The sequence below is a fragment of the Dendropsophus ebraccatus genome, chromosome 12 (genome assembly GCF_027789765.1).
Source record: "Dendropsophus ebraccatus isolate aDenEbr1 chromosome 12, aDenEbr1.pat, whole genome shotgun sequence".
NCBI classification, from domain to species: Eukaryota; Metazoa; Chordata; class Amphibia; order Anura; family Hylidae; genus Dendropsophus; species Dendropsophus ebraccatus.
The window spans coordinates 59,276,041-59,420,219 of record NC_091465.1 but is presented as its reverse complement, the minus strand read 5'-3'; the positions used below and the strand labels follow the sequence as shown (position 1 = coordinate 59,420,219).

At 42.3% G+C, this 144,179-nt stretch overlaps 1 pseudogene; it reads left to right on the top strand.

Annotated features, from left to right (window-relative positions):
- The first annotated feature begins 17,631 nt into the window (after positions 1–17,631).
- On the top strand, positions 17,632–17,764 carry LOC138770191 (U2 spliceosomal RNA; annotated as a pseudogene).
- Positions 17,765–144,179: the final 126,415 nt, after the last annotated feature.

Genomic DNA, 144,179 nt, shown 5'->3' with positions numbered 1-144,179 from the left:
CCTCCGTCCTGTCAGCCCCCCTTCCGTCCTGCCGCCCCCCTCCGTCCTGTCAGCCCCCCCTCCGTCCTGTCAGCCCCCCCTCCATCCTGCTGCCCCCCTCCGTCCTGCCAGCCCCCCGTCCGTCGTGCCAGCCCCCCCTCCGTCGTGCCAGCCCACCCCCCTCTGTCCTCTGTGCCCCCACCCCCTCTCCATTCCAGCCTCTAAATGGCGCTCTGTCCCTTTGGTGGCTTGCCCTGTGCCCACATGGCACATTATGTCCACATGTGGGGTATTTTCGTACTCAGGGGACATTACTCTACACATTTTGTGTTTATTTGCTCTTTCAACCCCTTGTGGAAATGAAAAAATCAAGGCTAGACCAACATTTAGTGTAAAAAAATCTACATTTTTACACTAAATCATTGATCTAGTCTTTATTTTTTCATATTCACAAGGGGTTAAAAGATAAAGAAAAACACGAAATGTGTAGAACAATTTCCCCTGAGTACGGAAATACCCCACATGTGGACATAAAGCGCCATGCGGGTGCAGGGTAAGCCTCCGAAGGGAAGGAGCGCCATTTGGCTAGAATGGATGATGAATGCCATATCGCATTTACAAAGGCCCTGTGTTGCCAAGACATTGAAAAACCCCCAGAAGTGACCCCATTCTGGAAACTGCACCCCTCAAGGAACCTAACAAGGGGTGCAGTGAGCATATGGACCCCTCAATGACTGGCACATTTGTGCTGTGAAAATGAAAAAACGAAATTTTTCACTTTCACGTCACATTGTTCCACATTTGTGCCCGTCACCAGTGGGGTCCATATGCTCCCTGAACCCCTTGTTAGATTCCTTGAGGGGTGTAGTTTCCAGAATGGGGTCACTTGTGGGGGTTTACCACTGTCCTGGCAGCACGAGGGTCTTTGTAAATGCGACATGGCCCTTGAAATCTATTCCAGCCAAATGCAGCCTCCAAAAGCCAAATGGCGCTCCTTCCCTTCGGAGGCCCGTCTTGAGGCCGCATGGCGCTTTATGTCCACATGTGGGGTATTTCCGTACTCGGGACAAACTGCTCTACACGTTTTGTGTTTTTTTTTTCTCTTTTAAACCCTTGTGAAAATGAAAAATTCACGGCTAGGCCAATGTTTAAGTGTAAAAAATGTAATTTTTACACAACATCATTGATCTAGTTTTGACGTTTCTCATTTGCACAAGGGGTTAAAAGAGAAGAAACAAAACAAAACATGTAGAGAAATTTCCCCCGAGTACGGAAATACCCCACATGTGGACTTAAGGCGCTATGCGGCCGCAAGACGAGCCTCCAATGGGAAGGAGCGCCATTTAGCTTTTTGGGGCTGGATTTGGGTAGAATGGATTTCGAGGGGCCATGTTGCATTTAAAAACTCCCTGTGCTGCCAAGGCAGTGAAAACCCCCCACAAGTGGCCCCATTATGGAAACTACACCCCTCAGGGAATGTAACAAGGGGTGTAGTGAGCATATGGACCCCACTGGTGATGGGCAAAAATGTGGAACAATGTAGTGTGAAAATGAAATATTACATTTTTTACACTATAATGTTGGTCTAGCCTTGAATTTTTCATTTTCACAAGGGGTTAAAAGAGAAAAAAACACATAAAGTGTGTAGAGCATTTTCCCCTGAGTCCGTAAATACCCCACATGTGGACATAAAGCGCCATGTGGGCGCAGGGCAAGCCTCCGAAGGGAAGGAGCGCCATTTGGTTTTTGAGGCTGGATTTGGCCAGAATGGATGATGAACGCCATGTCGCATTTACAGAGCCCTTGTGCTACCAAAACACTGGAAACCCCCCACAAGTGACCCCATTCTGGAAACTGCACCCCTCAAGGAATCTAACAAGGGGTGCAGTGAGGATAGGGACCCCTTGATGATGGGCACATTTGTGCCTTGAAAGTGAAAAAAATGAAAAATTTCACTTTCACGTCACATTGTTCCACATTTGTGCCCCTCACCAGTGGGATCCATATGCTCACTGCCCCCCTTGTTAGATTCCTTGAGGGGTGTAGTTTCCAGAATGGGGTCACATGTGAGGAGTTTCCAGTGTTTTGGCAGCACGATTGCTTTGTAAATGCGACGTGGCCCTTGAAATCCATTCCAGTGAAATTCAGCTTCCAAAGGCCAATTGGCGCTCCTTCCCTTTGGAGGCTCGTCCTGCGCCCGCTTGGCACTTTTTGTCCACATGTGGGGTATTTCCGTACTCGGGAGAAACTGCGCTACATGTTTTGTGCATTTTTTTCCTTTTATCCCTTTGTGGAAATGAAAAATTGAAGGCTAGAACAACATTTCAGTATAAAGAAATAATTTTTATTTTTTCACGCCACATTGTTCTGAAAATCTGTGAAGAACCTGTGGGGTCCAGATGCTCACCGCACCCCTTGTTACATTCCTTGAGGGGTGTAGTTTTCTAAATGGTGTCCCATTAGGGGTGTTTCTTATGTTTTGGCACCCCAGAGCCTCTGCCAACCTGAAGTGGTACAGTCAGAAATGACCAAATATAACGAAGGCGTTGAAATTCACTAGACGCTCCTTTATATCTGAGGCTTGTGGTTGCGTCAAATAGCGCAATAGGGCCACATATGGGGTATTTCTATAAACTGCAGAAATGGGGCAATCAATATTGGGGTGCATTTCTCTGTTAATAGCTTTACAATTATGAAAGATATTGGATTACAATAAAATCTCTGCACAGAAAATGTAAATTTTCAAATTTCTTACACACTTAGCTTTTATTTCTGTGACTCCCCTAAAGGGTTAAAAAACTTTCTGGATATGCTTTTGCAGAGTTTGGGGGGTGCAGTTTCTGAAATTGGGTGCTTTGTGGGGCTTTCTAACATACAGTCCTCTCAAATACACTTGGGTAAACCTGAACAGGTCCCTAAAAATATCTGATTTTGAAATTTTACTGAAAATTTGGAAATTTGCTGCTTATGTTTTACGCTTTCTATTGTCTAAAAAAAATGAAATATAGTTTAATACATGCTGCCAACATAAAGTAGACATGTTGCTAATGCTATTTAATATATAATTTATGTGGCATAACCATTTTCTGTATAAGCAGAAAAGTTTTAAAGTTGGAAAAATGCATTTTTTTCACAATTTTTCATGTTATTTTGGTTTTTTTCATAAAGATTTGTTCTAAGTATCGACTTCAATTTACAAGAAATGTGAAGTACAATATGTCACGAGAAAACAATCTCAGAATCAGCCGGATAGGTTAAAGCATCCCGAAGTTATTAATGAATAAAGTGACACTGGTCATATTCATAAAATTTGCTCCGGTCCTTAAGGCCATTTCAGGCTCTGTCCTTAAGGGGTTAAGTATGAGAAGACATTAGATTTTTAAATAGAAGTAAATTACAAATCTATATAATGCTGCGTTTACACGTAACGATTATCGTGCGAATTTGCGCGATAATGGTCGAATTGGAACGATAATCGTACGTGTAAACGTGATCTTTCATCAGGTCAGCAAATCGTCGTTCATCGTACGCAAAAAATTTTCAAATCGTTCCGTGTGAACAGTCGTTCGCCGATTTAACTAATGTGTGAGATAGGCTTAAACGATCGCAAAACGATCACAGTGCGAATTTTCGTACGATATATCGTACCGTCTAAACGCTGATCGTTATTAAAAAAAAATCGTAAATCCGACATCGCTAATCGTACGATCGGGCCAATAATCGTTACGTGTAAACGCAGCATAACATTCTGATATCAGTTGATTTGAAAGAAAAAGATTTTCACTGGACAACCCCTTTAACCGGGAGGAGCGGCACAGAGTTAAAAGGCAGCAGACAGATAAGCAGATTGCTGAGATAATGAAGCAATGTGCTTCAATATTACTGTAAATTCGCTCATCTCTAGTCAAGAGGTGTTTTTTTTTATATATTTCTTCAAAAGCCTGTGAAATTTTTAACATTTTAGGAGTGTATCAGTAATTGTTTCTGCCCTTTTGTTTCCCAGAGAAAGCAATCAAAAAAATAATTCCTTGGCTGTCTTCAGTGTGGCATTTAATATAAATAATCCTAGCAGATGCTGTTGAAAGCATTGTAGACTCATCTATCACAATCTTTTTTTCCCTTGCTAACTAAACTTTTAAAAAGTCTCTTTTTAAATGGATTCAACGGTTATAATTTCTTAGTGATATCATGTAGGTGAATGGTAATTCCCATATCAAAAATATTTATCATTTGTAATTTAATTAAATATTCAGTACCAGAGAAAAGCCGAATATTTTTGGACCACATATCAGACTTGCAAAATAAGATTGTCTTCTTTATATGTGATGACTTTTGTCTTGTTTTAAATGTTTGCTTTAGTCTCTGTTTTAAGATTTTATAGATTTCAAATTGTGGAGATGATGAATTAAGAGCAAAAAAAAAATTTTTGTAAAGACTTTAGTTGTTTGCCCTTATTTGTGGCAATAAAGCTCACTTTTTAGTTAGTTCACTCTTATTAAAGGCCCTATTACACTAAATGATTATGGCCGATTACCAACCATTCAAGCAGATAATTGCTTAGCGTTATAGGACACATTCAAAGGTAACAATCAGCCAACATGCACAATGTCGGCTGATCGTGGTTTCTCTACATGTTGAAAGATTACAATTTTTGTCGTTGAAGCTGTCTTCAATGGGCAGCCTGAACCATCTAAGGATCATTAAGGCAGCCCTTTCTATTCCTCCCTGCTCGCTGTCTGTGCTTGTACAGAAAGCCAGCAGGGAATGAGGGAGAAGCGAGCACTGAACTAAATCGTGCCATATACAGTAATATGGCCTTTAGAGACAGCCCCTCTGATTTTTCGGGGGCAATACTTTATAAAGACATACATTCTTTGCAACCTAAAAACCATGCTTGTGCTTGCTTGCCCAATTGTGCTTCACTCTTCTTTTGACTAATAGGCTATGTTCACACATTTTTTCAGCTCCATTTAAAATGATGTCCGTTATTTTGAGTGTAAAATAACAGACGTCATTTAGCTGTCTGGCCTCCCCTTAGTACAATAACTGGTGTTTGCACATTATTTTAGTTTGGAATTACTAATTGCCTTTGGGTGCGGCTTAATTGAAAAGTGCATTGATTTTAGTAAAAACGGAGAAAGAACTGTCACAAAACTGTGTGTGAAGAACTAATAAAAAACGTCCGCTGTTTGCAAAAGATGTCCGAAAATAATGATCATGTTCATTATTTTGATGTTTGGGGTAAAAACGTCCATTATTCAATACAATGTGTGCATTGGACGTCCGTCTTCCCATTGACTTCAATGCATTGCCTTAGTCAGTTAAATCGCGACAAAAAGGACGTTTTTTTTATTAAGACAACCGGGCACCTTATCTCAATTTTTGACATTGTGTGAACATAGCCATACTGTGGAAAGTCAGTATTTAGAATTTCTATGCTGTCTTGGCTAGTATATGATGAGCTCAAATATAGGAGTAATGTTATCAATGTCGATTTGTGTTATAATACAGAGAAAGAGAACATTACAACTGTTTAAACAGTGACTCTTTAAAGTGAATCTGTTAGTCTTTCTATATGCTATGAGCATCAGACATTTAAAGCTTAAAGACAACGAGAAGAAAAAGGAAAAGACAGGGCACTTTCTAGGTGTTAAAAAAGGGACCAGATATAATAGATCACCTGGTGGAATTGTGTATCCCATGGCTACAACTCCATATACATTGGTTGGGTATCAGAAGTAATGCTCAAACCAAGGCCATCTACACTTAAACATAGGTACATACTAAGGAGAAATAGAAAAATGTCTACATGTCAAGCAGTCTTACAGTAAGAACATCCTTTGCTCCTTATAGCAACCAATCACAGCTCAATTGTAATTCCATCTTAGTGCATGAACATTTAAAAGCTGAGTTGTAATGGTTGCTAAGGGAAACAAATAACATTCTTACTATAAGGGTATGTTCACACTGAGTAAAACAGGCGGATTTCTGCCGCGGAGTCCTGCTTGTCTCAGTGTCCCATAGCCCGCTCAGCCATAGACGGACCATGACACACTGAGACAGGCGGGAGTTCCGCCTGTTTTACTCAGTGTGAACATACCCTAAGACTGCTAGATCTATTTCCCCAATTTTTTTTACAGAGTAAAGGTCCTTTTACAAGGTGATGTGAGAGCGACCATGGTGTATTGACTATGCTATATGATTGATCTTATTGTGAAGGCATAGCAAACAAGATCACAGAGATCAGTGATCACTTTCTACAGCCGTCAGCTCATGTAAAAGGACCTTAAAGGGTTTGTGCCCTGAAGACAACATCATCTATACTGATGCATTTTATAAAATAAAACCGATTTTAAATGTACAAGTATTTATTAAAATGTATCGTAATCCCCCATGTGCTGCTTTGATAACTTGTTGTAATTGGTTAAAGACTGTTAGGGCCCTATTCCACGGGACGATTATCGTTTGGATAATCGTTAACGATTAACGATCTCAAACGACCGCTATTGCGAAAGACCTGAAAACGTTCACTCATTTCCATGGAACGATAATCGTTACTTATGATCGTAATTGCGATCGTTTCTCTTCGCTATTTATTCGCTATTGCGTTCGTATCTATTGAGAACGACCGAACGATGTCTTATTCAATGCGAACGATTTGCGAACGAGCAACGATAAAAATAGGTCCAGGTCTTATTAAACGATCAACGATTTCTCGTTCGGTCGTTAATCGTTAACTGCATTTCAACCGAACGATTATCGTTCAGATTCGAACGATTTAACGATAATCTGAACGATAATCGTCCGGTGGAATAGGGCCCTTAGGCATCCAGTAGGTTGGGTTTTTTATGCTCAGTTCAGTCACAGTCACCTGATTTGTCCCATTAGTACTGGCAGTTGGTTTTCACTTCACATGCACTAAGGGGGGGTTGTAGTAAAGTGTCAAACAGGGATGTAAGTTACTTTACTAAAAAATAGCAAATTTGTTCTCCTTTACACACACACACACACACACACACACACACACACCTGAGTAGGAGAAAAATCCCTCCTGATCTCAAGTGGCGATCAAACTGGGTCTTAATTAAAACAAAAAAAATCTTTGTTATATTTCTTTTCTGTGTTAGTTCTACTTCTCCTTTTCTCACCAGCTAGGTATCTATTTTCTTGTAAATCAGGACTGAGAGGGGATGCTGCTGATAGATGTTACTTTAGTCAGTTGCCGTAAAATGTTACAGCAGTGCTTACACTTGTTTGATGTACAAGGGATGTTTGTAGGTTTTTTAGGCTTTGAGGGCCAGTGCAGCTGCAACTATACCACTGTACACACACACAGAGACACACACACACAAACATCCAACTACACCACTGCACACACACACCCAACTACACCACTTTACACACACATCCAACTACACCACTGTACACACACATCCAACTACACCACTGTACACACGCACATCCAACTACACCACTGTACAAACACATCCATCTATACCACTGTGCACACACATCCAACTACACCACTGCACACACACATCCAACTACACCACTTTACACACACATCCAATTATAAGACTGTACACACGCACATCCAACTACACCACTGTACAAACACATCCATCTATACCACTGTGCACACACATCCAACTACACCAATGTACACAAACATCCAACTACACCACTGTACACAAACATCCAACTACACCACTGTACACAAACATCCAACTACACCACTGGACACACACATACAACTATACCACTGTACACACACATCCAACTACACCACTGTACACAAACATCCAACTATACCACTGTGTACAGACATCCAACTACACCACTGTACACACACATCCAACTACACCACTATACACACACACACACACACACACACATTCAATTAAACCACTGTACACACACATCTAACTACACCACTGTACAAACACATCCATCTATACCACTGTGCACACACATCCAACTACACCACTGTACACAAAGATCTAACTATACCACTGTACACACACATCCAACTATACCACTGTACACACACATCCAACTACACCACTGTACACACACACATCCAACTACACCACTGTACACACACATCCAACTACACCACTGTACACACACACATCCAACTATACCACTGTACACACACATCCAACTACACCACTGTACACACACATCCAACTACACCACTGTACACACACATCCAACTACACCACTGTACACACACATCCAACTACATCACTGTACACACACATTCAATTATACCACTGTACACACATCCAACTATACCACTGTGTACACACATCCAACTACATGACTGTACACACACATCCAACTACACCACTGTACACACACATCCAACTACACCACTGTACACACACATCCAACTACACCACTGTACACACACATCCAACTACGCCACTGTACACACACACATCCAACTACACCACTGTACACACACATCCAACTACGCCACTGTACACACACATCCAACTACGCCACTGTACACATACATCCTTGATCTGAGAACACTGATACTGAGAACACTGAAAAATTACAGTGTTCACCAGCTCAAGCTGATATGGTCATTGTATGACCACATTTATCTTCTGTCCCATATATCATTAAATGGTTTGCAGTCGGGTCTCATGTATGTGACCTCATGAATCCAACTAGGAGAATAAAAGCCTAATTGGTTGTCAAACTCATGCTGTGCAATGGATGCCTTTAGTTCTAAACAAAGACATCGATCAATGGTCATAGAAGTATAGTAACACAGCTACTACATATACATCTACCTCCCAGCAAATCTCACTATTTCTCAGAATTCTACGGTGTGTAGATCATCTTAAGACTATTTTGAGGGACAGAAATTTACATTGCTAGAATGAACATTGGCTTTTATAACTTTTTGGTTTTGTTTTGAATGTGCAAACCAGGTGTTACAGACATGAATATCATCACAAATATTCTCTTAAGATAATTAAAATTTGTTTTGACTTTTTTTTTCTAATTATTAACATTCATTTTCCAAGAACAATTCAGTGATTGCTACCTTTACCAATGAATAGCTAAGCCACCATTCCCTAAAGGTTTTGATTTCTTGTTTAAGTGTATAACACCCTGAAAAAATATTTCACTTAAAAAAATGTATAGTTGAAGTAACTCTTTAAAGGAGAAATCTAGAGGGAGGCAAAAAAAAAAAATTTCAGCCTGGGGTGGGGGAACATAAGGAAGAGGTTATATTCACCTGTCCTCGTGCTCGCGCAGCCCCGTGTCCCGTTCCTGGACCCCAGCCGGTAGTCTTCTCTCTTCCCTTCCAGCTATGTCACAACCCAACTGACGGATGCCCTGCTCAGCCAGTTAGTGACTGGGGTGGGATACAGCTGCAGTCACTGATTGGCTGAGCAGGCTAAATGCATATCCGCTTGTGATGTTTCAGCTGGGTCATGACATACCCGAAAACAGGGAAAAGATGACACCCAGTGGGGTATGAGAGCCTGTTCATGCGGCATAACGTGGGCTCTGGGACAGGTAAACTTTGTGCGTTTTTTTTTATTATTATTATTGTGGCTGCCTACCACAAACATTCTATCCATCAATGACTATACTACATTGCCAATTGCCTAAGACCTACACCTGACCTGCCTTTTGCCTCACCCATTGAAACCAGATCCACCAGGTCAGTCGCTACCCATGCTGGGACTACTCCTAAAGTAGAGACCTGGTAGCTCATTGAAGCTAAGTCTAGCTTCCATATCATGTAGTGGGTATAATGGGTAAAAACTACGGAGCTGCTTAGATTCTGCTCTTACATTCGGACCAAAGTCAAACCCGTTGGGTAACTTAATGGGTCCACACTCAGCTATTACCCCAAAACTGTGCCCTATAAATAAAATAATGTCTAACGGAGTATATATTTTTTGTCTGTTTGTTGTCTCAACACTGCTTACTCTGGCTGCTACTGTTTCATGGCAGCTGTATTGGCATTGAGTGCTGATTAGTCTACCGGTAACCAGTGTTGCCACCAATGCCTTACCTGGCTCTGTTATCCTAGTTTCCTTCGATTTAATGTGTATGTAACAGAATTGTTACTGTGAAAGAGGTGCAAACCTTTACATTTATCAGCATTAAATTTCAACTTTCATTCACCTCCCCAGGCTGCCTGCTTGTCAAGGTCTTTCTGAATGCAAAGTAACAGAATTAATGTTTAAGTTGAAATATTGTTTGCTTTCTGGTTAAAAGTTTGGACTGGTATATGCCACTTTTAATGCAGATCTGGATTTACAGCATTGCAAAAGAAGAGCTGATGTATTTTCATTTACAAAACAAACTTTGCTTCCAGTGTTGTGCTTTGCAAAATGTTGGTATTTCTAAATAAATGATAACAATAAAAATTATAATGGTGCAGCAAATGTGCAGAACAATGAACATCATCACATTAAAATGCTTTTCAAAAGAGCATGACAGACAGTAGTGCTAAAATTAATGGTAAAAGCAGAGAGAAAAATAACAATGCTAAGCAGTTATCTAAGAGATGATCTGAGGGAAGTAGATAACATAACCTGTTTTCCAAATTTAAAAAATATATATATTGTTTATGCATAAAATAAAACTGCAAAACTATATTTTGTTTAAGGAATTTTTAGAATAAAGTTTAAAGGGAAACTATCAGCAGGTCAGAAGCATCTAACCTGCTCATATGTCCCTATAGCGTATGGAGGCTAAAGATAGTAATTGTGTTCCCTTGTTCCCCAACACCGTTTTGGGGATATTAATAGTTCATTTTGTATGCTTATCAATAGTGATGAGAGAATACTGTTCGATCGAATAGATATTCAATCGAATAGTAATCTTCGATCTATTGAATATCCCCCAGCTTCTGGTTTTCACCTCCAAGTAGTCGAATAGATGTTTTTCAATAATCGAATACTTGTTCCCATAGACTTTAATTCGAATATTCGGGAGATATTCGTACGAATATTGAATATTTGAATATTTCACTATTCGCTCATCACTACTTATAAAGCATTTTGGTGAACTGGGGCCGGAGCTACCAACCTCAATGCACCAACCTGCCCCTTTCAGCCTGCCTCTTCTAATGAATTATGCAATGACATCACTCCAGCATTCACCACTGCAGAGCGCCAAATGAACATTCATAAGAACAAGCAGGCCAGCTAGGGAGGATCTGTGCACTGAGGGCAGAGATGTTTGTAACCTGCTAATAGTTTTCTTTTAAAATCAAGATGTTGATTATGCTGGTGGTGTGATATACTTGAACTCTCTCTGCAGTACCTTGCAGTACTTATATTAAAGTGAAAGCATTCTCTCTCCATTATGCTCTACCATAATTGTGCAGGCTTATCACAAGGTCTGCACAGCATGAAATTTAGGTTTTTAATGGAGAAGTTCATGCGATCCGCCTATAAACATTCAGGGTAAAGGTACAAAATAGAAAAGTAAAGTTACAGCAAAACTTCTCCCATAAATCCAGTAATCTTTAAAGGAGAAGTCCGTAGTCGGACATTTTTATTCAAAAGAGGCGAGGAGGAGGTGGCTGCACAAGACAACATGCACCTACCTCCCCGGCTTCAGTGCACATCATGACCTGGGTCCCTGCTCATATCAGGAAGCCACCAGGGGCCCAGGAACCGAAGCAGGGGACAGCCGGGGCACCAGCTCCTATTTCATAGTTATATTCAAAATGTAAGGTTTAATAGATACCAGTTTTACAGAAGATAGGTTTTAGGCAAGATAGTTTATTTCAATGATGCAATATGATACTAGCCAAGCTTTTGTATGTGTTAGGGACATGGGTAATTTCTGTATATTTTTTTCTCTTTTCCATAATTAAATATAAACAGCTGATTTAAACTTTTAATATGTGATGGGATTTTTTTTTATTTATGACCCCCTCCCCCACTTTAAACACAGTAATATGAAGTCCCTATAAGAGTCTTCCATGAGCAATACACTGATTGTTCATAAAGATCAATGCAGCACATATGTACTGCACTGATTTATGCACTCAGCACTCAATTACAAGGGCTGCTGAAGTCCATAGGAAATAATTGCCAAGCCAGGCTCATTGAGGCCCAGCCTGGCACTTAAAACTAGTCAGCCTCTCCCGATCGCATTGGAGGAGTCTAATCACCTAACTGGAACACCAATTATGCCATTTTAATAGCATTTAAATTCCTTTATTAGTTTTGACAGTGGCATTTAAATGGTTAATTAGCTGGCACAAAGGATTGGTTCTAATCAGTGCTAATAGTCGAGGCCAGGAGTGGCCTGTACCATGAGCGCTTACATCGTATACCTTGTTAAGGGGTTAAGTCTGAATTTTAGCAAAAATGAAACAAGCAAATCTTAGGCTTATTGTGATAGAGGCCATGCTAGGCTCACCCTAGAAATATTTTCCCTTCATTACTCAGCAAGTCAAGACTGCTGTACACAATATTGTCTTGCTGCCAAGTGCCACAGGGTTCCCTAAGAAGAAACAGAATGATTTTTTATGCACTAAATGCCAGATTTTGCCACACTGTGTACAAACGGCAATCCCCATTATTACCCCAGTACAACTTGAAAGTTGATTTTCTGTACCATCTATCAGTGTGGTTACTGCCTAATTCACTTATTTACTTGCCCCACTTGTACTTATCCCACAGCTTCTAAGTCCCTGATATACTCACCACACAGTCCCTAAGTCCTAGATGTACTGGATGTACAGTTCTTATGTAGAGATGAGTGAACAGAATCTTATGAAAAGATTCCTTACAAACTTTTTGCAATGTTCGTTATATATAGATGGTGGCCGCACAAATTATTACACAATGAAAACAAACAAACAAAAAAAAAGAATGCTCACCTGTCCGTGCCATCCCAAGTGTCTTTCTACGGGTCTTCGGTGTCTTCGGGTCTTCGGTGTCTTCAGACACTGACTCACATGGGGCAGCACCACAGACAGCATTGGTTGAGCAGGTTGTCACTTCACAGATAAGAGTAACAGCCCACTCAACCATTCAATGGCCATGGAGCTATCCCATCTTATTCTGACAGTGATTGGTTGTGCGGGCTCTTAGCCAATCACTGACTGACTAAGATAAGAAAGTGCCATGACAGTTTTTGGCTGAGACGGCTGTCACTCTTGTCTCGGTCAGGAAGTGGAGGTGGCTGGGATCAGTGGGGGACATTGGGAGAGCAAGAACAGGTAAGTAACTTTACAGTATGGGCCCGCTTATCATTACTAGAGATGAGAGAACCGGGTTTGGGTTGATCCGAACCCAAACGATCCGCATTTGATTAGAGGGGGCTGTTGAACTTGGATAAAGCTCTAAGGTTGTCTGGAAAACATGGATACAGCCAACAACTATATCCATGTTTTCCACAGAGCCTTAGGGCTTTATCCAACTTCAGCAGCCACCGCTAATCAAATGCCGAAAGTTCGGGTTCGGATCGACTCGAGCATGCTCCAGGTTCGCTCATCTCTAATCATTACCTATCTGCCATTTACTATAGGAAATCCTTAACTACTGGTGGTAAGTGATCTTAATTCTGGTCTTGTCTGTAACGTCTGGTCTCTAATTTTAAGCTGTAGTCCCTAAACTAAATACAATAATAACATTGAAGCAGCTAGATGTAATTCGCTCTAATACAGCAGATTGATATAATGGCATGCCAGGCTGCCATCAGGGCCACTTACAACTATGAACTTAGAGAACTTAATTATTTCCCAATGACTGGTTTATGCCTCATTACTGCCTTGTTAATGTGGCCATTTAAATGTTATAGAAATAAGAGCAAAATAACCTACAAATACTTCTTTTTGTGTGTTTATTGTTTTTGCAAGCATGATTTGCACTATTTGGTCATAATTTACCCGTAATATCTCCATTTTAAACAGATGCTGCAAATAAGAAAGTGCTTAGTGCTTGCGAAAAGCATGACATGTCAATACATGAGGTTAAATGTCCAAAATATCTCATGCTTTGCACTTTCAAATATTGAAAGTCCATTTATATTACACTGTGTAAATCCTTTGTTACCATTACCCCTTAAACAGTATATAGATTTTACATATATAACACTGACAGCACCATCCAGTCATTCCTGGTGTGTGGTGCACAAAAGTCATCACAGATAAGATGCTCCCTAATGTACATATTCATGTATGAAAAGAGGATGAAGAAGTCACTAAAGTAATCCAGCTTCATGACCCAGGGGGCTAAATGTCTGCACTTGATAGATCTGGCATCCCAGATTGAACATTTATTGTGTTTCTCAACTAGTAGGATTTTCTGGTGATCAGCAAGTATGTAGCAGCACCAAGTGTGGATTGTAGAAGACATACAGGTAAAAGCTTATTCTGCAACAATATGTCACTAAGAGAAGCTGCTTAAAAAAAAGGTAATACAATAAAAGCCTTTACATTCATGGGAAGTATATAGTTAAATATGAAAACTGTATTTTGTTCCTGCCTGCTTATTTTCCTGCTTTGTGTCTATTTGTCAACCTCCCATCCTCTCCCTCCCTCCTTCCAGGCTGAGGTGCCCTCATATCTTCTCTGCACGAAGGGCACCACTGACTGATGAGCACACCAGTCCATGAATCATGTCCCCTACCTTTTTCCATTTACTCCAGCGAGCAGTAATGCTGAGAAGATTAATGTTTGCAGATACACCTGCTCCCTTGAATAATTTGCCCCTTTAAAGAGGCCACTTACCAACAATTCATTATAAGGAACTGTTATCACAAACAAGTCTGTGTGCACCTGAGATGCAAACTGGTAAAAAGATTTGTATGCTCTCTTCGCCCTTGTCTCTCCACCCTCCCCTTTTTTTTTAAATTCTTACTGCTTTCTCTCTAGTAGAAGCTACAATCCTTCCTTCCCTGCATCTTCATCTGAATGCTGACATTCTTCTTTTTCGCTACTATGGAGATGAGAAAGATTGAACGTTTAGCAGGGGGTATGTCTAACACAATTTCTCATATCCATTATGTAATCATAGAAGGAGGTGGGACCGAAACAAGTGGAGAAATTATATTCATAGACAGTGTGAAATTTATTGAATTCTTGGTCTTCTTTATCCATTTAACATATAACTTCTTTTAATAAGCAACTGGAAGAAAATAAAAAGTGACATTTTCTAGTATATTTCAATTGTTTTATACAGACATTTAGTTGTCAGCGTCTCTCATGGCCTACCTATTCAAAAGTGTAACTATGTGCTATAGTGTTAAACTTTACTAAAAAGTACAGTCCATAGGGCTTCTGTTTTCTTCATCTGTACTATTCAGGTTAATATTTCTTTATGTAACTATAGAATACAATTTCATACAATATTCCAAGATACATGCTTTTAAAATTCTGCACATATATATTTTTCGTCATATCATTGCACAAGACAAGACCCAATATCTGTAGAGTTGATAAAGGCAACGGATCATTCTGTTCTGAATTGGCAAATGAAAGAATGTTGCTGGCGGACACCTCTGGTAGCCGATTATCTTCCCAAGAACAAAGGGATCAGGTGGTTGACATGACCTAACCTTTTCTCCTTCAACATCATCTGTTTGGGGAAATATCAGCAGGTTTGGCCAGTATATCTAATGTGTATGGCCACATTTATGTGGAATTCATCATGGAATCCATCATGTAAGTGTCTACCTACCATTTGGTTAGAAAGATAGTTACATGACATATATGTAGAGGGTAAACACATTGGGCATTCTATGAGTAAGGCATTTTGACCTGCCTCTCTTACTATAGAGTTGACAGCTTATGACCAGCTGTGGCCAGGTTGTTACGTCACTTGGATGGTCAGGACCTGGTAAGTATTTGTCTCCCTCTGACATAGCACTTGTCTCCAGATGTCCCTGGAGGCATGTGTAATATCTGAGGGAGACAGCGATTTAGAGCTTATTCTGTGCTGATTTGAATGTGGACAGATGAGAAAATCCCTTTAAAGGGGTACTCAAACACGACATTAAGAAGAAAAAAGTTTTAGTTCTGAAACTACCAAAAATCCATTTGTTTCCTGGTGGAGCAGTTGTTCACTACTGCAAGTTTCAGAATGCATTGCTTTCCCTCAGCTGTTCATCATAGTTCTCCACACTGCCTACTCCCCTTCCAAAGGTGTTGCAGACCATCTAGATTGTAATTACACATTGCAGTTTCAATGTTTTACTGAAATATTTGAATTCAGTACTTTATAATTTGCAGTACTGCATCATTTCATTGTGGTCCCGCCCAATGCTCATCTACTACAAAATGTGGATTTTTTTATTGGCTTAAAAATGTTGCTTTCTTACGTCTGTCAAAGAATAAATGGCTGTACAAGCAGTATTAAATGTTGTTGTTTTTTTTAATAAATGTGGAATTATCATCAAAAACATCTCAAATAATGCCTTATTCCTCCTCTTCAGGCTTTTAAGGTGACCTAAATTCTTTAAGCCATAGAAATCACTAATGATAAACAATGTTTTCCGTACAGTGCTTAACACTATAAATTTTCATTCGGATAGAAATCTGGACTGTTTTCTGGCCGTATCATTGAGATAATATGCGCTTCCTGAAGAAAACCTTTAAACTCTTTTTTTACTCTGTGGCAAGATGCATTATCATTCTGAAAAATGACTTCATCTTATTTTGTATTAATGGAATGGGAAAGTTGTTCAAATTTCCAATGTACATCTTTGTTGCTGCATCCTGGGCTTTTGTGATGTCCAGAGCACTGTAGTCATCTATCTATGGCAGTCTCATAGCAGAACATACATGTACGCTGCCACTCCATTCCCTCAGGTGATAAGGGACCTCTATTCTTGTCATTGGTGAGAGTCCCAATGGTTGGTCCCCAACCGATAAGATACCTTGTATCTTGTGCGTAAATTATATGTTGTAATTGTCAGGGTCTGTCAGGACTTGATAGGCAGAAGATAGAACAAGACAGTGGGCCCTGAAGCTAGTCCCACCCACTGTCCCTACCTACTTGCCTCGATAGGCCCTAGGCGGCCGCGGACAACCACGGTGGTGGTCCCTACTCTGGGTAAGTGAGACACAGAACAAGACAGACAAACACAACAAGGAATAGTCGACAAGCTGGGTCAGAAACAAACGAGCGGCGCAGTGCAAAGTTGGAGGTAAAAGCCTGGTCAGAGGATGGATCAAGAGGTCAGGTAACAGGTAAACAATAGCAGGGAAATAAGGACAGGAATCTCAGGAATAGACAGGGGAAGCTGGGAACAGGATATGAACCCTAAAAGCCAGCAGGGAGCTGCTAATAGTCAGCATTAACCCCTGCACCGCCAGAACTCTGACAGGCAAGGCAGGTGTGGCTGGTAAGGTCAAACACAATTTAGAACAGACAGAAACTCAGTGCTTCCTCGGCTTCCCGGACCAAGGAGCGCAAAATCACATTCCTAACAGTAATGTTGGGATAACCCCTTTAATACTTTTTTCTGTGATTAGATGACATCATGTGATACCTGAAAAATTACCTAATCATCACCAGACTTAATAATTAGGAATGGATTTAAAAAAGTGTTCAGAATTTCTAAGTACAGTATGTGCCTACACCTATATTCTATGTGACTATTATGGTAATAATTGTCACTTGTTCTGGTCATTTACCTGACATGCACATCGCTTCTTGGCTTTTTGGCTAAGATCAAGTATAGTATCTGTTCTTAAATCAGCAGAGAAAAACACGGAGGGAATAGGGGTTTAGGGGTTGGTTGTAGCCCGGGCAGCCTTCTTAATATGCCCATACCCTCTGGATATAGGCCATGGGGTTTGAGGGGGTTGAAAGTCGGGGTGCAGAAGTGGCCTGGGAATGGTGACCCCAGGGTGCCTGGACTCACTGGGAGTGGTCAACCCACTGAGAGATGGCACAGAGCACACTCTTCACATTCACACCCTTTGAGCACACACCTCTAGCCTTCCAGTTCCGGCTGTTGAGAGCTATAAGAAAATTTTATAGATCCAGCCAAATGTCCAGGCTATATTTCATGGTGCACATCTGATTTATTTTTGTCACTGCGTGTTCACTTTTCCACGTTTGTATGTAACAAGGATTCTTTGAATTGCGATCGCCCTTTTGGGGACTTCCCAGAGGTCTAGGAGAGGCATGTGTGGTTATCTGTGTTCATTGCCTTCCTGCACCCCCGATTCTCCTTCAGGAGATACTACCATTTTGATTGGAATGGAGAATGGTGAGTGCTTGGGCTTACGCCTAGGTGTGATCCATAGGCAGTTCTGGTCTTCTCTTGGCTACGGCTGCGAGAGGACATTTTTCCTGGACCTTTGCAGGAGCCTTCTGTCCCGGAAGGGAAGGGAAATTGGTGTGTTGGGGGCACATCTCTTTTAAGAGTGGGCTTGCAATAAACAGTATCCTTGTGCGCTTTTTTGTGTGGGATGCAACACTTTTGTACCGCACTTGGGTGAGAGAGCACGCATTTCGACTCACACAAAAAAACTGTGTCTGTGGATGAAAACCTGGTTTTGAAATTTCCCTTGTCATAGCCCTAAACTAAATTAAGTTGGATATTAACTGACAAGGTAACTTGATACGGTGGTTTTGATGGTATCCAGAGCCACCCCTTGGTTAGGTCTCTCCCTGAAGGGATATCAGGCTTCTCCCATGTTTTGAGACTTTTAAATAAAGATTCATGGCTTCACATGCTCTTTTTGGATATTTGTATTTCCCAGCCTACAGTGTTCTCTTAAGTTGGTCTCTCTAAAACCAGTGATCGTTTTACTGTGTAAGTCATTGTTATAAATTATATTGTGCTATTTCCACTTTCAGTGACACATCTCCAAAGATATGTACATGTTCCTTGCCATTTCTATATATTGATATTGCTGGGTCTATAGAAAAGCAGTATCCAGCAACCCTACCACTTCCCCTTCTCTTTCCTCCAGCAGCTCAATATTAGGATGTTTCTTTGTTCCACTCGTAGTGGGTCTACCATGGGGCATTCTTGCCGTGACCATACTGTATATAAGCAGATGTTTATGCTATATACATGTGCACTATATACATGTGACCATTATTAATTTATCCGTACAGTCAGGGCCGTTTTAATATATTGGTGGGCCCCCTCCCAACCCAGCGTTATCAAAATCGGAGCTCCACACACAGTATAATGCCCCCACACTGCATTAAGAGCCCCAATAAATAGGGTAGTTACCTTATAACCTTATAAAAATAACACCAATGATACCATTACATAATACCGCCACACCATGGCCCAGTTACATCAATTTACTCACAGGGGGCGTCTTCTCTGATCAGAGTCTTTCACCTTTTCTTCCACTCCATCCAGCGTGGGCCACCTTTAAGTCTTCCCCCAGCTGTGAATCCCCTCTCTCCAGAATCTGCCAGAGAAACATTTTAGGCTCCAACACATAAACTAGTTAGGTCCCCTGTACCCCTATATAGTAATCACACCCCTCTGTACACCCATATAGTAGTTACCCCCCTCTGTGCCCCTATTTAGTAGTTACACCCTGTGCTCCCACTTAATAATTAGGTATGCTCTGTGCCCCAATATAGTAGTAAGGTCTACAGAAGAGCAAACCTTGAGCATGCTCGAGTCGATCCAAACCCAAACTTTCGGCATTTGATTAGCTGTGGCTGCTGAACTTGGAAAAAAGCCCTAAGGCTATGTGGAAAACATGGATATAGTCATTGGCTGTATCCACGTTTTCCAGACAACCTTAGAGCTTTATCCAAGTTCAGCAGCCCCAGCTAATCAAATGCCGAATGTTCGGGTTCAGATCGACTCAAACCCGAACCCGGTTTGCTCATCTCTAGTAAGGTCCCTATATATTATAGGCACCTCTGTGCAGTCCCAATGTTAGTATAGACCACCTGTGTGCTGCCTCCAGTAGTATATAGATCCCTGTGTGCTTTCCCCAGTAGTATAGAAAGTTGTGTGCTGCCCCCAGTAGTATAAAAAGCTGTGTGCTGCCCCCAGTAGTATAGAAAGCTGTATGCTGCCTCCAGTAGTATAGACAGCTGTGTGCTGCGCCCAGTATTATATAGACACCTGTGTGCTGACCTCAGTACTATAGACCACTATGTGCTGCCCCCAGTAGTATATTGACCCCCTGTGTGCTTCACCTAGTAGTATATAGACCCCTGTGCGCTGCCCCCAGTAGTATATAGACCACTAAGTGCTGCCCCCTGTAGTATATAGACCCCTTGTGTGCTGCCCCTAGAACTATAGACCACTAGGTGCTGCCCCCAACAGTATATAGCCCCCTGTGCGCTCCCCCAGTTATATATACCTCCTGTGCACCTCCCAGCAGTATATAGCCCTCCTGTGCGCTCCCCGAGTTATATATACCCCTTGTGCGCTCCCCCTATTATATATATACTCCCTGTGTGCCCCCCAGTTATACCCCCTGTGTACCGCATTCCCCCAATAGTATATAGGCCCCCCCCTGTGGCACCTCTAGTAGTATAGACCCCTGCTGTGTGCTGCCCCCATTATATAGCCCCCCTTTGTGTTCCCCTTCCCATATACCAAATAAAAAAACAAACAAAACACACATATACTCATCTGGGTCCATGTCTCCTCTTCTCTTCACTTCACCTCATCCTTGTGGCTGCAGGCAGTGCTTTGCCTGCATTCACAAGAGGCCGCTCTCCCCCCTCGCGGTTTCGGCGCTGAGTAACGTCACTCCAGCGCTGATACCACTACTGGAGAGCGGCCTCTTGTGACCGCAGGCAAAGAACTGCCTGCGGCCACAAGGGTGTATGACAGGGAGGGAGACAATGGCTCCTGACCTGTCAGTGCCACTGCTGCTGCCTGTACCTATGAGCGCTCGTTACGAGCACTCATAGCTACAGTGCAGAGTGCAGCAGCAGGCAGGGGGGGGCCCTGCAGGGGGCGCCATGGATGAGTAACTTACTCATCCCGATGGCATCCCCCTGGCAGGCAGGTGGCGTTTGCCCTGTGCAAGCCCACTTGCTCAGGGTGGGCCCCTTTAACCAGTGGGCCCGGTGCGCGTGCACCATGTGCCCTCTGCTTAAAGCGGCCCTGCGTACAGTATATGGCCAGGTTCATACTATGTAAAAACAACGGCAGTATTTCATAGCAATGGCCGTAGGTGTACAAACAACAGCCGTTATTTGCACAAATATGGCCATTGTTTTGAAATACAGCAGTTGTTTTAATATAGTGTTAATCTGGCCTATATGTGGGTGAAATAACTAGCCTCTTTAATGTGACATATTACTAAGATTTAAATCTAGGTTATTATAATTTTCTTATTGATACATGTCCCCTGATTTGTGCATATACTCATTGTCATTGCCACTGCTTTGACCAATACTAGTGTTTTATTTTTATCCTGTGATATACAGTATACTGTATATGCATATTGTCATTGACATTGATATCATTGTGTATCTATACAAGTGCTATCTAGCATGAACAATCTTTGCCCTTCGATAGTTCTCTACTTTGATGTATCTTTTTTAACACTGGTAATCCAGTGGGATTGCCAGGAGGCATTCTCGTTCTGACCAATTAAAATAGTGGTATTTATCCCCATTATGGTGCTATAAGGCCTCCTTATACCAGGTATCCATGGTTAAATGGTAGCTTTGTTTTCCTAAATATAAAGCTGCACTGCCCTCTTTTTTAGTATTAGACATCCATACTCACGTATTACACGCTCACGGCCAATTTTTGTCTTGCTTGGTCCAGTAAATCCCCACCTATTACAACCATTGCTTATCCAACATCACATAAGCGCTACTCAGAGGCTGTGCAATCATTTCCCACCCATTTTGCCTTATCCGCCAGAGAATCCACAGACGTGATTGGTTGGAATACTCTTTAATCAAGCAGAGTGTACCATGTCACCACGTTAAGGTGTCCTAAGACACATGGTCCTTCTCTAGCATTCTCACACTAGCAATGGCCTCTGCTAGGCTAACAATGTGAGAATGCTAGAGTAGAAACATGTCTCTGAGGACATCTTAATGTGGTGATATAGTACACTCTGTTTGATCAAATGTAGTTTGCCCCGATCCTAATTTTTTTTAAACTGTAATTTTTATTCAGATAAATGACATCCAACAAAGTTCATCCTACAGCATGAACAGAGACATAGGGGTGCTGCCAATTTTTGATTTTTTTGGTTGGAATACTCTGACATTGATTCATGCTGAACAGGTTTAACATCTAACTTGGCCCTGTATACTCACTGTGGTCCTATCTTTAACATCATATACTCTAGCTTTACATAGATGTCTAGTTTATGTTGTGATATTCATCTTTTAGCTGTATTCTCATGGTTATCTACAACGCTTGTCCTTATAATTATCTTTAAGCGTATTTGTTTTCCGCTTAGCTCTGCCCCCCATGGGTTAAGTGTATATAACAAAAACTGTAACCATGTCAGTTCATACAGTCTGAGGAATGGGGATACTGACTCCCAAAACACATTATTGCTGTTCTTTTCTGTTATTTATTGGTTTTAAACCAATAAACCACCTATTGTTTTTACTGCAATCCTCTTCCGGCGACATGTTTGGCAGCATCAAGACCCACATTCATGGTTTTCCTTTTCATTCACCCAAGTGTTTTTTCAATTGTTTTCAGTGCATGTGCTTTTGATGGTGTATTTTATTTATGATTTTTGACATTTTTGTAATTAATAAATTACGTTTTTTTTTATATTAAAGGTTTAGTATTAGGTTTTTTCCAGAGTGAGTTCATGTACACACATTTTTTTTTTATATTGGTTTTACAATTATAGGGAAACTGCATGTGGCTTTCCCCTGAGATTCTCATCCACATGGCTATCAGCTGATGATTATTCTGTTCTGCAGAGGACCACTTGAAGATTTTACTTGTCAGGCTGGTGAATGTCTCTTGCATTTGAATTTCTGATTTGCTTGTTCTAATGCAAATGAAGAAATAAGAGGAACTGACAGTAAGAATTTTCTGTCGTAACTGCAAGAATGGAAAACATGAGCACTAACATGCAAAACAAGATAACCGGTATCTCATAAAACTGCATGTGCATCTTAAGGGTACAAACCCACACACCGTATACACAGCAGATACGCAACAAATAAGCAGCAAATACGCAGCAGATTTGTTGGTACAGATTTGATGCTGTGTTCAGTTATTTAGATCTAATCTGCCGCGTATTTGCTGCGTTTTTGCTGCGTGTTTGCTGCGTATTTGCTGCGTATCGCAGCAGTAAATACGCTGCATATACGGTGTGTGGGTTTATACCCTTATAGGAAGGAATAATATGATCATTCACAATATAAATGATATTTTAAAGATCAAATTCCATGTAGAAATGGGTAACCTTAGGATTAAAGAAAGTAATCTACATCTCTCAATTTCTTTAATACTTCAGGGATGCACTATAAGTAGATATGGCCCAGAATAAAAAAAAAATAGCAATAATTACTATGATATAAGCTGGAAGGAACATAATTACCCCAGGGAAGTAATAAGCCTTGCACAGTTCAAAGCAGAAAATTATACATGTGAGCTCTACCTATTAATATGTTGTAACCATTGTGTTGTGTGAATGAACCAATGGTTGTGAAGAAGGTGTTTAGGGTATTCTTTATTATACACTTTATACTTGCGTGCTGTCACAGATCATGGAATACTTCTCTCTATAGCTCATATAAGTGACACAATACATTTTAAAGGGTCTCTACTATTTACATTTTGGTAAAAGGAAGGATGAGTAATTTGTACTTTGTACTTCGGCTAAGTACTTGCCACAGTGGTAGATCCCCCTACTTACAGTATATAGGGTTGGTGGTGAAAAGAGGTCTGACTTTTGCTTCACATAATTATAACATTAAAGGGTGGTACAGCAATTTATTTTATTTTTAAAGGTGCTCAGACTGGACTAAAGAAAAATAAAATCTATACTCCCACCACAATCGCAAGCATCTTCTGTTACAACAGTGCCGGGTTCCTGCTCCTCACCACATCTAGTCTCTGTCTTGGAACAAGGGTGTGATTGCTCAGCCAATCACCGACCTCAATGGTAACCCACATCAGTTACCGAGAACCGAGAAGCGGGCCGAGAATTATATGTTATTTAGTCCATCTTTATTAAAAATAAATCTACGGATAAATGGGGAATTTTTGCACACAAGTACTTATGGTATCTTTATATGAAATTAATTTTAAAGTTAAACCAAAAGAATATAAAATAAAAGTAATCTGCTGAAACTTGTAGAAACCAAATTTTTTCTACGTTTCAAGACAGATGGAAGTGTTTAGTTTAATGTAAAGCAGTACAGGGAATGTTGAAAAACAAAGCATGAAAACAGCAAAAACTAATTCTATTAATGTAACGGTGGCTATTTTGTGTACGTTCCTGAGAGAAGCATGTATTGGCGTTACTGCCTGCTTTTAATAGAGTGGAACATTGGACACAGAATGCAATATGCTTTCAAATTAAGAGTATTGATCCAAGTTTTATCACACAGCGTTGATCTATCACAGCCTTAACAAAGAGTATTTTACCAATCCACAATGCTGAAAAATGTCAAAAACACACACAAAAATATATTTCTTAAAATATGTCTCTGACCTACTGGTTAAAATGTTTAAAAGTATTTCTAGCTCTGTGTTCAGGGTTAGACATGTGATTCTTTAGCACTTTTTGAGATGAGACTGCCTATAGCTGATGTACTGACAGATAAAAGTCCATGTTTCCTTTCTGTCCAAAAATATGTGACCCTAAAGGTCTTATTCTAGAAAAGCTTGCAACTTAAAGTGACACTGTCACCCCCAATAATCATTTTTCAATCTTTACAGGTGTGTGTAACCCGCCTATATCTCTCTGCATACCTGTAATTATTTTTCTGTTTCATGAGGTGGCTTTGCCTGAAATTGTAATTTGGCCGAGTATCTTCTAGCGCCACTGGGCGGGGCTTGGTCCCTGAAGCGCCACATAGCCCCGCCCCCTTGGGCATGTCATATGTCCCGGCCGCCGCTCCGTTTTGAGGCCTCCTTGACGTGCGCGTCCACATCTCCCGCCATCTTCCGTGTGCGGGAGCATCATGCGCAGCCGCAGAAGGTGACCGCCGGGTCACCCAATTTCAGGCAAAGCCACCTCATGAAACAAAAAAATAATTACAGGTATGCAGAGAGATATAGGCGGGTTACACACACCTGTAAAGATTGAAAAATGATTATTGGGGGTGACAGTGTCACTTTAAGAATGGCTCCAGGGTGCTGTTTCTGTTTATTTTATTTATAGGTCAAAGGCATTTTTCTTTACTCGTGCTGAGCACATTCACACATGATCAATGACAGTTATTTAACTGATACAAGGTAAAACTTTCCAATGTGTATAAGATACTGCACAAACAGTGACTTACTGTAAGGCCTTAGCCCTTGACCACAGGGTTTATAATGGTTTTGTATTGTCATGCTCTACATCCTATTTATTACATATTATTATTCATCATCACTAAGCCATTGATTTGGAAAGCACCCGATTTCTGTTGGTTTTATGAAGTTTATTAAAGTTATGTAATACGATATTATTTATGTAGGTGAGAGGTATTTTTTCTAATGAGGGGCCATTATTTTCACTTCCTTCAATGGCAACACTTGTAACCTGGGCCAAGCAGCAGGTACAGCCAAGAGAGGACCAGCAAGAAGGAGGTCTTGATATTTCCCCTGGTTTTAAGTATTTTCAATTTTGCAAGAAAGGAAGCTGTGTGCAGAGTTAGGGTAGCTTCACATGTAACGTATTGCAGCGGATTTTCAGCTGCGGATCCACAGCAGACTTTACTAAATGAATGAATACAGAATCAAATTTGCGGATCCGCAGCAGATTTGATTGTGTAGATTTGAGGCTGTGTTCATTCATTTAGTTAAATCTGCTCTGGATCTGCTGCGGATGCGCAGCAGAAAATCTGCTGCCATACCGTACGTGTGAAAACTACCCTTAGGCTGAGTTCACACACAGTATTTTTGCTCAGTATTATGGTCCTCATATTGCAACCAAAACCAAAAGTGGATTGAAAACACAGAAAGGCTATGTTCACACACTATTGAAATTTAGTGGATGGATGTCTTTTTATGACAAATAATGGCTGTTATTTCAAAACAACAACATCCAATGTTTTAAAATAACGCTAATTATTTGCCCTTAAATGATGGCCATCTATTAAATTTCAACAGTGTGTGAACATAGCCTTTCTGTGTCTACAGTGAGCAGGATAAAACTCCAGTCTTACTTGAGAAAAGACAGGGAAAGATACAGGTAACATCCTTGCTGTGAGGAAGATCTTGAAAACCTGGAAAGCAAGAGCATCTGGGGTGGGTTGGCAATACTACAGAATGTCCAAGTGTATAACCCTATTACTATTATTTGCCAACCTTTGAAAAGATAATTCGGTATACTTTTCCTAAAACGCCAGTAAAATAATCTTTACTGTGCTATTGCCTAGTTTTTCAATTGCATAGTGATTTATTCATAATACGAGGTGCACATACATACACAAAGTCAGGACGTGTTTCGGGGTTACCGCCTTTCTCAACTGCCTAATACACACTAGAGCACTATCTCTACTTATGGGAAATTCTACTCATAATGATGACGCATCTCGCCTCTCGTGCGGTGCTCCCAGATGACGTCAGCTGTTGTTTGACAACACATAAACAAGTCCATTAGCGCGATTCCCTCTGAGATTGGGTCACAGCCGCAACTAACAATATGAACAAGAATTAGTACGTAACATAATATAAATTTTTATAAACAATAAAGATATTGAAGATAATCGCCTACCCCACATGTACCTCAGTCTCTTATAGTAACCTTTGATAAATACATAGAAACATATTTTAGTTTAAAACCGTATATAAATATGAAAATACAAAATTACAAACAGTACAAAATTACAAAACGTTCTTTAACGATATCATCATTATGAGTAGAATTTCCCATAAGTAGAGATAGCGCTCTAGTGTCTATTAGGCAGTTGAGAAAGGCGGTAACGCTGAAACGCGTCCTGACTTTGTGTATGTATGTGCACCTCGTATTATGAATAAATCACTTTGCAATTGATCGAGCGCCGGGAATTTGTTCGTGTGGAATCGTATTGACATCCACGAGCACCAAGCCACAACTTGGTAAAGAAGTGCCGACAACTTGGTAAAGAAGTACATTGCCTTGCTTTTGTCACTAAAACACCTTACAAGCGTAAAGGGCAGTATAGTTTCATTGATTTTTAAATCCAACACTGTAGGCATCACTTTGAATTGAAGACCATTAAACAGCAAAAATACATGCACTGGCCCATAGGGAGCATTACATGAAAACCCTGTGGGAGGTTTGGGTGCAGTGCTGCCAAAGCTTGTTATAGTCATGATTAGAGATGAGCGAACTGGTTCGCCCAGTATGGGATCCGATTCGGATTTTCCCCAAAATCCGAGTCTAATCGGATTTGGATTTTTGGAAATCCGCTCAGATTTTTTTTTTCTTGCTTTCTAAAAATGGCAGCCGCCATTCTAGAAAGCAGAAAGGGCTTTCCCATGATGCCCGGAACACATCCAATCAGCAGGGATCTTGTACTAGCCCACCCCCTGTGTGACGTCGGTATTGCTTTAAAAGGAGCGGTCACATGACCGCACCACACAGTGTGTAGAGGGAGAGAGAGGAAGCAAGCTGCTGTTGTGTACTACAGACTACTGAGAAGATATTGTGGGAAAGGAAAGATTAGGAAAGCGGAGAGGAGAAACATCTAGTGATTGAGAGAGATAGATAGATAGATAGATAGATAGATAGATAGATAGATAGATAGATAGATTAGGCTTAGGACAGAAAAGGGTGCACGGAACCAAAATGTGCAGTACAGATATACAAGTCCTATACTTCTGATAGTGTGTATATCACATCTGTCTTATCCTGAGAGACTAAAATACCCGGTTCAGGTGTATAGCATTGTATCTTTAAAAAAGTGCTATCTCTCTCTGCTGATCCTGCCTGACCTCCATGTTGACTACTGTTGCTCCTGCCTGGCCTCCATGTTGGCTACTGCTGCTCCTGCCTGGCCTCCATGTTGACTACTGCTGCTCCTGCCTGGCCTCCATGTTGGCTACTGCTGCTCCTGCCTGGCCTCCATGTTGGCTACTGCTGCTTCTGCCTGGACTCCATGTTGGCTCCTGCTGCTCCTGCCTGTCCTCCATGTTGGCTACTGCTGCTCCTGCCTGGCTTTCATGTTGACTTCTGCTGCTTCTGTACTGGCTTCAAATGACTATTGCTGGACCTCCACTGGCCTCCAATGACTACTGCTGCTCCTTCACTGCATTTGTGACCTTTTTCTTGCATAGACCCTGTAATGGTGAGTTTCCTGCATAGACCCTGTAATGGTAAATATTGAAGTCCAAAAAAATAATAATTGACTTTGAGATATCGAAACGATAATGATGTCACTGACATGTGGAGACCTAAATTCAACCAAATACACTACCCCCGTATCATATAGATGCTTTAAACTCTGAAATCTGAAATTCGGTCGGACCGAACTTTCCGAAAAAATCCGAAAGTCAGGTCAGAATGAACTTTTAAAAAGTTTGCTCATCTCTAGTCATGGTCAGGTTGGCACAAGAGTTTCCACAGCATATCCCATGCTCCATCTGCTAGGGCAATGACAAGGGGACTGTACAGCTGGTTTTCGTTACACAATATAACGGGCCTAGAAACTCAATTTTTTGTAAACATTGACTTAGATTTTGGATAACAGTTTTCCTGACATCATTGAATTTCAGAATTGAATTTCGAAAGGGCAAGAAACATAAAAGACATCCTGGTGTAAGCAGATACAACCAAGGGTTTCCGTTCCACCCAATTATTATTGGGCCCATTGAGATCTGGTTGTTTTCCATGTCAGCGGGGTGTAAATTGCAAATACCTTTTGAAAAGTGACACTTTTGTTCATCCTAACACAGACCAGACAATTAAAAGTAAACAACATGTGACATACAGAGTGACTGGGTTATTTGTGTGTTATCATACCCATATAATCTCCTTTATTTAATGGAAACTACCTACAATTTTAAGACGCGGCTTTACCAACAATGTTACACAATACAGAAAGAAAAAGTTGACCTCCCAGCTCCTAAACACTTTGTGGAACAAAAAGGCAGTGAAAGTGATCTTAAGGCCATTATACTGAAATAGGTTATGCCATTACCTAGAGGGGGGAATAGACATGCAACTTTAGGCAAAATACTATTATAGAAAATAACGGCCATTGTTTTCCATTAAAACAATGTCCATTCTTTTCATACTGCAATAATATGCAGTATAATACCCTGCAAGTTACAGGATCGACCACTTGGCCCCCTTCAAACTCCAAACCCTCATTAATTTTTTATGCTTTTTTTTTTTTTTTAAATGAAAAAAAGACCAAAAATTATCAAATTTTAATGGCAGAAGCTTGCTGCTGTTTATAGACACATAGGGGTATCAGAAGAAGCTTTGGCTCTTACAAAGCAGTCCATAAATTATCCTAAATCTAAAACAGCTGCTGAAACTGTGTGCATAAGCTTTTATAGGGGCTCTGATATCATCCCTTCCTTATTGCTTAGGAGATCAATTTGCAAGGAATTAAGAGCCACCTTGAGATCATATGACTCTTCTTCCTTCTCTTTTCTGCTATATTGATGATGCTACTTTACCGGTTTGACAAAAAAAAAGAAAAAACAGCCTGAGGTTCGAGTTTGCACAGAACTAAACCAGACCACGGCTATGTTCCCACACTGTCTTTTTATGCATAGCCTAAACCTGAGTTTTACGGGTTTGGTTAGCTTATCTCTAGACTTTATCATCTTGTTTTATTGACTGCTATAAATGTTATTGAGTTTACAAGCTATATGCTATTCAGTTTGTTATCTAAACAGCATCTGACTTATGTCTATTACATTTCCGTGCAAATCTATAACTGCTCACTCATGTGACGTTATATTGAATTGATTTTCTGTGAGATGTCTTCCCTATATGCTTGCTACTATAAATCCTATGAAAAACTAATTTGGGGTTACAAAAAGTGTTTTATAGTGTGAAGTTTGATCTCTCAGATGATCTCAACTTACCATTTGATTGGCACATATGATATTAACACCTTAAGGACGGAGCCAATTTTCGTTTTTGCATTTTTGTTTTTTCCTCCTTGTGTTTAAAAGGCCATAGCACTTGCATTTTTCAACCTAGAGACCCACATGAGCACTTATTTTTTGCGTCACTAATTGTACTTTGCAATGAAAGGCTGAATTATTGCAAAAAGTACACTGCGAAAGCAGGAAAAAATTAAAAGTGGGGTGAAATTGAACAAAAAAATGCATTTTTTTTATTTAGGGGTTTTTTGTTTTTACGCCATTCACCCTGGGGTAAAACTGATTTGTTATGCATGTCTCTTAAGTTGTTACGATTACAACGATATATAACATGTATAACTTTTATTGTATCTGATGGCCTGTAAAAAATTCAAACCATTGTTAACAAATAAATGTTCCTTAAATTCGCTCCATTCCCATACTTATAACGCTTTTATCCTTTAGTCTATGAGGCTGTGTGAGGTGTCATTTTTTGCGCCATGATGTGTTCTTTCTATCGGTACCTTGATTGTGCATATACGACTTTTTGATCGCTTTTTATTACATTTTTTCTTGATTTGATGTGGCCAAAAATGCTCAATTTTGCACTTTGGGATTTTTTTTGCGCTTACGCCATTTTGATTAATTAATAGTTCGGGCGATTACGCACGTGGCGACAATAAACATGTTTATTATTATTTACGTTTATTTAAAACATGGGAAAAGGGGGGTAATTCAGACTTTTATTAGGGGAGGGGGCTTTTTACTAATAACAAAACTATTTTTTTTTTTTACACTTATACTAGAAGCCCCCCTGGGGGACTTTTAGTATAAGTGCATTGATCTCTCATTGAGATCTTTGCTGTATAACTATACAGCAAAGATCTTAATGAGAGATCAATGCAGATCAATGAGATCGGCACTCGGATGCTTTCGGCTGCTGCAGCCAAAAGCATCCGAGTGCCGAGCTGGGATCAGCGCCATTTTGGAGCTGACACCCGGCCGGTACAGATGTGTGGATCGCTCGCGATCCATCCTACTAGACAACCAGGGAAGTGCTGGATCCGATAATCGGATGCAGCTGTCATCTTTGACAGCTGCATCTGATTACTGTATTAGCGGGCACGGCGATCGTACCGTGCCCGCTAATAGCCGCGGCCCTGGGCTACACGCGGCACCCGGGACCGCGGCGGTTCAGAGCGGGGTCGCCGTGCGACCCGCTCTAAACACCTCTTGGGGACATATGACGTACGGATACGTCATATGTCCCTAAGAGGTTTAGTGGCAATGCTCATTTTTATCATATTGGCTATGTACACATGGCATTCAATTAGCATTCATTATGCACTTTGCCACTTGCTATTTTGCTTTGAATTCTGTAATCGTGGTAAAATTGTGCTATTTTTGCCGCAATTCTGTCAAAATAGGTGTCTAAGGTTAATACAAATTAAAAGTACAATTATGGAATGGCAAATGGTCCTATTTGGGCACCAACCAAGGTCACATCCAGTTTTTTATTTATTTAATTTTTGTTAACTGCTATAAATGCTATTTCTTTTGGATATAGGTTATACACTAGTCTACTTGTTAACTATAGAAACATACCTATCATTTTCCTTCCTTAATTGTATGCAGTAACTTCCAAAACCTGACTGCTAAACCAAGCATGAATGTGCAGCAAAGAATTATTTTTCTTTCCATAGATATTGCTGTATAGACTTGCATGTGTGAACAAACATAGGAGAGTTATGCAGCTTCATTGCCTGAGATGTGGGCTCAGTGACTGGATTTTGTATGCACATGAGAGTTCTTTCACTGCTCCATTAAATAAATCTAATCCCTTAAAAGCATATACCCCCTTAAATTAGGCTAGATGGAATTTTTTACCCTTTTGGGACCAATGTAAAAATCATAGGCGTATAAGATAAAGTGAAGGCCACATTTATGGGGGGGAAAAATGTACAAACAAAGCTACAGAACTGCAAGAAAGAACAGATGGCTGCAGGATTTACATAATTTTCATTTACTAGAAGAGGTGGATGAGAGCAATGGAAGCTGTGGTTATAAGTAAACTTTAAAGAACAAAGCAAATTATATATAAAAAGACAGCAACTGGGATTTCTAGATGAGGATTGAAAAAGATTGCTTATTATACACGGCATGCAGGAGAGCAAAAAATGATTGAAGAAAGTGAGATAAGGAGGGGAGAAAATAGCACTAAATGAAATAGCCGAGTAATATAGACAGGCCGGCTGAGAGAGCATGGTAGATTGTGAAGCTGGATTATCAAGTGAATCTCCAGTCTCTCATTTACCACCCAACTTTGTATAAGGCCCCGTGAATGGAGCCATATTGTGGCTCCGTACAAGAGATGAGTTGTAGGCAGCCATAATAGAGCACGAATAGAAGGAATTAAGAAAATATAGTATCTGCTTTTCTATGGAACCTTTTTCTGTGAGCTTCAATTGCCATACTATAGTAAAGGAAACATAGATTTTTTTCCCCTAGAATCATTGCTTCAAGAGGAGAATCTCTCTCCAAGGCTCTATTCACATCACGGTAAGCTAGCTATTTAATGTTTGCTTGATTTTATTCCCCCAAATAAATCTCTTGATAGTTCTGTTAGTTTTCATAGTTAAAGGGGTTGGCCACTTTATAGTAAAATAGTTCAGTGTACAGTATTAGGCTATGTTCACACTACGTATATTTGAGGCTGTATAGCAACCAAAACAAGGAGTGGATTGAAAACACAGAAAGGATCTGTTCACATAATGTTGAAATTGAGTGAATGGCTGCCATTTAGTGGCAAATATGTGCTGTTATTTTAAAACAACGGCTGTTGTATTGAAATAATGGCCGTTATTTACTGTTATATGGCGGCCACTATTCGGTAAGTGCACACTATTGAGCGGGCAGCTGCGGTCGCACGCTCAATAGTGTGCAGTGGAGAGTTCTGATGCGGGCACGCATGGATACGCCCGCATCAGAACTCTGCGACAGGAAAGATCATCCAGTCAGTACTGCAGTATGATGGATGATCTTTTCAGAGACCGGCCAGAACGTTGTGTAAACATAGCCTTAGTAAGTGTACTCACTCTATATACTGACAGCAGATAAAATCCGACTCCCCTCCTCCAGGCTTTGCTTCTCCATGCTTCTCCATGTCATGCTTCTCCATGCTTCTCCATGTCAGTCCATAAAATGACTGACATGGAGAAGCATGTGACCATGCCCTGCCACCCAGTGTCCACCACTGAGCCTGTATATGTCTATGGAGGACACAGGGAGCAGAGCAGCACAGCCTGCAGGAGGGGAGTCTGATTTTAGCTCTATGAGGTACACAGGGAGCTGCTGTCGGTATATACAGTGAGTACAGTTACTAATACTGTACACTGACCTATTTTATTAAAAAGTAGCCGACCCCTTTAAGGGATAAATTCATATATGGGGTTCTTGTCAGGGCTGTGGGGAGAGATGTCAGTGATGCATACTTACCTGCCCAGCTCCCCCACAGCTGCCGAATCCCAAGCAGCCCCTTATCCATTGATGTTAATGTATTAAAAACATCTGGCAGCTCCCTTTGGAAATGGCCAATTAGCATTGACAGTGTAGGATCTATGCTGAGTGGCCATTTCCAGTGGGAGAGGCACATTACAGGTTGTTTTAAAAACACTTACATTAGCGGATAGGGGGTGGCTCTGGATATGGGGGATCGAGACAGATGAGTATATATCACTGACACATACTCCGCAACCCCGGAAAGATCCCCAATGATCAATTTTTCCCAGACAACCCCTTTCTGGCTATGTTCAACACCACAGTCCGTTTAGCATCACAAAACAGAGCCAGACTGTCCAATCAAGAACGAACAATAAGAGATGGATTTCTGAGACATCTCATTTACTTCAATGTGGTCCATTTGATTTTCTCCTGGTGTCCATCTGTTTAGCAAAATTTGAGCGGGCAAAACATGCTAGATCAGGCACATTCAGGCACATTCTGGCACAACAAGGGGGGGGACTTCAAATACGGCAATCATAATAAATCCCTGAATCAACCTCCTAGCTACAGAGATCTAGTGCCTATAACCTGTAATATTATTGCTGTGGCAGATTGCTGCGACTGGTGTTGAACTGGCTGGTGGGCTCTGGTGTTTTGGGGAGCTACTTGTCACCATTGCCAGGAGTGGTAACACCCACCCCCGAACTTTGCAAACGGGCCCTGGTTAGGACTAACGTGGGGTGCAGAGTGTAGGTACAGGTGCGGCGGTAGAGGACAGAGTCCCATTTTAAACAACGTTCAACTTTACTTAGTTATATTTAGTGCAAGAGTAGTAAAAAATATTGCTCAGGTACAATAAGAGCAACAGGAACTGATAGAATAAGGTAACAGTAGCAGGTGTCAGGGTCTGGATAGTAGGGCCCCTTGTCTAATGTAGTAAGTACTCTGCTAGGATGTGTCTATAGATAGAGCGTCTTGAAAAGAATCCTCGTACTCATGTATAGTTGAGTCTCAGTTACGCCATCTGACCGCCTTCTGCCCATCAGTGTCAGGTTTCCGTCCTAATGGGGTAGTACAAATCCCAAGTCTTTGTCACTGGGTGGAGCTAGCTAGTAGTATCCTTTCTATTCAGCCGAGTGTAAGTCAGTATAGAGAGTGGCTAATTTTCACTGTGCTCTACTGTTGTACAGCTTTAGTGCTCCTGTCCTTTCTTTAGGTGATTGACTGTCCTGAAACTAGAAAAATCCATGGCGTAGGCAAGGGTGCAGACTTCCTTGTCTCCGGCTTTCCTGGGGCTGAAGTCTAGCAACTCATGGAGGTTGAGTCACTATCTCTGGAAAACAGGCTAGACATTTTTTTTTAACTTGTGTCTTGTCTTTATTTCTTTACTTTATAGACTTAGTAGTGGAAGCCGTCTAATAGACGGAATCCATTACTAAGTTGGGGTTTAGTGTTAGCCGGTATAAAATGGCTAACACTAACCCCCTATTATTACCCCAGTACCCAATGCCACCAGGGGTACTGGGAAGAGCCGGGTGCCAGTGGTCCAGGAGCGTACAAAATTGCCGCTCCTGGACCGGGCGGCAGCAGGCTGGTAAGATTTAGGCTGGGGAGGGCCTAAACCAATGGCTCTTCCCACCCTGGTGTTACCAGGCTGCTGTCATTTGGTTTTTAACCCGGCTGGTTATAAAAATAGGGGGGACCCTATGCGTTTTTTTTAAATTATTTATTTATTTAATAACCAGCCGGGTTAAAAACCAAACGACAGCAGCCTGGTTAAAAACCAAACGACAGGCTGATCGGCTGAGCGCACATATAAAGAGCCGGTCCGCAGTACAGTGACTTCATTGTGCTGCGGACCAGCGAAGAGGACACATCGGGGTGAGTATAGAGCTCTCCCCACCCCCTCCCCAGCACTGCACCCCTCCCAGCAAGCAAGGGGGGGTCAGTTAACCCCTTCCTTGCTGGGATGGGTGCAGTCTGACATCAGTCTGGCCCCCAAGGGGTTAAGGGGGGTTTTTAACCCGGCTGGTTATTAAATAAATAAATAATTTAAAAAAAACGCATAGGGTCCCCCCTATTTTTATAACCAGCCGGGTTAAAAACCAAACGACAGCAGCCTGGTAACACCAGGGTGGGAAGAGCCATTGTTTAGGCCCTCCCCAGCCTAAATCTTACCAGCCTGCTGCCGCCCGGTCCAGGAGCGGCAATTTTGACGCTCCGGGACCACTGGCACCCGGCTCTTCCCAGTACCCCTGGTGGCATTGGGTACTGGGGTAATAATAGGGGGTTAGTGTTAGCCATTTTATACCGGCTAACACTAAACCCCAACTTAGTAATGGATTCCGTCTATTAGACGGCTTCCACTACTAAGTCTATGAAGTAAAGAAATAAAGACAAGACACAAGTTAAAAAATTTTTTTATTCAAATAAAAACACCCCCACACCCCTCATTGACCATTTTATTAAAAAAAAAAAAAAAAAAAAAAACGCTGGTCATCGACGTAGTCCACGGAATCCGACTGAATCCCCAGGATACCGATATCTGAAAAACAAAAAGGGAGAAACACACAAAAAACACACAAACAGGAGCACAACACCCATCATTGTGAGCGGTGTTGTGCACCTTACAGTATGCAGCATCTTTACAGATCGCTGCTTACAGTCTGGCCCTCAAGGGGTTAAGGGAGGATGTATTGCACCCCCCTTAACCCCTTGGGAGCCAGACTGATGTCAGACTGCACCCATCCCAGCAAGGAAGGGGTTAACTGACCCCCCCTTCCTTGCTGGGAGGGGTGCAGTGCTGGGGAGGGGGTGGGGAGAGCTCTATACTCACCCCGATGTGTCCTCTTCGCTGGTCCGCAGCACAATGAAGTCACTGTACTGCGGACCGGCTCTTTATATGTGCGCTCAGCCGATCAGCCAATCAGCTGAGCGCACATATAATTCAAAATGTTTCTTCTAATAATGCTATTGTGATAACATAATTAGAAGAAGCATTTGATGTTTTCATTAAAGTAAAGTGATGATTAGTACAGAATGCTCTTTTGCCGGCAATATGAATTAACGGCTTATGGAGCTTCCTGTACTAATTAATATTTAATTAATAAAACACATTTTCGATTAAATAAATTCAGTTTCGTTGTTCAATAATTTAATTCTAACGAATCCATCATTGTGCAATTAAATAAACTGTCAAAAAATAAATATATATATAAATATACCTTTATTTATATATATATTTATTTTAACAGTATATTTAATTGCAAAATGATGGATTAGGTTAAATTTAATTATTGAACAACGAAAGGCACTTTATTACAACGAAAATGTGTTTTATTATTTTAATAGATTAACCATGAGAGACATCGGCATTAGTGCAGAGGATCGCAAACCCCGGTAATAGCAATTCATGTAAACTGTTTCCCTGCTTTCCCAGATGCATCCAGAGGTGTTTGCATCACTTTCTTAAGATTTTATTTGTTATTTTTAGTTGAACCAGATTTCCAAGTAAATGACCGTATGTTTTGAGCCGCATGTCTATTTTTTCCCACGGCCGGAGTTTCATCCGCACATTTACAGCCGCATAAAAAATACAGCCGCACAGTTACATAGTGTGAACCTAGCCTAAAACATAAACCGGCTTTGTCAACTAATCTAATTTTTGCTTAATTTGTGAATTCAGCTTATCTGGATTCGCTTCACTCATCTCTAGTAGTAACTAAAATTATATTCTATATGTTCTGCAGTCATAATGGCCTCATTTTGTCTTCTTCATCTTCTTCTTCTCACTAACCAACCAACCAACCAAATGAAGATAATCTCTTATCCCTCTGGGACATCAAGGATCAGTTTTTCTCCTAATCAGTATCATATACTGATAATCTCCTTTTCCAAGCTATCTCTTTTTTCCCAGGTTCATCTTTCCTCATACCACCCAGGAATCATCTCGCACCCCATAGGTAGTACTTCGCTCTTTTCTAAATATCACCTCTTGACTGTCTGTCCCATGAATCATTTATAGAGATGAGTGAACATGCTCGTCCGAGCTTGGTACTCGGTCGAGTATTAGGGTACTCGATAGTACTCGTTACTCGGACGAGCATCTTGCGATACTCGAGGAAATATCATCATCCGTTTCCTGTAAGTTTGCGCGCTTTTTCGCAGCCAATAAACATGCAGGAGACTCTTTGGTGCATCCTGTGATCACATGGGACCCATACATATCGATAGCAGCGATTGGTTGGCCAGATCAGATGACCCTGCCATATAAAACTTGGCGCTGGCAGTGCTTGCTTCAGACGCATGCTGTGAGAGATCAGGGACAGAGCTGCTGCTGGTCAGGGAGAGTGTCAGTGTAGGATTTAGCGTTCCAGTAGGCAGGGAATACTAGCAATATAAACAAACAGCCCTTTTCAGGGCTTAAAAGCTTTTGTTAATACTATTACTACAGAATGCTAGCTGGGAGTTGCAGTGCTGCTACCGCGATTTAACAAGCACTCTGTGGTGACCGGCTGCTGGCAGAAAGGGGACATTAGGTGTTGCATACACACCCCTAAGAAGTGCTCAGTGTACTCCTTTTTGATTTTGGGGCTGGTGGTCCTGGTGTACTGCACTGTATAGCTAGGAGTTGTAGAGCATCCCGCATAGAACTTACTTCACTGCTCATTGTATTGGGGTGACAAAGTGTGTGCAGTTGGTGCCCATACCAGATAGCACCACCTATCTAGTGTGTACTGCACTGTATAGCTGGGAGTTGTAGTGCATAGAACTTACTTCACTGCTCATTGTATTGGGGTGACAAAGTGTGTACAGTTGTTGCCCATACCAGATAGCACAGTCAAGCCCCCCCTAAAATAGTATGTACTGCACTGTATAGCTGGGATTTGTAGTGCATCCTGCATAGAACTTACTTCACTGCTCATTGTATTGGTATGACAAAGTGTGTACAGTTGTTGCCCATACCAGATAGCACCGTCAACCCCCCCCCTAAACTAGTGTGTACTGCACTGTATTACTGGGATTTGTAGTACACCTGCATAAAACTTCAATGCTCATTGTAAGGGGTTATCCCAGCGTGTGTCTAGGTCCAGCCACTACCAGATTGTACCGTACAGCCCCCCCTAAACTGGAGGGTACTACACTGTATTGCTGGGATTTGTAGTACACTACCCCTCAAGTGATGATCCCTTTGCATGAGACAATTGCCAGATCCTCAAGGACCAAAGTCAAATTCAAAATCAAAACAGCAGTGGGGGAGAGGTGGTGAGTCACATTATGCAGGGAATGCAGTCAAATTGAAAATCGAAAGGGTGGTGGCGGGGGTAGAAGTCAGTAGTTACATTATGCAGGGAATATTACCCCAACTGCTGCAGTCAAATTGAAAATCGAAAGGGTGGTGGCGGTGGTAGAAGTCAGTAGTTACATTATGCAGGGAATGTTACCCCAACTGCTACAGTCAAATTGAAAATCAAAAGGGTGCTGGGGGTTGTTGGCCACTTGTTGGCTACTGCTGGGCCTTAACTGGCACCCATGTAGACTACTGGTGTGCCTGCCCTTGCCTTGTTGTTGCTGGGCCTTAACTGGCACCCATGTAGACTACTGGTGTGCCTGTCCTTGCCTTGTTGTTGCTGGGCCTTAACTGGCATCCATGTAGACTACTGGTGTGCCTGCCCTTGCCTCGTTGTTGCTGGGCCTTAACTGGCATCCATGTAGCCTACTGGTGTGCATGCCCTTGCCTCATTATTGCTGGGCCTTAACTGGCACCCTTGTAGACTACTGGTGTGCCTGCCCTTGCCTCGTTGTTGCTGGGCCTTAACTGTTACCCATGTAGACTACTGGTGTGCCTGCTCTTGCCTCGTTGTTGCTGGGCCTTAACTCGCACCCATGTAGACTACTGGTGTGCCTGCCCTTGCCGGTAATGGCCACTTTATGTTTTTTTATTTTCTAACCTTCAATTTAAATTTTAAAATCAAATCGACTTCAATTCAAGTTTAATTTTCACTGTTCAAAGGAACAGACAGTGATAATGGTGGATCCTAATTTAGCATCCTAGTGTTATCCATTTCAAACCATCTGATCTTTGGATGTGAACTTGCGGGGGTTCTCTGCCGTCCTTTCATTTTTTAGCTCGGGGCCTCTTAAGAAGACTGTATTGTTATTCTTCGTCCCTACCTCCAAAGAGATGCCTATCACGCACAACTGCATGAGGGTGTGAGGCTAAATCTAGCCACAATCCGGCTATTTTAGTTTTAGGCGCAGCAGCACTGCTGTGGGTAAGCACCAACAGGCGGTGCTCAAACTGCTAAACAGCACCTTCTACCTTCCTTGGATGTTTTAGCCATTTTGAAGGCAGGATTGACCAGGCATTTTACCAGTAGCTTCTTTCCTTTCTTGGATGTTGTAGTAGCCTTTTTGAAGGCTACACAGGCTACCGCACTTGCCGTCTCTTAGAGACTCTTTAAAGGATTGAAAGTGAATTTGATCAAATTCCGTGGCCTCTTAAGCAGACTGTATTGTTCTCTGTGTCCTCACTGCCATGCTCTGACGTCACACTACGTCTGCGGAGGAGCGTGACTGGTTGCCGGGGGCCTGCTGATCGTGCCCCCACCAACCAGCCTGCTGTTTTACCTTATTTTTTTTTGTGTAGCCGTGGCTGGGGCCTCACCACCCCTGGCCACGGAGAGGCATCAAATGTTCCCTTGATGGTGAGTGCTGACTGACAACTGGCCTAGCTAGTTAGCTGTCAGCACCCGGGTTCATGACCACTACGTATCCCAGCCCCTGGACTCACTCCATTTTTTGGGTGAACTCACTTGTAATGGCTCTCTTTGTCTGGCCTAATTTTTGGGAGGCTCACTAGCTTCCTCACTCACTTGTAATGGTTCTCTGTGTGTTGAAGGCCCTGCACTGTCTGACCTAGTTTTGGGGAGCCTCACTAGCTTCCTCACTCACTTGTAATGGCTCTCTGTGTGCTGAATGCCATGCTGTGTCTGGCCTTGTTTTGGGGAGCCTCACTAGCTTCCTCACTCACTTGAAATGGCTCTCTGTGTGTTCAAGGCCCTGCAGTTTCTGGCCTAGTTTTAGGGAGCTTTACTAGGTGTGTCTGCCCTTGCCTCCTTTTTGCTGGCCCCTAACTGGCATCCATGTTGACTACTGCTGGGCCTTTACTGGCATCCATGTTGACTACTGCTGGGCCTGTCCTTTCCTCCTTTTTGCTGGACCTTAACTGGCATCCATGTTGACTATTGCTGGGCCTTTATTGGCTTCCATGTTGACTACTGTTGAGCCTTAACTGCCATCCATGTTGACTACTGCTCTGCCTGCCCTTGTTTTTTTTTTTTATTATTTGTATAGTACACACAGATTCTGCAGCGCTTCACCTATCTGTATGTTTTTGGGTGTGGGAGGAAACCCACGCAAACACAGAGAGAACATACAAACTTTTTGCAGATGTTGTCCTTGGTCTTCTTTGAACCCAGGACTCCAGTGCTGCAAGGCTACAGTGCTAACCACTGAGCCACCGTGCTGCCCTTGCCTCCATGTTGGCTACTGCTGGGCCTTTACTGGCATCCATGTTGACTACTGCTGACTACTGTGGTGCCTGCCCTTGCCTCTATGTTGGCTACTGCTGGGCCTTAACTGGCATCCATGTTGACTACTGCTGACTACTGGTGTACCTGCCCTTGCCTCCATGTTGGCTACTGCTGGGCCTTAACTGGCATCTATGTAGACTACTGCTGGGCCTTTACTGGTATCCATGTTGACTACTGCTGACTACTGTGGTGCCTGCCCTTGCCTCCATGTTGGCTACTGCTGGGCCTTAACTGGCATCCATGTTGACTACTGCTGACTACTGGTGTGCCTGCCCTTGCCTCCATGTTGGCTACTGCTGATCCTGCTTGGCCTCAATGTTGGTTACTGTTGCTCCTGCCTGGCCTCCATGTTGGTTACTGTTGCTCCTGCCTGGCCTCCATCTCCATGCAGTGTTTGGCCTAATTTTGGGGAGGCTCACTTTCTTCCTCACTCAATTTAAATTGTTCTCTGTGAGCTCACTGCCATGCTAGGTCTGGTATACTTTTTGGAAGGCTGACTTGCTACCACTTCTACCTTGTTCACTCTGTCCTGACCGCTATGCTGTGTCAGGCTGAATTTTTGGGTAGTTCATGATAAGCTACTTCTGTTTTAATGGTTCCCTGTGTTCTCACTGCCATGCTGTGTCAGGCTGAGTTTTTGGGTGGTCCCTATGCCTACCTCTGTTTTAACCAGGCTGTTGCACAGAATTAGGCATAATGGTGCCATTAGGCAGCCTCAGAGGCTTGCATACATGCTGCCCCTGCTGTTTCCTGTCCATTTCCGTTGTGTTTCCATCAATTTTTGAGGTTGATAGGTTTTCAAATGACCTTCTCTCTACCGAACTTGAGTCCCCTCAAAAAATGCTCGAGTCTCCCATTGACTTCAATGGGGTTCGCGGCTCGAGAAACGAGCACCCGAGCATTTTAGTACTCGCTCATCACTAATTCATTTACCTTCCCTTATAATCACAAAAGAGTTTATGACTTGTCTCCACCATACTCGATCACCATCTTAGCCAGCTTGAGCCTGCTAATATTCTGTGTCTTGCTTCATTTAGTTTGAGTAAAAGCTTTTTCTATTTATTTTCTTTTCTTTTTTTTTTCAATAGAATGCAAGCACATTTTGCTTGTTCATAGATTAAATGTATATGAGCGACTTCCATCGTAAAGAATCAGAGCCGCTATTTGCTTTACAAAGAACTGGAATAAGTTACTGAATAAATATATTTCCGGCATTATCACGGATCAGTGATTTTCCACAGGGTCACATTAATTTGCAGCGGGGCAAATGTCATTCTGTGCAAACATATTTGTCTCTTTAAATTACTGTTAGTCATGATTGCGAGAGGAAAAAAAAATCCTAATTAGGAAGTGTCCACTGCTACCTAGAAATCTCATTAAAATGTTTCAGACTTGGAGGTGAGAGAGGAACTCACTGATGGTTGTGTGAAGGCAAAACAGCTCTCCTTAATTAGTTTAGGGATCTCTACTCTGAATGTCACCTTCACAAAAATTCTCTCATCTTCATCATATGTACCAAGTACTTCTAACAAATTCACAAGATTCAGTTTCCGAAGTTGTAAGTATTCATTTTAATCCTTTCCTTGCCAATGAAAATCTCTATGTAGTCATTTGAATCATTCAGAGTGAATAGTTCCATTCTCATTTGGGATGCTGGTGTGCTCTGCTTGTGATGGTTATCTCTCAATTGCTGTAATTGCTTAAGTGTATAGTAAAGTTTTTGTTTGAGAATAAAAATATACAGTTTTCTGCCAAACACCTGCCTACTGTATAAAGAACCTCCTATTAGATATTATTAAAGCCCATCAAGAGTGGAGTTCAGCCCCAGAGATGGAAAAATAAAAAGGATTGAGCCATTTTTTAAAGAAAAAGTTTTAATTTCTTAAAAGTAGTAAAATAAAACTAAAAAAAAACTAAGTAGTGTTAGAGTTTTTTGTTATGGAATCAATGGTGAGAGAAAAAAAATGTAATCGCTGTGAGATTAAGGAATCACAATTCACTAATAATGTTCCAACTTTACTTACACTGACTAATAATGCTCCTGCAATGCCCCTAATTGCAGTTCACTAATAATGCCCTCATTCTGACATGTCCATTAAAAATTCCCTGATGTGCCAAAATTCAGTTATGATGCCCCCACTTTACCCCATTTTGCCTAAAGAAAAATTGACTATTTTCTGATTTGCCAGTTAAAAAGTTTATGTATTTTTTCCAGTTAAAATAGCCAGCAAGGTTTTTGGCCTTACTTTATTTTAGCTGCCAATCATGTAAGAACGGGTGTCAAATAAAGTTCATTCAGTGAATATTACACAGTTTCTTATGGTCGCTTGTGCTATCAATTCATGAAAACTTTGTTGAAACAACAATACCCATTTGTTTACTTTCTTTTTAAGAACCATGGGGCTGAAAATTGTTTCTCATAGTTTACATTTTAATGGACCAATATACCAGCACTTCTTGAAGGATAAAACACAACACATCTAACAGCCTAAGAGCCTCCTGTCTGCTGATGGTTTGTGCCTGTGGTTTTGAAAATATACGCTGTCATAATATTCTTCAATGTTCTTTTTTTTTTTTTTTAAAGGGGGGACAAAAATGTTTCCAGTGTAAATAAAAAAAAAAAACAACGAATAATTTTACACTAACCTGTTTAATCAAACAGTGTCACCATTTATTAGCTAGACAAAATGCCTACTTATCTAGGCCTACCATAATATATGCAAATTCTTACAGAGCACATCATATACTGTATATATATATTTTTAATTTTGACTTTTATATATGGAATTTTTCACTAGATTTCTGCTCTGCAGGAATCATGCGCATTTTCTACTTTCCATGAGCTACTGGACTAAGACTAACTTCTGCTATAATTTTTATACACTCCACACACTGAAGAGGAGATCCTGTTCTTTTATAGTGCTCCTTGAAAGCTGCAGCATGGGACATTATAGAGCTGTATTGAGAAGTGTAAGCACTAGATCTAATACTACATCTTCTACATCTTCTTTTGGCCAATAGTAAACATAAGACTGCATCAATGTTGTTAGGCATTGACTGACAAGACCTTAGAATTTCTATTGGCTGCTGTATTTCAGCTATTTGCATATGTGCTGGGATTGGCTGTTAGCATTTACAGTGTGGTCATTATTTCCTATTATTTCCCACTTGTCACCACAGAGGGCTTCGAAACACAGTTTGAACTGAGTCTGTGCACAAAGCGGTTTGGGCTGTATTAATCCAATAAGAATAGCTGTAAGAAGAAGCGGAAGAAGAAGAATACGGATTACAATAGGGGGGGGGGGGGGGTATTTTTCTCTAATAGCATAGTCCTCCCAGTACTCTTTTTTTACTGCAGCATCTTGGTTTGCTGGGGCCTGTAGTGCAGCTACACCTATCCTGGTTGTGCAGTGTAAAGGGTGCTCTAAAACATACAGCACCTGGTACACACAGACTTCATAGACTACACCAAAAGTCCCCCCAGTACTCCTTTTTGCTGCAGCATCTTGGCTTGCTGGGACCTGTAGTGCAGCTACAACTATCCTGGCCACATACTGCAACTTACTTTTTTTTTTTTTAAACACCTTAGTGGTATATTCTTGTTCTGCCCAATACTGATGAGTGCTGTCTGTTAGTTATCAAAGGATTTTAGCGGTACATTTTAGGCTCGCCAAATACTGGTGCATGCTCTTCCGTACTATTCCCAACAGTCTAGTAAATACATTTTTGCTATCTGTATGATTCACTACACTGGAGTGAAAGTGTGTGTCCTTTCAGTTGCATTCACTCCAGTCTAGTGAATCAGTGTGTCCTCTTAGTTACATTCACTCCCGTCTAGTGAACAAGTGTGTGTGCTCTGCGGCACAGAACCGCAGTCAAGTGAATACATTTTTGCTATCAGTTTGAATCACTGCACTGGAGTGAATGTGTGTGTCCTCTCAGTTACATTCACTCCAGTCCAGTAAATCAGTGTGTCCTCTCAGTTACATTCACTCCAGTCCAGTAAATCAGTGTGTCCTCTCAGTTAAGGCCCTATTCCATGGAACGATTATCGCCCGTATTCGTCCGCTATGGACGATAATCGTCCCGTGGAATAGAGTGCAACGATTAGCCGACAACGTTTATGTCGGCTGATCGTTGCAGTCGCTTGTTTTTCAACATGTTGAAAAACATGCGACTGATATAGCAGCGATCTGCTGCCGTCGCTCCGTTGAATAGGAGCGTCGGCAGCAGACGCTGCTGTATCCTATGGGCTGTCCGGACGATCAGCAATCACCCGGACAGCCCCCCCGCAGCTCCCCGCCACCCCTCCCGCACTTACCCGTTCGCTGCTGCCGCGCTGAATAGCGGCGGCAGCGAGCAGGGAACGAGGAGCAAACGAGCGCTGAGAGCGCTTGTTTGCTCCTCTAAAACGACCCATGAAATAGAAGCTTTACATTCATTCCAGTCCAGTAATTCAGTGCGTCCTCTCAATTACATTCACTTCAGTCTTCCAAGCAGTCCACCCACGCTAGCCAAGGGAGTGGAACTGTGGCTCCTCCAGTTCAACCTCCTTTCCCCCAGTCTGGCCCCTCCATGGAAATTAGGGATTCAGATCCGGTATACTCCCAGGAACTCTTTGCAGCAACCTAAGCAGATGCTCTGTCCTAATGCCCAAAATATCAAACTTTCGCAGTCTGTGGGTGATGAGAGTGGGGACTTACAAGTAGTTTGTGAAGAGGTGTCGGTTGTCAGACTGTGACGTTGTTGTCAGGACAGTAAGTCCGAGGGGGCAGCAGAGTGAGGAACTGGAGGAAGAGCTGGTAGATGATGAGGTGACTGACCCGAGCTGGATTGGTAAGCCTAGTCAAGATAGTGCTTCTAAGGGGGAGGCAAATGCAGCATCAGAACGGGTTGGAAGAAGCAATGGGGTGGCCAGAGTGAGAAGCAGGGCCAGAGGAAGTAAATAAGCAACTGTTTCACGGAGTCAACGCCTAGATGTTCACAAGTCCGGAGGTTCTTTAAAGAAAGTGAGGATGACCTAAGGACTGTTTGCAACCTGTGCCACACCAGGCAGTGACAACAAAATGACCAAGTTAGATGAGGTAGCAGCTGAACGACCCAAAAAATTTAGTCTGACACAGCATGGGGTTGACAACAGAGTAAGCAAGTTAGATGAGGTAGCAGCTGAACCACCCAAAAATGTAGCCTGACACAGCATGATGCTATAGATATAGGGGTTAATTAAAAAACGTATTACTGTGTACTGTGCACGTGAGTGTGTTTGGGACACAGGGAGAGCATACACCTCTCAGGCCCCATGACAAGTGCCGAAGCAGTACTGCAACACCTGCTCTTCCAAGCAACCTCTGGTTATCACATATTTTCTTAAGAATTTTTTTTTTAAAGTATTATTATAAAATATTATTAAATAATTATTTCCGTTTTATATAATAAAATAATTCTTGCAATTTATCTTGCAGTTTTCACTTTGTTCACTAGCCTTAAAAATAATCTGAGATTTCCTGTTCTGTACAGATCATTTCCAAGCAACAGTGACAGGTGACACCAGTATATGGACACTCAATAGCTGCTGCTCACAACTAAGCATCGCCCACCCACAGGGGCAGATTAATGGTACTATGGACCCTGGACTGTTCAGAAATTGTAGGCCCCTTTTTAACCATGCCTCTGTACTATGCAACTGGCTCCTAGTGTACTGTGTAATCCTCTAATCTGTTGCAGAACTACAACACCCATTATGAGATGTAGTTCTGAACATGCCATGCTGAGAAATGTAGTCCTGCCTATTACCACACACACCAAGCTGAAAGATGTAGTCCTGCCTATTACCACACACATCATGCTGGGAGATATAGTTCTACAGGTTATCCTATTATACACCATGCTGGGAGATGTAGTTCTACTAAGTCTCCCCCTCGCGTACTGTTTTATTTTCTAATCTGTTGCAGAACTACAACTCTCATTATAAACTTTGAATTGGGCATGATGGGGGTTGGGGGCATGATGGGGGCCACATGCTGCAAAACTACAACTCTTATCAGGAGCTGTCAACAGGGCATGATGGTAGTTGTAGTTCTGCAACCTAGATGGCCACAGGCTGCAAAACTCAGAAATTTAGGTTTTTTTTCACAGCAACCCAAACTTTCATGGGCAGCTGCATTTGCAAACAGACGTGTGGGAACCTTAACAGGTTGCTTTAATTGTCTAACTTCATGATAGAACATTAATTTTAGATCAGCAGAGATCTGGCTTTCAGTATCCCTGCCAGTCAGCTCTTTGAGGGGGTTGTGGCACTTTTTTTAGAATTACAGCATCTGTGATGTTTATTGCTGCCAAATCTCTAGGAGTGGTGGGCAACATACCACAGCATTGCCCTCTGCACTCAGCACAGGAACCTTGCTGTACAACTAATTTCCTGTTTGCAGTTACAAATAATCTAACTTATAAATATCAAACCATTTTGATAATACAGGTCCTATGCTGACCTACAGTAGACCTATATAGTAGATCTATAGTAGATGCTGCAGTCCTGTATAACTATCCCTCTTCTAGACAGGTGGAATTTCTGAGTGGAGTCCACCCGCAGATTTCGCTTGAAATTCTGCCTGTCCTATTGCTTCAATGGGATTTCTTGTGTGCCTCCCCTCTCCGTTTAAAGAACTGACATGTCAATTCTTTGAGCGGAGAGCGGAGGCGGACAAGAAATCCCACTGAAGCAATGGGACAGGCAGAATTTCAAGCGTAAACCACAGCGCGGACTCCACTTGGAATTTCTGCCTCTTTTGCTCTGTGTGCACGGACCTGGACAAAACCACAGAAATAAAATATATATTTTTTTACCCTATTGACTATATTCAGGAAACTAAAAAATGGTGCATCGTACAAACAAGTTACTTTTCTATTAGCCTATGAAGACATTTAGCTGCGGTATAAGTAATGTTACAACGCTGTTATACGTATAAGATTTGCTCATTTGGATCGAAAGCAATTAATGTCCTTCATATAGAGAATTTTCTTTCCTGGGACTTAGATCATCCATTTGTCCATGCTGATCTAATTTTTGCAACTCAGTTGTCTCTCGTCTCAGTGAAGTATTGTGATTGGGATCTCTTTGCTGGACAGGCTGAAGACTTTGATGAACTCAGAGAATAGAAGAGATTGCTCCCTTTCCTGCTCACTTATAAGAAATTACATCCCTTTGAAAGCCTTTTCCTTCTGAAATATTATCTGTCCATCTCAGTAAAAAAGCTCAAAAACATTATTTTTCTAGTTTAGGGTAAGAAGACATTTGGTGTGCACTATGAGGTTATGCTCTATGTACTATATTAGCAGCTCTTAAAATCTGTTGATTAATTACCGAAATGCTTACCAATACCCAGATGACCTAGAATCAATGAATTTATTTATACAACACATTTGATCCCTCACATTTAAAATGCATCTGATATGATTGATGAACTTATGAAATCAATTAATCTTGGGAGTGCTATAAAATATTTTCTAGATACTGTACCTGTTGACACTAGATATAAAAGTATGTAAAACAGTAAGTGGCATAAAATGCGCACAGCAACCAATTACAGCTAAACTATGACATGCTTACCTGGCCATGCTTCGGCAGCATTCCCCTCGTTGGCTGGAAAACTCTGTGAGTAATCTGCCGCCCATGCTTGCGCGCTTACGCTTCCCTCTCCACCGGCTCCATAGACTCCATTATATGGTCGGGCGGATTCCGCTGTCCGCTCAAAGAATTGACATGTCAATACCTCTGCATGTCAGCTTCATGCAGTAGAATCATATATCCTATATATATATTTGTAATCCTACATATATAAAATGATAAAAAGTGGTAATTAAAGGTTTTATTAAGGGAGGGGCTATGACATATTTTTTGAAAAAACAAATTATTATTTTTTTCTTTTCATATTTTAAGACCCCCACCCCCAGGACTACTACATGCAATTGGATGCATCAGAGTGCATGTGTTGTCCACACGCCACTTTTATGATACGGCAGCGTGGGGTATTGAGTTCTCTGGGATTCTGATGTAATTCAATGGGATGCCGTGTCTGGTCTCTCAAGTGTATCTTCTCTATAGCACACTTGTTAAACAGACTCCATTTATAGTGAGGTTTAAAATAACAGCAAATATTTGCCATTAAATGGCGGCCATCCACTCAATTTAAACATTGTGTGAACACAGCCTTTCTGTGTTTTTAATCCACTCCTGGTTTTGGTTGCAATATGAGGACCACAATACTGACTGAAATATACGTAGTGTGAACCCAGCCTCAACCTGAACAGGTCCCTAAAAATATCTGATTTTGAAATTTTACTGAAAATTTGGAAAATTGTTGCTAATGTTTTAAGCTTTCTATTGTCAAAAAAAAAAATGAAAGATAGTTTAATAAATGCTGCCACCATAAAGCAGACATGTTGCTAATGCTATTTGATTTATAACTTATGTGGCATAACCATTTTCTGTATAAGCAGGAAAGTTTCAAAGTTGGAAAAATGCATTTTTTCACATTTTTTCCACATTATTTTTTTTTGTTTTCTGATAAAGATCCGTTATAAGTATCATCTGCAATTTACCAGAAATGTAAAGTACCATATGTCACGAGAAAGCAATCTCAGAATCGGCCGGATAGGTAAAAGCATCCCGAAGTTATTAATGAATAAAGTGACACAGGTCATATTCATAAAATTTGTCTCTGTCCTTAAGGCCATTTCAGGCTCTGTCCTTAAGGGGTTAATGTTTGGTTTCTTCTTTTAACAATCATGTTTTTATATGTAATTGTTTTACTACTTAAATCAAGCATTTTTTTTCCTGAGAATAGTGGTTTTTTGCTGTAGCAGTGTGACAACTTCATGCATACAACCATGGTACACATGTGAGACATATATAGGAAGTAGTTGCATGTAGACAGATTTGTGGATACAATTGTGGTAATGGTCCAAAGTTGTGCGAGAAGGGATTCTTTATCTTCTCAAGTGCCTTGGATTGTGCTTTTTGGTACACTATATCAAGAGTGAAATCAATATTGTTGCCTTTTCTCTTCTATAAATACTCTTACATGTTATTCAAGAAGGAATATATTTTCTTTGTTCATATTTTAAAGGATTGTCCAGGCTTAGAAAAACATGACTACTTTTGTCCAGAAGCAGCATTACTCAACTCAGTTCCATTGGAGTGAATATAATACTTCTTACAACCTCTGACAGGGGTGGTGCTATTTTTACAAGAAAATAGCTATGCCTTTTCCAATCCTGGATAATATTAATATTTCTGTTTAGCGCTAAGTATTTAAGAGGTTATCTGGGAAGTGTTTTGCCAATATTGCTGGGCCTTCAAGGAAAATAAGGAAAAGATCTACTCACCCAGCCTGCTCTGCACCACTGCTGGTTTTCAGAGCATTTGTTCCCTTCTGATGAGGAACTGCACACTCTGCCCAGACCGGTCACTCAGATAATTCCTGCCGCAGTTGTACATAATATATATATATTTTTTATAGGGTCAACTGATTCTGCAGCACTTAGCACAGTTTGTCAATTTTGGTCCCTGTCCTCTTTAGGGCTCATAATCTAAACTGACCTATCCGTAGGGTTTGGGTGTGGGAGGAAACCCATACAAACATGAAGAGAACATAAGGAGGGGAAGGAGGAGGAAGGAGAAGGAAGGAGAAGGAAGGAGAGAATTTTGGCAGAAACTGGAAACTAGCAGCAGTGGGGAAGCGGACCGGGTGAGTATTCCTCTTTGTTATTTTCTCTTTACCTCCAGTAACGTATTTCCTCCCCCCACCACACCACCCCCTGTCCGGTAAACCCATTCAACAATAAGAGAATATTGGGGCTTCGGCAAAGTGGGGAGGAGACATAGCCTCCTCCCAAACCTCATTTATCATGATTTATATATATATATATATATATATATATATACACACACACATATATATATATATATATATATTTTTTTTTTTTCTTTGCTGAACAACTCCTTTAAGATGCCAGAAAATGTAAGTTAGCGCATATATATATATAAATTTTAGTCAAATAAAATCTTTAGCAGACATAATACACATTACCTGAAAACTTGGTACTTTCAATTTGGAGTCATCACAGGATCCAGGCAGAGAAGAGACTGTTTCTTCACTTTTCTATTTAATATTACACAGATGTCACTTCTGTAGTGAGATGAATTCAGTATGATAAATGTTCCAGGCTAAAGCTTTTTCAGGGTCTATTTTGAAGCAGAGAGTTCATAAGTATCAAATCATTCAGGTACCAACCTTTCCTGCCAAGTTTTGAAATTACCCATCTCTTCTTTGCCACAATCTGCTTTAAATGAAAACTGCTTGTGATAACTAAAAATCACCATTCCACACCTGGAAAATATTTTCAGCTACGCAGACAGTTTAAGTAAACTTATCAGTTTTTGAGCATAGAAGGAAGGTATTAAAAAAATATTAATCATTTACCGACTGCTGAAAATATCAGCTTAGTCATTTATTCTCTGATTTCATTATTTTATACTGTATTACTATGGTACAATGTAATCAGTTAAAAGAAAAATAGAATCACCTACATAACTGACATGACATTTTCGCTTTTTCATCTGCTTTCTTTTATCATATTTGGGAATAGAAATGTATTTTAGGGTTGCACCTATATTAGCATTTCTGTTCTTATGTTATAAAGAATGATGGCAGTGCGGGATCTATTACATGATGGACACTAACAGGTATAAGAGATAACATTAAAAAAAAAAAAAAAAAAAAACTGAAATTGGCACCACTCCTATGCCTCTGTTCACACTGCAGGTTGCATGCTGCATGTGGCTAAAGTACAGACAAAAAAGAAAAAGTGCAAGCGCTTACCGTATATACTCCCCCGGTAAATACATGATAAAAATCTGCGCTATAGATATTAAAAAATGAGGATCTTAGCAAACCATTTGATAAAACCGTGCACCATGTCAACACGTTAAGGTGTCCTCAACTACTTTAGCAACCTGCAGTGTGAACAGAGGCATTGGGGTGCTGCCAATTTCTGGTGGGGTGGAATGGCTTCCTCTTGTTGGCTTGTACTCCCCCCATGTCATTGGTTGCTTTAAATAGAGATTATTTGGATCCTATCTGCCCAGTTTGTAAGCCTAATATTAGCCCAGAGAAGGCCATTGCTAGGGTGAGAATGCTAAAGTTGGATCTCGTCTGACATGGTACACTCTGTTTGACCAAATGGTTTGCTAAGCTCCTCTAGACTATAATGAACTGAAACTTTCAGAACGGACAACCAGACACGGAGTGCCGAACACTGCCATGCTCTCTCCTCGGCCCAGTTTTCAGTATACAGAAAATGTTGGCTATGTCACAAAATACATTTGGATCTAGTTCCAAGCTAAATAATACCACAATACTGCAATTTCATTGTAATTATTCTAGAAACCTTAGGTGGTTTCATTAGCATATTTCCCCCACAGCAGCATCAACAATAATGTTACTATACAATATACTATAATTTAAGGCTGGCAATTGCTGGGAAGAAGTTGCTAATATGTGTGCCATGCCATTTTATTCTATACTCAGGGAACCATCATACAATATATAGGTTTAGCCTTGAATACAGCTTTGGGACTAATGAAAGACGGGATTGGAGTAAATTGGATAATCAGCTCTGTAAAGTCTTAAAGCAATGGAAGTTGTGTCAGAGGATACTATAATATTCAACCGAGACTCATGCAATAGCGTCTCTTAATTCCTAAACAAACATTTGAAATCACAATTGAAGAAGGAGATGAAATGTCGAAAGTATAAAGGAAATTGCAAAAGAAAATTCCCTGCAGCAATTTTCTGATTATTGATTGTTATTAGAGATGTGCAAAGTGAACCTGGCGAATCAAGATTCACTATGAATCGCGCTATCAATTAGCTTTGTCCTCCGAAGCTAATTCCCGCCAATTTGTTAAGGGAATTCACAAAAAAACAAAATGGCGGCCGCACATACTGTCTGGAGCGTCACTGGGCGAAAAAAAGGGATTAACCATAATTCCTAGCACCCGGTCAATCAGCTGCAGGCCCCTTTGTGATGTCAGCACCTCCCCCTCACCTTCTATATAAGGCGGTTTATTATGGAGGTTTGTTAAGGAGGTGTCCAGTTGGCTGTGTGTGGAGGAGAGAGCAGGATGGCAGCAGGCAGTTAGAGCAGATTAGGGAGAAACTAACAGAGTGATTTAGGGACAGAGAGGAGAGCATAAGAGGGCTGATTGTGGGTGATGTCAGCACCTCCTCCTCACCCTCTATATAAGGAGGTTCAGTAACGGAGGTGGCCAGTCGGCTGTGTGTGAAAGAGAGAGCAGGAGGGTAGCAGGCAGTTAGAGCAGAGCAGGGAGAGACTAAAGGAGTGATAGAGACAGAGAGGAGAGGAGTGGTGGAAATTGGATGATTGACTGGCTGATTGACTTTTTTTTTTTCAATTGTAAGTCTTCTGTAACAGTCCCAGTATTGTAGCTACTATACTTTTGGCTGTTTTAATGAAATTTGTTAATTTAATAAAGTAAATAACAAAACTCACCCCTCCTGGTGCCTTGTAGCGTTGCTTCCAGGTCCCGTTTACAACACCCAGGGTCCTGAAGCTCTGCTAACTGCTATGTCACAACCCCAGTTGAGTGATTGCCCCGCTCAGCCAATCACTGACTGGGGCAAGACATCGCTCCAGTCGGGCATTTGCTTAGTCGGGCCGTGGTGTTGCGGCTGGGAGAGCCAGGTACGTGATGTACACGGTTTCCAGCAGAAGGTGATAGCCGGCTGCTGTGAACTGGACCCAAGAGCGGTGCTAGGGAGGCACAGGGACGGGTTCGTTCACTTGTTTATGCATGGCTGCCGATTTTTGTTTTTGTGGGACTTCATGAAGTCATGATTCTCCTGCTGTGCTACTTGCAGAAGGGGCAGATGATTTAAGTCATTTGGCAGTCCACAAGTGGTTAGAGTAATAATATTGCATTTCTCAAACATCATGAAAATTGTGGGCTGTTTTGAAGTACTATTTATTAATGCTTACGGTGACTTTAAGTATGTAACGTAAAAACCTATAATTATTGCCATTAAACATTGTGCACACTCGACTGGTGTTTAACTACATGATTTCTATTTAAAGAAACCATGTTTTCTATTAAGAGACTAACGATATAGGCTACTTCTGTGAATAGCTACTATAAACAGTAAAAGGCTTAAATTTCTGGATACCCGCAGGGGTCACTTTGAAAAGCTTTGCTAACATTATTAGTGTGCAGAAGCTGACAGTGTATATAAATACAGCCAATCATTCAAAACAGTGAACATCTATATAAATAAATAATTTGCTCAAATCTAGATCTAATTTAGCTGTAAATACATTATCCTGGTACATACAGTATGTGAGTTCTTATACCAGTGCAGCTATACATAATGCCATCAACCCACAACCTACTGTACAAAATCTGGATCTGCTCCTAACATTGCCTAAGGGTATTGCAGATTCGGGGTATTAAACCCTCCCTTAACTCTTTAAGCCCCACCAACCACTTACCTCCCACCCTCCATCAATAAGCACACTGGACAACTGCTTAACGATGGAGAAGTGGCCACAGCAGCCTCTTTCTTAAAATAAATAACATACATGTAATACGAACAACATAGCAGTACTCCACATATGTATAACATATAACCATTACATTATAACACCCCCCCCCAGGGTGATGGATGGCCCATACAGCAGACAGGTAGTCCCCAGTCACACTGCGTCGACTCAGGGTTGGCAAATATGCCAAATACTCCCCCCCTCCCCCGGTTCCTATGGAACCTTGTACCAACTCTGCCTAAGCGGTAACCCGTATTAAGCATGCCCACTATCATGGGTTTAAAACTACCTCCTTACTCGGTCCCAGCCATGACCAACCCACTGAAGCTGCCGCCAAAACAGGGAAAAAAAGCGGACGGGCTGTTCTCAGGTCCGGCACGTGAAGCAAGTGATGTTCCCTCCCCCTCCCTACACTTTTATACCCCCTTTGCTATGACCCTCCCCACTCTACCTCTTACTCCTCCTGATTGGTTCCCTACCGCCATTACCCCATACCTCCTGGTGTTAACCCCACCCACTAACTATTCCTTAACCCCTACCTCCCCATTTGCCTTAATTCTGATCCTATTCTCTAACCCCTTACTGCCCACCCCTGTCACATATGGGCTGCCACTACCCTCCCTGCACTGTAGTTGCCCAAGAATCCATGCTTTATGGAGTCCATGTCTTGATGAGTCATGCTTGTTTCTTCACTGTATGTGAGGGGAATGGTCATCACAATCTTGGATTTTACACTCCATCCTTCCCCTAGGGCAGGATTCTCCATTCTCCAGAAGGAGCTGCTGGAGCCACCCCCCCCCCCCCCCCCCCCACACACACACACACAATTCCGGCCAGATTTTCCATTGTGTGCTACGGTGAATTGGGATGCTGGCATACCTTAATGCCGCAACATCCCAACTCAACTGAAATGAAGTACCGGCTAGGATTATCTTCGCTGACACCGGCCAGTGTCTTACTAAGTGTGAACCCGGCCACATAATGTATATTCAATGTGCATGTGTATATTTAAACGTAAATTACAAACGTAATAGTAATGCTAACAATACCTCAGTATACAGTAAAAAATAAAGTGCCTCAAAACATAAGTAATATAATAAGTGGCACAAAATAAATTTGTGTGTCTCTGTGTGTGTGTGTATATATATATATATATATATATATATATATATATATACACTGTATAAGGTAATTTGTATTATATTTATAATATATTGAGGTATATATTGCTTCAAAACTCCTTTAGGGTGTGTTCACATGTAACAAGTTTGCAAGTTTCAGGCTGCAAGTTTCTCAGCAAATCCACTGCGATACTCTGTACCATTTTGGTCTATGGCCCTGGATTCTCACAACGGATTTTCATTCCACTATGCGTAGTTATAGTGTAGTGATGGCCATATTTAACTAATTAACTGCCAGTAAAAAAAATTAACCAGCCCGTGCTTACCTGCCCCTTCTCCTGCTTGAGTCTCCGGGTCCCTGTTCACTGATGGCTGCTTATCCAATCACAGGCTGCAGTAGGACAGCACACTGGCTGAGTGCAGAGACCCAGAGACTCTTGGAGGAGCGTGACGAGGGAGTGCGGGCAGGTAAGCAGTTGCTGTTTATTATTTTCACCAGCAGCTAATTAGTTAAATATGGCGGTCACTACATTCTCACAGCAGATTTTTTAGAATGTAGAGCCAGAGTCCATGATGATACCAAGTATTGCAGTGGATTTGCTGCAAAATCTGCAGCATGAAATCCACTTCTAACATGTGAAATGAGAATGCACCCTTGGGGTATAAACCCACACCGTATATGCAGCAGATATGCAACAAATACGCAGCAGATTTGTTGGTACAGATTTGATGCTGTGTTCAGTTATTTAGATCTAATCTGCTGCGATTTTGCTGCGATTTTGCTGCGAGTTTGCTGCGTATCGCAGCAGTAAATACACTGCATATACGGTGTGTGGGTTTATACCCTTAAGGGGACATTTACATGTATTATATTTGCTGCAGATTTTACGCTACACTGTGGATTACTGTATGCTGTGTAAATGAATGTAAATATATGACTAAAGACCGCATCAAATCCACAGCAAACATGGTACATTTAATTGGGGCCCCAATTTTAATTTTGCCCAGGGCCTCACTTTGCCTAACACCTGCCCTGCCCCAGGGGTGATTTAAGTAGGTAAATGCTAAATCCTCTATGCCCAGAATGTGTAAGCTTATTGTTTTCCGGGTAGAGGCACAGCTATGGTGTAGGGTCTGGTCCTTTATGATGTCACCTTATTACAGTGGGATGGTTCACACTAGTGGATCTTAACATTTACATTGTGCTGTTGTACTTTATATTGTTTACCACTTTGAACAAGCCAAAATCTTCTCAATCAAAACTTTTTGAGATAAAATTCCCATGGAAAATTGTCAAAATTAGACAAGCCTCATTTCGTACAGTAAAGTTTACCACATTTATTGACGTTTTGCCTCTTAGGAAAACTAAGAGGGAGATTTATCAAAGGGTGTAAATTTAGACTGGTGCAAACTGCCCACAGCAACCAATCACAGCTCAGCTTTCCATTCAGCACTGCCTAAAGCTGAGCTGTGATTGGTTGCTGTGGGTAGTTTGCACCAGTCTAAATTTTACACCCTTTGATAAATCTCCCCCTAAGTGTGTGTGCAGTCTCTTCTTTCCCTATCATCCTTACCTGATGCATCTTGTAACAGTGCTCAGCAGTATCATATGCAGTTTTTATCTCTGAATTGGCATTGTGATGTTGCTGCTATTTCTTCTTATCCGCTTGAACCCGAGTCCGTTCTCCAAAAATATTTTTCATTGTGCAGCTGCAGAATTTATTCCTCTTTTGTTTGCAATCCCCCTATTGAAAGTTCTTATCTGTCTTGAAATTGTTGTCTCTGAGGATTTTCTCTCATTTCTGCTCTTTAAAAATCTACTTGGATAGGGACCAGATGTTTTTCTGATATTTTGACAAACAACTTATTCTCAGTCAATTTTGTCAAAGTTCTATCATATTTTTTTCCCATTGTTTCAAAATAACGTTAAATGATTTCATGGAGTGGTCTTAATGTTCTCCCTCTTAATGCTGTAGGAACTGTGAGCCATCCTAATATTGTGTTTCCTCTCTATAAAATTGTAGGCATCTATGTTTTTTCCCATAGCTCACTGCAATCAGTCTGAGTAAGACACATTAATATTGATGAGAATATCTGTGTTCAATAAGTCTCTGCAATGAAAATGTGTAAAAAAAAAGTTTGATAAAGCAATTGTCTAAATTATTTTATTATATATAAAAATAAAATAAAAAGGAAATCTTGCCTTCTTATTTCAGTTCAATCCATTACAACCTTTAACTAGATCTTCCATTTTCAAAAATTGGCTCATAATAGTGATGCTGATTTAAAGGAGATTGCACTGCATAAACCACTTATTTCTTTTGGATAAAGTAGAAATTTGAAGGATGCCTTGGTAAGGAGCAGATTTACAAATTATGGTAGTACCAGGCTACAGAAAATCGATTCGCTCATCTGCAGTGACAGTACATCTGGCGTAAAGATCTCTATCATAAAGTCCTCAAGTCGAATGTCTGCCCATTCATTTGTGATGCAAAGGTCAAGAGCAGTTAGGATATGCAGCAAGACAATGATTCAAAGTTTAGATGCAAGCTCACCTGTAAATGACAAACAAAATTAAGGTTATCTTATAGTGCAGCTACTGCTTGTTTTTACGCTATGAAACCATTGACATAGTAAAAAAAGACTCTATTTAAAGGGGTTATCCAGAAAGCAGAAAAGACGTTTTACATCCTACCTCTGACCCTCTCTGCTGATAACTTCCACAGAGAAGAGTAGGTGGCGAAGCATGGTGCAGGCAGCGATCAATAGCTGCCCAATATTACCAATGTTGCAGCAACATCAGGCAATGAATGGACTTTACATGTGGGCGTGGTTATGCCCGCAACATGTCCTGCCCACTTTTGTCTGCAAAAATTATCACCAGAGATGGTAAGAAGAAGGAAGTGGGAGGAAGTGGGGTGCTAGAGAGCAGAAGAGGTTGGACCGTTTCTGCTTTCCAGATATCCCTTTATGCATGCATGTAATACCTTTTATAAGTGGTGTGGGTACTTTAAATCTGCTAAAAATCCAACTTTTCTTGGTGTCTTATATGTCAAAGAGGCGGGGCAAAGGGTCCAAAGTGACCTTGGGCCTCACCGCCTCTCACCTGTGCCATCCTGCCTGTGATGACACACTGGGATCTGCTGCTGGAGCTGAGGGATTTTTTATTTTATTTTAAATGTGGATTACAATGCATTTGCTCACAGGCTCACAGCTATATGCAAAAGAAGATCCCGTGGAGCCTCATCAAAGAGTCTCGAAACACAGGACTAGCCAGATATCCCTCCGGGAAGCACCCAGCCAAGGGGTGGCTCCTGTAGGGAAACCACCAAAACCACCATGTTAAGTGGCCCTATAAGTCAATGTAATGACAAGGGAAAAACCAAGGCCAGGTAACCATCAACATACAGCTGTTTCGGGGTGTTGCCCCTCATCAGTGTGGAGCAGGATTCTGGCTAGGTGGGAGCAATACCTAGTAGAGCCATAAGAGAAACAGATTGCTGATCTCAGGGAGACCAGCCAAACGACAACACTGCCGGCTGCTAGTGAAAGCGCTCAATGCAGTGAAGTACTAGGTGCACTGTCCCCTGGGAAACATAAATATGCAAAAGAAGAACCCGTGGAGCCTCATCAAAGAGTCTCGAAACACAGGACTAGCCAGATATATCCCTCCGGGAAGGACCCAGCCAAGGGGTGGCTCACAGCTAGTGGCCCCCAATACATTCATATTATACTAATTATAATTGGTGGGCACCACACAAATTTAAATGTCAAAGAAATTCAACACATAAAACAGTTATCCCCAATAAAGAAGAAGGAAAGCTATGTCCCATGATGGGTTGCACACTACAATCATATGAAGTTAAAAACCAAATAGAACAATTAAAAAAAAAAACTTATAAAGCTGCAAATAGGAGAAACATTTGGCAGGCTCAATCAAGAATCTGCCCCACTCACTGGGTAAACGTAAGTCCCTCATTTACCAACATGCCCTATTAATGTATGCCATGGTACCAAAGTACAAATGTGTCTGGCTAATCATAAAAAGTAGTGCAAAGTTGCTTTAGACACATTACTAAAAGACAGTAAGGTTCAGCTGTTCTTTCAGTCCATAGTTTATCTGCTTTGCAATATCACAGTTGAAACTTAAAGTTTATTCAGGGTGCTTGTTGAATTGGTTAATTGGAGATATTTTACTGTTATCGTATAGACCCATTCCCAAACACTGTGAGTTTATAAACGTGAATAGTTTTTTCCTAGGAAAATTTTTGCGGTATTTCCCCAAACTACATAAAAAATAGACTGCATAATTCAGAACTATTAATAATACAATGGCATACTAACACCAAGCAGACACTGAGATACATACTGCGTAGCCAACAAACACCCACATCACCCATGTTATATCCTGTTTATGTCCTGCTTAGTCCTTATGCCACGCTCTCTCCTCCAGTGTTGCCAGCTTGTCCCTTTAATTGCTCAGGCATCTATTGCACAGATTCTCTTCTTAATTAGTACAGGACACAGGATGAATCCAAGGAGTCTCTAAATTAAATGTAACCCAAATATAATCTAGTTAACCCTCTAATATATGCTAAATCTACATCCTAATATAATTGGGGGGGGGGGGGGGGTAGTATTTAGACAAATTGTTGTTTTACTGTGTAACTACCCTTTACCTATGTACCCCATGCTACTGTGCCGCATGTAAGGCTGGTCTATAAAAAGAGGATGCTGGGACTAGGGGAAATGATACATAAATGGGTAAGTAACTGGCTGAGTGATAGAAAACAGAGGGTGGTATTTAGACAAATGGCTGTGTTAGTGTGTAACTACCCTTTACCTATGGATCCAATTTTATTTTGTATTACTGTTTTGCACATATATATGTCTTATTTTGTCACCTTTTATTTCTTTTTCACTTTGCAAGAACTGTACCTTTGTATCATTTTAATCATGATGCAAAGAGATCTAACTGAACCTGAGCGTGTGGCATTTGATTACTGGTGGCTGCAAAATTTGGATGAGGCCCTAGGGAGGCCTGGAAAACATGGATACAGCCTATGGTTGTATTCATGTTTTCCCAGCAGCCTTCTGCAGCTGTCAGCAATCAAATGCCACACACTCTGGTTCAGATGGACCCAAACGTACTCGAGATTTGCTCATCTCTAATAATGAATACATTTGACCCAGGCTCTAAAAGCTTCCACAACCATAGAAGGGAAAGGCCCTATTACACAAAGCAATCATTGGCTAACACCCCCCCGCCCCGCCCGCCCCCCGCTCTGACCCATTTGCTGTAGGCATGTGTAATAGCAGCACCAGCAGCGGTTGGGAAACGAGAAGCAAGTGAGCGCTGATCTAACAGGTTGTCAGGTTTGCTCCTCACCAACCAATTCCTGTGTTAAACCTTAAAGTGCCATCCTGCCTGCCAGGTGGTGTCAGCGTTTGTTTATAGATTAGAGGCCTCATTTTGGAGCGCACATACTTGTCAGTCCTATTATGATATGTCTGTCCTATTATGTCTGTCCTATTATGAAAGGTGAGTGCAGAGGTTTAACAACAGGGATTGTTCCAAAAGACTGGCACACAGCTAATGTGGTATCAATTTTAAAGAAGGGGTCAAAATGTGACCCTAGAAAGGCCTGTAAGTCTAACATCTATTGTAGGTAAAGTATTTGAGATGCCATACTGGAGTATCTTAATGAAAATAAACTTATAACATAGCACCAGCATGGATTAATGAGGGATCGGTCCAGCCAGACTAATTTGATCAGCTTCTATGAGGAAGTCAGTTATACACTGGACCTGGGGGAGGTTGTGTTACTGTAAGAGCAGAGAGACTATGGAGCTTTCTACCACATGATGTTGTCATGGCTGATTTATTAAATAGGTTCAAGGGAGGCCTGGATGCTTTTCTCCAAATGTATATTACAAGTTATGCGCACTAGATTATATGTGATAGGACATTGATCCAGAAATTATTCTGATATACATTTTTGAGTTGGGAAGGATTTTTTCTCCTTGTGATGGGGCAAGGGTGAAGGGTTTTTGCCTTCCTCTGGATCAACGCAGTAGGGTTTCTGTAGGTTGAATTTGATGGATGCTTGTAATTTTTCAACCTTATTAACTATGTACTTTTAACTTTAAAGTAACATCTTTAGGTCATGTGTGCAGGGAGGACCACAGGTCATTAACATGACCTCTACTAATCTTGCGAAACATGCCACATGCAAGAATTTGGTGAAGTAAAAATATCAGTTCTGCCAATATGATACCTTTCACGGGCAAACAAAACAAATCGTGTGACATGACAAGCTTTCGAACCACTCAGGGTTCCTGTTTGAACATTGTATGTACAAACAAACAGAAAACTAACAAAACATATTAAAGGGGTAGTTCACTTTTTTTTTTCTCCCCAAATCAACTGGTGCCAGAAATTTGTAATTTACTTCTATTAAAGCTGTTGTATGTCCTGCAGGAAGTGATGTATTATTTCCAGTCTGACACACTGCTCTCTGTTAAAACCTCTGTCCATTACAGAAACTGTTTAGAACAATAGCAAATCTCTCTAGAAAACCTCTCTTGCTCTCCAGACAGGAAAGAAAACACCACTTCCTGCAGAACATACAGCAGCTGATAACTACTGCAAGACTTTAGATAGAAGTATATTACTTTTAATAGAAGTGTATTACAAATCTCTGGCACCAGTTGATTAAAAAAAAAAAAAAACTAAGTAAAAAAATATATATTATAATCATAATAATAATAATAATAATAATAATAATTATTATTATTATATATATATATATATATATATATATATATATATATATGGGAATAGGACCTCATCTTTGACCAGCATGATGTATTAATATTATGCCAGGAACAGGGAAGCTACAGTGCTGCAGAGATTCAAACAGTTTCCGGCATGCTCCCGGCATAATATTGACACGTCATGCCGGTTGGGAAAACACTTCATTACAGGGATTCCCTGTCCGTAGCCTCCGTAGTATACAGCATGTGGGAATATGCTCCTAATCTTATAGTCCTGTGGTGTGTTAGGAATATAAATCCTTACTGTGGTAATTTTATTGGAGCAGGTTTATACCCTTTACAGCAGAAATTCAGCATTTTTTTGGGTTAACCTTAATTTTACGCTGTAGGTGATTACAACTATAGTGATAAAGTAATAGGGATACTGTATTGATTATACGATCTAAAGTGTTAAACCTGAAAGGTCAGAGTTATCTCTGGTTTCAGCATTGTGAGCTAAAATATACATGTACATTGGCTGTTAAACGTCTTGTAGCAGTTCTGTATATATATATATATATATATATATATATATATATATATATATACTGTATATATATATATATATATATATATAAATATATATATATATAGCACACGTTGCCAAGGGGATAATTAGCATTCTGGAGAAGAAGTCATAAAAAATTACTTCTTTTCCAGAAGGACAGTGTCCAAACACTCTTAGAATTTTTATTTCTGCTTTAAAAAAATAATTACAGTGCATAAGCTTTCTTCGTGTGGTTTTTAACCCCTTCAAGACTGAGCCCATTGATGCACGGATGTCCGGGCCTTTTAAAAGCCATAGTGTTTTAATTTTTCCACCTACAGGGCTGGTAGGGGAGTCATTTTTTGCACCATGATCTTGCACCATGATCGTTTTTTTTAAATATCATATTGGTGAAACAGAAAAATTTTGATCGCTTTTTATAATTTTTTTTCTGATATATCACCATGGGGGAACAATAATGGTATGTTTAAATAGATCCGACAATATTGCACGCTACGATAAATAATATCTTTATTTATTTATTTTTATATTTTTATAATGGTTGAGGAGGTATAGTAAACTTTTTTTTGGGAGGGGGGTTTATAAAGGTTTTTTAACCCCTTCAAGACCAAGCCTATTTGCACCTAAAAGACCAGGCTCATTTTCAAAATCTGACCTGTCTCACTTTATGCGCTTATAGCTCAGTGATGCTTTAACGTATGCTAGCGATTCTGAGATTGTTTTTTCGTCACATATGGCACTTTATATTAGTGGCAAAATTTGGTCACTACATTGTGTGTTTTTTGTGAAAAACATCAAAATATCATGAAAAATTGAAAAAATTAGCATTTTATGAACTTTGAAATTCTCTGCTTCTAAAAAAAGAAAGTTGTATTACATAAATTAGTTACTAAGTCACATTACCGATATGTCCTCTTTATTCTGGCTTCATTTCATAAACATATTTTACTTTTTTAGGGTGTTACGGGGGTTAGAAATGTATCAGCAAATTACCACATTTTCGTGAAAGTTTCCAAAACTGATTTTTTTAGGGACCAGTTCTTACTTTAAGTTGATTTAGGAGGTTTGTATACTGGAAACCCCCATAAGTGACCCCATTTTGGAAACTAGACAACTTAAAGAATTAATCTAGGGGTATAATGAGCATTTTAACCCTACAGGGGCTGGAGGAAAGTATTCACCATTAGGCTGTAAAAAAATTAAAAATTTAAATTTTCCAATAATATATACATTTAGATTAAAGTTTCTCATTTTCAAAAGGAACATGAGAGAAAAAGCACCCCAAAATTTGTAACACATGTTCTCTTGAGTACTACGGTACCCCATATGTGGGCGTAAACCACTGCATGGGCACACAGCAGGGCTCAGAAGGGAAGGAGCGCCAATTAGCTTTTCCATTGCAGATTTTGCTGAAGAAGTTTCCGAGCGCCAGGTGCATTTGCAGTTGCCCCTGTAGTGTCAGCAGAGAGAAAAAACCCCATAAGTCACCCCATTTTGGAAAGTACACCCCTCAAAGAATTCATCTTGGGGTAGGATGAGCAATTTGACCCCACAGGTGTTAGAGGAAAGTATTCAAAATTAGACAGTAAAAATGAAAACTTAAATTTTTTCCAATAATATGTTCCTTTAGTTTGAAATTTTTCAATTTCACGAGGAAAAAGAGAAAAAAAGTACCCCAAAATTTGTAACGCAGGTTCTCATGAGTACAACGGTACCTCATATGTGAGCATAAACCACTGCATGGGCACACAGCGGGGCTCAGAAGGGAAGGAGCGCCAATTAGCTTTTTCAATGCAGATTTTGCTGAAGAAGTTTCTGAGCGCCAGGTGGGTTTGCAGAGCCCCTGTAGTGCCAGCGGAGTAAAATCTCGCCATAAGTCACCCCATTTTGGAAAGTGCACCCCTCAAAGAATTCATTTTGGGGTGTGGTGAGCATTTTGACCCACAGGTATTAGAGGAAAGTATTCAAAAGTAGACAGTAAAAATGAAAAACTCTAATTTTCCCAATAATATGTTCGTTTAGTTTAAAATTTCTCAATTTCCCGAGGAACAAGAGAAAAAAAGTACCCCAAAATTTGTAACGCAGGTTCTCCTGAGTAAAAAGGTACCTCATTTGTCGGTATAAACCACTGTATGGGCACACATCAGGGCTCAGAAGGGAAGAAGCGCCAATTAGCTTTTTCAATGCAGATTTTGCTGAAGAAGTTTCTGAGCGCCAGGTGGGTTTGCAGTGCCCTTGTAGTGTCAGCAGAGTAAAATCTCCCAATAAGTCACCCCATTTTGGAAAGTGCACCCCTCAAAGAATTCATCTTGGTGTGTGGTGAGCATTTTGACCCCACAGGTATTAGAGGAAAGTATTCAAAAGTAGACAGTAAAAATGAAAAACTCGAATTTTTCCAATAATATGTTCCTTAGTTGGAAATTTCTCAATTTCACGAGGAACAGGAGAGAAAATTCACCCCAAATCTGTAACGCAGGGTCTCCTGAGTAGAACGGTACCCCATATGTGGGCATAAACCACTGTATGGGCACACAGCCGGGCTCAGAAGGGAAGGAGCGCCAATTAGCATTTTCTCTGCAGATTTTTCTGAAGAAGTTTCTGAGCACCAGGTGCATTTGTAGTGCCCCTGTAGTGTCTACAGAATAGAATCCCCCCAAAAGTCACCCCATTTCGGAAAGTACACCCCTAAAAGAATTCATCTTGGGGTAGGATGAGCATTTTGGCCCCACAGGTATTAGAGGAAAGTATTCAAAATTGGCCAGTAAAATGAAAAACTTGAATTTTTCCAAAATATGTTGGTTTAGTTTGAAATTTCTAAATTTCACAAGGAACAGGATAAAAAATGTACCCCAAAATCTGTAACTCAGGTTCTCCTGAGTACAACGGTACCCCATATGTGGGCATAAACCACTGTATGGGCACACAGCAGGGCTCAGAAGGGAAGGAGCGCCAATTTGCTGGAGCAAAACCGCAGCTAGTAACAGTTATTAGAATAGCGCAGTTACTAAAATACAATAAAAAAATTAGACTACAGCTAATGTGGGGTGGTTACGGACAGTCTGGGGTGGTTCCGGGTAATCTAGAGGTGGTTACGGGCAGTCTGAGGTGGTTACGGGCAGTCTGAGGTGGTTACGGGCAGTCTGGGGTGGTTACGGGCAGTCTGGGGTGGTTACGGGCAGTCTGGGGTGGTTTCGGGTAATCTGGGGTGGTTACGGGTAATCTGGGGTGGTTACGGATAATCTGGGGTGGATACGGTCAACATGGGGTGGTCACAGGCAACCTGCTGTGGTTAGAGGCAACCTGGTGTGGTTAGAGGCAACCTGGGGTGGTTAGAGGCAACCTGGGGTGGTTAGAGGCAACCTGGGGTGGTTATGGGCAACGTGGGGTGAATACGGACAACCTGCTGTGGTTACAGACAATCTGGTATGGTTACAGGCAACCTGCTGTGGTTACAGACAATCTGGGGTGGTTGCGGACAATCTGGGGTGGTTACAGGCAACCTGCTGTGGTTACGGATAAACTGAAGTGCTAATAGGTAATCTGAGGTGGGTACCTGTAATCTGGCGTGGTTACGGGCAATCTGGAGGGGGTCACTGGCAATTTGGGGTGGTTAGAGGCAAGGTGCAGTGTTCAGAGGCAAGGTGCGGTGGTCAGATGCAAGGTGCGGTGGTCATAAGCGATGTGCGGTGGTCATAGGCGACGTGCGGTGGTCAGAGGCAAGGTGCGGTGGTCATAGGCGACGTGCGGTAGTCAGAGGCGACGTGCGGTGGTCAGAGGCGACGTGCGGTGGTCAGAGGCGACGTGTGGTGGTCAGAGGCGACGTACGGTGGTCAGAGGCGACGTGCGGTGGTCAGAGGCGACGTGCGGTGGTCAGAGGCAACCTGCGGTGGTTGCGTGCAATCTGGGGGGTTACATGTAATCTGGCATGATTACGGGCAATCTGGGGTGGTTATGCCCAACCTGCGGTGGTTAGGGGCAACCTGGAGGGGTTACAGACAATCTAGAATTGTTACGGATAGAGTGAAGTGCTTATAGCTAATCTGGGGTGGTTACATGTAATTTGGGGTGGTTACAGGCAATCTGGGGTGATTACGGACAATCTGGAGGGGGTCACTGGCAATGTGTGGTGGTTACGGGCAACGTGCGGTGGTTATGGGCAACGTGCGGTGGTTACGGGTAATCTGGGGGGTTACGTGCAATCTGTCGTGTTTACGGTGAACCTGGGGTGGTTACGGGCAACGTGCGGTGGTTACGGGCAACCTGCGGTGGTTACGGGTAATCTGGGGGGGGGGGTTAGGGGTAATTTGGGAGTAAACTGTAATTATTACTATAATAAAAAGTGTGTGTTTTATTTTTTTGTATGTTTGTCACTTTTTGTACTTTATACATTCATTTCACTGTATTACTATGATTACTGTGATATTTTCTATCACAGTAATCATAGTTCAGTGACAGAGACCAAATTGGTCTCTGTCACTTTAAATTTTCAGAGCTTGGCTGGTTGTGGAGCGCATGCGCACTTCATAACCAGCCAGGACACCGAAGAGGAAGGAGCTCCGTGGATCCGGTGAGTATATGGGGAAGGGAGGGTGACCGGGGGACGGGGGTGACAGGGGGGGTGGGGGGCGACTTGGGGGGTGGGGGGACATCACTTTTTATCCCCTGTCACCAATCATTCATGGTGACAGGGGATAAAAAGTGCCTGGAGCACATGGCACAAGCGATCAGCGGTATATAGTATATACCGCTGATCGCTTGTACCGGGACCCCACAGGGGGGGTCCCGATGACTGCCCCATGCTCTCCGCTACCTCCGGTGGCGGAGAGCATGGGGCTTTCATTCATTTTTCTTTTTTGATCACTGTGAACAGACATTAGTCTGTTCACAGTGATCGCGGCGGCCATCTTGGATCCGATGGCCGCCGCGGGAGGGGGGGTTAGTGACTGGGGCACTAGGGGGCTGATCTGGGGTCTGATTTTTTACTTATTTCATCTCCCCCCACCGTGGATTCACGGTGGGGGGAGATGAAATACAGCGGCGGCACCGGCCCATTAGTGACCGCCGTTTCGGCGGTCACTTAGGGGTTAATGGGGGTCAGCTGTGGGATCGCAGCTGATCCTCATTATCTCCGGTGCTGTACACAGATGAGAGCGGGATCGCTGTCCCTGCAGCGATCCCGTTCTCATCACAAAGCCCCTGTCAGTCAGGAACGTATATGTACATTCCTACTGCACGGGGCATGTGCAATAGGAACGTATATATACAGATGGCTGACGTGAAGGGGTTAAATACTTTTAAAAGCTTTTTTTATTATACTTTTTTAAAACACTTATACACTAAAACATGCAATCATTCGATTGCATGTACTGATCTATGCTATGCCATAGCATAGCATAGATCAGTGTTATTGGCGATCTATGCATAGAGTCTGCCTGAGAGCAGACTGTATCCATAGATGGCCGATCTGACAGGACAGAGGTAAGTGGATTACCCATGCCCTTTGGTACAAGCAATCGGGACCTCTGCAGCATGGCTGCGGGGGTCCCTGTCACTCAGTGACAGGTGCTTGTCCTGTCACTGAGTACCTTAAACGATGTGATCGCTATCGGATTGCGTCGTTTAAGGGGTTAATTGCAATCAGTTGCGGGATCGCTCCTGGGACACTGATGTGTGCGTGGCCGCTCTCACTGCAGCAGTCACGCACACATCGAACCCCTACAGGGTCAGGAACGTATATATACATTCCTACTGCACAGGGTGCATAGGAACATTACTGACGTGAAGGGGTTAACAAGCATTCTTGGTACATTTCTTTTTATTCTGCACCCATTTATACAATGCATTTTTTATTTCATGTTTCAAGTAACATGAAGAGGCCTATTGGAAAATTGCAAGAAAACATACCACACTTATAGCATTTATAAAGAAAAAATAGACTAAACACACACAAGCCATAAAAAAAAAAAATATATATATCTTAAAAACATAATGTTTACAACAACCTCAAGACCAGTTTCAGACAAGTGTAACATAGCTGCATTTACACTTATTACTATGTATTACGTTTGTGTGAAGCTGACCATAAAGAGGTCTGCAGGATAGATGACGAGTACCTAGTGGAGGTCTGACTGCACAGACCTTAATTGTTTCAAAATCCTGTTGTTGATGCTTTATGTTAAAAGCACCAGGTTCACTTCTAAAACATGACATGCAGGGAAGTTATCAGATATTATTCTTATAGAATAATTCAGAAAGTCATCAGACACTTTTACATTCTATCAATCTGCACTTAACACTACATAATGAAAATGTGAATTAGAATTTTTTCTTTTTTTGAAAATGTGAAAACTACAATTTAGCAAGTATACAGACCATTCGCTATGACACTTTAAATTTTTTACTTTTGGGGCTTAATGTCTTGTAATCATCTTTGAGATGTTTCTACACCTTACTTATACAATGCATTAGCAATAGAGCAAATTCCCAGCAGCAAACAACTAGGACATGAGAGAACCTTCCAAACGAGCCTGGCGCAGGTGTAGGGAAATCCAGTATATCATACACCACCAAGGAGAATCTCCAAGCGGTATAATATCATAACAAGCGGTATTTATTAACAGATGCAACGCGTTTCGGCTTACAAATAAGATAGAGCCTTCCTCATCTTATAAAGTGTCTCTGTATCCACCAACCTACCCCATCAAACCGCTAGTACCATCCATTTGATGAGACTAAATCCTTACCGGTTGTTTCTTTTACATTGTGCCCGGTGCCCTGGTTAGAGCAAAAAAAATCTTTAAAACTTGCAGCACTGTGTCATACTGGCGTGGCCCTGAGTGTCTTTGCCCCAGGTCTGTGACACCTTTCCTTTCTTCCTCCCCACCCTCCTTATCATTATGAATGCCCCCAGGCGGGATTTCTATTCATCGCTCTTCTAAACTGCACTTTTGTTGCTATGGCACATGTGCACTGTTTAGATGAAGAGAAATCCTGCCTAGGGGCTTTCCTAATGATAAGGAGGGTGAGGAGGAAGAAAGGAGAGGTGTCGCAGACCTGGGGCAAAGACACACCAGTTTGAAACAGCACAGCACATTAAAGATCTTTTTTTGCTCCAACCAAGGCATCGGGCACATTTTAAAAGACACAATCGGTAAGGATGGTACTAGCAGAGTCATGTTAAAAAAAATGGCCTAAAGTACATAGCTAAGACAGCACATGAGAGGCTTAGGGACAACTCTGTGAATGCTCTTCAGTGGCAAAGCCAGAGCCCTGACCCGAACCCAATAGAACATCTCTGAATATGGCTGAAATTCTATCATTCAGTTTTCACTTTGACATTTTGGGGAAATTTTATTTCTTTTTATAATTTTAGCAAACAAGGGATTGTTATGGGGTTTTCTCAGGAAAACATGTAAATCCATGTACTCCATGTACATGTGAATTCCAGTCGGGCTGTCGGGTCCATGCCGGGCTGCCGAGTAAAGACCTGAGTTTTTGTCTGTGTTTTTTCACTGTCTGTATTGTGTCTGAAATTTCCAGCCACACCTGCCTTGCCTGTTAGACTTCTGTCAGCGCAAGGGTTACCATATTGCTAGATTTGCTTAGCTGAGCTTGGTGTTGGGACCAGAGCTGGTCCAATCAGCTGCTTGACCCAGTCTCTGATTCTGGATAAATGGCAGCAGGCTCCTCTTTTCCCTGCTCACTATTAGAGTTTACTTGCCTGCTCAGCTCCCTATACCTTTTCTCTTTTCTCTTTGTTTTTGACCTCTATTGCCTACCTCAACTTTGCTTATTGCCGCCAGCCCTGACCTTTTGTATTGTACCTTGATTATCCACCTGCTTATTGTTTTTGTACTGTGCCGCCCAACTGTTGCTGACCTGGTTTGTCTGACTTTTCTTATAATGTTTGTTTGTTTGTTTGTTTGTTTGTCAGTGTTTTGTATCACATATCTAGAGTAGGAAACACATTTGTGGTTGTTCGCGGCCGTTTAGGGCCGTTGAGGCAAGTAGGCAGGGACAGTGGGCGGGGCTAGTCAGGGCTCACTGTCCTTGTTTGTGTATGCTTTTTTTTCCTCTCCTGACATCGAGAATGTAAACTTCAAAACTGGGGCTAGATATTACTAACAATCTATAGGGATCTTGGGCCTGTTCTCTCCATGTATTTCATGGCTCTGTCTGGCAATTATCACCCTAGGACAGGATGACAGGGTGCCAATAGGTTACTATGAAAGCCTAACACTATGTTAGAGGCATGGGCTCATTAATATAGCTGTGTTCAGTTTTACCTTTCTTTTAGTTAAATTAAAAATTACTAGTTTTCGCGTAATCAATTTAACACAATTTAACTATAACACTTAAAATACTTTACTTGCATAACAATCAGTGGGTGGTATACATGGAATTACACAGTGTTTAGAGATCATGTTGCTAAGGTAATACAATGAAGAGAAGAATACAATGGCACCCTTCCCACAAATTAAATCAAACTCATCAACAATATATGCAGTGTAAATTGGCGCAAAAACAAAACAAACAAAAACCCCTATACAACTATATTTATTTAAAAAGATAAGATAAAGATTATAACTCTTGAAATGCAAAACTGCTTGGTAATTAGGGCTTTAAAAGAAATACACTTAAAAAAAATAAATAAAAAATAAATAAATATATATATATATATATATATATATATATATATATATATATACATTCTATGGCTATGTTCACATGAGTCTTTCACATTTTGGGCTCCGTCTTTACAATGATGGCTCTTGGTACGTTATTCTACTTCAGGCCCTTTTGGGTGTGGTTCTTTTTTGAATATCCATTGAACCTATTAGTAAATATAGTGAAAGGTCGGTAAAAAAACAAATGTGGGCGAACAACTAAAAATCTGTTGTTTGCAAAATAAAGTCCTCAAATAATTTTCATGAACATTAATTTGACCTCTAGTCAAACAACATCCGTTAGTTAATACACTACACTATTTAATAACCTTTCTAAAACTGAACTTTTTGTATGCCCTCCCTCTAACCAACCCAAACCTCACATCTCACTATCAGTCTGCGGTACTAGCATAACTCTTGTGCATCAAGCTCGATGTCTGGGGGTTAGGCTAGACTCGGATATATCTTTTACTCCCCATATCCAAGCTCTTGCATGCTCCTGTCACCTACCTCTCAAAAACATCTCCAGAATCCACCCATTTCTCACCACTGACACAGCTCAGACTCTGACTGTCGCCTTGATCCATTCCTGTCTTGACTACTGTAGCTCCCTGCTAATCGGTCTTCCTTTCTCTAAGCTCTCCCCTCTCCAATCTATCCTTAACGCAGCAGCCAGGCTCATCTTTTCCTCCAGCCGTTACACTGTGCCAGTCACTGCACTGGTTACCCACTAAGTCCAGAATTTAGTTTAAACTCCTCATCCTCACCCATAAAGCTCTCCACAACTCTGCCCCTCCATATATCTTATCCCTCATCTCCACCTACCATCCTACTCGTGCTCTACGTTCTGCTAATGATCTTACACTAACATCTTCCATAATCAGAACCTCACACTCCCTCCTCCAAGACTTCTCTCGTGCTGCACCTGTTCTCTGCAATGCCCTACCTAAAGATCTCCGACTCATACCTAACACTCACAGTTTTAAACATGCCCTGAAGACTCATCTCTTCAGGCTTGCTTATAACATTCCCTAATCTTGTTCCCCCTTCTGTTGTCTCCTCACTTTCTTCAATAGTTCCATGCACGTTATACGTTTTACCTGGCTTTACAGGCTTGTCCAGCTCCTTCTATTTACAATGGCTGGACCAAGGGCAAATAAAGCAATTGTGCCTCTTGTAACCCCCAGTTTGTAGTCTGTACGCTCTCGCGAGCAAGTCTTGTATTTAGGATGTATTTTTTTTATTTATTCTAATTTAATTTTATTATATGTACTGTAATTGTAACCTCTTTACTGTGTAAAAAAAAATAAATAAATACTGCGGAATCTGTTGGCGCTATACAAATAAATATTATTATTATTATTATTATTATTATTATTATTATTATTATTATTATTATTATGTGCACTAGCCATCCATCATTTAATTGATTTCTATGCATTCCTTTGTTTTCAATCACAATTTGGTAATAATGGACGTTATTTAAAAAAAAGAATTAACCGATGCCTTTTCACTTTTTTCTTTTCATAGGGTGAACTAACTCTAGGTTCACAATATGTAAAAATGACAAGCATTTTTCATAACAATGGCGTCTTTGCACAAATAACGTCTGTTATGTTAAAATAACGGACGTTATTTGCACAATGATGGCTGTTGTTATGAATGACTGATGTCATTAAGTATTATGAACCTAGCTCAAAAGTGAAAAATAAATAAAAAATATATATATATTTTTGTTGCAACCAAGATACATAATAATGTGTTCATGTAAATACAAAAATTGAATGAATCAGATCTACTTTCTAATGTGGTAAAAGGTCAGAAAAAACACTAATAAATGTAAACATTAATACTTTAACCATGGTGTTTGTTTTTCTGTAAAGTCCACATTTAACATTAATGTACATACTATTTAATTACTATACAAGCATTTAGCAGACTACAGTATTACATATAAACATAATAAAATAGTGAAATAATCATATTAATCATGTCTAATGGCTGTTACAGTAATTAAGCTGAGATTATCTCTCATTGCTTCTGAAGTAATTATGCTGGGTATTTTAATGTACCAAGGTTCTCCTAACATTTTAATGTTCACACTCTGCTGGTGTTTTAGACCATCACAGTTTGAGCAACTCTAATTCTGTCTGGAATTATCACTATGGCTTTTACATTTACTTTCATAAAGGTAGTTACCAGGCAGTTAATTAAAAGATATAATTTTAGGAATGTTATCTTGAAAAAAGGAGGATTCACTCAAAAAGACTGTTGACGTCAATTCAGATTCAATGGATAATTCTGTTTTGTACAGGAGCAGATATTCTTAAGACAGGAGTCCCTGCTCCTGCCTGTACTAAGCATTAAGGCATAAAGGTAAAATGTGGCTGTAATTTTGATTTAGGGTACAAACCCACTTGCCGGATCTTCAGCGAGTTTCCTTGCTGCGTTTTTGCAGCGAGACTCGCTGCAGATCCCGGCCCTATACTTTCATTAGCAGAGAAACTCGCAGCAGGGATGTACATCCTTGCTGCGATTTTGTCTGCAGCCCTCCCCATTAACCCCCTAGCCGCCGGACATTATACATTACTGGGTCCCCATTCCTGCTTGCTTCGGGGCTCCCGGTGTCTTCACGGGCCGCCCGGCCAATCAGTGCACTGCGGCAGGGCAGCGCACTGATTGGCCGGGCAGAACGTGCCAGGAGCCACCGAAGTAAGCAGGAGCGGGGACCTGGTAATGTATATCCTGCTCGCCCCCCCTGCAGCCCCGATCGCCCCCGGCCACAGGATCGCCCCCCGCACCCCCCGGCCGCATGATCGCCCCCTGCACCCTCCGGCCACATGATCGCCCCCCGCACCCCCCGGCCGCAAGATCGCCCCCCGCACCCCCCGGCCGCACGATCGCCCCCCGCAGCCCGCTGCAGCCCCGATCGCCCCCGGGCGCATGATCTCCCCCCGCACCCCCCGGCCGCACAGGCTGCGGGGGAGGGGGACGATCGTGCGGCTGGGGGCGATCGGGGCTGCAGGGGGCTGCGGGGGCGATCGTGCGGCTGAGGGGTGCGGGGGGGGGCGATCGTGCGGCCGGGGGGTGCGGCGGCGATCATGCGGCCGGGGGGTGCGGGGGGCGATCATGCGGCCGGGGGCTGGAAGCGATCGGGGCTGCAGGGGGGGGGGCGGGCAGGATATACATTACCAGGTCCCCGCTCCTGCTTGCTTTGGCGGCTCCCGGTACGTTCCGCCCGGCCAATCTGTGTGCTGCCCCTGCCGGGCCGTGAAGACATTGAGAGCCCCGAAGCAAGCAGGAACGGGGACCCGGTAATGTATAATGTTCGGCGGCTAGGGGGTTAATGGGGAGGCTTGCAGACAAAATCGCAGCAGGGATGTACATCCCTGCTGCGAGTTTCTCTGTTAATGAAAGTATAGGGCTGGGATCTGCAGCGAGTCTCGCTGCAAAAACGCAGCAAGGAGACTTGCTGCAGACCCGCCAAGTGGGTTTGTAGCCTAAAAGTAAAACAATATGTGAACGGGGGGGGGGGGGGGTTGGGGGGGGACAGCCTTTTTTTTTAAAAGCAGGTCAAAGATAATGAGCATCTTCATTTGGATGGTCGTAATCAATTACAGATATGATTCTATACAATGAGTGCACTGCCGATTTCTTATTGACTGCAATAGAGCACAATATTATATTTGAAATACGGCCATATTTTTTTTTTACCTCAAAATGACCACAACCTTAAAGCACCGGTGGTGTATTACACTCCCAGTGTAACAACTGGAGTCATGGATCCACTGCTAGCGATGCTGTAAGCCGCACCAGGAAGTGAAGTCTAAGAGACTGCTGTTCTTCATTTGAGCCCGTCTCAAGGTGGATTGGATTTGCTGTGGTAGGCAATCCCAAGGTCGATACCCCTGGCTTGGTTTGCTAGCTGGGGTGGGCGAGGTTCAGCTGAAGACATGTAAGCAGGAATTAAGGCAGACCTGCAGCAGGGCTCAGTGGGGGCAGGCCAAAGAGAAGTCTAAGTTCACCTGGAGTTTGGAACAGAGAGCATGACAAAACATGGAAATAAATTGAGGTCCCCTGTCGGAAACAATATGCTGTGGCAGGCCATGCAAGGGAGAGATATGCTGGAGGAAAAGGATGGCCAGATAGGGAGTGGAAGACAAATGGAAAAGAGGCACAAAATTAGACATCTTAGAAAAATGGTCTGTAACCACCCAGATAAGGGCTTTGCTCGTGGAAAGAGGAAGATCGGTGACAAAGTTCATAGCAATATGCACCCAGGACCGATCTGGAATGGGCAAGGGCTGGAGCAGACCGACCTAATTCAGTGAGAAGCTTTGTTTTGGGCCCAGGTGGTACAAGAAGTCACACAGTTCTTGGAGGGGGTGTAAGGGTGTCCACAGAGGTACCATCGATAGCTTTGCTGGATCCATCATCCATCTGTAGACCATGGTCAGAGACAATGTACCCAAGAAAAGGAAGGGTCTGCAGATCTGGGTAGTAGATCAGAATGTTGTTCAGGTACATGATTACACAGGTGTAAATGAGAACCTAGAAGATGTCATTGACAAATTCTGCAGGGCATTGCTTAATTCAAAGGGCATGACCAGATATGTAAAATGCCCATCCCTGGTGTTGAAGGCCATGCCTAGTCCCTGCACATGGGTTCCAGTGTCTGCCCCACATAGCGCCCGGGGAGAGCCGCAGCTGTAACTATAATAACTTTCAGCTGTCAGGACAAAATGAGATTAGTAGTTTCTCTGGTTTGAGAGGTTGCCTGCCACTGCCTTAGAGTATAATGCTGCTGGTGCCATACTTGTGTATTCTGATCTGGCTCCCAGGCTGGAAGGAGCACCATAGAACATCAATATACAGTAAATAATGTAAACAATCTTGTCTGGGAGGAATGGAGGTAAGTATCTGTCACTTTTTAAATGTTTTTTTGTTGTTCAGAATACCCTTTTAACCCTTAGGGGACACAGCTAGTTTTGGCATTTATGACACAGCCAAATGTTTCAAATATGACATGTGTCACTTTATGTTTTAATAACTCTGGAATGCTTTTACCGATCTTTATGATTCCAAGATTGTTTTTTCGTGACATGTTCTACTTTATGTTAGTGGGAAATTTGGGTTGATACCTTTAGCATTTTTTTGTGAAAAACTCCCAAATATTGTGAAAAAGTTTTAAAATTGCATTTTTCTAAATTTGAAAGTCTCTGCCAATAAGGAAGATAGTTATACCACATAAATTATTTATTAATTCATATCTATAACATGTCTACTTTATGTTGGCACCATTTGATGAACATGCTAAATTTAAACTCAGAATTTTTTAGGGACCAGTTCAGTTTTGGAGCATATTCTAGAGGCCTGTATACTATAAACACCCATAATTCGCCCCATTTTGAACTCTTCACCCTTTCAAGTATTCAAATTGACATTCATACAGTTTTTTAACCCTTTAGGCATTTCACAGGAATAACTGCAAAGAAAGTGTGAAAATTAAAAATTTCCATTTTCTTTGCAGACATTCCAATTTAATCTTTTTTTTTTTTTCATACCAAACCAGCTATAAAAAGTGAAATACAATAAAAAATGAATTCCTCTAAATCTGCAGTTTTTACAAATACCCAATTTGTGGATGTAAAGTGTTGTGCGAGCGCACAACATGGCTCAGAAGAGAAGGAGCACCTTTTGCATTTTAGAGAGTGGATTAGGCTGGAATGAATGTCAGAGACCATGTTACAGTAACAAACCGCCCCTAGTGCCGAGACAGTGGAAACCCCCCAAAAGTGACCCCATTTTTAAAACTAAACCCCTTAAGGAATGTAATAAGGGGTACAGTGAGCATATGGACCTCACAGGTTTTTTTTTTTTTACAGTTTTTTGCAGAAGTGGGCTGTGAAAATAAAAAAAAAAATCACATTTTTCATACTAAGATGTTGGTGAAACCCCAAATTTTTCAAATTTTAAGAAGTTTGAAGGAGCCAAGGCCCCCCAATATTTGTAAAGCAATCTCTCCTGAGTATGGAAATACCCCATTTGTGAGCACAAAGTGTTGTGCGGGCGCACTACAGGGCTCAGAAGAGTGTCTCCACTTCTGTTGTAGCAGTAAACGCTGACTGACACTTCGGGATGCTGACACTTAATAACAGACACTGACTGATACCAACAGACGCTGACACTTACTAACGGACGCTGACGCTTACTAACACATACTGACTGATAATGATGATGCTAATAATGATGCTTACTGACTAACGCTGACTGAGCTAACAGCGCAGACTGGTGCTTACTAATGTACACTGGCGCTTACTGACACCTAATAATGAACGCTGACTGACATTTACTGATGCTTACTAATGGATGCTGATTGACACTGTCACCTACTAATGGATGCTGACTGATGGATGCTGGTGGACGCTTACTGACACTCAGTAGTGGACTATAATAGGGGCGTTACGGGCAGCAGCCCGGGCCCTGAGCTCCTGGGGGGCCCATGGCCACCCAAAAAGACTTATACTTTCAGTGGTGTACTGTCTCTTGGCTACACTTCCACCATGATTTGCAAAAAAAAATCACAGTTTTTTAATGGCAATTTTGCACAAATCAGGACATCATGACATTATCTATACTGTACTATGAACGCCAGGCTAGCGCCGCCATAGTTACAGTGGGGTGGGGGGCCCAGGCTTGGTGAACAGCCTGGGGCCTATGGTAAAGTTAATCCGCCCCTGCTGACACTTACTGGTGCTCACTGACGAATGCTGACTGACGATTAATGACACTAACCGAGGCTGACTGACGATTACTGACATGCAGTGTCGGACTCGGGTATCTGGGGCCCACCAGAGGAAATGATCCTGAGGGTCCACCAATGAAGAACCAGTGAGAAACAACATGTCATTTAGTGTTTGTGCAGGTTCTAAAGCTGGGGGCCCACCGGAGGATCCTCTGGTGCTCTAGTGGGCCAGTCCAACACTGCTGACACAAATGGACACGGACTGACGCTTACTGACGAATGCTGACTGAGGCTTACTGACAAATGCTGACGCTAACTAATGGACACTGACTGACGCTTACTGACGAACGCTGACTGACACTTACTCTTACTTAGTAATGGATGCTGATGTATACTAACGAACGCTGACCGATGGGTACTAATCGACGCTGACTAAAATGCACAAAGTTAACTTTGATCATGGGGGAGGGCGTATTTAGGACTTATTTGTGTGTGTGATTTGTGTTTTTTTTAATTTTTTTCACCAGACAGATGCAGGCTTTGAGTGATCAGAACCTGCATCTGTGCTCCCTCTGACAGTCAGACACTGATTGGCAGCTCTGATTACAGAGCTGCCAATCACAGTGCAGACAAGTTGGGACCGGGACCATGAACGGGGGAAGGGGGGGCAGCAGAAGTGAGGAGGAGGGAGAGGAAGCTCTGCCCTGACTCCCACCCGGGACGGGGGCACGGGGCGGCGGCACTTAGAAGTGAGAAGGAGGGAGAGGAAGCTCTGCCCTGACTCCCCCTCGGACCGGAACGGGGGGGCACAGTGGTGCAGCGGCATGGCATGCCAGGAGGCAGTGAGTGAGGCAGGAGGAGGGAGTGAACCAGGAGGAGGAAACGTCTTCCTCCGGATCATCGAGGCAGGGCACTGGAGGGGTGAGGAAAGATGGGGAGGAGGGCAGGAGGGATGGGAAGGGGAGGGGAAAGAGGCTTGCATGGAAGGAGCAGGGTCTTGAGGAGGAGGAACCTCTGCTATGACTTTCCCCCGGATGCCGGAACTCAGCAGAGACCGGGTCCGGGGGTTTAATACTGTCAGTCACCGTTATCAGCAGATCATTATCGATCCACTGAGGCCGGTGATCGCCGGTGCCGGACCCCTACTGGGGTTCCAGCACCAGTTACCCTAAACTGTCAGCTATCAGCTGATAGTTTGGCTGCCGGGCCTTTATAGTATGTCCTGGTGCGGAAAGTAACCTCTCACCAGGACGTACTATAACTTCCTGGTGCGGCTAAGGGTTAAGAATTGCTAAAACATAATTGTTAAATGTTGCGATAACTCTCGACTGTAATGTCTAAAAGGTAATCCAATTTGTATAGATAGCTGTAACAGATAAAAAAGAAGGTGATACATGACTTAGTTTTGCCAGGGGTAAATATGATAATAGAGGATGAAGCGCTGTCAAATGATGCTTATATAGTATCATAAGGTGAATTATTAACTGAATTAATGCTGACAGATAAAAGGAAAGCCACAACATTTCCTCTGCATTAATTTTCTCCAGAATTTCCTGTTAAGGTCATAGTGATGTTCACATTTACTATTTCTAAATAAATTAGCTGTAGCTTTAGAAGTCTGTTAATGCAGTATCAAAATATGTATAGTATAATGAGGGTTCAGGGAGTAATTTAATTCTTGGTGGGTTGACATGAAAGCAGAAAAGTCATTAGCAATATGTTCTTAAAGAGGAACTATCAGCAGGTTAGATAAATCTAACCTGCTGATAGCCCCCTATAGCATCCGGGACACACAACTTAATCCTGAGGAGGAAGGTATGTGTCTTACCTTCCTCCTTGGCGCCGTTCCTGGGCTGTTAGTTGGCATAATCTTTGGCCGGAAGCACTGTTAGAAGCACTACCCTGCTCCACAGCGTCAACCTACTCACTCACTCCATTGATTATCAACCTCCATTCATTATCGTCTAACCTGCTAATATTTCCCCTTTAGTGGCAAGGTTAGAGCCATGCCATTATTAGCAAGTCAAGTAATATTATACATTAGTATATTATAACTCAATGGTGGCCTACAAAGGACTTCTTAGGTATACATATTTAGAATTCCTAAAATTATAAAGTATTCAAGATGGCTAAAATCAAGCAACAATCGAGAAATCGTTTATTTTGACATGTTCTCAAATCGTCATTGGTAGTTCACTAAAAATTTGCAGATCGTCTTTCACCGATTCATCCTATGTGTGAGATAGGCTTAAGCGATCTTAAAATGAACATGGTCGTTATAAAAAACCCATTGTTATTTTGAAATCGTTTGGTCAAATTATTGCTCCGTGTAAACGCAGCATTAGCCTAGGTTTCTTTAATATGAAAAGTTAAAGTTCTATCTCTGCTTCCTGTCAGTAAATGCAGGCATATGTACCTGTCTTTGTGTCACAGCTCTGTATATTGTAAGTGTTCTAGATTTCTTTAGAGTCTGGATGGAACTACGATGTTTTCATTCACAACCAGCAAGCAGAGGTCTAAACCAACACTACACCCTCCAGTAAACCGATCCTCATTATTCAGCACTTAGCTACATCATGCGTGCATCAGCTCTTCTACACCATGAGCACGTCAGCTCTGCTACATCATCAGCTAGTATGGAATACATACTGGAGGGATGTGATGCAAAATCAGTGAAAAAAAGACAGCCCTGCATTTATTGTGGAATACTAATGACAGCAGTGGGCAGGAAAGAAAGCTAAGGGGGCAAGTAATCAAGGAGATGGGAAATTTAGTTTCCTGGCCGACGCCATCTTGGATATAGATCGGCTTTTAGATAAACTTAGCAGCTAGAAATACAGGAAATACTCAGGGCGACTCCGTGAGTAAGACCAGCTAGGTTTGGCAGCATTTAATTTTTTAGCTCTTACGTGAATATCCCCTTTAACTTCTAAACTCACTTACCATTTCTTTGCTGCCATGCTTGTATACAGATACAAACACTAAGTCTGCTGAGCTTAAACTTCTTTTACCTCAAGTACACTCCGGTGTAAGTGCCATCTACTCAAGTGGGCACCAAAAACCATCAGACACTTCTGCTTCTGCCACTTCTATTCTAATCTACAGTGACTCCACTTTCTGCTGCTGCCATCACTGTCAAATTGTGGTTAAAGTTAAGTTGATTGCACTAATGTTCTTCTTCTATGAAATGGATTGACAATGTTCACTTATATGTTCTGCATATTTTAAAATAGACATGTGTCTTAATATAGTATCTACCCCTGGTTATCAGTACTAAAGATAAGCGAAGCAAATCTGGCAAATCAAAAATTTTTGCTAATTGGGCTGCAAATTTGCTTTGTTCTGTGAAGTGAATTCCCACCAATTTGTTAAGGAAATTCCCCCAAAAAATTGCAAAATGGCAGCCACACATGCTATCTGGAGCATCACTGGATGGGGGATGGGATTAACCATAATCCTCTAGCGCCCGTCCAATCAGTTGCAGACCTCTATGTGGTGTCACTACCTCACCCTCACCCTCTATATAAGTTGATTCATTTACGGAGGTGGCCAATCGGCAGTGTGTGAAAGAGAGAGCAAGATCGCAGCAGGCAGTTAGAGCAGAGCAGGGAGAGACTTAACAGATCGATTTAGGAACAAAGGAGAAAAGAGGAGGGCTAATTGTGGGTGATTGTTGTAGCTGCCCACCAAATGTCCAGTTTACCAAGTAACTGGGTGCCTATAGGAATTCATTGGGGCCAGTGAAACACAGACCATATTATTCACTCACTGGGCACTGTAAACTTCTATTGAGTTATACCAATTTACTGGGATTAGTGAATGGAGTGTGCACTTTACATCAGTGGTTGCACTCAACTCCTCCTGTGTTATACAAGTTGGGTTTCATTAGATTGAATGATTGACTGGCTGATTGACAATTTTTTATATTATCATTTTCCAATTTTTTACACTTTTACGAGAACATGCGTTAACAAATTTGCCCTTCTGTAATAGTCTTAGTACTGTATCTACTATAGTTTGGCTGTTTTATTGAAGTTTATTATTTGATCCACGAATATTAACTAACTTGACCCAAAGTTTGCAAAGCTCGTGTTTCGAATTTCCGCCTGCTTCGCCCATCTCTAATCAGTACATTTAATGCTGACAAAGGTTTCAGGAAAAATAATATCCTGTTCATACTGGTTGAGTACTAGGGTCTCTCATAGGAAACAATCCTAAATATATAAATTCTATTTTGCATGCTGCTTATTGACATTGCACTTGTTTTTGTCTTTTCATTTACCACTGTATTGTCTCTAGTCTAGGTGGTACCCTCCAATCTGTTGCTAAGGATGGCTTTCAAGAGGGGGTGTTTGCAGTGTCCCAGTACCTGAATACAAGCTACTGTATCCTAAAGGTTATTGCGCAGCAGTACAATGTATGCTGATAAATAAATCCTGTCTGGGTATCCTGAGTTATACTTGTCAAATGTATTACATTGCTTTCACACTGCTACACATATGTATACACTGAGGTGTTAGGATGTGCATAGATTGACTGTTTAGTTATAGCTGGTGAAGCTATGTACATAAAGCCTAGGTCACATGACCTTCTTCCAGGCAGGCTTCAGCTAGAAGCCATCAGGATCTTCTAAGGGAGGTGTCAGGACTATATCTTTGCGGAGCTTGAAGCATTCCTGTGTTGTGCGGCCAAGAAGGCGCTGATTTTCTTGTATTTGTTCTGTTTTTGTTTTTTATTTTGCATTAGTCTGAACACTGGTTTATTTTGTCTGCATACTTGATTTCATGGACACACCCGACTTCACCTGCTAAATTCTGTCTGGCCACGTCATGGTTAATCTTGTTTTGGTTCTTTCTGTGACTGTCAGGTCTTTCTGCCGGTGGATGTGTTTTGCTGTCAGGTGCCTGTGGTTGGAGATCCGGGGGATGGTCGGATTATGTTCTGGACCAGACCAGTGGCCTCCTATCTGAGGGTATGTGCACACTGAGTAAATAGGACGGAAAGTCTGTAGCGTAATCTGCCGCTCGCACCCGCTCGCGGACAGCGGTGCACGCGCGCATCTCCGTCCGTGCCATAGACTCCATTCTATGCACGGCGAATTCCTTCCCCCGCCCACAGAATGATCGAGTTCATTCTTTGGGCTGAGGAAGGAATCCGCCCGTGCATGGAATAGAGTCTATGACACGGGCGGAGAGGCGCGCGCCCGCTGCACTCCGGGAGTGCGCCTGCTGCACTCTGCGAGCACGCAACGGAGGTTCTGTCTGTAATCCTCAGTGTGCACATACCCTAACAATACAAGTCTGTATACTCCTTGCTGGTTATTGAGCTTGTCTCTGCCTGCTTCTGACTGCTATTCTGTGTTTGTTCTGACCCTTCTGCTTTGTATTTCTTACCATCCCTGCTTGCTGCCTGCCCCTGACCATATTGCCTGTTTTTTGACTACGCCTTTTGGATCCTGATTTTGTACTTTTGCCCAACAATTGTGACCTAGATTGCTGACTATTCTTATTGTGTTTGTTCGTCTTGTCTTGTCTTTTTGTTTCACATATCTAGGCCAGGGACCGCTGCCCAGTTGCCCACTGCCGCTTTAGGGTGGGGCTGAGCTTAGGGTACACTGTCTGTGTCTGTCCTGCATTTCTCTGTGACCTTAGTCATAACAGGAGGATTCTACTTAGTCCAACTCCCTCTACTCATAGGAACATTTCAATTAGTTCTGGCACAAGTGAGGGGATATTTGCTAGCTCTACTTCTGAGCAGACTTTCTATAGTCAAGTCAAGTCAGCTCTGAATTACTCATGCTGGTCATGGCACTGTTTGGTGTGAAGGAGTTTTATTACCTAAAAACTGTCTCCATCTACGCTGCGAGAGTATCTTGTCCTACAAGCCTGTACCTACTCTCAAAGGACTATTCTAAAGGGAGATGAGTGAATTGCTTATCTAAACAAAAGGAAGTGCTTGGTTTGATCAGTGCTCCGCTCATCGAGTTGGCAGGCTGTCAATGCTGCTCTGTTCCATGCCACTCCTTCCATGATGCCGGGAAAAGCTGGACCCAATCCTGGGAAACTTTTCCCAGTTTCCAAGGATTGGATCAAGCTTTCCCCCCGCATTCGGGTGGAGTGACAGGGAACGGAGCAGCACTGACAGCCTGCCAACTTAATGAGTGGAGTGTTGGTCAAATGAAGCACTTAGCTTAGATGAGTAATTCACTCACCTCTAATTCTAACAAGAGAAAAGATAGAAACTGTACACATGTTTTTCTGCTACCACTGGTCTTTTTGTGAAGAAGTCACTATAAATTTTGCCTTATGCCCTACATAAGGGCATAATATTGCTGTTAACCGTACGTAAAAGTGTTCTAAATAAATTCACCATAGCCAGCCAAGCTGTGAAGACTGTCCTCTGTAAATTATAGCTAAATTGGACTGGGTATATACTGTATTCCACAACAACAATAAAAGTGCTTCTTTACTACTTCGTACTGTAAGGAATCGGTACTGCATAGCAGTGCACAATGAATCGTCAGTAAAGTTTTTTTTTTTAATTGCTTTTAAATTTACCTAAGTGTCTGGATTAGATATTTTGCACATAGATACACTAGCACCCAGATACCACACCATGTTTTACCTTGCGGTCAAGGAGTTGTGTAATTGTTCAGACCTCCAGTTAGAAAAGGTTGTGTGTTTCCATAGGGGGACTTATAGGGTTTAACCAGACCATAAAGCTACCATGAGAGACTTTGTTAGAGGGACTACAACCCCAACTACCATGCACTGCTACCCTTATCCTCCTTATGGCTTTAACAAGAAAAGATGGTCAAAATTCCATTCCAGCCTTTAGCTAAATAAACTAAAAGAATAGATTTTTTCCCCCTCAAATTGATAATAATGGACACTAATTGCAGCTGGGGCTAGAAAAACCCAAGTTCGAGAGATGGTTTTTATAGATGTTCTGAGGCTTCCTAAATAAGTTATCATTGAACCGATAAAGTGATTAATCAACAGTGAAAGCCTATGAGGCACATTTAATAACATGTCATTATAGGTGCATTGATAAATATACTGTACTGTCTGTGGAGTTTGAAGACAATGGAAGAAATTTATCAAAACTAGAGCAGGGAAAATTGAATTTTGTAAAAGAAAGATGGTCTGTGTATGGTTGATGGATAATCCTACCACTGTTTCCTCTTCTAGTTAGCATTTTTTATTCTATTCTTCTATAAGTCTTTTGGTGGCAAATTTCACACTTATGATAAGGTCTAAATTATTGAGAAGTTTCAAAGAGAATTTGAGGAGCTGAAATCATTTAGGAGGAGTCTTTGATAACATATATTTTATGACCCTTGCAGTGCATTTTAAACATGGGGCCATTAAAGGGTACTCCGGCGCTGATAAAAAATTAAAAAAAATCAATTAATCATAAACATAGTTTTTACATTTACCATTCCTCTTGGGTTTGTCTCCATTTGAATTTGTTTGCAGGTCCCTGAAGCTCCAGTTGGTGGCTTCATTTTTTCTTTACTTCCTGGTTTGGCTTTCCTATGATGCACTTTGTCTCCTGTGATGTCTAACTGACTCTGTAAAACTGTTGGCTTACATCTTGTTCAGCCAATCAGAGCTGAGCAACCTATATCATCTGACAAAGGGCGGCTGGCTTCACAGGGCATAGACCAGCCTCCCTCTTGATGATATCATTGTCACAAAATGGCTGCTACAGAAAAGCCTGGGGTCAACAGTCATTAGGTAAGAATGAGTTTACTTCACTTCCTGGTGGGGGATTGAAGGGGGAAAAGATAGGGAAGGGGGGGCAGATAGGTGATTGAAGCATATTACACAGTTACACAGTTATATAGAGGGCTCCATACCAGATGACTCTCAGCTGCATTAACACCTGGGGGCTGCTGCTAATAGCTGTCGTGAAACTATGACTATGTCAGTTATTCAACTCTGCCCTTAACCCCTTAAAGACAGAGCCAATTTCGATTTTTGCATTTTCGTTTTTTCCTCCTTGTGCTTAAAAGGCCATAGCACTTGCATTTTTCCACCTAGAAACCCACATGAGCCCTTATTTTTTGCGTCACTAATTGTACTTTGCAATGACAGGCTGAATTTTTGCATAAAGTACACTGCGAAACAGGAAAAAAAAATGTATGGTGAAATTGAAAAAAAAAACGCATTTTGTTCATTTGGGGGAAATGTGTTTTTACGCCATTCGCCCTGGGGTAAAACTTACTTGTTATATATGTTCCTCAAGTCGCTACGATTACAACAATATGTAACATGTATAACTTTTCTTGTATCTGATGGCCTGTAAAAAATTCAAACCATTGTCAACAAATATACGTCACTTAAAATGGCTCCATTCCCAGGCTTATAGCGCTTTTATCCTTTGGTCTATGGGGCTGTGTGAGGTGTCATTTTTTGCGCCATGATGTGTTCTTTCTATCAGTACCTTGACTGCGCATATACGACTTTTTGATAGTTTTTATTACAATTTTTCTGGATTTGATGCGAACAAAAATGCGCAATTTTGCACTTTGGGATTTTTTGGCGCTTACGCAGTTTACCGTGTGAGATCAGGAATGTGATTAATTAATAGTTCGGGCGATTATGCACGCGGCGATAGCAAACATGTTTGTTTATTTATTTACTTTTATTTATAACCTGGGAAAAGGGGGGTGATTCAGACTTTTATTAGGGGAGGGGGATTTTTTATTGACAACAACACTTTATTTTTTACTTTTACACTTATACTAGAAGCCCCCCTGGGGGACTTCTAGTATAAGTGCTTTGATCTCTCATAGAGATCTCTGCAGCATAGATATGCTGCAGAGATCCATGAGATAGGCACTCGTTTACTTCCGGCTGCTGCAGCTGGAAGTAAACGAGTGCCGAGCCGAGGACGGCGCCATCTTGGGAGCGATCTCCACCACTAGACCCCAGGGATAAGCTGAATCCGGTAATCGGATGCAGCTGTCATGTTTGACAGCTGCATCTGAATACTGTATTAGCGGGCACGGCGATCGGACCGTGCCCGCTAATACCTGCGGTCTTGAGCTACAAGTGGCACCCGGGACCGCCGCGGTTCAGAGCGGGGTCACCGCACGGCCCCGCTCTGAACACCCTTACCGGCAATAGGGCGTAAATATACGCCCTTTGTCGTTAAGGGGTTAATCTCATAATACATGAAAACAGCCATTAGCTCTGCTGCCTGCTGGGAGGACAATGCAATAACCCTTATCTCTCATCTGTTTATATCTGTAAATAAGCTAAGAGCCTATAGGCATACAGTAAGAGAGGCTGAACTGTCATTAACTACACTATAAGGCCACGTTCACGCAACAATAGACAAAAATGTACATGTCTATTTTGTGCAGCCACAATTCACTGAATTGCGACCGCACAAAATAGTTTGTGCACACAATGGATAGTATGGCCCCATCCATACTATCCATTCTCTGCTATGGCTAATTGAAGTGCGGGCACAGCCAAATACACCTGCATTCCAATTAAGAGAAAGTGATCACAGAGAGTGGCCAGTGCTTGACATGGCTGTGTCAAATACCAGCTGCTCTCAGACCACATGTGAACGTGGCCTAACTGTGTGACAAGATCTGCATAATCATGAGTAATTCCAATGATGGTTTATGTCTCACCTATGTGGAAAGCTTTTATGGAACAATCCCTGCAGCTTGATCATAAAGAAAGTATTGGCAGATAATGTGAGTCCATAGACAGCAAAGAAAAACATGTATTGACCAATGGGGTCCCCATGAGATCACATGACCAAACAGAAGGAAAGGATTTCAGGAATTTTCAGGAAAAAAAGGCTAAATCACTGGCCGCAGTGCTGTCCCGTCTCACTCAATAATTGGCTGAGCGGAATAGAGGAGGCTGTAAATACCAGAGACAGAGAGGAGCATGTAAATTTAAATTTAGGTGCATTTAAATATAAGGCTATGTTCACACTGCGTATGAGTCCGGCAGTAGTGCGAACCGCGAATATACGCACGTAGTTTTGAGGTTAATGCGTCCGCTTGAAAGTATACGATATACGGCCGCACAGTGCACACTACATATGAGCTTAAGGCCGGATCGTATGCGGCGCCGTGAAAAATGAACAAGACCATTGTTTGAGGACGGAAATGTTCCAACTCACGGCCGTGGATTTCCATGCGGTCCCGTACAAAGTACTTATTTTAGCCAAATTGAACTTGATTTTTCGATCCAAAAGGTTCTGTGAGTTTTATTGGGCTGCTGCGAAGATTTCCAAGTAAATGAACTGTTTCAGATCGCTTCGAAACAAGCTAGGGAAGCATAACTCTACTACGGGCGTATGTTCGTGGTTCGTACGCATCCGGCCGCATGTCTATTTTTCCCACGCCCGTAGTTTCAGCCGCACATGTACGGCGGCGTACGAAATGCGTCCGGACTCGTACGCAGTGTGAACATAGCCTAAAAGTGCATTAAAATTTAACAGGTAAAATTATTTTGTTCCTGTTTTTGATTTTGTGGTGAGAATCAAGCTGAACTTTTGAAACAGGGACCGTTAACCATAACTGATGCTCCTGTGCAATTGTAGAAGGCTGTGAGCCTTTTAGCGTCATACAGTTACCTACCGGCATATTTATTAAACATTCCTTTTTTCCACTACTGTTATAATGGTGTGACACTATGTATGGTATCCTGGATTCATTTGTTCCTTGTCAATTATTCTGCCTTTTTTCCTGGTGGCCTTGCTTTTTGCACAGGATTGCATCATTATTCTTTTTTATGCATTTGTCCCCAATTATGAGATTTAGTGACCTGACCCTGAAGATCCAACGTGTCTTACAAAGCAGAATAGAAAATTCTAGCTTTATTTAGGTCACATTGTCTTATACCTGGTATTCAATCAATCTGAGTAATCACTACTGGCGGCAGTCAACACAGCCTTTCAGTTCAAACCCAAATTATATTACATGACATCCTGGCTTCTGAATATGGATTACAATATGGAAAGATATTATTTCAGTCCACGCATTCTGCATCTCTAAGGCTGCTTTCACAATCTGCATGCAGTGTCTACGTATATATTAAGGTGATTTGCTGATGTATAGTAATGAAGGATGCTTTTTACAGATTTTACTGTATAGACATTGATTGGCACTGGCACACTTTGCCCACAGACTGCATTGTTAAACCAAAGCATATATATATATATATATATATATATATATATATATATATATATATATATATATTTCCCCATTTTAACAGTCATGCTGTTCTTTATAGCAGAAATAAAGGTAATTTTGCAATGTGAGATTTCCTGGTGAATATGGCTACTCGAAAACACAGTGGTTTACACACCCCTTTTAAACATAGCCTGAAAGCAGCCTTTTAATAAAAGGCAAGTTAATGAAAGCTGTAAACTGCCTTGATTCAGAACCAGAAACAGATAGATTCAATGTTCATCTGATTTTATTTTAGGATACTGTTTGGGGAGATGTAGTGGGTAGTGCAATACTGATAGCTCAAAGAACTAGGTGGTACCAAACCCTATACACCAGAAACTAAAAGTATACCCCACCACCCAACCCCATAAAACATAAGTTATAATTTGAGTTTCCTTAAATATTAATTCAACAAGTGCACTTGGTCAATATAATATATTATCAACAATATAGCAGTCAGTATGTAAATTGTTGCTTGTAATGATTTCAATCCAACATTATTAGAGATGAGCGAACCAGGTTCGGGTTCGAGTCCATCCGAACCCAAACAATCGGCATTTGATTAGCGGTGGCTGCTGAAGTTGGATAAAGCCCTAAGGCTATGTGGAAAACATGGATATAGTCATTTGCTGTATCCATGTTTTCCAGACAATCTTAGAGCTTTATTCAAGTTCAGCAGCCCCAGCTAATCAAATACCGAACGATCGGGTTCAGATGGACTCGAACCCGAACCCGGTTCGCTCATCTCTAAACATAATATGATGGGCCCAAAGTGGTGGCAAATTATTATATATCTTGCAAATAATTATAGGTAAGTATTTGTATTACTCACCAGCCCATATATGATTTTTGTTGTTGTTGTTGTATTTAGGTCACCTGCGATGTCAGGCAATCCACCAAGTATTATGGGGAGCCACATATTCATTCTTTGTGTTCACCAATTTTGTTTAGACAAACTGTTCCTTGGACTGGACTGGAATGGACTCTTTACTTAATGGAGTACCACAGATCTGACCCTGTTGTGCCCTCAATCTCTTCCACGATAATCCACTTTTTAGGTTCAGTTTTTTTTTCGCATATAGTTGAAATCAATAGACTACAAAAAAATATATATATATAGATACACATGATCAAAATGGTCATGTAACACATATAAAAAGGTATAGTTTTGCGTTGATTCCTGTCTTCTGTTCTTGCCGTAGCCATGGCTTCACCGTCCCCGGCTGAGCGGCTCAGGGGATAGCTATCTAATCACTCTGACTGGCAGTTGGTGGTTGGAGCTGGGACTCCAGGCTCCATAAGTACTCTCCCTTTCCTGTCCTCACTTGCCTGCGATAGAGACTAGTTTACTAGAGTTTACTAGTGTGTCTTGACCTAGCGTTCGTTCCTGTATTGTGTATTTGGTATTCTGACTTCTGGCTTTTTGGACATTGACTATTCTCTTGGACCACGTTTTTTACTGCGCCGTCCTCTTGTTGCTGACTTTGACCATTGACCCAGCTGTATTGTGTTGTTTTTGTCTTGTCTTTGTCCCGTGTTCACACTGAGCTAGGATTAAGGACCGTCGACCAGTTGTCCACTGACGTTAGGGCTTTTGGGGCAATTAGACAGGGACAGTGGGGCGGACGTCAGGGTCAGGGCTGCACCTGTCCTTTGTCGTCCTGGTCCAATATTCTGACATAATGTACAGTGGTACCTCAGATCTCAAACTGCTTGGAACTCAAACAGTATTTCCAAGGAAAGTTTGCTTTGGTTCTCAAACTCCTGCTTGGTTCTCAAACACTTTTTGGGAACCAGTCTTGAAGTACAGTAATGCCACAGTATTTGAGCGACAATTTACCTGGAGGTAACGTTCAGAATTCCAACTTTGTTCGGTATCTGAACGTTTTTGTGAGCAGGGATCATGGGTTGGACCTGGTGAGTTTAGCACTGGTGAGATTTCACATACAGTACAGTATGCTGGAGTGCATATACAGTACAGTGGATCATGGGTTGGACCTGGTGAGTTTAGCACTGGTGAGATTTCACATACAGTACAGTATGCTGGAGTGCATATACAGTACAGTAGTAGTACATTCATTGCACCACCATCTCCCATCCATTACAGTGCTGGGATGGGGGTCCTCTATACAGTAAAGGATGAGTGAGGAGTTAGTGACTGTACTATAATTGCTGGTTTTGTGGAATATTTCTTGTATATAATGCACTGTACAGTATAGTTCTGCTCTGTACTGTACAGTATAGTGCTGCTCTGTAATGCCCTGTACAGTATAGGGCTGTTCTGCTCTGTACTGTAGTGAATAAACCAGGCACTTGTCAATGTAATAAATGAGTATTGTAGGTAATTATTGGTTGGTGCTGGAACCAATTAAACACATTTACATTATTTCCTATAGGAAGACGCTGCTCGGTTCTCAGACTCTTTAAGGGATTTGAGCAATCTGACAATCAACTAGCTAGTTTTTTGCTCTCTTTCTATAAGTTTTCTAACAAAATCTTCCAACTCCAAATGTACAGCTATCATTCAATGTGAATTCCATGAGCTTTTTAAGTATGGCAGTATGAAAACGCCCACTTGCCCTCTAAGACTCAGTGAGAACCTGCATCACAAGCACATGTACAATAGTTAATATTACTTCATATACTACATTGACACATCATTATTTAGCACAGAGAAGAAGTAGTGTCCATGCATCTTTAAAATGACATCTTTAAACAACAGTAACTTATTTTAAGCTGTATACCTCTAATGTCCTCAGGTGCATTCTCCCTTTATCCTCCAATACTTCATAACACAAATTAGTGTGATGTTCAGACTCAGGTCTCAAGTGGTCACCACTTCCTGCGCTCGGCATCCCCTCTACAGCAATGTCTTCAAGGCTTATGATGCCTCTGACCCTCTGTCCAGCATCTTTTATTGCAACAGAGCCATCAATTTTGACAGCATTAAAGTAGTTAGATGAAAATGTAATGTCCCATAAAAGGTTACTTCTTTCAGGAACTGGTGCTGTGTCCCCAAGCAATATTACATAGTTCAGCAATTTTTAGATATCTTACATTTAGACGTCCATCTTTCTTACTGTCCCTCCGTTGCTTTTGCAGCATTTTGTAGTTGGGGTTCACAAGGTTCTAAGAAGTGCAGTGCATCATTTGGGGTTTTAAAGAAAGTTGTCCCCAATGTCATCACCAACACAAAAATGCATGCGCCCACCATTAAAAGGGGCAACAAAAATTATTTAAAATCAACTGGTGTCAGAAAGTCATATAGATTCATAATTTACTTCTATTTAAAAATCTCAAGTCTTCCAGTACTTATCAGTTTCCATTTGCCCCACAAGAAGTGGTGTATTCTTTCCATTCTGACACAGTGCTCTCTGCTGCCACCTCTGATCCTGACAGGAACTGTACAAAGCAGGAAATATTTTCTATCTTCTATCTGCTACTCTTCTGAACAGTTCCTGTCTCGGACAAAAATAGCAACAGAGGGCACTATGTAAGACTGGAAAGAATACACCACTTCCTGCAGGGCATACAGCAGATGATAAATAGTGGAAGACTGGAGATTTTTAAATAGAAATAATTTACAAATCTATATAACCTTCTGAAAGAAAAACCCAAGGTACCCAATTTATTTTAAATGCCCTGTCTCTCCTGGTTAGATGCAGTATCAAGTTATGAAGGATCCAAATAAACACTGCACACAATGAGGTAAGTGGTTATTTTCAAAAGTATCCAGTAAAGGTCTATTTACATGTCAGTATATTTTTCACTCTGCAAATTTGAGTCCTCTATTTTTATTAGCAATTCGCTAATTTCCATCCATATTGCATCCGTATTTTTTGCTAATTTGCGAAAATGAAAAGGTGTGGTTAATAATACTATTGTCACTATTTTCAGATTGCATAAACATATTTTTTTCATATCGCATCTGCAAAAATACGGATCGTTTGGTGTGTCTGTGTAGAAATTTCAGTCCGCACCCTGGCCTTTTTTTAGTCTATGTTCACACTAGGCTCTGTATCCAATTTACAAAAAAAAAGACGGATAATTAGTGGATAAATGGTGATCAGTGTCTCCACCCGTAGTATATATACAGTAAAAAGCAAAGTGTCTAAAGATGAGACGTGAATAGGCGTCCTAGGAGACTGGAACCCTGCATGCAGACGGCATCTAACATATCCTCTCTGTGGAGTGCAGCATTACCTGTGTACTCCTTTTACATCTACATCCGTACAACTCAATCCCATACGCAAAGGAGAACAAAGAAGCATCCCCTCACTAAGACCACGCTCTACTTACTGAGGCTTGGATATGCATCTAATAATTGCAAGCTACTAGGAGTGCACCCATATGCCGCTGTACCATCTTTATCCTGAATTCGGATAGAATAGCGGAGGTCTGCTACACCTAACTAATATAAATGGAATCCACCCTCTTCGAGTGCACTACTATTCCAGCGCTAGCGGAATATAGATAAATAAATAAATGTACAAGTGTAGTAGGCTCTCAAGAAGCGGGTGACGTGTTGCAAAGAATAAAAAATATATAAAGATATTTATATGTATATACACCTGTGTAGGTTACTCATAAACATTTATTACATCACTAAAACTTCCATGGAGTGGTTGGTCCGTGTCTGAGTAGCCAAACATAATCATAAAAATCTACTCATAAATAAAACCTATGACAAATATTGATATAGATACATGAAAAATCCATTACAATAAAAGGACAATAAAAACAAAAAATAAAAAATATATGTGAAGAGCCTAGTGGTGTTGGCTGCGCCGGGCCCAGCGCAAACACCCCACTCAGATGTATTTTGCAATGTTCCCGAATCCCTGTATCGGATATGAGCTCGTATCACCGTTGTACAGTTGTCGTAATTGTATTTATGTCTCGACAAGATAGTCTTTTCCTTTGGGTCTTACACATTTAGTAAGGCTTAGAGGTAGGTAGCTCTTACTGATCTCGTATCATATAAAATAGTTGTGATGTGAGCAGCAAACCCCATGGTCATATAAAGTTCATTGGATACAGACAGTAACTATATAGGTAAACAAATAAGAGTCAAATTAGTGGTGGTGGAGTAATCCACCTCTCACCCTGTTGTTGGTAGCTCGCACGATCAAGTGCGGTACTGCAGCGGTAGTCCGTGCATGAGTCTGTTCGGCCTCTTTGAGATCTGTACAGACGGGGTCTAGTTTAGCACAGTGTGCTGTCTTGTATAGGGTAATCTCTGAGCCGTTGTAGCGTCTGCATGTATGTGAGCGCGCGCTCTTTCCAACTGCTATTGAATTGAATGCCCGGGGGGATACGATTCCGGTTCGGGATCTGCGTTCCAAAGTTGGTTGTTATTTAAATGGCTCTGTTATCCTTAATTCTTGAACGCGTTTCAGGAGGTCTACTTGCCCCTTATCCTGAATTCCACAGGGAAAATAGGAAATCTGTCCTTCACCCATAAGGATCATTATGGAATTGTCCCAACCCATTTATCGTCTGGACAGTCTGAACTATATGTACTTCAGAGACCACCTTCTATCACTCAGGGCCTATACGCACCTAAGAAGTCCACATCTTCCCTGATGAACCTCCATGTTGTCACCACAATTGGATGAGACAAGGAGGAACCCTAGTGGATAAAGCAAATACACCCATACCTTCTTTCTCTTATTTTGTAAACTACTTCATTATCTCTGAAGGGCTACACTCTACATGACTTCACAAACTTGACTAGTGGAACTACCCGACTTTAGCACCGACCAGTGCAGGGTCAGCTCCGCTAGCTGTGGGGGACGCCTCACTCTAGCGGCTCCTACATAGAGAGGCAGAGCTAACTAGTATCTACTACTCCTGACCTCACAATCTGTACCTTCCTCCCCCCCCCCCCTGGTTCTACACTCTAGACCAACCTGGTCTAATACAGATACTTTTTCTCATAAGTGTACTGCTGTTATTTTCTGTAAACTTTTTTTTTCTTTATGCACCGAATAAAACTTAGTCTTTCAACGTGTCTACCACTACTGTTATTTCCTTTTTTGCTTTTTTCTGTTGCCGATTTGCAACAAGGGCCATGATTAATATGAAACTTACATTGTGCTGCTATCGGTGGAATCACGGCTGGAGTTAATTAAATAGCGGCCACAGAGAACCTGTCAGTTCACACAATGGAGTGTGCGACTCTGGCCTCCATCGTGTGCAGCGTGGAATTTGGATGCGGGCGCACACGGGTGTACCCACATCCAAATTCAGCAAAAGTGAAGATCATTCGGCCGGTACTGCAATACCATCCAGGATGATCTTCAGTAACACCGGCCGATCTGTGATCCGGCCTGGTCACAGAACGGCCAGTTTAATACTTAGTGTGAACTTAAAGGACAACTCCCACAAAAATTTTTTTTTGCTCATTTAACACACATTACAAAGTTATATAACTTTGTAATGTGGTTAAATACCCGGCCTGGCCCCCTTCCCCCACTTTCGGACCCCCGACCACCCACCCCGGAAGTTAAGGAATGTATACATTACCTATTACGATCGTCACGGTCCTCTTCTCCGGGGCGGCATCTGGTGACGACGACGTCAGAGCCGAGGGGCGGTCCGGGTCTTCTTCCTCCTCGGCGTCTTCATGCAAAGTGAATGGGGATGAAAAGGCTGCTGGTGCACATGCGCACCAGCAGCCTTTTCATTGGCTGGAGCGCATCACATGGCTTCCAGCTTGCTCAGCCCTGATTGGCTGAGCTTGCTGGAAGCCATGTGATGCGCTCCAGCCAATGAAAAGGCTGCCGGTGCGCAAGCGCACTGGCAGCCTTTTCCATCCCCTGGACCCGGAAGTGGGAGACATCGCTGGATGGCGGACGGCGGCGACAGAGAGGCGGACGGCGGGCGAATCGAGTGGCGATCGTCACCGGAGAGATGGTGAGTATGGTGTCTGTGTGTGTCTGTGTTTTTTTTTTTTTTGGGGTCCCGCGGGAGTTGTCCTTTAACCTTATTATGGATAACAACCCTGTACACAACTACAGATGTGTGAATAGGCCATTGAAATATATTGATCCTATTTTCTGTCCGTAATTGCGGATCCGCAATTGTGGACAGAATTGTGGACGTGTGAATAGGGCCTAACCAGTAACCAAGTATGTTCTCAAGATCACCTGTTTTTGCTAGAAATGCAGAGATTATTTGAGAGCAAGCACAGACATTCCTTGAAGGAGGCATGAAATTCTCCTCTCCCTTACAAATCAGTGGTAGTGGTTAAAGGGGTACTCCAAGCAGGAGGGCTTTTTTCACTATGACCAGGGAGAGGGTGGATGAAAGCAACAACATCTGCTTACCTCCCTGGTTCCAGCGCTGGGTCCCGCATCATGCTGCTGTGGTCTCTGGTTTCTGTCCACTTCCTGGTCTATTACACAGCTTGAGATGTGATGTTTCAAGCCCGCTCAGCCATTCATCGGCAGAGGTGTGGTCCCGTGATGTGGGACCGAGCACTGGAACCGAGGAGGTAAGTGGATATTGTTGCTTTATTCCACTCCCTCCCCGGCCATAGTGAAAAAAGCCCTCTTACCCAGAGTACCCTTTTAGGCATTTAAACATAGTGGGATACATTCAGCCTTTCATCAAAAGTATACATTTGGAATCTCATCTATGTATACCTCCAACAGAGGCACAAACACAAGCTCACAATGTTGCAAAAAAGATCCATTTATAAATAATTAAGTTGACAATTAAAAAAGCTGCTCACTGTGAAGAACATAAATACACATGAATTAGTTAAAGTGACTGTACCACCAGGCCCAGGTAGAAGCACTGGAGGCGGGTCGACCCACCCTTAGGGGGAAGAAACTCCAGCCCCTTCATGATGTGACTTCATTAGAATTAATGGAACCCTATCATAGAGGGGCTAGGGTTTCCTCCCACTAAGGGTGGGTCGGCCCACGTCCAGTGCTTCAGCCTGGGCCAGGTGGTACAGTCACTTTAAATATATATTTCTAAAAAAAACCTAGCTTTCTAGTGATCCAAGTAGGACAATAGATTCTCAAAACATTTCTCACCAAACATCTTGTTATTTCTACTATTAGAGAGTCCAATCAATGCACCACACAGAAGTGAATTAGCATTGATGCACGGTCTCAGGAATTTGGGGTTCAGTCTCTTCCTGAAGCATAAATACTGTGTATTCCCATCATCATTCAAAGTACCATAATATTCAACTGATCAACAATGACTAATAATTAGAAATAAAACTACACCCATTAGTTAAGCATCAGAAGTAAACATCTTCTATAGCCCTTCTCCACTTTACTAATCAGATGTATAATTTAATTAATTATTATTAATATTATGACATATGGCCCTTATGCTATAATGCTATCTTTACTGTAAAGGAATAATATTCTGTAGGAATTTCTATGGTAGAGATAACGTTTCAAATGCTAACAAATCACAAGAAAATTGTCAGTAGAGGAAAACAGCAACTAATGCTCTGGTATATATAAAGAAAACACAGGAATACATTGCCAATGTACCCCTTGCCCCTAACATCCTAATCAGCCCTGAGGCTTGGTTATTATTTTTAATTAAAGTTCTTCACTTTGTGTTTTCCCTAATGGACTCGTCTGGTGATGTTTGTTGGATATTGATGTTTAAAATAAATACTCTAAAGTAGAGCTGGGCGATATGGCCAAAAAATAAAATCTCGATTTTTTTAAAATTTTGGACGATTCTCGATTTAAATCTTGATTTTTTTTCCTTTTTGCTAAATAAACAGAATAGTTTTGTCCTTGCAGCATCAGATACTATTTTAATGACATTTGAGACAACTGTATTGCTTCTCACTGTAACAGTGCTCCCCTGTAGTAGACAAGCCCCCTGTGTGCCATTCTGGGCCCCCATATAGTATAGGAGATCTTCTTTGTGTGTTTAGTAGTGGAGGTATAGTGGATAAGGGGTGTAGTAGTAGTAGTACAGGTAAAGATGAGGGGTGTAGTAGTACAGGTACAGATGAGGGCTGTAGTAGTACAGGTATAGATGAGGGGTGTAGTAGTAGTACAGGTATAGATGAGGGGTGTAGTAGTAGTACAGGTATAGATGAGGGGTGTAGTAGTAGTACAGGTATAGATGAGGGGTGTAGTAGTAGTACAGGTATAGATGAGGGGTGTAGTAGTAGTACATGTATAGATGAGGGGTGTAGTAGTAGTACAGGTATAGATGAGGGGTGTAGTAGTAGTACAGGTATAGATGAGGGGTGTAGTAGTAGTACAGGTATAGATGAGGGGTGTAGTAGTAGTACAGGTATAGATGAGGGGTGTAGTAGTAGTACAGGTATAGATGAGGGGTGTAGTAGTAGTACAGGTATAGATGAGGGGTGTGGTAGTACAGGTATAGATGAGGGGTGTGGTAGTACAGGTATAGATGAGGGGTGTGGTAGTACAGGTACAGATGAGGGCTGTAGTAGTACAGGTATAGATGGGCAGCTAGGGGGGGACGAAGGGCGACTGGGGGTGACGAAGGGCGACTGGGGGTGACGGAGGGCGACTGGGGGTGACGGAGGGCGACTGAAGGAGGAGTGGGGGTGATGGAGGGCGACTGAAGGAGGAGTGGGGGTGATGGAGGGCGACTGAAGGAGGAGTGGGGGTGATGGAGGGCGACTGAAGGAGGAGTGGGGGTGATGGAGGGCGACTGAAGGAGGAGTGGGGGTGATGGAGGACGACTGAAGGAGGAGTGGGGGTGATGGAGGGCGACTGGGGGTGACTGAAGGGGGACTGGGGGTGATGGAGGGCGACTGGGGGTGATGGAGGGTGACTGGGGGTGATGGAGGGGGACTGGGGGTGACTGAAGGGGGACTGGGGGTGATGGAGGGCGACTGGGGGTGATGGAGGGCGACTGGGGGTGATGGAGGGCGACTGGGGGTGATGGAGGGCGACTGGGGGTGATGGAGGGGGACTGGGGGTGATGGAGGGCGACTGGGGGTGACTGAAGGGGGACTGGGGGTGACTGAAGGGGGACTGGGGGTGACTGAAGGGGGACTGGGGGTGATGGAGGGCGACTGGAAGAGATGGAGGGGGACTGGGGGTGATGGAGGGTGACTGGGGGTGACTGAAGGGGGACTGGGGGTGACTAAAGGGGGACTGGGGGTGATGGAGGGCGACTGGGGGTGATGGAGGGCGACTGGGGGAGATGGAGGGCGACTGGGGGAGATGGAGGGGGGCTGCGGGTGATGGAGGGGGGCTGCGGGTGATGGAGGGCGACTGGGGGAGATGGAGGGGGGCTGGGGAAGCTGGGAATGATTGGGAAAGGAGTACACATAGCCCTCCTCCCCTCACCCCGGCCACACATGCAGGTCCCGGTCTCTGCAGGAGGCTGCAGGGACTGTAGTGGTGATAGCGTCGCTGCCATTACTGGAGCTGTACAGCGGGATCAGGGGTGAAGATCCTGCTGTACAGCTCCAGTAATGGCAGCGACGCTATAACCACTACAGTCCCTGCAGCCTCCTGCAGAGACCGGGACCTGCATGTGTGGCCGGTAGGGGAACGGAACGCTATGTGTACAGCTGGGGGAGGTCGGTCGCGGCTCTGGGGGACTGCCGACCGACCTGCACCTCGCCGCACTTCCCGCCCGCCCGGCACCTCCACGCAGCGCCGCCCCCTCACTTCTCGCCGGCCGTAACTTGCACCTCATGCCCGGCCGGCACCTCCACGCAGTGCTGCCCGCCCTCCATCTCCCGCCCGGCACCTGCACCTCCCGTCCGCCCGCCCGACTGACTCTCCGCGCTTCTCTGCCCGCAATGATTTTTTGTGAAAATCGAATTTACGATTTTCACAAAAAATCAAATCGATTCTAACCTTCTGGGCGAATTAATCGAATTAATTTGATTAATCGCCCAGCCCTACTCTAAAGTAACTATTGCTTAATAGAACTTACTCACCCATACCAGTGGGATGACGCATTTTTAACTCTGAAGTACTTTACACACACGTAAGAACATATTTTCTGTTCCTTCTGTTTAAATTTGTTCCAATAACATGTCATCAATGACCAATAGAGGCAGCACACTTCCGTTTTCTTTCTGCTATTGTGTATGTTTGCCCAGTTCTGAGCTGATCCACAAGTTTTGCTTACCCGGGCAGAAATTACGATTAGCTGTAGATACTACCATTAATCAATGTCAACATACGGCAGAAGGACAAGCACAGAAATATAAAGGTGGAAGAAAGAGAGGGAGAATATTTCCCAATTGAGTCAGCTCCCCTGTGCACAAAGGAAACAAGCATAGTAAAATATTAATAGGCATGTTTTCTGGAATAAAAATACAGCGTTTCTTTGTAAAGTATGTGAATACTGGGCTATGAATGACAGGTCACTAATACATCAAGAGAAGCTTGCAGGAAAATAGGACAAGAGGTCACACAGTGTGGGATTTTACTTATGTAGACCTAACAGCCAGAGCAGCCACACTGAAATATTTACTTTTGATCATAATTTACATTTTACGCAACCTCATACCAATACAGAATAATGAAAACACTCCTACTATAATAAATGTAGTCTCTATAGAGTAAACTGCTTATTAGAAACACAGGAGTTATTTAAATGTGAGTAAATTGCTTTACCAATCAAAGTTCATTCAATCAGCATTCTCCATAACTCCTTTTTTTTCTGTAAGGAGAGACTGCGCGTGCTGACCATGCTTAGCAGCAAACCAGACTTACACAGGCCCTTGTTTTAAATTACGATCAATGAAGTTAAGTGTAACATCTATGTCTGTTCATGCTTTAGAGTCATCCTCCGCCAGTACAGTACAGCAGAGAACGCGCTGTTGAGCATGATTTTGTACATTTAGGGTACAAACCCACTTGCCATATCCACAGCGAGTCCCCTTGCTGCGTATTTGCAGTGAGACTCGCTGCGGATCCAGGCCCTATACTTTCAATGCCAGACAAACTTGCAGCAGGGATGTACATCCCTGATGCGAGTTTGTCCGCAGCCCGCCCGCCGCCGGCTGGACACTATACATTACTGGGTCCCCGCTCCTGCTTTCTTCAGCGGTTCCCGGCACTTACCGCCCAATCAGTGCGCTGCGCCGCCGCAGCGCACTAATTGGCCGTGCAGGACGTGCAGACACCGGTAGCCCTAAGCAAGCAGGAGTGGGGACCCGGTAATGTATAGTGTCCAGCCGGCGGGGGGTTAACGGGGCGGGCTGCGGACAAACTCACAGCAGGGATGTACATCCCTGCTGCGAGTTTGTCTGGCATTGAAAGTATAGGGCCGGGGTCCGCAGCGAGGGGACTCGCTGCAGATTCGGCAAGCGGGTTTGTACCATTATGGTATTTTTTTCTTGCACTGGTCTGAACACTGCTCTATTTCACTCTTTGCTGTGTCATTTGAATTAAACCATATCCTTCTGTTTCTCCTGCTTACTTAGTTTTGGGCTGTGGATGGTTAAGCTAGTTTTGATTGACAGTTCCTTCACCACACATATTCATAGGTTTGGAGTATGGACAACTGAACTTTAAGCCGGGACACATTGCTGGATGATCATGCAGGAAAACGGGTGGGTGCAAGGCCAGAGACGCACATGCCCGCGTCCTGGGAGAAGTATTGGACAGCAGTGCCAGCACCTAGTCAGGTGCTTAGAAGACATGTGGTGGTGCATGCTGGTGATGGTAAGGTTGGTAGTGGTGGTAGCACTTTCCTTAAAAAAACACCAGATCAAGGAAGACCTACTCTTCTGCAAAAGAGCTTAGGGGTGCTTCAGTTAACAGTTGTGGAACCACTCTGTATGGCCTGCCTTCTCCCTCTGGCAACCCCATGGTTTCTTCTAGCCTGTGGTGGTGCTGCGGATTCCCCCCCCCTCTGGTCAGCTTGCCAGCTACCCAGGTTGAGTCAGTCATTGAGGACCTCATTGTCCACCACCTTGTCATCAAAATCCTTACTGTGATCCTCCCCCTGCGTTGCTGCCCTAAAAACAACTTCACTCACGACAACTGTGTCTCATCATCATTCACCTCTTCAGACATTAGTTTCCGCTTTCTTCCATCATGAACCTGAGACTGTGAATGGTCAAGTCTTTGGGTGTTGGTACACACAAACTTCTTAGGTGTCTCCTGAAGCCTCACCTGCAAATCTGTGAGGGACATGAGAACACTTCCTATTCCAATTCCAATTTGGAATTACTCATTTTCTTGGATTGGCCTAGTTGGGAGGAAGGGGGATCAGAGGAAGAGATCACAGGTTGAGTCCTTCGCAAGGCTTGCAAGACTGGACAGCGTGGAAGGCTGGGTTGTGGAAAACTGATGTGACGCTTTATTCGCAATCCATTTCAACAAAGGCTTGCACTGCTGTGGCTCCAATAGTGGTGGGAAAGGAGGCCGGGGTTCATGAAAAAGACAGAATTCTCATTCACCTTAGCAGCAGCAGGAACTGCTTCACCCTCCTAGGCCTGAAACCTCTGCCCGCACTGTCATAAGTACACCCACTTCCCTTACCACTAGTCTTGCCCATGTTGTATGCTATCATCGGAATACGACAATGGCTATTTGTTACTGCATACTACAATAACGCATACTCTCATTGATTGAATTATGTTAGCAAACTACAACACTACACTACAACAAGTAAACTGGCTGTTCAGAACTGTGGACCACAGTCACGCAAACTTCAGTGTATTATGCAACTGGTATGTTTGCGGTTAGCATACTAGAACACCTAAACTGGCTGTTTTGAATTGCATACTCATTTAACAAAAACAGGAGCTTATTAATCAACTGGTATTATGGCAGTGCATGTTCAGACCTCAGCACAGTCTTTTGCCCATAAAGTACATCCGAGACTGCACTTTTGGCCATGATTAAATGTGTTTTCTAGCAGTCTTATTCCAGCACTTGCTGTATGGTGATTGACAGGTTTCACCACACCCGTCTGGGTTCTTCTGCTAGACTTATCCGGGCTGCACATGGTATAGACTGTGTAGTAATGTACAGTTGCCTTCTTGAGTTATCTGCCTTTCCTGTCAGTATGTGTTCTATGGGGTCTGGATGTCATAAGGCTAGTCCAATTACACCCTGGACTGAGACTCTGGCATCTCATTAGAAGTCCAATTGTGGTTTGTGACATTGCTTAAGCCGGTGTTTTGTATTGGAATAGATTGCTTGCTAGTCTGACCTCTTTGTCTGTCCTTCTTACCTCTGCTTTTGCCTGCTATTTTTGTCCTGTTCTACTATTTTTGCTTTGACCTGTATCTGGTACTAGGGTCACACTGTCTGTCTGTCTGTCTCTGTATCCCATCCAAGTCCCAGGTCCCCTTACAGGTACTGTATATACGCTGTTTGCACACTAGAATACGTAAACTAGCTGTTTAGAACTGCTAACTAATATCACGCAAACAGGACCGTATTACTGTATGCAGTATTACTGGTAAATACGCTAATAGCACACTAAAACCCAAAAGCAAGCCGTTTAGAACTGAATGTAATCGCTGTATACCAGTATACTGCATACAACTGGTATAGTGTATGTCAGGTGGCTATTTTTTATGTCACAAAGGGAGATTACTAGTCCTGAAAAGTACCTGATTGAACTATTCCCTACACTATTGCTGTCCCTACTCCAGCATCGCTCTCTGTCTGCTAAATGGCGGCATCTGAGTCAAGCATGGTGACCTGAGCCCATATAGACCCAGGTCACCAGATGTGGCAGGCCAATCATTGCTATGCCAGCAGCCAACATGGCTATGGCATAACAGGATGTGCCAGGCCTTCCCTGCATGTTTATTGGCTAGTTTATTGGTGGGGAAGAGACTTGCACTTTGACCCAAGGACCACAAGGTGCTCTATTAAGCAGTGACCAGCAACCTGATGCTCATTCCAGCACTATGCTTGATAGAGCTTGCTCGCTTAACACTAATTATGAAGTATCTATTTCTATTTTTTATTCCTTATTAGGGACAAATGGATGTTACAGAGGAATGTCCCTTGCTGGAAGATATATTGTAAACCATGGAGTTTGTGCTCTTGTACACTAAAGCCATCTATGCATTACATAGATTCATTCATAGATGCTAAATGATGGTCTTGGGAAATAGCCCTTTAAGTCTATGTAACTCCCAGTAATAGTGCTGATATCCACTTAAGTTATTAGTGGCACCCTGGGAATAGCCCATGCGGAATAGCAAACTCTGCCTCCAATATTGGCACACTTCTGATAACTGAATCTCCTAACACTTAACAAATAGTATAGTCTGCTGCAGCCGTTTACAGAACAAACCATTTCTATAGTAAAGAAAAGACATTTTCATCATATTTTATACGTTTCCTCTTAGATTCTTGTTTGCTCATTCCTCTATTCCATTTAATTAAGAAAGTCTGTTTAATCACATAAACGTGTCGCTGCATGGCAACATCAGCCTCATTATTTACCAGTCCAACACAGCCAGTACACTAATCTCATCGCTATGTCTGGCCGCCACATAGCTCACATTAATAATTCCGCCGCCTCTTCGAAAGTTCTTAGATCCATATTTTCCTGATATGATTTTCAAATAAAAAAGGAACTTTCAAAGTATAAAAAATTGAATGTCAGAACCTAATAGTGGTCACAAGGTTTTTGTTATATTCTTTCAGATAGTAATAGTATCTTTAAAATATCATTTTAGTCTTCGATTATTCTGAGTGCTCATAGTATCTTTTTGGGGTCACTGCCACTTTTCTTTTGATCCGTGTTTCAACGACGAGACGTCTTTGTCTCCGTGACTGTCGCTTACCTCAAGCTCTCAGGGACAGAGCTTTTGTTATGACATCGAGTAACAATAGATCTTCTGAACATGCTTTGATCTGCACATTCCGTTCCAAACTAAATGGCAAAACCCACTCACAAATAGTAATATATATATATATATATATATATATATATATATATATATATTTAGAATCATGCTTTGGTGTGCTTTTTGCTTTTATATTTTTCGACAACTAAAGAGGCCAATAAAGACTTTTTACTATTTATACTTTGATATATAGATGTAATTTTTACTATGATACCTATTTACTGCAGCCTCAGCTCCTTGAGTAAATAGGCTGCAGTACACCAGCACCACTGATACACAGAGTTTCCAGTTTCCATCTTAGTGTGTAGTGTGTGCGCGAATTAGCTGACTGTCATGGCCCAGGCTGCTGTTATGCAGCAGGTTGTCATTTGGCATTTTGTATCTGGGACACTTGTCACGGTGGCCAGGAGGGGTGATACCCCCTTACCCCCCGGAAACATGGCACTGGCACTTGTAAAGGTAGCACAGTTGTAAGGGTGCAGGTGCAGTGAATAGAACAGAGTCCTATTCACTTAACAGAGTCACTTAACCAAAGTGACTTTAACTTGAAAACTTCAGTGCTATACAGTTAACAGAACTCAAAACTTAAAAGGTGTAGGTGATGGTCGTGTGTGAGGTTGTGACCAGAGAAATGAGGTGAAGTTTTTCTACAGAAGGTACAGGGACCAACTTGGGGGCCTTGTCCAAGGTAGGAGTGTACTCTGCTGGGGTTAGAGTGAAGAATAGTAAACGTGAAAGAAAGAATACTCATGCTTATGTTTATACATATATGTACAGTATGAGCGCCTTTTGCCCAATGAGTTCAGAGAGTGCCAGGTTGGGTAGTACAAGCAGCAGGCCTATACAATTGGATGTAGCAGATTCCTCAAGACTTCCCAAGATAGCCGTGCAAGCATCAGTAAGATAAGTAGGCTTTCTACTCTTTGTCTTACTGTGTGATCAGTTCCTCCACTCTAGTAACTGTCCTACCAATTCCTCCTTCATTAACACACATTACAAAATTATCTAACTTTGTAATGTGTGTTAATCAGCTGTCCAGAGCATATACACAGGGCAAGCAATACCGTCACACCATGACAACCACCATCACAATTCAGTGAATGTATACCTCTATTCTGTCTTTTATAATATCCACTGTATAAAGACATCTATAAGCGAGGGGGGAGAGGGGGGGCATCTATAAGGGAGAGGGGGGCCATCTATAGGGGAGAGGGGAGGCATCTATAAGTGAGGGGGGAGAGGGAGGGCATCTATAAGCGAGGGGGAGAGGGGGGCATCTGTAAGCGAGAAGGGAGAGGGGGACATCTATAAGGGAGAGGGGGGCCATCTATAAGTCAGGGGGGAGAGGGGGGGCATCTATAAGCGAGGGGGGAGAGGCATCTATAAGCGAGGGGGGAGAGGCATCTATAAGGGAGACGGGGGGCATCTATAGGGGAGAGGGGGGAGGCATCTATAAGGGATAGGGGGGCAACTATAAGGGAGGGGGGCCATCTATAAGGGGTGTTAATCCCCACCACCACCACCACTATCATCCTCCTCACTACCACCACCACTATCATCCTCCTCACCCTATCTATAAGGGGGGGAGAGGGGGGACATCTATAAGGGGTTGTGGTCATCCCCACTACCACCATTATCCTCCTCCTCACCACCATCATCCTCTTCACTGCCACCACCATCCTCCTCCTCACTACTACCACCACCACCACCACCATCCTCCTCCTCCTCACCCTATCTATAAGTGGGGGAGAGGGGGCTATCTATAAGAGTGGGGGGGGGCAACATAGGGGTAGAGGGGGCCATCTATAAGGGGACAACACAGGGGGAGAGGGGGCCATCTATAAGGGGACAACATAGGGGGAGAGGGGGCCATCTATAAGAGGACAACAGAGGGGGAGAGGGGGCCATCTATAAGGGTGACAACATAGAGGGGGGCATATATTATTAAGGGGTCACATAGATCAGCCTACCCACTAAATGAGGGTGTAAAGGGGCCAATTACGATGTGCAGTTTGTAGAGAGATGAGGATGGTGCCAGAGTGAGGAGCCTAATATGTTTGTCTTGCAGATTCTGTGGATTCGTGGCTCGGAGAAGTTGATGAAGATGAAAAGGGAAGAACTCCGATCAGAGAAGACGTCCCCTGTGAATCACCTGATATAACTGCACTGTAATGTATATGGTGTACAGAACCTGTGTAGAGCTAGGTACCTCTATATGACTGGATGAGGTGATAGTGATCTGTATACAGTGAATGTTATTCAGTAGTGGCGGTGGTGTTAGTCAGTATGTGGTGGTGTTAGTCAGTATGTGGTGGTGTTAGTCAGTATGTGGTGATGTTAGTCAGTATGTGGTGGTGTTATACAGTAGCGGCGGTGGTGTTATACAGTAGCGGCGGTGGTGTTAGTATGTGGTGGCATTAACCAGTATGTGGTGGTGGTATTAGTTAGTATGTGGTGGTATTAGTCAGTATGTGGTGGTGGTATTAGTCAGTATGCGGTGGTGTTAGTCAGTATGAGGTGGTGTTAGTCAGTATGTGGCATTGTTAGTCAATATGTAGTGCTATTAGTCAGTATGTGGTGGTATTATTTCTTACTTGTTATCTGGCACTGTGTTTTATTGGTCTTGGTATACTCGATTTGGTCAGTAACAATATGGTGGTAATGGTTGTGGTGTGGCAGTAATATTTCCTTCCTATATACTGGTATTACAGGTAATATTGGTCTCAGTATACTGGATTTGGTCAGTAACAGTACGGTGGTAATATGTATGGTGATAGTATTTTCTCTTTCTATAAGCTGGTGTTATTGGCAATATCTGTCTTGGTGTGTGTGTGTGTGTGTGTGTGTGTGTATGTATATATATATCTATATCATAAAAATCAAAGTCTGTCTGTCTGTCTGTCTGTCTGTCCTTCTGTCTGTCTGTCTGTCTGTCCTCTATAGACTTCCAAACGCCTGAACCGTTTGACCCCAAATTTGGCCCACAGATACATTGGGTGCCCGGAGAGGTTATTGCGAAGGTCCCGTCCCCGCCAGATGTACAGGAGGGGAGGGGGAGGGGGAAGAGCGGCGCCCCATAGAGATGAATGGGAAAATCTCCTCACTGCAAACACAGGTGATATAATTAGCTGCAGCAGACACGGCAGTTGGAGCCTTAGCAACCAATAGGATTACTGCTTTGATTTTCACAGGGAGCAATGGTTGCTAGGGAAGCTGCCTCACAACATCCACAGTAATAACTGGTAGACCCCCTACTCCATCTATACAGTACATGTATATACAGGGCCCCCTACTCCATCCATACAGTACATGTATATACAGGACCCCCTACTCCATCTATACAGTACATGTATATACAGGACCCCCTACTCCATCTATACAGTACATGTATATACAGGACCCCCTACTCCATCTATACAGTACATGTATATACAGGACCCCCTACTCCATCTATACAGTACATGTATATACAGGACCCCCTACTCCATCTATACAGTACATGTATATACAGGACCCCCTACTCCATCTATACAGTACATGTATATACAGGACCCCCTACTCCATCTATACAGTACATGTATATACAGGACCCCCTACTCCATCTATACAGTACATGTATATACAGGACCCCCTACTCCATCTATACAGTACATGTATATACAGAACCCCCTACTCCATCTATACAGTACATGTATATACAGGACCCCCTACTCCAACTACACATTACATGTATATACAGGGCCCCCTACTCCATCCATACAGTACATGTATATACAGAACCCCCTACTCCATCTATACAGTACATGTATATACAGGACCCCCTACTCCAACTACACATTACATGTATATACAGGGCCCCCTACTCCATCCATACAGTACATGTATATACAGGGCCCCCTACTCCATCTATACAGTACATGTATATACAGGACCCCCTACTCCATCTATACAGTACATGTATATACAGGACCCCCTACTCCATCTATACAGTACATGTATATACAGGGCCCCCTACTCCATCTATACAGTACATGTATATACAGGACCCCCTACTCCATCTATACAGTACATGTATATACAGGACCCCCTACTCCAACTACACATTACATGTATATACAGGGCCCCCTACTCCATCCATACAGTACATGTATATACAGGACCCCCTACTCCATCCATACAGTACATGTATATACAGGGCACAACAGGTATACCAAACTGTGACTGGGTAACACTGCTACAGCAGACCTGACCAATACTGCCATACTGTGCTGGATAACACTGTCATACCAGACCTGACCAATACCGCCATACTGTGACTGGATAACACTGCCAGACCTGACCAATACCGCCATTATGTGACTGGATAACACCTCCATACCAGACCTGACCAATACCGCCATACTGTGACTGGATAACACCTCCATACCAGACCTGACCAATACCGCCATACTGTGACTGGGTAACACCGCCACACCAGACCTGACCAATACCGCCATACTGTGACTGGATAACACTGCCACACCAGACCTGACCAATACCGCCATACTGTGACTGGATAACACTGCCACACCAGACCTGACCAATACCGCCATACTGTGACTGGATAACACTGTCATACCAGACCTGACCAATACCGCCATACTGTGACTGGATAACACTGTCATATAAGACCTGACCAATACCGCCATACTGTGAATGGATAACACCGCCACACCAGACCTGACCAATACCGCTATACTGTGCTGGATAACACTGTCATACCAGACCTGACCAATACCGCCATACTGTGACTAGATAACACTGCCATACCAGACCTGACCAATACCGCCATACTGTGCTGGATAACACTGTCATACCAGACCTGACCAATTCCGCCATACTGTGACTGGATAACACTGCCAAACCAGACCTGACCAATACCGGCAAACTGTGACTGGGTAACACCGCCACACCAGTCCTGACCAATACCAACATACTGTGACTGGATAACACCATCATATCAGACCTGACCAATACTGCCATACTGTGACTGGATAACACCGCTAAACCAGACCTGACCAATACCACCATACCGTGACTGGATAACACCGCCACACCAGACCTGACCAATACCGCCATACTGTGACTGGGTAACACCCCCATACCAGACATAACCAATACCGACACACTGTGACTGAATAACACTGCCATACGGGTAAATACAACCCTGCAGGTATACAGGACACTACAGGTATACAGGACCCCAAAACTATACACTACAAGTGCACGGGACCTCCACAAAACTATATACTACAGGTATACAGGACCCTAAACTTTACACTACAGGTATACAGGACCCCAAAACTATATACTATAGGTATACAGGACCTCCACCAACTATATACTTCAGGTATACAGGATCTCCACTCACTATATACTACAGGTATACAGGACCGCAAACTATACACTACAGGTATACAGGACCCCAAAACTATACACTACAGGTATACAGGAACTCCACCAACTATATACTACAGGTATATAGGACCCCAAACTATACACTACAGGTATACAGGACCTCAAAACCATACACTACAGGTATACAGGACCTACACCAACTCTATAATACAGGTATACAGCACCTTCACCAACTCTATACTACAAGTATACAGGACCCCAAATATACTACAGGTATACAGGAACTCCACCAGCTATATAGGACCCCAAACTATTTACTACAGGTATACAGGACCCCTGAACTATATACTACAGGTATACAAGACCTCCACCAATTATACACTACAGGTATCCAGGACCCTCAAACTATAAACTACAGGTATACAAGACCTCCACCAACTATACATTACAGGTATACAGCACCAACTATATACTACAGGTATACAGGACCTCCGAACTATACAGTACAGGTATACAGGACCTTCACCAACTGTACATTGCAGGTATACAGGACCTCCATCAACTATACACTATAGGTATACAGCCCCCCCCAACTATGCACTACAGATATGCGAGACCCCTAAAAACTATACATTGTGGGTATACAGAACCCCTCCAACTATGCACTACAGGTATACACTAATTCCACTGATTAACAATACCTTTAGCTTGGCCTCCTGGGCACCTTAGAACAAATCTAATTAACACACTGACACTTTATACCCGGGCAGCGCCGGGTACATTTTCTAGTATATATATATATATATATATATATATATATATATATATATACCAATAGCATCACTTGGTCTTGAAAGGAGGGGGGGGGGGGGCAAGTTGACCTCTCGCACCAGGGCCCAGGAGTCATTAGCTACGCCCCTGGCAGTGACGGTATAGAGGTAGATACAGCTGTATACAGGAGGTTCTGCAGACCTATAACTGACTATAGTGCAGTAACTCACAGGAGGCATCTTCCCTGTAAGAACTACAAGTGACGGTTTTCATTGTCAAAGTTTTTCGCTTTCTTTTATTCTCCATCTGGCTCCGGCCATCATGAGGATGTCTCCGGCCATGGCTCCACAGGATTTGCCAGACAAACACTTTAGGGTTTTCGCTCCACAGTCATCCTCATCTCTATACAAAGTCCTGATGTACAGCTCCACACAGTAACAGTGCCCCCCCCCTCTATGCCCCCCCATATAAGCAGTTATGCCTAGTATGTGCCACCAAACTGTAGTCAAGCTGCTCTGTGTACCCACCATCATCATCATCATCAGCGTGTAGAAGATAACAGGAGAGAAGATGAATGCAGAGGTACCACGGGGCTGGAGCAGAGAGCTTCCGGGGCAGGCAGCTGAGCTGTGTGTGAGGCTGGCTGCTCCAGATGCTCCCTGCATGTGACTGTCTGCTCCCTGAAGCAAACTGACACTGTCAGCGGCCGCAGCCGCTGACAGATACCTCCCACCGTGTTTGGCAGTGGCCGCTCTGCGGCCCTGATCAGTGTCTGACAGCGGCCCCAGCCTGTTGCCTTACTAATTAATATTAATTAAAAACTTAAACAGGACCCCCGGACTGGTAATCGGGCCAGCCCAGCGTGTCAGATTACCAATCCGGGCCTGCTGTACAGTAATCCGTCCCTGTGGAAACCTTTGAGCTCATCAGTGATCATCGCAAGTCAGTTTAAAAGGCTGCGGCAATGTCTCTCTTACTCCATAGCTCATTATCTTCCCCTCATCCCCAAGTGCTATATGCAAGGAAACAGGCCTAGCCACCTACAACCATCATCTATCCATTACCTTCCCTCTCACTACTCACATATTCAATACATATTCCAGCCTGAAGTAGTCACAGCACCTGCACAGATATACACCAGTGAAAAATGGAGTGAAATGGAGTGGAAGCGGGACTATTATGGTGAATCAGGGGGTCGTGGTACTGCTCACAATAACCACAGTTAATGTCATTACAACTTGAATAGAAGAAAAAAGGAGCGCACTCACCCCGTAAAATCAGGTACTTCTTTATTCTTTTATCAAAGATTAAAAGCCATTCATGTAAACATCGGGTTGTAGGAACGCCAGAGCACTAGAATCACTGATGACGTGACAGCTGCTTCGCGCCTTGCTGGCGCTTCTATCAGACGTCGCTACCCCATGCATGTACACAGGTGTATTATAACCGAGTGACTTAGATGGGGGGCGTTACACAAGCAATTAAAAACAACATGTGACTTAACCCTGTGTTACAGGAAGATACTGAGGTCTATTCTATCGTTCAGACCACTTGCTCCCTGCGCATTAGTGGCCAATATTAAACGTGCTTCTTTTTTTTTTTTTTTTGTAAATAAGATACTCCTACAAAAAAAAGCACGTTTAATATTGGCCACTAATGCGCAGGGAGCAAATGATCTGAACGATAGAATAGACCTCAGTATGTTCCTGTAACACAGGGTTAAGTCACATGTTGTTTTTAATTGCTTGTGTAACGCCCCCCATCTAAGTCACTCGGTTATAATACACCTGTGTACATGCATGGGGTAGCGACGTCTGATAGAAGCGCCAGCAAGGCGCGAAGCAGCTGTCACGTCATCAGTGATTCTAGTGCTCTGGCGTTCCTACCACCCGATGTTTACATGGATGGCTTTTAATCTTTGATAAAAGAATAAAGAAGTACCTGATTTTACAGGGTTAGTGCGCTCCTTTTTTCTTCTATTCAACATATTCCAGCCTGTTGCAAAATGACTAAGGATTATATACCAGGCCTTGCTCATCTGTACACAGCTTTTTAAAGGTTTTTACCCCTTTTTACTACAAAGGAGGGTGCTGGATAAGAAGCCTTTAATATAGGACTGAGTTAATAATGTGTTTTCCATCAGGTTTCAAGGCATTTTGTGAAAATCTACAACTCTTAGGAATTCAGTGGCGGAACTCTCCACCGTGGAATCCCGCCTGCCTCGGTGTGACACAGTTTCTCTATGAGAGGGCTTGCATGCATCGGCTCTCCATGGCTCTCTGCTCAGAGAATGTCAATTCTTTGAGCAGAGAGAGACACGGAGATTTGAGGCGTGCGAGCCCTCCCATAGAGAAACAGTGTCACACTGAGATAGACGGGATTTCAACCAATTTTACTCCATGTGAACTGGCCCTTACTGTATTTGCTAAACCTCATAGGTGTGCCTCCCTTCTAATATGCTTACTTATTCACCTATTTGTCGACCAAGTGATAAGAGAATGTGAACCACTCACAGATAGATAGGCTCTAAACCAGGTGAAATGCATGAAAAGTTAAAAAAAAAAAAAAAAAAGAGTGCTGTACATAATGGTGGAAATATAGAGATATGACTGGTGAATATGTACACAAAGAAAGCATATCATCAACTGAACAACAATTACTGGAGGATATACACTAATCTATTTATTTTATTTGTTGGTGTGAATACTTATTCAAGTGTTCGAGGAGACTTAAAAAAAAATATATTGGTTTATTAGAACCCCAGCTTAATGTGAATGCTTGTTATGGTTAGTGTTGCACGAGCATCGAGTGTGGTGTTTGGGTGTGGTGCTCAGATCAAAGGGCAAGTCTCCTCCCTGCATGCTTGGTGGTTTTAATTAGCCAATAAACATTACTATATTATTTTAGTGAATTAAGCAGGTGCATGCAGTTAGTCACGGGGCGACTATGAGGAGCAAACAAGCGCTGTCAGCAATGCAATGTTGAAAGACAAACGACTGAAACGACAAACGACTGCAACGATCAGCCGACATCGTTCATGTTGGCTGATCGTTGCCTTCTATTAAACGGGCCTTTAGTCTTCTGTATTGCACTCCTCTTATTCCTACTCTTCATACATTGTAAGTCATCCTAACAGGACATTTCCTGAAGATGAAGAGAATTAGCTCTACTAATGCAGTATTTAAAGCACGGTCTCAGGTATTAGAGGAATGATCTGAACTATGTGGTTATGCCAGCTGTATAATCCAACAGGTTTATCCATAAGCTAAACTAGCTTACTGTTCCTCATCAGTAATACTCAGATGAAAGGCAAATCCTATTGATTGTAAGGTATGTTTTATTACAAAATGTTATTCTCGCTGGACTGATGGGAAAATAGCAATGGAAAAGTTTAGCTCATTTTATTGCTAGGTCTATTATTTTCTATGTATATCTGATTCTCCATAGGTAATTGCATGTCGATGTAAAAATCCATGTGTTTGTTAGTGCATATCCACTTCTCTGATCCTTCATCCATAAAACCATTTGGCACTAATGATGATACGTGATGCTTACCATGTGGAGATTGCATTAGCTGGAAGTAAATTGAGCACAGCTTTACTTTCACTGATTCGGGCAGCAGGTATCAATAGAAAATTACCCATCATATTAGTTGTTCTACAACCAGTCATCTACTACCCAATATGTTCTTGTGCCAAAATCTATATTGGACTTCCATCAAGGGAATTACAATTGAGAGTAAGTGAACATGTACAAGACATAATGAACACATAGGACATTGAGGATATTAACAAGCATAAACCCGTTTTGTGCCATTCCGAAACTTTTCATGCATGTAATACGATTTAACTAGAGATCTATGAAGACACCATGAGAAAACTTGTGCAAAGAGAGTGTAGGTGAATTTCAATACTTCCCCAAAGGCCTTTAAGGAGTTTATGGGAAGAGATGATCGAACATCGGAAAATCTTAGGTTCTATCGAACTCGAACCTTGTCGAACCTTCCGCATTTGATTCCTGATGCCTTCCTGGTCCATGGGGAAGGAGGAGACAGCCCAGGTACCGCCTTGAATTCCTGCTGTCTCCTCCTTCCCCACGGACGGGGAAGGCATCGGGAATCAAATGCAAAAGGTTCGACAAGGTTTGAGTTTGATAGAACCTAAGATTTTCCGATGTTAGATCATCTCTATTTATGGGTAGTGATGAGCAAACATCCCGATGTTTGGTTTGAATCCTAAACATGAACATAAAAAAATTATTGTGGTTCGTGTTCGCCAAACATTCACAAACAAATAACAAACATAAAGTAGAAGCACACGCATACAGATTATCAGGTGCAAGGCGTAAATTATGCAGTTGTGTACTCATTTGCGTACGTTTTGGTTTAGAGTTACGCACATGCGTACAGATTACACTGGTCAACAGCCAAAAAGGTTCCGACATGAAAACAGTTGAACTTAACTAATTTTAGGGTGCTGAGATCGAAAATGATGTTCAAATTTTGAAATTGGCTCTAATTTCCAAGATATAGACGTACTTTCTATACTTCTCACAGCCTGTGATACAATACTGGGAAAAGTTTGTATCATCAGTATTGCATCATCAACTGGTATATTGCATCATCTTAAAATGACCAATAGTTATGCTATAAGGCTAGGTTCACACTGCATTTTTGCAATCCGTGTTTTTCATTAGTTTTTTTGCAAAAAAATGGATGAAAAAACAGATGCATTTGTGTGCATCCGTTTTGATCTGCTTTTCCATTGACTTACATTATAAAAAAAAAACACTACTTTTGTGTGCGTTAAAAAAAAAGGATCCGTTTCCATCCGTTTTTTTTTTTTTATAATGGAAGTCAATGGAAAAATGGATCAAAACGGATGCACACAAATGCATCCGTTTTTCATCCGTTAAAAAAACAGATTGCAAAAACGCAGTGTGAACCTAGCCTAAGGTATCGGGGTAAATGGAACCCATCAATGCTTGCAGATTACTGTTGAACAGTTATCAGAGACAATCCCATGTATGAATACAAAAGACATGTGTAAATGCACCGAGAAGCTATTGAATAAGCACCTACATTCCAGAGTTCAATAAACATAATTAATTTGTAAAAATTCTTGGATACGTAGTGGTAGTGCGGCGTTTTCGTTTTTCCGCTTAATTAACACACATTACAAAGTTATATAACTTTTTTAAGGTGTGTTAATAAGCGATCTGCCCCCCCTTTGAACGGCGATCGGCACCAGTGGGATGGTAAGTATATTTTTTGTGTGTGTCTGTGTTTGTTTTTGTGTGGCCGCCACATACCCCTTTAAAAAGTGTAAACAACATTTTTACCGCTTTAAAAATTATAAAAAAGACTCAAATACTAAAAGTTGAAATCACCCCGCCCCTTTTCCCCATTTTTCAAATACAAAAATGTAAACACAGACCCACAGAAAACAGATAACTGTAACTTACATAGTGCAAGAACGAAGCCCCCCAAAGTTTGATAAATTTCTACTTCTTGACTTCTTTAACCAAAAAAACAAGAGTTAACCATTAAAGAGTTAAGGTACAATTGTTCACATATACTGTATATGCTGCAGATTTTAAAGGGGATTTCCAACTGGGGTAGTTATGGCCTATGTAGAGTATAGGGCATAACTAAGAGATAACAAGGGTCTAGCTAAGAGCATGAATAGGGCAGCGATGTGCCTACTGTGGGGGTTTCGAGGTCCCAGCTCTCGGGGTTGTGGGGGGCCCCAGTGGTTGGATCCATGCAATCTATGACTTATGCCCTATTCTGTGCATACTCTGAATAGGGCAAAATTACCCCAGATTGGAATATCCCTTAAAACTTGGTAAGGGTATGATCATATGTAGTGCATACCCAGTAGGCTTTATGCTGCAGATCAATATAAATAGTTAAACACAACAGAAACTTCACATTTAACCCACAGTGTATACAAAAAATAGGAACATACACCTAAGGTATACATTTTCTCGTAATGGAAGTCAAGGGCAGCCATATGTATAGTTCTGAGCGCTTGTTACATAACAATATTTATGTGGCTCTATCTAAAGAACAAATAAGTTCAGTACTTTGCTGCAAAGGTAACCAACATACTAAGGATTTTAAATAGCTTGCATCCTCAATAGATGTATAATATACTTTACATATTGTTATCAACAGAAACAGAGAATGCATAAAACTAGAGCAATGAGTTACCGCTGGACACTATTATACTGTGCTCTTTTCACTCTGCTTATGTCAATTTCATTTTCTCTGACTTAGCTGGGAGAGACGGGCCTGTAGGGAGCAGATAAGCCTTGCTGTGACCCACTCAAACAGAACATGCTTCAATAAATCTACTTACCAGTTTGGAGGAAAAGTCATGCCACAAAATGTATTTGTTCGGCTGTGTGAGAATAACATAACACTTGTTGCCTTTGTTATAATACAGATGGGTGGCATTCATTACAGACGCAGTTCAAGTAGATACATCAAGTAGTTCCAATACATTATACATATTTGCATTAAAATACTACTATCAATAATGGTTACATACTATGAAGGAAGGAGAGGGGTTTGTGTATCTTGAGTTAGGTAAAAAAAAGCAAACATAAGGCATAATGCAATTTTAAGGGGGAAAAATGCCTTTTATCCAGAGTAAAAGTCAAATTGGAGCAATATTAAAAAATTAAAAGTCTTCATGTTTACAAAAATATTTTGAATGTTTTTTTTTTTTTTTCTCCTGAAGCAATCTATTCTACACATCCTCATTCTTGTGGGAAGGAAGGCTTGTCGCTGCTGGAGTCTTCACTTATTTTTTTTCCTCCAGACTGAGGGATTGCCCTTTGTTTTTTTTTTTACCATACTTTTGAATCGCTCATTTATATGTGTAAAGGGCTGTCTCTTAAAGCAAAGTTGTTAAAATCAAATGTGAGCATGTACATGTAATGGAGAAGGAAAAAAGGATAAAAATTAAAAAAAAAAAACAAAAAAAAAAACATACCCAATGCTCACCTTTAGTCCAGCCCTACTCTGGAGGGCTGAGCAGAATTATCCCTGTCCAAAACCATTTAAAAGTTTGTGCTACAATACTTACACATCTGGGCTGCTATGTCAGTGCAGTAGCACAAATGATTGAACGATTCCGGAGCTTCCGGACTAATAATAAATCATGATGCCCAAAGCTCTAAGGTCTGGTCTGGAAAATACTGTCCAAGCGGGGACAGTTTTTGCGGACATGTAAATAACCCCAACACCCATCATACAACACAATATCACCGAAAAAGGCTTACCGCATACATTATAGTCACTGCTGCTTATCCACAACAACTGAAGTAAATATATTGTTTATGGGTGTTCAGAAGCAAGGTATTGATTCATAGCAGTAGCGAAATTTGGTAGGGGCAAGGGGGACGGTCGCTCCCGGGCCCACTCAGACAGGGGCCCACTGAGGTCTCAGACAGTTAATGCTGTCTGCAAAAGCTATTGCTTTTGCAGACAGCATTAACACGTCAGTAGTGGCCGGAACTGTATGCGATCGCACTCCTAATGAGCGCATACAGTTCCGACTGGGCCAGGATGTGATTGACACAGCATCAGGAGCCATTGGCTCCTGGCTGTGTCAATCATTCTTGTGGCCGGAGGCAGCGTTAAGCCTCCAGCCACAAGAGGCTGCGCTCCGCATCGGCGCACGCCCCCCGAACTGCAGCGCCCACCCCCTCCTTTATGCCTCTCTTGCGACCGCAAGCACGGTCTTGCTTGCGGCCGCAAGAGGCAATCTTGCCCCCGTCTGATGCGTCGCTCCCTGGGGGATTTCCAGGGAGCGCACGTATCAGGAACCTTAGTGCGCGTCGCTGGGACTTCCTGTACTGGAAGTCCCGGCCCGGGCGCACACTCAGCTTCCGGATATGTGCGCTGCCCAGGAATCCCCCAGGGAGCGACGCATCAGCCGGGGGCAGAAAAAGAGAGGACAGCAGCGACGGGGGAGCGCTTGTTAGGTGAGTTGTGTGTTTGTTTTTTTTAATCTGCTGTGCAGGGGGCAAACTATAAGGGGGGAATACCGGGGAGGGGAGCCATCTATAAGGGGGGTATACAGGGGGGGGGGAGCCATCTATAAGGGGGAATAAAGGGGAGGGGAGACATCTATAAGGGGGAATACAGGGGGGGGGAGCCATCTATAAGGGGGAATAAAGGGGAGGGGAGACATCTATAAGGGGGAATACAGGGGAGGGGAGCCATCTATAAGGGGGGATACAGGGCGGGAGCAATTTATAAGGGAGAATACAGGGGAGGGGAGCCATCTATAAGGGGGGGGATACAGGGGAGGGGAGCCATCTATAAGGGGGGATACAGGGCGGGAGCAATTTATAAGGGGGAATACAGGGGAGGGGAGCCATCTATAAGGGGGGGATACAGGGGAGGGGAGCCATCTATAAGGGGGGGATACAGGGGGGGAGCCATCTATAAGGGGGAATACAGGGGAGGGGAGCCATCTATAAGTGGGGAATACAGGGGGGGAGCCATCTATAAGGGGGAGCCATCTATAAGGGGGGGGATACAGGGGGGGCCATCTATAAGGGGGGAATACAGGGGAGGGGAGCCATCTATAAGGGGGGGATACAGGGGGGGAGACATCTATAAGGGGGGAATACAAGGGAGGGAAGCCATCTATAAGGGGGGGATACAGGGGGGGAGCCATCTATAAGGGGGGGGGATACAGGGGGGATACAGGGGGAGCCATCTATAAGGGGGGAATACAGGGGAGGGGAGCCATCTATTAGGGGGGGATACAGGAGGGGAGCCATCTATAAGGGGGGAATACAGGGTAGGGGAGCCATCTATAAGGGGGGATACAGGGGGGGAGCCATCTACAAGGGGGGAATACAGGGGAGGGAAGCCATCTATAAGGGGGGAATACAGGGGAGGGGAGACATCTATAAGGGGGGAATACAGGGGAGGGAAGCCATCTATAAGGGGGGGATACAGGGGGGGGGGAGCCATCTATAAGGGGGGGGATACAGGGGAGGGAAGCCATCTATAAGGGGGGGATACAGGGGGGGAGCCATCTATAAGGGGAATACAGAAGAGGGGAGCCATCTATAAGGGGGGAATACAGGGGGATACAGGGGGAGCCATCTATAAGGGGGAATACAGGGGAGGGGAGCCATCTATAAGGGGGAATACAGGGGAGGGGAGCCATCTATCTGGGGGGGGGATACAGGGGGAGCCATCTATAAGGGGGAATACAGGGGAGGAGAGCCATCTATAAGGGGGGGGGGATACAGGGAGAGCCATCTATAAGGGGGTAATACAGGGGGGGGACATCTATAAGGGGGCAATACAGGGGGGAGCCATCTATAAGAGTCAGCCTACCCACTAAAGCGGCCAATACAGATGTGCAGTGTGTAGAGAGATTAGGATGATGACAGAGTGTGGAGCCTAATATGTCTCTCTGGCAGATTCTGTGGATTTGTGGCTCGAAGAAGTCCTCATAATGGCCCAGGACAGATGGAGAAGAAGATGAAAAGGAAAGAACTCCGTTCAGAGAAGAAGTCCCCTGTGAGTCACTAAATATATCTGCACTGTAATGTATATGGTGTATAGAACCTGTGTAGAGCTAGGGCTACCGCTAAATGACTGGAAGAGGTGATATTGGTCTGTGTACAGTGGATTATTCAGTAGCAGCGGTGGGGTTAGTCAGTATGTGCTGGTATTAGTCAGTATCTGGTGGTATTAGTCAGTATGTGGTGGTGTTAGTCAGTAAGTAGTGGTGTTATTTGTTACTTGTAATCTGGTACTGTGTTTTATTGGATTTAGTATAAAGGATTTAGTTAGTAACAATATGGCGGTGATGGTAGTGGTTGTGGCGATAATATTTCCCCCTTTTATACTGGTATTATTGGTAATACCATATATATATATATATACCAGTAGCATGCACTTGGTCGAGAAAGGGGGGCTCCAGGTTGACAGTCTGCAGCCTTCAGGGTATGCTGGGAGTTGTAGTACAGTAGTACAATCCTCCGATACCTGCCGCTGTAGACCGATGTATTGCTGGAACTTCAGGGCTGATGGTTGTCACCCACAGGTTGCAGCCACCAGGAGAATCAAACTGAGGACAAGAGTGGTGCTGTCTGTGGCAGCTATATTTTTCTAATCTTAAGCACTTTTACTTTTTTTGGGGCTCTATATTCCAGATGTAGAAGCCTCTTACACTGCTCTTTATCCTTATTCACTATAAAAAATATAGAAGAATATACCCTTTATTATTCAAAAAAATCCTTGTCATCTGCTGGGGTTCCCTATGGGTAACGTTGGTTGGGGGCCCACTCAGACTCACTTGCGCCCCCCTAGGCTGAACCCCTAGCTACACCCCTGATTCATAGGTAAGAAAACGGTAAAACCATTATCAATAGATAGGTAGATTACCCACATGCTACTGTGAAGTTTAACTGTCTGTGGAGGTTCTTGTTAGACACCCAAGCAAACAAAAAATATCACAATGTCATCATGTAATCCTCCCAGAAGTGCCTACAGGAACCCTCTTCTCAATATTCCGCTTAATGTGCCATGAAGGATTTTCTCGCTTCCAAGGCAATTTTATTTTTTTTAGCTTTATCTGAAATTGACTTACTGGTTTATATATCAAGTACATGGTAAGAAGTGTTATACCCAAACTTTCTTATTTTTAGGTAATCATAGTGTATATATATATATATATATATATATATATATATATATAGAGAGAGAGAGAGAGAGAGAGAGAGAGAGAGAGAGTTAGTTAACCATGTAGTAAACAATTAAAGCGTACCCGTCATCAAGTGTGAAAAAGAATTAATCCATGCAGGCTTGCTTGGGCAGTGTCTGTGATCCCTCCTAGACACTTTTTTTTTTTTTTTTTACTCTTTTGCTTTGGCAGCAATTCTCCTCAAACCTCTGCTTACCTAATCTGCAGTTCTTCTAAACTGTGTGGGCATGTACAGGAAGTGATGTCATCTGCCCTCACAGCTGCCTAGTATGGGCGTGTACAGGAAGTGATGTCATCTGCCCTCACAGCTGCCTAGTATGGGCGTGTACAGGAAGTGATGTCATCTGCCCTCACAGCTGCCTAGTATGGACAGGACTAGTATATGGTGGTGTATAGAGGCCTACATACTCTACAGACTACAAAGCACTCTGTCTAACATCTGTCTTGTTCAGATGTAGCAGAGCTGAGAATGTCAAGTGTCTCCTTCAGCGCACCTATGTAACCAACATATAATTAGCGTCACGAATATTATAAAAGAAACTAAGCTGCACTATCCATACAAACATGCACATGTCACTGTACAAGCTTCTGGCAAACTCAGCTCTGCTACATCTTGTAAGTGGCCTTTTCTCGGCCAGCAAGTAGCTTCTATAATGCAAGCATGTTCAACGCACCTTCACCCCAAAGTGACTAATCCCACCATACCGCTACTAAATGATTAATACCAGTGTATAAAGAAAATATATAATAATGCCACACTGGGACCACCACCATTACCACTGTATACTGTAACACACTATATACAGTATACAGCAAGAGATCAGTGATAGCTGGAAGGGGTTATGTACAATGCTGGGGGAAGAAAGGGGGGTCTCTGCACTGTAGAGAAGGTATATACAGGGATGGGGAGGGGATATTTACACTGCTGGGAGGAGGGAAGGGGATTCTACAATGTTGGAGAAGGTATATATAGGAAGGGGGTATATACAGTGCTGGGAGGAGGGAAGGGGGGGATTCTGCACTGTGACAAATTTATATACAGGGAAGGGGGTATATATAGTGCTGGGAGGAGGGAAGGGGGCACTTGTAATATGCTTGGGAGAAGGGATATACAGTGTGTGTGTGTGTGTGTGTGTGTGTGTGTGTGTGTGTGTGTGTGGAGAGAGGGGATATAGAGGGCTGGGGGCTCTCTCTGATGTGCTGGGGAGGGTATACATGCCATGTTGAGGTTGGTGGCATCTGAGGTGCTGCTGGGGTCCTGTACTGAGCTCAGGACACTGCTGGGTGGGGAAGGGGCGCCTCTATAGTGTTGCCGTGGGCTGGGGGAACCTGTTTAGTGTTAGGTGGGTGGAGGGGCTCACTGGGTCACAGCAGGATGGCTGGGCAGCATTAGATCACAGTAAGCACACACCCTCTCCCCTTCTCAGTGTCCCTGCTGTGATCACATCCAGCTGCCCTGTGCCTTCTCTCCAGGCTGCACTCCCTGACATCTGCACTGTCAGCCCTGTGTCCAGACCAGTAGGTAAAGGGTTAATTAACCCAGTTAGTGGTGGTTGAGCTAAACACTGAATACTCCACATGGCTTCTTACTGCGTGTGTGTGTGTGTGTGTGTGTGTGTGTGTGTGTGTGTGTGTGTGTGTGTGTGCGTGTGTGTGTGTTGACACTTCTTCTCTTTTTAACAGAGAAAAGACGAGCTGAAAGACTGGACTGCAGTTTTGGTAGGAAGGGTGACACCTAGTGGACAGATGTTTAGTGTTGATTTAAACATAAAAAAAAAAAACATTAAAAAAAATAACAATAAAGAGAGTACAGTGGTGCCTTGGATTACGAGCATAATTCATTCTGGGACTGTGCTTGTAATCCAACTCACTCTTAAACCAAAGCAAATTTTCCCATAGGAAATCATTGAAATGTAGACAATTGGTTCCACACCCCAAAAATAATAATTGTTTATTCTAAATAACATGTTGAACAAATGAAACAAACATTTATAAACAGCTGATTATGTGATATAAGTTACTGTAAAATACAGCAATCAGCATGTGGAGTTTAATGTATAGTAGGTGCATAAACCTGAAAAACAGCCGCAGTTTGTAGATACAGGATGGAACTGAAGATCCCCATAATGCAGTAGTGTAGTACAACAGGCTAGAATAGAGAAGAAGGGCTACTGTCAGAGGTCTGTGTGGTCACGTGACAGCAATGGGGAAGGGGTGTGTGCTCATCATGGACCAATCAGGACTGACAGAGACTGCAGGTATGAAGCAATGAGCAGGGCAGATGTGGGCACAGTATAACAGAGCTCTCTGTCTGGGGAGGGAAGGATTACAGCTATGAAGAGATTACCTCCACAGTCCTGTCCCCTGATGCAAGCCCCAGCCTGAAGTGGATCTGCAATGATTTGGAAGGTGAGGGAGGCTTCCTGGGTCAGAGTACAGGGCTGTAGACCCCGCTATGCAGACCATGCCCCTCCTCCATTCACCCTCCCACCCAGTACAAGGAGCTCCTAACCAAAGTAATGCTCTTAAACCAAGTCACAATTTTGAAAAACTGTGAGCTCTTAAACCAAAATGCTTTTAAACCAAGTTACTGTTAAACCAAGGTACCACTGTTTATTGCAAAAATGATTGTTATCACAACCCCTGTTGATTTATAAAAAAAAAAAAAGAAAAATAAAAATTCACGACAGTTCCTCTTTAAACAATAAATTGTGATGTGTGATTGTGAACATTAGCATTTCAGTTTTTTTTTACATAAGTGTTTCCTAATTACTATTGATAAAGCATCCTTACGTGTCCCCCTCCCCCCCATATAATCCATACTTCTATTCATACCTCTATTCATAAAGTGCCCTTTTATTTTAGCTTAAGGTACATTTACACAGAGAGATTTATCTGACAGATTTTTGAAGCCAAAACCAGGGACAGGCTATAAACAGGTAACAAGTCATAAAGGAAAGTCTGAGATATCTCCACTTTTCAAATCCATTCCTGGCTTTGGCTTCAAAAAGCTGTCAGATAAATCTCTCTGTGTAAACCCACCATTAGTCACACCTATGCATTTCATTACAGCAGATGGATGACACTGATTTATCCTACCTTCATTTTATCTGTTACATTTGGTAGCCAAACTGTGTTCATCAATTTAATTTGCTTGTGAGAACTTAAAAGGGGTTGGCCACTTTATAGTATAATAGTTTAGTATACAGTATTAGTAACTATACTCACTGCACTTACTGACAGCAGCTCCCCGTGTACCTTATCGTGCTAAAACCAGACTCCCCTTCTCCAGGCTGTGCTGTCCTGCTCTGTGGTGAGTCTATCCCTAAGATGGCCGACATGGAGGAGCTATCAGTAAGTGCTGTGAATACATTTATTAATACTTTACGATCAACTGCCATTTAGAAACCGCTTGACATCCTGGAAAAACAGCTAGTCACTCAGCGCAGAAGTCTCCAGCTAACCCCAGTGACGCTGCAGCCGGTCCACCTATCAGAAGTAAAGCACAAAGCTAAGGTTAAGATTTAAATGGGTGACTGGCTGCAGCAGTCACCCATGATCATTTTCCCTCTGCCTTATATGATCTGCTTTACTGGCTGTGTTGCTGATCTTGGCTTTGTTTCTTGTCTACATCCCTGATCCTAATATTGTATTATGCTAGCGCCTGTGTTATGAACACATGGAGGCGGCCCTGGACGTATGGGTACGTCCAGAGTCGCCTAAGGGTTAAAATAAACCAATATTGTTCCAGACGTAAACAAAAAGCTGTAAAAGAAAAAATAAATTATAAAAATTATCGATACTTCTTATCTAAACAAATATGATACTAATAAAAACTAGAGATCATGGAGCAAAAAATTACATCCCATAAATAAAATTAAAGCGTTAAGAATATTGAAAGGGCCCCTCTAATCACACCTATTTGCAAAAAAAGTAGTAAAACATTAAAAAAAACCTATATAAAATGTATACCACCATATTTACACTGACCTATAGAATAAAGATATCATGTCTGTTTTACTGAAAAGTGCATTATCTAAACAAGGAAACAACCCCCCCCCCCCCCAATTTGCACAATTGTAATCCCCCCCAAAAAAATTTGACCCCATAAATGATATTTTGGGGGTTCCATCATACGTGGTGTGGTATATCCAAAGGCACCTTTACAAAGTACATGTTATTTATTTTATTTTTTTTTTGTTCACAGTTTTTCTTTTTTCACCATCCTTTTACCATCTTTACAATTAAATTCAATGGACTTTTCAAATAAAGACACACCTAAGGGGCAATTAGTCCTCCTGAACTAAAATAATCTATCAACAGCCACCATTGCAATGAAGGGTGTTTCCGAAATGTGAAATGACTAACATTTTGAACTCAAAATGACAGACATCATATAAAAAATTTAAAAAAGGGGGGAAAAAATCATGTGAATACAGCCTATGGCTCTATCCATGTTTTTAAGGCAGCCATGGGGCTGCATTTAACTTCTGCAGCCACCGATAAAAAAATGCAGAGCATCCGGGTTTCTCATCTCTAGTCACAACCTCAGTAGAACACATCAATTGTTAACTGATCCAGCAGATGCGGGAATATCAGGTACCAAGGATAATTGGGCAGTCGAAGAACAATATATAAAATTACCTGTAACACTGAAGAACCCCACAATAAGATACAATACTAACAGGAATATAATACTATATTGTATATTTTTCTCTCCATGAAAGTCCTTAATGTTTCCTCTGCTCAGTCTACTGTCCTACTTCTGGTTTAATGAAATTCCTCATTATTTTGGTGTTCTGCGCTCAAAACAAGGACAACAACATTATGTAAATCAAATGATCCATTGGGAACATTTTACTATATTGAGCTGCTATAACCAATACTGTACTTTGCCTTTGCACATACAAATCTATATATAGACACAAATCCAACTTAAACAAAGAAACCAGAATAGAGATAGTAAAAAGGATAATCTACTGTACTTCCAAACCTTATTTGTATTACCTCTTATCTCTAATGACAAGATTTAACTTCATAAGCAATTGTCCTGGTATTGTATGTAGCTGTTATTAAGGATGGGTTAATAGGATTTTTGTTGCATTTTTGTTTGTTTTCTGAATTGTCATAAACACATGCTTTTTGGAAAATGTGCATTTTTGACCAGCAGGAGGCAAACCGTGACTCTGCACCAGTCCTTCCTGTCATAATCGATCTGATTAAACCTTACAATACTAATTGCAATTGAAAGCCTGGAAAGCCAATTTAGGTTCTTCTGCTTACAAAACACACAGTGAGATTTAATTAAGCATTCTCTATAGGCAAAGCATAGCTTGTACAATGCTGTGTCTCAATGTAAATGGAGAAATACAGCCAAAAAAGAAACAAAAAAAACAAAAAACAAAACAAAACCATGCAACAGAAATGCTGTGTGTGAACCCTCCCAAATATTTGTTCTGATACATAATCAGCATAATACTTATATATACACCTTTATTCTGGTGTTTAATCACTACAGCACAAAACAATGCACTTATTAATTATTGCACTATTGTTTTATTATGCCCTATTGTTATAATTGTTATAGGACTATTGCAGGCCTTGATCCCTGGTAATTCTGCCATATCCACTGTTTGATTTTAAGTTTTCTATTAGGTCAAAAAAACATGTACTAAAAAGGAACACATTTTTATACATTAACCTGTAGGTTTTAACCTGTTATTCCCTTATTTAGGCAATGCTCACATTTATACAATGCTCAAATTTTTTTGCGCTGAAACGCGCCAGTTTTATGCAAATTATGGCCGTAATTTGCATAAAATTGACATATTTATTTTGGTCCCAAAATTACAGCTATCCAAAAACAAGACCATTAAAACGTCAAAACAAGATGTTTTGTGAACAATTTTCATACATCATTATAGGGGCTGTTTTTAATGGGGTATTTCCATCATAAAACTCTCAGAAAACTCTTCTCTTGATATGACAACTTGTCCCTTCCCATTGTTGAGAGCTTATTGTTTAGGTTACCGACCACCACTCTGCTCTAAAAGCAGTGGTTGAACTGATATATATATATATATATATGTGTGTGTGTGTGTGTATACCAGATAGATCACTGCTTTTAGAGCAGAGCTGTGGTCGATAACCTAACTGCCAACAATTGAAAAGAAAGAGCGGCATATCAGGAAAAGGAGGCAAGTTTGCTAAAGGAATTTGCAGGCAAATTAGGCTTTATGAGCGCTACAAATATAAATATATTAGTTGAAATGATTATCATTATATAATGATAGAGCAAAAATCTCACTCATCTGAGGCACGATGTGTGATGTCTCCGGAGTTCAGGCGCAGAGCGGCTTTGCCATGGATTGTAGTCCGATGGATGAAAGGAGTCGTAGTGTAAAAATTATATACACCTTTATTGGAATTATCTAATTAGCAGGCACGGTGTATATAATTTTTACACTACGACTCCTTCCATCCATCGGACTACAATCCATGGCAAAGCCGCTCTGCGCCTGAACTCCGGAGACATCACACATCGTGCCTCAGATGAGTGAGATTTTTGCTCTATTTTCTCCACCGAATTCTTCGGACCTCCGGACGAGCAGCGGGCAAAGAGTTGTAAAAATCAAGCTTCAGGCGGTGTCGTGCTCGTAGCGCGGCCGCAAAAGGTGAGCAACACCGAATCTTAGCTACTTTATTACACAATCTGCTGCAGCATTACGCTATGAGCGCCGGGCGCTGTCTCTTTCTTCTTCTAGCATTATATAATGATATAATTTATGGCAAGCCCCATGGGCAAAGACACAATAGACTGGAGCTGTTCCTATACACTTCTGTAAGAGACTTTTAAAGGCATGCTCTGTGACCTGTGCAGAGGTCATTGTACAGGGAGCAGGGAGGGTGAGCTCTAACCATTGAATGGCCTGTTCCCATCTTAGCTACACACTGATGTCACTATTCACTTGAGTCCTGTCTGTAATGATATAGAGGTAGACTTCTGAAAAGAGATCTCTACAGACCAGGAAGTCTCTGCTTAAAATCAAAAAGGCAAAAATTTAGGGTTGTTTTACAATATAAATAATAAAATTAAAACTAGGAAAAATACCACAAACATATTCAAAAATATATGAACATAAAAAATTGATGTAAATAATAGACCACTTTCTCATGATACATTCCAATATTGAAAAGGCTCATTAAAACGTAACCTAATCCTGACTTTGGGGCGGCCTATCTGAACACATCTGATATATACCTAGTAATAAAGTAGAAGCTGGTTTATTGTGTGCTCCTTTACAACGTATTATTTTGAGCTATAAGTGTGATGTACTATTATATTATTCATATTGTATTATAGTATTTATATTTGTCAATGCTATACACAGATTGTAGTCATTTCTACAAGTCACAATAATGTTATCTCCCACTATGGATATACACAGGCATCCACGCTAACTTCATAGAAGCCAATTAACCTAGTTTTACAGTTATAATTAAGGTGATAATTCAGGTGAGAGAATGATGTTTAATTGATCCAGTACATTTTGAGACTGCATTATGGAAGGAATTGTTACCCCATGAGATGAGACAGGTTACAATTATCCCGGCAGTTTTGTTATGCTTTCCTCTAGATCAAACAGCTACATCAAAAGGCCGATCGTGGTGGCTATGTGCTTGTTTTCAGTCTATGTTTTATGTAACCTAACAGTATGGGAAAAAACTAACTGAAATACAAGAAAGCACGAAGAGAATATCCATGCTCTATCAGTAATGCAAGGCATCTATCCTAATTGCAACGGCATATAAGTAAAAAAAATGAACCAGTTTGGATTGATGTAACAAAAATACGCGCTTAAATATCTTTTGACATGTCATCAGGCATGTCAAAAGTTATTGATCACAGCGGGTGCAACTGGGATCGGGGGTTTAACGGGTGCTTTGGCGAAAATCTTTTTCTTTTATGAACTGATTTCAGAAAGTTATATAGATTTGTAATTTACTAATTTTTATAATTTACTTATATTAGCTGTTAAGTGTCCTACAGGAAGTGGTGTTTTTTTTCAGTCTGACACAGTGCTTTCTGTTGACTAGAGATGAGCAAACCGGGTTTGGGTTCGAGTCCATCCGAACTAGGGATGGTCCGAACCCACCGAGGTTCGGGTTCGGCTGAATCCGAACGCTCGGCATCGGATTCCCGCTGTCTGCCCGCTCCGTGCAGCGGGCGGATCCAGCGGGAGGACCGCCTGGAAAACTGGGATACAGCCTATGGCTATGGCTGTATCCCAGTTTTCCAGGCGGTCCTCCCGCTGGATCCGCCCGCTGCACGGAGCGGGCAGACAGCGGTAATCATTACGGAGGGTTCGGGTTCGTACGAACCCCATCTGAACCAGGTTAGGACCATCCCTAATCCGAATCCAAACTTTCGGCATTTGATTAGCTGGGGCTGCTGAAGTTGGATAAAGCTCTAAGGTTGTCTGAAAAACATGGATACAGCCAATGACTATATCCATGTTTTCCACATAGCCTCAGGGCTTTATCCAACTTCAGCAGCCACCGCTAATCAAATGCCGAACGTTCGGCTCATCTCTACTGCTGACATCTCTGTCCAAGACAGGAACTGTCCAGAGCAGAACAGATTTTTTTCTTTGGGCATTTGCCACTGCTCTGGACAGTTCCTGACACGGCAGCAGAGAGCACTATGTCAGGCTGAAAAGAAAACACCACTCCCTGCAGGACATACAGCAGCTGATAAGGACTGGAAGTAGGGCCGAATTAACAGCTGCTGCTGCTCTAGGTACTAAACCTGGAGACACCCCATCTTGGGGAGAGTGGTTTCGGCCACATGCCCTTCTCTATATGTAGAAACATTGTCTGAATGGGGTTTTCATGGTTTTTAACTGCTTAAAACATAAACAAACATACACTCACCGGCCACTTTATTAGGTACACCATGCTAGTAACGGGTGGTCTTCTGCTGCTGTAGCCCATCTGCCTCAAAGTTGGAGGTACTGTGCGTTCAGAGATGCTCTTCTGCCTACCTTGGTTGTAACGGTTGGCTATTTGAGTCACTGTTGCCTTTCTATCAGCTCGAACCAGTCTGCCCATTCTCCTCTGACCTCTGGCATCAACAAGGCATTTCCGCCCACAGAACTGCCGCTCACTGGATGTTTTTTCTTTTTCGGACCATTCTCTGTAAACCCTAGAGATGGTTGTGCGTGAAAATCCCAGTAGATCAGCAGTTTCTGAAATACTCAGACCAGCCCTTCTGGCACCAACAACCATGCCACGTTCAAAGGCACTCAAATCACCTTTCTTCCCCATACTGATGCTCGGTTTGAACTGCAGGAGATTGTCTTGACCATGTCTACATGCCTAAATGCACTGAGTTGCCGCCATGTGATTGGCTGATTAGAAATTAAGTGGTAACGTGCAGTTAGACAGATGTACCTAATAAGGTGGCCGGTGAGTGTACATTGAAACAGTGACTAGAGCCGTCTGCATATTGTCTGAAGGAATTCTCACCACAGGATCGGTAGATTGGTAGGTAATAGCTCCATGCATCACATATACCACCGCCACACCCCACCAGAACTATTCCACCATACCATCCACCCCCCTGAAAAGACTCCAAGTCTAAACAGGAGGTGGGAGACTAAGAAAATAAAACTAAAAAAAAGTTGTTTCCTTCCCCTGCTCCCGTGTGCTTCTCCCCTGCAAGGTGCTGCCCTAGACACCGGACCACGGGTGCCTAGTGGTAAATACAGCCCTGACTTGAAAACCTAAGATTTTTAAGTAAATTACAGATCTATATAACTTTCTGAAATCTGTTGATTTGAAAGAAAAAGATTACGCTTTTAAAGCCAAAGAGACCCCAACGGCTGTGTGATCCACTCCTCAACCATATCTCCGTAATGGCTTATTCCGACCATGTATGTCTATGAGGCTACACAGGTGGAATAAGTGGCTGGCCGGGAGTTCATCAATATCTCTTGACATGTCTGATCACATGTTAAATGTTATTTTGGATGACATACAGTATAATCTTCAGGCCTTTTTTAAGTACAAGTGAAATCTGTAAATCATTTTTTTTTTTTTACTAAATTTGGTCTCTTTTGTAGATAAAGAAGTGTAATCTGAGGCTCCTGGTCCTATGAGTGCCTCTCCTGCCAATTTCTAAATTGGTGTCTTCTTATGTTAAAGGAGTTATCTGGGTAGGGAGAACAGTATCTATATTGCTATATAGTATATATAAAACAAGAGAAGCAATCCTTACCTCTCTGCGCTCCCCCAGTGTTTTCCACCTGGTCTCTGATGTCCCCCAAAGACGATCCCACCTCCACTTCTGAGATGGACTTGCTTTGGGGGTGATTGCCTGATCAGTCAATCAACGGCTGTACCCCGGAGCGTGAAGAGGTAAGCATTGCTTATTTATTGTTTTACATTTACTTGTGACAATATACTGTTTTCCCTCCACAGAAAACCCCTTTAAGGGATGTACATTTTAGGGGTGTACAGTTCAGTGTACAGTATTAGTAAGTGTACTCATTGCACTTACTGACAGCAGCTCTCTGTGTACCTCATAGAGCTAAAATCTCCTCTCCTCCAGGCCGTGCTGCCCTGCTCTTTGGTAATTCTGTCAAAAAGGTGTCCAGCATGGAGGAGCATGTAATCATGCTGCACCCTCAGTGTCCCCCACTAAGCCTGTATATTCCTATAGAGGACACAGGAGGAGGGGCATGGTCACACTATTAACCATTGCACAGTGATTGAGGAGCATATTGACATAACTGCCTGTTTCAAATGCTGGGTAGATTGGGACATCACAACTACAGATACTGGAGAAGGACAAAACACCTCAACAGGTGCAAGAAATTCCAACCATGTTGTGGTTTGGTGTCAATAATATAGCGTAGATAGCGATTTTTTTCCCCACTTTTGTTTTGAATGTGCATTGGGACATTAAAGGGGTTATCCAGCGCTAAAAAAACATGGTCACTTTTCCCCCTACTGTTGTCTCCAGTCCAGGTGAGGTTTGCAGTTAAGCTCCATTTACTTTACTGAGTTCCAAACCCCACCCAATCTGGAGACAAGAGAGGGGAAAAGTGGCCATGTTTTTGTAGCACTGGATAACCCTTTTAAGGTGGTCCCTTTTCATCTCTAGCCCGCAGCTAGACCATAGGCAGCACTTGTTGAGTGCAATACATTTTAATGTTTTAAATAATATTATTCAGCGTACATCATTCACAACTATACACAGACTGCAGAGACAAACTGCTGCATAAAATATTCTCAATCTGACCATTTACAATACTCTACAGAGCAGTTCTGGAAAACCTATTCATCTTGCGACCAATTTTTAAAATTATTATTATTTTTTTTTAATTCATTAGACTTTTTTTTTATTAAATACCAGGAACAGCACAACTATTGTCTAGGAATAGTATTGAAGCTTCTCTTCATTGACGTATATGAGGTCCAGCTGCACAAAACACACACATATGCAGGTATTATTTCTGGACATATGAAAATACCCTTTTTCCTGGAAAACTTTCTTGTGCTTTTCTCTTGATGGCTTAGATATCATATTGAAGGAAAAGGTCTCCTGCTGATAATATGAAAGAAGGAAGAACAATTGATTAAGTCCCATGCTTGTATAACCATTCCTATTCTTGGCAGATCGAGAGGCCTCTTTCATTTACCTCCAGCCAGGTATTGTTTCTAAACACCTAATTGAAAAATAAAAGCAGTATAAATGGTAACAGGCTGGTTTGTAAAGAACAGCTTATGAGCTCAGTGCCGAGATGCCTTTGTATTACATTTAGTATGTCTGTATTAAGCATTTGGATATACTTGGCTTGAAGGTGGTTAATTGAGATGCTACAGTATAATCATTAAGCTTACATTAACTCCTATTGAGGAAACAGCACATCATTTCTAAGTACACTAAAAGCCTCTAATAGGAAAGGATGGATTTGTTATTGAAAACTTTTATTATATGGAGCCACCATATTGCCAGGGCAAATGCTTCTGTCTCTTACGTGAATAATGTAACTATAATAACCATCCATGACTCTCCTCCCGGACCTTAAATAGCTATTTCTGAAATTTAGAAGCAATTCTGTTTTTTAATGTTTTAGCTTTGTATATGCTTATTTTGAAAGGTTTACACAGACACACAGACACACACACACACACACACACACACACACACACACACACGCACACACACACACACACACACACACACACACACACACACTTCCTTTAGAGTTGTGGTCAACATTTGTGACACCCTGGATTGTTTAATATAAAAAAAACATTATCTTGAGAAATGTGTGTATCCTTAGAATATTTTACTAGCATGTCTAGTCATTTCTAGGCTATGTTCCCTCTATGTTTTTTTCCTGGCCGTCATTTGACGCAGCATCAAATAACGTCGTTGTTGAACATACTCTGGCAGCCGTCATTACAATGGCTGTTAGTACATTATTCTAGTTTAGGCCCTTTTGGATCTGATTCTTTTTTGAAGGTCCATCGAATTTAGTAAAATATAATTTTATAAAGCCAGTCATAAAAAACATGTGTGAACAAGTAAAAATAATATCTGCTGTTTGCAAAATAACGTCCGTCAATAATTGTCATGAACATTAGCTTCACAGCCGCTCTAACAATATCCGTTATTCAAAACACTTTTAATTAGACGACCATTGACTTCAATTACATTTTGGTAATAACAGACCAAATTACATTTTAGTAATAACAGACCAAAATGTGTGTTTAAAAAAATAAAAAAGACTGTCTTCTTTCCTTTTTTATTTTTTTTTTTACACAGTGTGAACATAGCCCTCAAACATAGGACGTCATTTTAAATGGAGCTTAGAAAACATTGTGTGAACATTTCAGGATAAGGCTATTTTGTTTTCTTCAAACCCAGGTTTTTTTTTTTTGGTTTTTTTTTTAGATTTGGGAGCACAATTCACTCCAGAATACACAAAGTTTCTCTCTAGGGAGGATCCATTTTATTATTGTATACATCATTCCATCAGCTATAAAGCTGACATGCATTGCCAGAGTATAAATGGGAATCTTACAGAAATTAGTATGTGTGAATGCATCCTAAAGGTCTATGCTATTGAGAAAATCCAGACGCAACCTCAACGTGGAGATAAAAGGAGCACACTTCAGGAAAGGGAGGCCTTCTGTTTTTTTCTATTGGAAACTTGTGCCCCTAGTGGATTAAATCAGTGCCGGGAGCTGCTTCTATTCCATTCAAGGTTCAGACCAATGCAATTTTGCTGCAAACATGGCGTGCACAGTCACTAATACAATTATGCTACTAACATAGTGTGCACAGTCACTAATACAATTACTGTATGCTACTAACATAGTGTGCGCAGGCACTAATACAATTACTGTATGCTACTAACATAGTGTGCACAGGCACTAATACAATTACTGTATGCTACTAACATAGTGTGCACAGGCACTAATACAATTACTGTATGCTACTAACATAGTGTGCACAGGCACTTATACAATTACTGTATGCTACTAACATAGTGTGTACAGGCACTAATACAATTACTGTATGCTACTAACATAGTGTGAACAGGCACTAATACAATTATGCTACTAACATAGTGTGCCCAGGCACCAGTGCGATTATGCTGCAAACATGGTGTGCACAGGCACCAATGCAATTATGCTACTAATGTAGTGTGTACAGGCACCAATGCGATTATGCTGCAAACATGGTGTGCACAGAGTATATTACAAATATGGTGTGTATGGGCACCAATGCGATTATGTTGTAAACATAATGTGTATAAGTGCCAATGCGGTTATGTTGCACAGTGTGCACAGAAACCAATGTGTTCACACTTAGGAGATGCTTTAACATCATTGTATTCCTGTTATCTCCTTTTAGGAATAATAATACTATGTAACAATAGTGAATCTGCCTATACTCTGTACATTGCATAGAATGTATATACCCAGTGCATTGTTTTTAACTGAGCAAAACTTTGGTCTTATTATAATCACATATCCCATGTCAGCTGGCCCATATTATAATGTCATCAGTAGGAGGAGCAAGATGTTTAAATGTTGGCTCTTGTGAAACAGTATTTGTCGTGATCAAGGATGCGCCTAGCACCAGAAAGGCGTAGATATTTTTGTGCGCTGATGTGTCCATAGTTTTATGGGTCTTGGAATAAAGAAATTCTGATTCACCTGCAAATGCTGGTTCTTTGTATCTTGCTGGATTATTGGAGCACCTGTTGGAGTGGCGAACCAAGCATAGCATCGTCATTTGTCCGGTGAGCTGGCTACTGCTATTCTTGCTGGCTGGCTGGCTACTGAAAATGCATAATGTAAGTGCCTCGTTTTTTTTTATGCTGGAATACCCCTTTAAGCATGAAAATTATATGAAGTGATTAAACATCCACATATAAGACACCTTTTTATTATAAGATGTTTGTTTTGGATTTGGCCCTCTATAAAGGCATACTATTCAAACATGGTATTTGGGTTGATACTGAATATAGAGTATGTTGTGTGACCTTGTTTTTTATTTAGTTTTTTTCCATTAAGGCTTCAGTGGGTTTCAGATAAGCCTTGAGGACCACACAGTTTGGTATCCAGCACTCAACCTACTTTCTGCTATTAAGAAAAAAAAAAACCTTTCAACGTTATCTACTGTAAATAAAAGCCTGAAAGACACACATGTGAAAACATGGACAACACATATCTGCATTGCCTTTCAGTGGTATTTGACCAGATTAATGTCTTCTAAATAAAACAAAATGGCTTGTAGTGTTACATTTTAGAGATTAGTTGTGTTTACTAAAATTGCCTGTACACATTATCCCTTTTTAATGTGACGAGATTGAACATGACATATTGGTTCAATATAAGCCACGCAGGATAAAGAGAATGCTCAGAGGCAAACTGGGGAATTATCAGGACTCAGCTAGGAATGCTCATATTCTCCATGATGCGGTTGCATTCATGTAAGCAGCATGGGTTGAAACAATCTGCAGCCTGAGGGCAGCACCATGTGACCATGCTTAGATGTAAAATAATCCTGAAAGAGGAATGAAAAATTTAAATAAAAATGATAATTAAGTAAAATGCAATCAGAAGCGCTCATATTGTGGCTCATGTGATACCATATCACTAACACTGTTTTTATGGGCAAGAACATGATTTTGTGTGCTTTTAAATGCAACAACCTCACAACCTAAATTGCTTCAATCAATAGAGATTTCACTGAAGTCTATCAGCTCTTTATGGATAACTATATCAAATGCTTTGCCGAAGTCCAGATAGACGATATGCATAGCATCACCTTCATTCAGCACTTTTGTGACATAATAAAAAAAATAAGATTAGTCCAACATGATCTGACCACAGATGCTTTGTTGGATCAATCAAATTGTTGATTTTTAGGTGATCTATTATCATCTTTTTTAGAAGTGTTTCCATTATTTTTACTCCTAAAGATGTTAAGCTAACCAGCCTGTAGTTACTGGGCTCTTTTCTACTATCCTTCTTGTGAGTAGGTAAAACATTGGCCATTCTCCAATTATCAGAAACATCTCTTGCCCAGTCAAAGGACAGTTTTGGAGAAGGAGGAGGACCAAAAGAAGGAAGAGGAGAATTTGGCCTCTAAGCAGGGTGGTGCACAACAGTCTCTGGAGTCTGACTGGGGGTGGGGGTGGGGTGTATGCAAAGGAAATACCTTCAGCCTGGAAAGCCTGGCTCACAAGAGCAGCCACACACTGAGGTCCCTGCACAATTACTAAGTTGCCTGGATTCTCACCAGTGCTAAAAGTCTAAGATTCTCATTAGTGGGGGGCTACCCTGCTGGATCCCCTCTTTCAGGACAACATTGGGATCTTAATTCCATCCGTAGAACATGAAAGAAGAAAGGCATTTTACTCGTGGAGTTCCAATTTGTCAGAGAGGGCTTGGAGGAAGCACAAAGCCGACGAGGAGGAAGTTGCCAATGCAGCTGGGACACCAGCACCACCGTGGAAAGGAGGGTAAGTATGGCCACAATGATTAACACCTTCCTGGGTACTCCACAACATCCACCATCACCATCTGATATGGCAAGTATTAGCAGGAAGCAGAATTGAAGCTACATAGTAGATCAGTATCCACACGTCTCCTGGTACTGATGTGTCTTCCCTGTTCAACTTCTAAGTTGCTACACTGCACACCTTGCCAGAGTTTTCCTTTATGCTTTCTTATCTTTTTATTTCATTTTAATATTTTAAATACTTTCCTTACTCCATTTATTGCAGGGCGATTATTCAGTTTTTACCTTAATTTTCCTTTTTGTTTTCACCTCCATTTTTCTTCCATTTTAGTATCCACACATTTTTTGGTACTGAGCAATGGGTCTTTCCTGTTCAGCTTCTTAGTTGCCAAAGTGGACACCTTGCCAGAGTTTTCTGTTTATGCCTTCTTATCTTTTTGTTTCTTGTTAATATTTTAAATACTTTCCTTACTTCATTTATTACAAGGCAATTATCCTGTTTTTACCTCAATTGTATTTCATTTTTAGCCCTCTAACCCTTCCTACACCAATTTTAAAGCAATTTTGGGCCTCAAAATTTTGTCCCTTATTGATTTACATGGGGTTTGGTTCTGGTCCACAACTCCCCCCCCCCCCAAGTTTAATTTCACCCCAATTTCCACGGGTCCACTCATCACTACATTAGACTTTTACTCTATACACACTGCTATCAAGCTATATATCATTCCTAGATCCCCGAACCCCTGATCAAAACAATTATGTAAATTTTTCTTATCCTGCAGCCACAATCTAAATAAATGTCTATTTTACCCTTTCATTCTAGATACTCAATGGACCAGGCAAGAGTGCCAAGGGTGGCAATTGTCAATGCAATGCTGAGTATTCAGGTTTGGAGAAAGTTTCAGAACCCAGTTTGTCAAGTCTGCTCAAAACTTTTAATGAGCCCAGCCCCTGCAATATTAATCTAGGTATCAGACCTAGAAGATCGGGTTGCCGTTAATACAAGGTCACTATGATTTTATTCCTGTGTTGACTACTCTCCAGTCAACCCCAAATGCATCAGCCAGGCTCATCTCTCCTCATCACCTGTACCAGTCACTAAACTCACTGCCCCTTCAGCACAGAGTATAATATAGCTCCTACTGCTCACCCACAAAGCGCTCCACACTGCTACACCTCCCTATATCTCCTCCCTCATCTCTGTCTACCACCCTATCCATGCTCTGAGCTCTGTCAAGGACTTAGAACTAATATCCTTCATAATCTGCAAATCTCATTCCTGTCTGCAGGATTTTACCCGAGCTGCACCAGTTCTCTGAAATGTATTACCTTACACAAAGCTTTAACCCCTTCATGCCCACAATCATGCCCTGTGAAGTGGGAATGCATATATAAGTTACTAGAATGCAGCAGCAGCAAATTTGTGCGGAAACGCTCTAATGCTCCAAAATGTGTAAAAAAGAAAAGAAAGAAAAAGTAAAAAAAAAAAGTTTTCAAAAAGTTTCAATTTTTTTTTAATCTCTAATAAAATGCCCATATTAAAGATTTATATTACCCCCTTTCCCATTATAAAAATAAAATATTAACAAAATTTTAAAAATAAACATGTTACATATCGTAACGTGTGGAATTATCCGATCTATTAAAATATAACAATACTGTTCCTGCACGGTAAACAGTGTAAATGAAAAGTGGAAAAAAAAACCACCAGGATTGCTGATTTTTTAAAATTATATATTAGAAAAAAAATGATAATACAAAACAACTACATTTTTTCTCTTACACCAATAATGGAAAAATAGTGGAAAAATTATAGTGCTATGACTCTTGAGGTGAGGAGGAACATTGCTTCAATTTCATTTGGGCATCAATAACCTTGGTAATGGATGGGTTAACTGTGCACTTAAGGGGTTATCCAGTGCTACAAAAACATGGCCACTTTCTTTTTTTTTTTTTTTTTTCAAATCAAGATTTATAAAATTTTTTGCAGTAGTACAATAGAAGGCATAGTCAGTGCAGCTTTACATAAAATGCATAAAACACAATAAACCGATACATGGGTTTAAAACATAACCATCATAACTCGTAGGCCATTACTGCAGGGCTTTTTACAGGAGTTATATAATGTACGTACTGCATGTATATGTATGGGGGGGGAGGGGGGGTGAGGTTGGGGTGGTAATGATGAGAGGTAGTGGGCGCTGGATATGCCCTAGAGGAAGGGGAGGGGAGGGAGGGGTAGGGGGAAACTTCATAACTAATAACAAACAGTAACAAGTAGTAACAGGTAGTAGACCAACTTTGTCCAAACAGTTGCACGTGATGTCCTGTATCCATAGCCAATAGTGGAGAAAATGTCCAAGTCCCTCTTGTAGGTCCATTTGCATAGGCCAGCGAGTAGTCAGGTTAGGCAGCATATATTACATTAGGTACCAGTGTTGGGCACAACATAATCCCACATCAGTGGTCACAGCAATAAGAATAAGAGGGTAGCAGGGGAAGGAGGGGGTTAGGCCTATGAAACCCTAATTTTAAACCAGCTTTCTGTAATGAAGCCAAGGATGCCATATTTTGAGGTAGGTCTCATTCGAGCCTGTGTCCCAGCTCCGCAGTTCTTCAAGACGAGCAAGGTGGTCACACCTAGTTATCCACTCAGAGATTAACGGGGCTTCTTGTGATTGCCAATACAGGGGTATGAGCAATTTAGCAGCGGTTAACAAGTAGGTGGGTAAGTGATTTCGTTTAGGATGGAAGGTGGCAGACGGTAGCCAGAGTAGGATCAGTGTAGCAGTTAGCTGTACTGTGTCCCCTGTTACCGTAGAGATTACCGTTTGGACCTCGTCCCAGAAATCCCTTATCAGGGGGCATTCCCACCAGATATGTGTATAAGTACCAGTGCCTCCCTTACAACGCCAGCAGAGATTCGAGTATGTTAGTCCCGCTTTATAGAGAAAAGAGGGCGTTTTATACCAACGAGTATACAACTTATATGAGCTTTCCTGCACTTTAAGGGTATAAACCCACACACCGTATATGCAGCGTATTTACTGCTGCGCAGGGGCGTTGCTAGGGTCCTAAAACATCCGGGGCACGGGCCCCGAGTTGACTTCTGCAGTGGCGTTACACACACACACACACATACATATATATATATATATATATACACATTTTTTTTTTAAACAGACGATCACATAGGCTAGTATTTGAAATTGTGACTCACAGTTGACGTCTTCTCTGATCAGTCACTCACTTTTCTCTTTTTTTTTCCATTCGGCCCAAGCCATAACCCTTCTCTCCAGAATCTGCCAGGAAAAACATTTTAGGCTCCTTGCTCCAGCACACACAGTAATTAGGTCTCCTCTGTGCCCTATATGCCCTACCTGTGCTACCTTGTGCCTCCAAATAGTATAGGTTCCCATGCAGCAGTCCTCATGTAGTATATGGCGCCTTGTGCAACACACACTATAAAGTATATGCCCCCCATGCATCAGACACCATACAGTATATGCCCCCCTCTGCTGTGCAGCATCCCCATATAGAACTTCCCTCCTGCTGTGCAGCATTACCATGTAGAATACCACCTGTTGTGTAGCATTACTATATAGCATACCCTCTGCTGTTCAGCATCCCCATACAGAATACCCCCTGTTGTGCAGCATCCCCCCTGTTGTGAAGCATCCCCATATAGAATAGCCCCCCCCCCCCGTTGTGCTGCATCCCCATTTAGAATAGCCCCCCTGCTCAGCATCCTCCCTATATAGAATAGCCCCCCTACTGTGCAGCATTCCCATATAGAATAAACCCCCCTGCTGTGCAGCATTCCCATACAGAATATCCCCTGCTGTGCACCCAAATATAGTAATAATGCTCCCTGCTGTGCTATCCCACTTTGTTAAATGCCCCTACTGTGCCCCCATATAGTAATTATGTCCCCTGCTTTGCTCCCATATAGTAATGTCTCCTACTGTGCCTCCATATAGTAATAATGTCCCCTGCTGTGCTTCCATATAGTAATGTCTCCTACTGTGCCTCCATATAGTAATAATGTCTCCTTCTGTGCCCCCACATAGTAATACTACCTCCTGCTGTGCCCCTCATATAGTAGTAATGTCTCCTGCTGTGCACCCAAATATAGTATTATTGCCCCCTGCTGTGTCCCCCATAGTAAAAATGCCCCCCCACTTCTATGCCCCTATATAGTAATATAGCAGCTACTGTACCCACCATAGTAATAAAGTTCCCCCCTCTGCCTACAATAAACCTGCTCCCTACACACTACCCCATCTGACCCCCCCACACACACACTACCCCCATCTGCCCCCCTACACACACACACACACACTACCCCCATCCTCCTCCCCCTATACACACACACACACACACACACTACCCCATCCTCCTCCTCCACACACACACTACTCCCATCCTCCTACACACACACTACCCCCATCCTCCTCCTCCTCCTACACACACACTTCCCCCATCCTCCTACACACACTACCCCCATCCTCCTACACACACACTACCCCCATCCTCCTCCTCCTCCTACACACACACTTCCCCCATCCTCCTACACACACTACCCCCATCCTCCTACACACACTACCCCCATCCTCCTACACACACTACCCCCATCCTCCTACACACACACTACCCCCATCCTCCTACACACACACTACCCCCATCCTCCTTCTCCTACACACACACACACACACACACTACCCCCATCCTCCTCCTCCTACACACACACTACCCCCATCCTCCTACACACACACTACTCCCATCCTCCTACACACACACTACCCCCATCCTCCTCCTCCTACACACACACTACCCCCATCCTCCTACACACACACTACTCCCATCCTCCTCCTACACACACACTACCCCCATCCTCCTACACACACACTACTCCCATCCTCCTACACACACACTACCCCCATCCTCCTTCTCCTACACACACACACACACACTACTCCCATCCTCCTCCTACACACACACTACCCCCATCCTCCTCCTCCTACACACACACACACTACTCCCATCCTCCTACACACACACTACTCCCATCCTCCTACACACACACTACTCCCATACTCCTACACACACACTACTCCCATCCTCCTACACACACATTACCCCCATCCTCCTCCTCCTACACACACACTACCCCCATCCTCCTCCTCCTACACACACACTACCCCCATCCTCCTACACACACACTACTCCCATCCTCCTACACACACACTACCCCCCATCCTCCTTCTCCTCCACACACTACTACCCCCATCCTCCTTCTCCTACACACACACTACCCCCATCTGACCCATACACACACATAGAGTACTACCTGGTCACCATCTTCCCCCCCCCCCACCATACCATTCCCCACACACTATTCCTGCAGACCCAAACACACACAGTAACTCCCCCGGGGGTCACAATACTCACCCCCGTTCAGCAGCCTAAGGTAAAGGAGCGCGGCGCGGGAGAAGCCTGACGCCGCTACAGCTGC